The sequence below is a fragment of the Oryza sativa genome, chromosome 7, assembly GCF_034140825.1.
Source record: "Oryza sativa Japonica Group chromosome 7, ASM3414082v1".
NCBI lineage: Eukaryota > Viridiplantae > Streptophyta > Magnoliopsida > Poales > Poaceae > Oryza > Oryza sativa.
The window spans coordinates 4,738,801-4,882,343 of record NC_089041.1 but is presented as its reverse complement, the minus strand read 5'-3'; the positions used below and the strand labels follow the sequence as shown (position 1 = coordinate 4,882,343).

General features: G+C 40.9%; 13 protein-coding genes and 1 long non-coding RNA gene across 15 annotated transcripts in view; 5 read left to right on the top strand and 9 right to left on the bottom strand.

The window, feature by feature from the left end:
* The window catches only part of LOC4342614 (probable 1-deoxy-D-xylulose-5-phosphate synthase 2, chloroplastic), a 3,460-nt gene extending 3,342 nt beyond the window's left edge, over window positions 1–118 (bottom strand). The window contains exon 1 of the mRNA NM_001422014.1: window positions 1–118. This exon is cut by the window's left edge and continues 147 nt beyond it. The gene's annotated coding sequence lies outside the window, so the exon portion shown is untranslated.
* A 44,816-nt stretch (window positions 119–44,934) lies between these two features.
* Window positions 44,935–46,840, top strand: LOC4342613 (uncharacterized protein At4g14100). The gene is made up of 2 exons (XM_015792379.3): window positions 44,935–45,484; window positions 46,085–46,840. Exons 1-2 carry the CDS (start codon window positions 45,007–45,009, stop codon window positions 46,285–46,287), a joined length of 681 nt encoding a protein of 226 aa, XP_015647865.1. The 5' UTR covers window positions 44,935–45,006; the 3' UTR covers window positions 46,288–46,840.
* Window positions 46,841–47,163: 323 nt separating this feature from the next.
* LOC4342612 (uncharacterized protein At4g14100) lies at window positions 47,164–48,495 on the bottom strand. Its single transcript, XM_015792380.3, has 2 exons — window positions 47,986–48,495; window positions 47,164–47,525 (listed from the first exon to the last, which is right to left on the bottom strand). Exons 1-2 carry the CDS (start codon window positions 48,434–48,436, stop codon window positions 47,299–47,301), a joined length of 678 nt encoding a protein of 225 aa, XP_015647866.1. The 5' UTR covers window positions 48,437–48,495; the 3' UTR covers window positions 47,164–47,298.
* A 7,858-nt stretch (window positions 48,496–56,353) lies between these two features.
* On the top strand, window positions 56,354–58,512 carry LOC136357517 (uncharacterized). Its single transcript, XM_066312796.1, has 3 exons — window positions 56,354–56,736; window positions 57,635–57,757; window positions 58,070–58,512. The coding sequence occupies exons 1-3, from the start codon at window positions 56,491–56,493 to the stop codon at window positions 58,160–58,162; spliced, it is 462 nt and encodes a 153-aa protein (XP_066168893.1). The 5' UTR covers window positions 56,354–56,490; the 3' UTR covers window positions 58,163–58,512.
* A 2,714-nt stretch (window positions 58,513–61,226) lies between these two features.
* Window positions 61,227–63,382, top strand: LOC4342611 (putative F-box/kelch-repeat protein At3g17280). 2 transcript variants are annotated; one of them, XM_015790944.3, is made up of 2 exons: window positions 61,227–61,991; window positions 62,402–62,976. In XM_015790944.3, the coding sequence occupies exon 1, from the start codon at window positions 61,275–61,277 to the stop codon at window positions 61,692–61,694; it is 420 nt and encodes a 139-aa protein (XP_015646430.3). In that variant the 5' UTR covers window positions 61,227–61,274; the 3' UTR covers window positions 61,695–61,991; window positions 62,402–62,976. The 2 variants fall into 2 exon arrangements, with proteins under 2 accessions (XP_015646430.3, XP_066168650.1); XM_066312553.1 differs by having other exon boundaries at window positions 61,236–61,991; window positions 62,402–63,382.
* Window positions 63,383–74,626: 11,244 nt separating this feature from the next.
* LOC136357343 (uncharacterized) lies at window positions 74,627–75,317 on the bottom strand. Its single transcript, XR_010742622.1, has 2 exons — window positions 75,045–75,317; window positions 74,627–74,973 (listed from the first exon to the last, which is right to left on the bottom strand). It is a non-coding gene; the product is annotated as an uncharacterized lncRNA (long non-coding RNA).
* A 407-nt stretch (window positions 75,318–75,724) lies between these two features.
* On the top strand, window positions 75,725–77,486 carry LOC136357289 (uncharacterized). Its single transcript, XM_066312352.1, has 3 exons — window positions 75,725–75,729; window positions 76,841–77,008; window positions 77,111–77,486. The coding sequence occupies exons 1-3, from the start codon at window positions 75,725–75,727 to the stop codon at window positions 77,484–77,486; spliced, it is 549 nt and encodes a 182-aa protein (XP_066168449.1).
* A 2,686-nt stretch (window positions 77,487–80,172) lies between these two features.
* LOC4342610 (methylmalonate-semialdehyde dehydrogenase [acylating], mitochondrial) lies at window positions 80,173–86,876 on the bottom strand. The gene is made up of 19 exons (XM_015791741.3): window positions 86,786–86,876; window positions 86,615–86,700; window positions 86,449–86,523; window positions 86,198–86,359; window positions 85,996–86,074; window positions 85,622–85,776; window positions 85,410–85,473; window positions 84,691–84,770; window positions 84,267–84,332; window positions 83,716–83,766; window positions 83,460–83,611; window positions 83,285–83,375; window positions 82,462–82,542; window positions 82,291–82,368; window positions 81,348–81,383; window positions 81,230–81,273; window positions 81,053–81,131; window positions 80,573–80,663; window positions 80,173–80,430 (listed from the first exon to the last, which is right to left on the bottom strand). Exons 1-19 carry the CDS (start codon window positions 86,811–86,813, stop codon window positions 80,324–80,326), a joined length of 1,605 nt encoding a protein of 534 aa, XP_015647227.1. The 5' UTR covers window positions 86,814–86,876; the 3' UTR covers window positions 80,173–80,323.
* Window positions 86,877–88,137: 1,261 nt separating this feature from the next.
* On the bottom strand, window positions 88,138–92,077 carry LOC4342609 (probable glycosyltransferase At5g03795). The gene is made up of 4 exons (XM_015791740.3): window positions 91,277–92,077; window positions 89,879–90,102; window positions 89,389–89,737; window positions 88,138–89,050 (listed from the first exon to the last, which is right to left on the bottom strand). The coding sequence occupies exons 1-4, from the start codon at window positions 91,838–91,840 to the stop codon at window positions 88,367–88,369; spliced, it is 1,821 nt and encodes a 606-aa protein (XP_015647226.1). The 5' UTR covers window positions 91,841–92,077; the 3' UTR covers window positions 88,138–88,366.
* Window positions 92,078–94,517: 2,440 nt separating this feature from the next.
* LOC9270490 (protein CHUP1, chloroplastic) lies at window positions 94,518–96,794 on the bottom strand. The gene is made up of 2 exons (XM_015789173.3): window positions 95,322–96,794; window positions 94,518–95,186 (listed from the first exon to the last, which is right to left on the bottom strand). The coding sequence occupies exons 1-2, from the start codon at window positions 96,135–96,137 to the stop codon at window positions 94,701–94,703; spliced, it is 1,302 nt and encodes a 433-aa protein (XP_015644659.1). The 5' UTR covers window positions 96,138–96,794; the 3' UTR covers window positions 94,518–94,700.
* Window positions 96,795–96,945: 151 nt separating this feature from the next.
* LOC9267938 (peptidyl-prolyl cis-trans isomerase FKBP16-4, chloroplastic) lies at window positions 96,946–99,816 on the bottom strand. Its single transcript, XM_015789174.2, has 9 exons — window positions 99,608–99,816; window positions 99,440–99,498; window positions 99,266–99,321; window positions 98,856–98,913; window positions 98,118–98,192; window positions 97,765–97,854; window positions 97,403–97,480; window positions 97,251–97,291; window positions 96,946–97,181 (listed from the first exon to the last, which is right to left on the bottom strand). Exons 1-9 carry the CDS (start codon window positions 99,777–99,779, stop codon window positions 97,154–97,156), a joined length of 657 nt encoding a protein of 218 aa, XP_015644660.1. The 5' UTR covers window positions 99,780–99,816; the 3' UTR covers window positions 96,946–97,153.
* Window positions 99,817–109,028: 9,212 nt separating this feature from the next.
* On the top strand, window positions 109,029–118,683 carry LOC4342603 (protein argonaute 14-like). The gene is made up of 22 exons (NM_001422011.1): window positions 109,029–109,792; window positions 111,941–112,137; window positions 112,457–112,597; window positions 112,688–112,818; window positions 113,328–113,455; window positions 113,542–113,645; window positions 113,745–113,877; window positions 113,949–114,065; window positions 114,763–114,870; window positions 114,952–115,023; window positions 115,329–115,448; window positions 115,529–115,667; window positions 115,750–115,874; window positions 115,984–116,112; window positions 116,252–116,433; window positions 116,532–116,597; window positions 116,733–116,796; window positions 116,881–117,016; window positions 117,211–117,284; window positions 117,401–117,495; window positions 117,584–117,615; window positions 118,213–118,683. The coding sequence occupies exons 1-22, from the start codon at window positions 109,115–109,117 to the stop codon at window positions 118,398–118,400; spliced, it is 3,159 nt and encodes a 1,052-aa protein (NP_001408940.1). The 5' UTR covers window positions 109,029–109,114; the 3' UTR covers window positions 118,401–118,683.
* Window positions 118,684–122,007: 3,324 nt separating this feature from the next.
* LOC4342602 (protein NUCLEAR FUSION DEFECTIVE 4) lies at window positions 122,008–124,312 on the bottom strand. Its single transcript, XM_015789225.3, has one exon. It carries the CDS (start codon window positions 124,270–124,272, stop codon window positions 122,398–122,400), a length of 1,875 nt encoding a protein of 624 aa, XP_015644711.1. The 5' UTR covers window positions 124,273–124,312; the 3' UTR covers window positions 122,008–122,397.
* Window positions 124,313–133,911: 9,599 nt separating this feature from the next.
* Window positions 133,912–138,932, bottom strand: LOC4342601 (SEC12-like protein 1). The gene is made up of 10 exons (XM_015792080.2): window positions 138,682–138,932; window positions 138,449–138,549; window positions 137,594–137,726; window positions 137,136–137,227; window positions 136,742–136,841; window positions 136,582–136,654; window positions 136,380–136,500; window positions 135,801–135,920; window positions 134,567–134,637; window positions 133,912–134,481 (listed from the first exon to the last, which is right to left on the bottom strand). Exons 1-10 carry the CDS (start codon window positions 138,853–138,855, stop codon window positions 134,303–134,305), a joined length of 1,164 nt encoding a protein of 387 aa, XP_015647566.1. The 5' UTR covers window positions 138,856–138,932; the 3' UTR covers window positions 133,912–134,302.
* Window positions 138,933–143,543: the final 4,611 nt, after the last annotated feature.

Sequence of the window (143,543 nt, the reverse complement as noted above, 5' to 3'; positions counted from 1 at the left end):
ATGTCGCGAGCTTAGTGGTGGGTTCACTGCTTTTCCGAGGAGCTCGGAGCTCGAGTGGCAATGGCGATCGATGCTGCGCCGGGATCGCAGGAGGAGGAGGAGGAGGAGGAAGAGGAGTGGGAGGAGAAGCAGAGATGGAGGCGGATTTTATAGGCGCGCGAGAGGGGAATAATGACGTCATAAATAAATAAAACAAACAGACAAGCAAGTTTTAGCGGGAGAAGAATTAAATTTAAATAAAAACGATTTAAACGTGGCGCGAGAAAATGACTGTGCTTTCGGGGGGAAGCTGCTGCAGTGCTGCTATATAACTTCTCGTGAGATGATGTGTCATTGTCTCGCGGGGTATACAGTTAACGCCGTTAACTTTAACTAGAGGTTGACCATTTGTTTTATTTAGAAAAATTTACGTAATTATTATTTATTTTATTGTGAGTTGTTTTATCGCTAAAAATATTTTAAGCATGATTTATATCTTATGTGTTTGTATAAATTTTTAATAAGTCGAATGGTTAAATATGTGTCCGAAATTTAACTGTGTCAAAAAAAATATAATTTTTTCTTTTAGGATAAAATTACTGTAAATTAGAAGCCAAGTAGTCGAGAGTGAGATGAGCTGACATGTACAAAAGGTTAGCCTCAATAATTGTACCGTATATCACTAGCTTTGTTACTGACAAGGGCTCAATAATATGTAGTTTTTTATTTTTATCTTTGGTCCTTGATGAGGACCTACATGTTATTTATTACAAGGAAATGGTCCCTTGTTTAAATTGGTAATATGATGAATAGGGTGATAAGGCCCATATGGCCATTGTTCATTTTTCAAAAAAAAAAATCACAACATATCCACCTTGTATAAAGTCCAAAAAGACATGTATCTGTGGTCCTTAATCATACAGTAACATACTATCTCTTTTTAAATAGATGACGTTGTTTACTTTTAGATATCCATTTGATTATTCGGCTTATTTTAATTTTTTATGTAATTATTATTTATTTTACTGTTAGTTGTTTTATAGCATTTTAAGCATGATTTATATCTTATGTATTTACACAATTTTTAAATCAGACAAAATGGTTAAACGTATATTAAAAAGTCAATGTCATCATTTATTAAAAAAAGAAGAAAGGATATCACTAGCGGTAGCTCTGTTTGTGAAAAGGGCTCAATTGTAATTTTTATTTTCCTTGTGGAGCCTTCCAATTGAGGACCAACATGTAATTGTTGGAACTTTTTAATTGACAATAAGATGGTGAGGCCCCTACTGTCTTTTGTCCCTTTTTTTTTAAAGAAAATAGTTGCCAAATAACCTCCTTCTGCAAGCTGCAAAGTCCAAAAAAGGCATATGCCTATATGCATGTAGCAGGCAAATATATATTCTAACTAACAATTAATACGTACAACCCTTGTTTAACTAAAAAAATAACAACCTATGTGGACAACACATTGGCAATGATCAAAATTACTTCAATTACATATACTCTCGTTTTATTTTTAAGAATAAAACTAACTGATCTTAAATAAAGTTGATTTCATTCTGGCTCAACTCATTACCTTGTTTTTTAAATTAATATTTTAAGATACAGTAAGATGATAATAAATAAATGCAAGTCAATTTTGAACCAAGCCGATGAAAAAGAAGTGGCGATAACTAATTAATAAAAGCAAGCCAATTTTGAACTAATGGGCTTATAATTAGCTTTATGTTCACCATCACCGTTAAACCGTGCTCAGAATATATTTTGAGGCCAAAGTTGATGAGAAAGAAGTCCAATTTATTTGGCAGCCTCAACCAAAATAAACTTTCCTACGATAAGAGCATGCGTAATACTATAATTAAGCTAGCTATAAACATGTACATATATAGAGAAGAGAGAGAATTAGTTCTAACTCTCCTATATGCAAGATCCAACTTTACACATATATACTCCAAGATAAATGTATTAAATATATAACTGAGAAAGAGTTTAATAAAATTAATAGAGACAGCCTTATGCTAAGCTAACTGTATATATCGACTCTAATATTATTTAATTTTTAGATAAACTTATAGCTAGTAGTTAGCTTTACTATGAGTACAATAATTTAAAAAATTGGTTTTTAAAGTTTCAGCATTAAAAATAGAAAATAAATTCTAGTCTACCGTGAGCCAATAAAGGAGCAAACTAGAATTAACTTGCTCGAAATAGAGCATATCCACTCCATCTTCCTACAAGATATATAAACATCTCCACCGGGTGCAATAGGATTTTCTATTATTTTTTAACCTCTTGAATTTTTAATTTTAAAAATAGACTCTCTCAAAATTTATTTTTAATTCTAAACCTTTTGGACATGTCAGTCCTAGTGACGTGGAAAAATACTCCCTCCGGTTCCATATTAATTGACGTTTTGGATAAGGTTGAGGTCAAACTTTTATAGCTTTAACCATCAACAACTTTAAACATATATAGTTTAAAGAAACTAGAACAACATATATAGATTTGTCTTTTAAAGCACTATAATAAAAGTAAACATGCATTTATTTATTATATATATTATAATAGAAAAATAATGTTAAAGATATATCTTGTAGACCGTGTCATTGTTCAAAACGTCAATTAAAATAAAACCGGAGGGAATAATGCTTCCACGCCACCCACGGTTGACGTGCCAATGTTATTTTACTACACCAACCTTTTGTGGCGTGGAAACATTTTGTTTCGCTACATTACCAACACTGGTGTGGTCGAAAGGTTGAGAATTAGAAATAAAATTTAGAAGAGTTTAATTTTTAAAAAAAATTAAAAACAAAAAGTTCAAAAAATAAAAAAAAAGGGACATGCATGAAACCATTAGCTAGGGCATTTTAGCTAACTATCGCACGATTTTTTTTTTCCTCTCTAGGTGAAACAAAAGAAAGTACTCAATGAACCCAGCAGATCGATGTTGTACTAGAGCTGGATCGATGATGTTCAGGTAGATGCTTCTGTATTATTCTCAAAAAAAAAAAAGGAAAAAAAGGTAGATGCTTGTGTCACGGCCTAACGTGATTCTTCCACGGACGAGTCCAACCAATGCGGTTGCGTCCTGACATGGGCTCGTTTTGGAGAGTTTCTGCACCATGTCTCGGTCGGTTTTTCTCCCGTATATTCCGTTGCACGAGTACGATGATTTTTGCTGGCCCTTTTCCAGCCAAGCTTTGCAGCCTGCCGGTCGATCGGACGACCACTCCCGGCCACAGAATCGATCAAATTAACTCCTACAATTTTCACATGACAAATTATAAATATATGGATGATAAATGTGTGTGAAATTAAGAGCATTGGAAATTGTAAGGACTTGTACTTGGATCGTCCATCAGAAAATACAATAGAAGAAAGGGACATTGCCTTTTGATAGTATATGTGAACTATATAATAACTTTATGGGTGGGGGTATATGACTTACGATATGTGAAGTTGCAGAGTTTGCAAATGTACGTAGTACGATTATTTGATGAGCTCAGTGTGATTTTCTACAAGGAAAATCTAAATTGGTGCAATTAATAAAAAAATAACATGAAAACCGAACAATTTAGTACATTAATCATCAATCCATACGTTTTTTAAAAAATACTTTTCATGTTGTAATAATTTCTAAATTTTTAATAAGTAATAAGGGTCGAGTCGTACCTGGTTTAATTTGGAGCCATATTTGTTTTTTTTCTTGTACGTTTTGAGACGTCTGCAGTTTGGAAGAATCAACAAAAAAAATCATGCGTAATAGACATGTTTCTAACCAAAGAAAACGATATTTTACATCCCAAACTATCTCGCTGGAGCATTTAACCCTATAAAGTAATTTTTGACTCATTTTACAACATAATCGAACTATTAAAAATGGATCACCCTTTATCCCCTGTTGACATTTCTCTCTCTTTTTTTTCTCAATATGTAAGTTGTATTTTGCATTAATGTTTGGTAGGATTGATCGATGCATTATAATTCTTTTCAGAATTTCTGTCAATGTTTTACATAGGTTAGAAACACTAAGAGTAATTTAAATATCGAGGTTTTAAACTTTAGGCAAATAGTTATGATAATTTTTAAAAATATTTTGAATCTTTCATAATGGTATAATCTTTTGTTATAAAAAAATAGATTAAAATACGACTCAGGTAAAGAGAAACAAAGAAATGAAATGTGCTATTTTTAAGCAATAAAATGAACTATTTCTAATAGTTTAGAGATAGCATGTGCCCAAAAATAATTTTGAGTGTTAACTGCTTTGATAAAATGGTACAGGGGAGTAAAATAGACTTTTTTTCTAATTAATTTTTATCTGCCTGTGGAACCAGCCTAATTGAGGAACTTTTTCAAACCGATCTTCATGCTTTCAGCACAGTTATTTCATTTTTAGAAGTTAAATATCATATGCAAAAGTAACTAATTAAGTTTAAGTAATGTATAGCTTCTAGGTTGATATTTGGAAAACAATTTGTGTACATATGTGCTAACGTGTAATTTTTGTCAAGGTCGTGTGCATAACGCTGGTCACTGTAGAGCCTCTTAGAAGAAAGGCAAGAAAAGGACAACATGGGTTGTTTATTTTCCATGCATGGAGTGACCACTGACCATCCGCTGCTTAATAATTAGTGAAATCGGTTAATTGACCAGCGTGCATACTTACAGCCTGTGTAAAAGAACTTCAACTTTTAAATTGAACTTTAACAATTAAATCTAGAGTAGTACTATATATATATTAGTAGTCTGAACCACGCTCCACCTATCTACTTTATTATGTGAGAGAGTTTAAATCGTTTGGTTGGACTTCAGCTCCAATAAAAATTCAGTCAAACAGACTCTCACCTATCTACTATAGGGTTAGGTGCCATATATCTAACTACTGATACAGGGATATATCATAGCATTGGGACATATATGATATAACTTGGTCCATGCCTGTCTAATTTCAGAAGCTTATTTATTAGCAGAAATATCAAGTAATTAGATGGATATACTATAATGGTTGTATACACGGGTGGAGAAACCATCTTTAATCGGTCGGCCGAAATCCACAATAGTCCCGATTCTACTAAAAACCGGGACTAAAGATAGCGATCTTTATTCCTGATTGGTAGTCCCGATTTTCAAACCGGGACTAAAAGGGGTTACGAACCAGGACTTAAGACTTCTTTCTCCACTTGTGATATTTTAACATCGTAGGTCACGTTAAAAATAAAAGAAGATCAAATTTACCCCCAAACTAATTTAAAATCAGTTAATACTATGAAATATTTTTTCTTAATTACTTTATCTCCTAAACTAATAAAATAGTTTACTTTATTGCTTAATAAAGTCAATTCAATACTCTGCCCAACTATTTACATAAGTCACTTAAATAACTAGCACGTGTAAGAAGTCACACAGAGTAGAAGACAAACTACTGACATTTTACTTAAGTATTTAAGTGGCTTAATGTTCTTGGCACACCTTCTATACGGCCCAGAAGTCAGAATACATGTTTCTGACTTATCCTAAACATGTCTCACATATATACTTACATGCGAAGCTATCATTGGCTTTGTCATCTTCTTTTCTTTGTGCAAAATTGATTTTTCCATTCTCACTTGTGAGGAGAGATAGAAAATTAATATTCTAACAAGCAAGTTGTTTGCTACACACCACGTAACGTAACAAAAAAAATCAATAAATGTCCATCCAAAAATAAATATGTTAAAAAAATTAAATGCATCAGCAATTAATAAAGATTAATACGATGTCTGAATAATTAATGTTGTGTGTCGGTTTCGAATTGCGACCCGTCATAGATGCTCTCTCTCCTACCGCAGCCACATTTCGAACAGGGTTTGTCTTTGACCTGTTCGGGTCAAAGAAAAGTGTCGTGTGATTAAATCTGTGCTATTGTCAATCTATCTTCTAACCGCCATGTGGCACTCTAAAAACGCTCCCAAATCACCATGTGGCGCTTTAATAAATTAAAAGAATTCTGAGAAAAAGCAAAACATCTAATCGTCGATTTTCATTTAATCTGTTGGACCCATTATTTTCAGCCATCAGATCAAATCTCATCCCCTACCTCCGGTTAACATGCGTACATCCCTCTCCCCTCCACATACGTGTCGTGTACAAGATTGAGTACGTATAACTTCAGTTCAGTGGGCCCACTACTCTTCCATCGGATGTAGAAGCATATATATGCTATCTAAAAGATTCCTTTTTAATTTAAATCTGTGTTGAATTGTTCAGGTCTTCAGGATGTCCTACTTAAGCTTGATGAGTTACCCTACTTAAAGCACGTCATTGTCCATGACCTATATATATGCTACGCATGTCGTAAAGCAAATTTAAACAACTATAACATTTAAATCATAGCGCTAATTTTTTGAAACCGATAATTTTTTAAAATCATCTGTTAATTTGTTGTTAGTTTGCTTATGATTAAATTACGGGTAAAGACCTATATCCACTACATTCTTACTTTCAAAAAAATAATATGTTACCGTTGGGTTATATTTTCTGACTTTTGAGTGGCACTAAAACACTTATTAAAATATTAAAAAACTTATAAAAATTAAAATAAAAATAAAATAATGATGTAGATTCTATCATCATACATAACTTCACAATAATTAAATCAGATCAAGAATGATAAAATTAAAATAAATCTTACTATGTGTGATGATCTAAGAAATGACTCCCCCATTCTTAAATTATTATAAGTCAAAATAACATTATTAGATTTATCATGAAAACCATTTTATGTATTCATATTTTTCATATATACTATTAATATATTACAGGAAAAGACAAGTAAAGAAAATATAGATCTTTATTAATCAACAAAGTTCTTAGTCTCTATTTTTCAGTTAGTAAAAAAACAATAATTAAAACACATTATGTTTGTAAGCTAACCCTTTTTTTTATCAAAGTTCATCGGATCAGCTATATATATGTGTCGCATGTTTTTTTGGCTGAAAGTAGATAGATATCTAGCCCTTGATGGCTTAATCTACGGCGGGATACATGCTTGATTCCGTTACTGGTGGGGTTGCAGCTTTCCTTTTATTCGCTAATCCTTTGCCATTTTTTGATTAGCTTCATTTTTTTTCTTATGATTGTTGTTCATTACATACTAATTACAGTATATCAGTACTTAATATACATGTTAGTTACACCATAATTACATCCTACTTACACTATAATTACATACTAATTACATATGTAATTTTGGAAACTTATAAAAATATAAATACATGCTGACTATTTTTTCATAAAAAAATATGGCGACATATATAGATAGTCCCTATTAATACATTATTTTATACCATTAGTTCTTACCAACTCAAATTATCTCCCCTTCAACTCTCATCTCCCCTCCTCTTCACTCTCATTCAATGCCTTCCCACATATTTTCAACTAGCAACTTGCACTGCACATCTCTCCCGATTCGCAACCCCCTTTAGTCCCGGGTAGCGATCCAGGAGAGAGAATCCGGGACTAAAGATGGCTGAGCCACGTGGCCACGGGACTAAAGATCACTTAGACCCTTTGGAGTAATAAACCGGGACTAAAAAACCTCTTTAGTCCCGGTTCCTTTTGGAACCGTGGTTTTCAGCCGACCCAGCAAAGATCACTTCTCCAGTAGTGTTGATATAAAAATGATCAACAATTAGAAAGCTAAATGATTTGTTATAACCGAATTTTAGGGCATTTTGTTTCATTTATTATTAAATAAATAACTTAAGATCCATATTACTCATATTTTACTATATAAAAAATTAAACTACACCATTTGAACATAGACTATGCTTTGCATGGCAATGAAATAATAGTACTAATAATCATACTAACTATATCTATACTAAGTATTATGCATGTTATATTACTAGATTCATATTTTTGAACTACTTTCATGTGATATTAATTTCATATTTGTTGGGACTATAGAATGGAATAAAATACTGGTTAAAGTATGTTATTGAAGACCGTGTAGAAAAAATATAGGCCTTATAATTTGGAACAGAGGGAGTAACTATAAAACATATTAAAAAAATTATAATATGTACTATATCTTAAGTCACCACGTGTCACATCTTAAAAATATAATAAAATCTTACAAATTCGGAGGAGGAAAAAAAAACTCTGACCATAAGTTTCGATTTAAATCGGCGAACATATGCCATTAGATTTAAGTTTAGAAAAATCTTAAGCTGGCATGTGTCAATTACATCTTTAAAATTACAAAACAAATCTTACAAATTTTTAGAAAAATAAGCAAAAAAAGCAATTATCATCAGTTTTCACTTGAATTGTTTTTTTACTTCAATCGGAACAACCATGATATTTTTCATCGCCATAACCATTCCTCCGTGCTTGACATTAATGGCTTTTATCTATTCTTTCTCCATGTTTTATTGCATATAAGAGCCACACAAAGTAGCAATATATAATTGGTTTAAAAGTTATATTTATTAATATTAAATTTAAATTTTAGGCCTAATGTTGACTAAGTCTTTTTTTTTATAAAAATATAATATATATCATGCCACCATAGGGAAGTGAGGTACTCCCTTCTTCCTAGAATACAAGAAATTTTAGAGTTAGACACGGTTATTAAGAAAGTAGGTAGAAGTGAGTGGTGGAGGGTTGTGATTGGTTAGAAAGAAAATGTTGGTGGAGAAGTTAGTTATATTTTGGGACAAATCCTAACGGCTAAAAGTTGTTATATTTTGAGACAGAGGGATTATATAATATGTATATTTTTGTCTTTATTTATATGTATATTTCTGTCTAGAAAAAAATGCTCGTACATTGCATCGGGTGAAGTCTATTTTAATCTTATTTTTGTTATATGGTTTAGTTAAGATGAAATTCACTGTGGGAGTTCGCTTGGATATATATATTTTTAGAAAATCATGAGCTGTAGTTAGGAGTCCGATCGTCTCAAGTGAACGATTACTATATGATTTCTTCTATATTTCCAAAAGTGAACGATTTTAAAAACCGACTCAAATACGGTTATGAATTTCCAAAAGCAAATAAACTTAAAAACCGACTCATACACGGATGACGTACCAAAATACCGGCAAAAACATATTCAATTTTTATAATAGTAGAGAAGTATGTAAACAAATTGTGTCAATGCCAATCAATTAGTAGGAGGGCTAGCTTTAGAACTCATTTATTAGCAATAGTTTTTCAAGATTTACGTTAAAAAAGAGAGCATTTAAACATTCAATTAAAAAGAGAAAACACCTTACATTTTAATTTACAATTAATTTGTTAGACATGTTTTATGCACAAATTAAGGTTCCGTTAGATAGTGTGGATTGGATGAGCTTATGAGTTGCATGAAATACAAAGCTATTTTTTATAGGAATAAATTAAATATTATATAGTACCTCCATCTCAAAATTTAGCTAACAAATAGTTTGGAAAAAATCTAGATATGTTGGGAAGAAAACTTTTAGAACAAATAGTGCTTTAGAAGCGTAATAGGTGCCATCCGGATGATATTATTTGCCGTAGTACGTTTTTCAAGCACAACCTACGATACATGCCCGAGCGAATGCGCGGGCTAACTTCCTAGTTATTATATACTAAAAGTCCATTAAACTTCCTACAAACGCTCTCAAGCCACCACGTGTCATCCTATAAACGCTCCTAAGATGCCACGTGACACTCTAATAAATTGTAGAAATTCTAAGAAAAAAAATATCTGACCGTCGATTTTCATTTAAAACTGTGGACCCAATATTTTTAACCATTAGATCAAAATAAAATCCCTCCAAATCCTTCCCTACTGGCTCCACATGTACATACGTACATATGCATGCCCATATATCCTCCCCTTATTTTCTCTTTCTTTATTCTAATTAAGGTAGTTATCAGATATGCACTAAAATTTATTATTCTAATTGGTTTGATCTTTTCTTGCATGGAGGATTGAGTTGGCTGTGTAACGTGCAAGCACTATTATTTTTTATGAACGATCTACACATTGATTTTATGATATACTATATTTTTTAATTACATTAATCAATGAACTAAGTCCTATATTATCTATGCTTTCAATATAAAAATAGACATCCAGGATGCTTCATCTCCAATGGTCTCATATCTAATTGGTACTTAATTTGAGATATAACTTAGTGATTTGGGTTCCTCTGTTACGACCGTAGTTTGGACTCAAACACTTAAGCCGTTACATGGCATCCTGTAAGCGTTTTCTAAATTGTAGCGTAACACTCTAATAAACAAGTGGATCCATTATTTTAACTATTATATTTATCTTTTTCTTTTTTAAAAAATACCCCATATTCCTCTCCCCTATGGCGCACCCAATCCCCAACTTTACGCACGTATGTACGTGCCTCCTCTCTCTCCTCCTGCATGTCTCTCCCTTCTTCCTTTTTTCAGTTGTAAAATTAAAAAAATAATGAATTTTAAATAACCATAATTTTCCAAAAAAAAAAGTAGTGATAACTTTTAATTGCACATAAGTATTTTTATCCTTGGTGGTTCATTAACAATTCAAAACGCAACATAAGTTGCTTTTATCTTATAAGAAATACTATTTTTTATGATATACTAACATTTGCATGCCATTAAAATGGTTATATAAAATTGAAAATTAATAATGTAGGTTATACGATCATATATCTTGGATCTACGATATGCCAAAAAAAACTTGAATTGCAAGTGACATGAAAAGAAATTCCTATCATGACCTTTTGCTATACCATCCCAACAATAAAAATGATTACAAAGGAAAGAGATATTGTAAATCATATCTTTATATATCACTTCAAAAACATAATTATATTACAACTATTATCACAAAATAAAATACTCTAATTGTAATAAGCACTCCCAAAAAATAATATGTTCGTTCTAAATATCGGAATATCAAAATAATGTTATCTTTGTGAAACAAAATAATGTTAATTAAATACGTCATAAAAGATATTTTGACATCATTATATGTTTAATATACAAACAAATCTACTGTATCGCAGAACAAAATATTCTAATTGTGATTAGTATTCCAAAAAACAATTACCATCATTCTAAAATATCGATATGTCCAAATAATATTAATTAGATCTGTCATGACGAATATTTTGGCATGATTATATCTTTAATGTTTAAAGTGAATACATTATAAGAAATATAGTTATCAAATGTTTTCTTAAAACTGTATAGATATTTCTTAATTAAGAAGAATATGGGGCATATATGTCAGTATTTTCATATTTCATCTTTGGAGTTTAAAACTAATTAATCTAAACTTAGTATAAAGTATGTAATATCTAGCATACTTGACTCTTATATGGCTTACCTTATGTATCAATTCTGTATAACACTCAAACCAATTAATTAATTATAATTATAAACCGCTATTCACCAATCGTTGAGTCAAGAATATTGCCGAGGTTATTGTGTATCAAATTGACTATCCGAGATCCAGTGAACATATATGCTATCAAGGAGTAAAGAAGAAGGACTGGCAATACATATTATATGAGATATCTTCATATATGAGTCCATAAACACAAACAACTAAATTAGCTCTACAATCTCATGGAATAAAATAAAAACTACACCTTCATGACCTTCTTTAAATCGAACAATAAATACATGTATACAAAATATGAAAAAAACAAAAAAAAAACCTCAATAGTATACACCCTACATATAATTAAAATTTAACTGCAGCTAATCTACGTGGCATGTAACCTACGTATTTATGGTTCATTAAAGGACATATTCAAATAGAGAAATTCTTGGAAATTTTCTTTATGAAGGCGAAACATCCTACATATCATTTATCACTAATTCAGCGGTCATGGTATTCTTAGCCATCGGATTATTTGTATGTCTCTATTACATTGATCCACATTATACCTAAGCAAATTGGGAAAAAAACATTAAGATATTTCATGATTAGTAACGAACCATCTATGATGTAAGACTAAATATATACTATGATAACCACTATTAAATAAATGGTACGTACAGAGTGGAAGGTGGTTAGTGTAAGATTGGGTAAAACAAAAAAATGAGAGGTGTTGGATGGGCTAAGTAGTACTCTAGAATATCTTATATTTTGTGACAAAATTTTACTACTCGGATTTTTTTTAGGAAAAGACTACCGGAGTTTACCCAGTAGATTGGATTATATTAATATACAAAAAAAAAGAGGCCTGATTTACAAAGCTTGTAACCAACTAGAAACTAAAGAAAGAAGATGTTCATTCATCCTACAAATATCCATGAGAATTTCTTCCTAAACTTAACAAACCAAATATTTGGATGTGGAGCAACATTATGAAAGATGAGAGCATTGCGTTGTTTCCAGATATGCCAACATGCAATGGAGAAAATCTTCATAAAACCTTTTCTTCTAAAACAACCTTTTCTTCTAAAACGGATTCTCCCTAAAACAAACATCTGAAAAGTTCCAGATTAGAACTCCAAAAGAGTCATATCTTCCTCCAACAAGCAGCACTAAAAGAACAGGAGAAGAAAAGATGTTCTGTGGTTTCTCTTACTCCCAAAGAGCAGATTTGTGTGATGGAGTATAAGTATATCTTCAATTAGATTACGTAGTCCTATTTGCGATATGTTTAATAAAAAATATCTTAATAATACGTTAATTAATCCTACAATCCACAAAGATATCCATAGTATAGAAACTATTATTACTTATAGTTTAGAAATACATATAGTAACCAACTTCATAGTTGCGACACAATATTCTCTCATAAATTCAGAACTGCATGGTTTCACATAATTTTAGTTTACAATTTATTCGCAGTAAGGTAACTAGAAAAAAATATTACCAGTGTTCAAAGCAACACCAAATAAATTAGAATAGAGTAAAAAAGATATTTCAATAAAATTTCACCCCATACAAACATTTGTAATAAAATTTTAAACAAATTAAACAACATGCCCGCGCATGTGCGCGGGCTACTTTCCTAGTTTACCAAACAAGTATGAAAAATCGATTAAGAAGAAGATGTATAAATACACCATACGTTTACATAATTATTTGGTCGATCATCTACTTGACATTACCACATATATATATATGTACAACGTACAACCTATTCCTTCAAACCAATGCTACAAAATCTAAATGATATAATATGTATAATCTAGATCAATATCTACCACATATATCTTCTCCTTCCCGCTGTTAGGAGTTGAGTTTAGCTGCCGTAGTTCTTCTTAAGCTTTAGTTTAAGTTTTTTTTCCCCTTCCTTTGACATAAGCTAGTCTAGCTGATTGTGTCATGTAATAAAAACTCATTTTCTTCTAATATATTGACGCGCAATTGAAAAATATCTACCAAAGAAATTAAACATCTATTTGGTCGATCATCGATTCATCAACGCTACATATATATGTCTCGGTCATCACGCATACGTTCATCGGCGATCGATCAGATTGTCATGGATACGATGTGTATCAGCGCATTATTTTACATACAGACACTTCACCTAGCTTTTTGCTAATTTGCTATATCTAAATAAGCTAGTTGCAAATTCTTTCATATACAATTTGCTATATCTAAAAGCTAGTTGCAAATTCTATCACATACAGAATTACAGACACTACACATGCCACCGATCATTAAGCGATTTTTTTTCCACAAACACGCAAAAGCTTTGCACATCGATATTTTAGAAGAAAAGTAGCTTACAACTGTGACATGCCGGGTGATCACGAGAGGGGGACAGTCAGGGGAGGGCAAAGCCCGTTACATAAGAAGTTAGTCTAAACCAAACGAGAGGAAGAAGCTATATTGTACTAAGCTATATATGTTATGTGCCTAACAGCTCCTCTATCGGATATATTTGCAGTTGTGGCCACCCATTGTCACCCTTTTTCCACAATCTGTTCCACCACCATTGGCACTTGAGACAGAATACCATCAAAGATATATAAGAGCATTCCTATCCTTCCACAAGTACCAGGTTACAAGGATGACGAGGAAGTTGAAGCATTTCTTGCTCTTATTCTGGAGGTGACACCATGAACATGAGAGATTTGCTCCAGTCCAATAAAAAGTACCTCGAGGTACCGGTACCTCACGCGTACGATACTAAATCGTTTCCGATCGTTGGATCTAGCTGGCCAGGATAGGCATTGTTAGATCCAACGATCAGAAACGATTTGGTACCGTGAGGTACCGGTACCTCGAGGTACTTTTGGTTGGACCGGAGCAAATATCTGAACATGAAGTTTGCCACCAATCTTAGAGCACCGAGTGGTGGTCCGGTGAGAGAGTAGCTATACTCCGAGAGAAGTCAGCAGCTTTGCAGCAAATTTACGTAGCAAATTGAGATGCAATTGACAAAGGATGTGGTTTGTCATCTCCTCCTGCGCATGGCACATCGTGTGGCTCTGCAGTTCATCCCCGACTGATCATCCTATCGGCGGCTATCCGGCCAACAACGTCGTTGAATCGTCAACCAAAGAAAAATGTTTAATTGTTTGCTTCTCAGACACACACAACCAGTGATGATCGTTTGATCGTACTTATATACCTAACAAAGAAATTAATGGAGGTCTCAAAATCACAATACTGTTTGCTACTTGATTTGATTTGTACGTATAGCTAGAAAATACTGGAGCTAGTACACACATCAGGAGCATCCCGATGGCTATGCACATGACAAATGTACATGTACATCGTGCATACTTGCATATAAGTCGACAAATGTGATTGACGATAATTTCCTCGATCCTCGTTTTCCACGCAGCTGTACATGTGAGGCCACCATCTATATACGGACAATATTAACCAACAGAGACAAGAATATTGCTATGTGATTATGTCGTTGTCTCATTTAACAGTCTATCTATATATCTATTAATGTAGTATTATTGAGCTAGATAACCTGCAAATAAAGCACCATGCATGTGTACCCTCCGAACTCGGGAGGCCAGTTTAATTAGAAATAAACTACCACTTTAATTAATGGAAGGAAAACAACAATTTTGACCGGTACATCTGGATTATAATGGTTCCTATGAAAATATGACCAAAAGGGTATATAGAAAATCAATTTTTTTTCAAAGCTTATTGCATACAAATTGTAATGGTACGAATGGAAATTGAAGCTAAGAGTTATATACAAATGCAATTTTATTTTTAAAATATATTATATTATGTGCATGCATGTAATGAACATAAGCAAGAGTTATATATCGGATCTAATAATATTTTAAAAATTTTATTCGGATCTAATTCTATCTTTAAAGTCTATAAAGTCGCGGGAAAAAAATCCACTGCCTACAAACAAGGTATATATACTACTAAATTGCTTGAAAAGCCTTCTATCCTCCTCTTCTATCCATCTAGAAAAAAGTCATTTTCTATAATGGCATTGTGGCAATATCCATCCAACTTCTATATTAGGGTATTTTGTTCCTTAAAGGCAACCACAAATGTATATGTTGAAAGTTGGTATTAGCATGTGACTCATAATCAGGTGGAAGTAACAACTCCACAATATATATTGCCAGGATAGGAAATATAAGGTCAGGTCCACCATAAAAAATCATCCTTCCTCAACCTTCTTTTAGGTATTCTACCAGTGCACGAGTGAGATGCTTTCCATGTGCACCAAAACTATAATTTATTTGCTTATTGCTTGCTTGTTGTTTGTAGTAGTGTAAAAACCGGGAAACCACTACTAGCTTCTCCCACAATGTTTACTACAGATAGTAAAGGTATATTAATTACCTACTACCTGGTTTCTACCATATTGTGATTACTCCCTGTTCTTTTCTAATTAAGATTTAGATTTTACCTCAATTTTTATTAGCACGCTTTACAGACTACTAAACAGTGCATTCTATATGAAAACTATCTATATAGAAGTTGGTTTAAAATATCAAATATATCCATTTATCAAGTTTATAAAAATTAAAACTAAATTAATCATGTACTAATGGTTTTCTTGTTTTATGTACGTTAACTTTATCTTCATGTTTATCGGTTAACTCAACATGGTAGAGCATAAATAAAAGCTGTGGAAACATGAACAATGAAAAAAAATTTATGAATAAATCTTTTTTATATATCATATTCTAAGTGTCATAATCAACTCAAAAGTTATGTCTCAAAAATTCAAATTTTAACCGCGACAGTCTGACAGAGACAAGCCAACAAATAAACGAAAGACAATTCTTAGTACTATATTTAATATTTGGGATAAAACACAAATATGGTAGGCTGGTAGCTCGAATTGGCATTATAAGTGGAATGGTAATTAGGCCCTGTTTCTTTCAGCTTGGGATTTTTATAATCTAGATTATTGAATCAGATTACTATAAACTATATTGTTATAATCTATAGTATAATAAGCGGTTAGTTGTTTCTTTCCTAGATTATTAAAGTCTAGATTATTGGGTTTGCAAGTCTAAAGAGGGAGTGGGATGGCATGGTGGGTAATTTTTCACCCAATAATCTGGAAAAAACTCACCTAAATGAGCTTATCAGATTATAATAAGCTGGGCTCCAGATTATAATAAGCTACTTTAATAAGTTGTCTGTTTCTTTCAGCTTACTACTAATAATCTGAATTATAATAACCAAACTAATGAACTTAATGGGTGCGACGCAAATATATTTTTTTTGCCACGATGATCACATACCCTCCGAATTGCACATGTATCGTCACATCACGATGTGAAAAGACCATGGCAGAGAGCATATAAATGACTTTACATATATATATATATATATATATATATATATATATATATATATATATATATATATATATATATATATATTGACCTTACAGACACGTATCTCTATACATTAGCCGAGATGAACAGTAGAAACCAAATACGGCATTGTTCGAGGACATCGATGGATTCAGCTTTGCACATATATCCATGAGTTAATAGTAATATACACGTGATAATCGATGCCTCGTTAACTAATTGTGGTCACAAAAAATAATGGACAAAAAATAATGCACAAATGATATCGTTATCGAGTGGACGTGCGCGCGAGAGCGGCCGGGAACGTTAGTATCGGACGCATGCCAATCACGTGAATATCAACAAAAATCCAAGGCAGATTCAATCAGATTCAGGTTTGGAGAACAGAGCTGGTGTGCTTGTGACACATTTGGCATTTCACTGTTGGGTGTTTACATTGCATATAGATGACCAAACAAGCAATTGGTCAAGCTTGACCATTTGTCAAATCGGGCCGGGCCCAACTCGGGCCAGATTGGAGGAGAAGCCCAACTCATTCGCATATAAGGTTATCAACTTTGCGCTCCAAACCTAGTGGCAAGGCTCCTATTCACTATTCCTCGGTGGACAGGTGCCTTGTGCGGTTCCTTGGTGAAAAGCCCTAAGAGTTGCTTTGTTCTTAGTAGAGTAGCGATCCTGTTCCTATTTGTGTTGTGCTTGATCGATTAAGTACTTAGTGTAGTGTGTAGTGCTTTGCATCGTAGTGTGCCATGTGCTAATCTATTTAGCATACACGTTTGATATATATATTAGGATTTTTACATAAATTAGTTTGATTTCATAAAATTTCTATAAAATATTCTACATTTGCATGTGCGCCTTATTTTTTTTAATAGGATTTTAGTTCTGTGTTTGTAAAGATAGATAGATAAATTGATCAATCGATAAATAGATATCCTTGAATATGTTTATTATTTTAATTTAAAATGAAGAAATTGTGAAGAATTTATTATGAATTTAATTTTGTTATCCATATTCATGTTTTGTGGAATTTATTTATATGCAACTTGTGAATTATATATATGTGTCGTGATTAATTTTGGAAGAGAAGATTTATTTTTGATGGAAGTATCACCGAATTCACATTAATATTTATTCCCTATTTGGTATGTAAACAAATAAATGAGTAGTTCTAGACAAATAAGTGGTAAACATATACTGATCCTCTATGGCTCCTATCGGTTGCTATTTTGCCTAAAATAGCTTATTTGGCTTATTAGAAAATTAAAATTAATTTATAAGTAAAACTTTTGTAGATTTGTTCGTAGAGACTTAAAAGCCAATATTAACAAAAATTACATTAAAAGCATTTTAAAATCAACTTCAAAATCAAGTTTAAAAATTTAAATTTTGGCTTATTCTTTGGCTGTTTAGGCCAAACGATGGGGCTGTATGTCCCTGAATATGAAATAATGAAAACAGTGATGCATTTGCCTAGAACTCTCTGGATTGTACCTTTGCATTCTATTTTTTTCCATCTTGTTCCATGCTCACATCCTAAGTGAGGGGAAAATGGACACGTGTTAACATACTATGGATGATCACCTCGGCCAATAAGCTCGCACTGAAGCTACCAGCTTTAGATTGATAAATAATATATGATCTATCGATAAGTATTATATAGAATTTTAAAAATTAATCTATCTATCGATCGATCACGCCAGCAAAGACGTGTGTCAGTTAATTGCATATCGAGGACAAATGCAGGACACTATGGAATCTGCTTGAAATCAACGGGAAAAAGAAAAGAATATTAATCTGCTTGAGAGTAGTTGCTCTCCATCATCCGTACGTAAATAAGTACAAGCTAAAAGGCTACGTAGTACAGAGACTTAACCTAGGTGACATATATTCATGAACAAAAGGTCATCTTAATTAATTAATTTGGATTAATTTCTTTTTATTCATACGCCACAACGACAACGACAACGACATAGGAATTGAAAGCTGAATTTTGCCTTTCCTTTCTCATGGAATATTAATTCTGGTTTCGACCAGGACATTACAGTACACATATATATACTAATTAATTGTAGGTATGGCCAAAAGTATTAACAACAGATTGTGTTCTTATCGATTAATTTTCACAGCATTGATGCATTATTTTCGATGGGTAACTGTCTCGGAGGTACATGTATGATGTATATATATTGAAGCGTTTTGTGGGTTGAAGTTGAATGAAAACGTCTAGCTTTTCCTTTGAGAGATTATATTATTGAACGTTTTAGAAGAGTTTATGCTTGTTAATGTTGTAGTAGTAATTTGTAATGCAAAATAAAAACGTTTTGTTCAAAGGTATTCAGTATGGAAATAATCGGGTATAAACACCCTAATTAATCACTTCTTTGATCATGTCCAAAACAATGGGAAAGAAGTGGTGGGAGTGTTTGTTCTTTCTTCTATCTTTCGGGTTTCTTAATTTGAACACAAATTTTAGAATATCTCCATTCCATAAAAAAAAAGGCCTTCATCAGTTTGCTTTTTGTGTTTAAGAATCAAGTGTAATAATAGAAGTAACAGTACATATTGGACAACATTTAATTTATCTAAGATGTATATATGATTGTATTATGTACACCCCCACAAGTATGGGTCATATTAGGCCTACTTCACTCTATAGGTCTAACACTCTAACACGAGCTGCAACTTTACATTCTGGACATGCACAGCTAAAAAAACCGGTATGATATGATGTTGTCCTTCACTTTTTAAGATGTGTTATCTCATTATCAATTACCAATGTGAGACTAAACCCAACAATTTCTCATGTCATATCAACCCATGTGTGATCCCGAAGACTTGTTACTAGAGCTATACCACCATGCTACCTATGAAAATTGTGAAAAATTGAAATTATCCATTATTTCTAATGTTTTTTAATTATATACATGGTTTTAGAAGAATTGTGAAAATATACTGTACCAGGGGGAAATGTGGGACCAAATTAAACAATTGGCGCAACGCGAAAACATGGGGACCGACGGCGACGTAGCCACGCACCTCGGACACGTGGCACCGCGTCGATGCCGCAGGCCGGTTGCTCAGCACCGTGCGGTCACGCGGGCTCGCTATGCGTGACCGATCGGCATGCACGCACACATGCATAGGATGAGGTAGTACATACGGGCATGCATGTGTGGTGATCAGGTAAGCATGCGTCCATGTACGGCTTTATTGCGCGCTCTGGCACGCGGTGCTGCGCGGCCGGCCCGCGGGACCGACACGGTTCCGCTCGCCCATACTGCGGGAACGATCCGGCCGGCAGTTTCACGTCTCCGCAATACGATTTCTTGGCATACCCGCGTTTCTATTTTACGGGACGAGTATATTTGTGCTAATCCTTCTCATACAGGTATATATATACAAATTATTAAAAAAAGTATATTCACATTTTTTTTCTAAAAATTGCTCCGATTTTTTTAGGGACAAATTGCTCTAAATTTTCAAACCAACGCTCTCTCCCTCCACATCAACCCGTGAGACTATGAAGACTTGTTATTAGGGCTCATGTATCACTTGGGTTATAATACCACTTGTTAGAGTGCACAGCCGGATCACCCCGGTTACATTGGTCCTCCTTCACTATAGGTCCAATCGGAGATACAACTTTATATTATCGGACCACACAACTCAAAAAACTGTCTCATGGATAAAGATTGTCACCTTTTAAGGTGTGCTTTGTGATCATCAATTATCAATACGAAACTAAACCCAATAAATTCCGTTATGTGAAAACCATCCTGAGTGTCTAAATACACCAGCATGACGTTTTCGTGTGTTTTTAAGCCATTCCTTTTTTTTGTTTTACATGGGAGCCTTCCGGTCTCAGCTGGTAGTGACATACTCATTTTGGAGTATCTAAGTGGCCCATGCATTTTGGTGTGATTTTTCACCTAGTAAAAACTCATCGCGTGAACTCAACAAAAAGCATATGGCATAAACTATATTACTATCTGTTTTCCAGTCAGTTAGTTCGAGAAAACATGAAATATATCTGTATTCATATATGGACGATGTCGATGTACGTGAATAAATTAACCAATATATGTTCCACATGGTCCTTTCAATAAAAACCACATGTTGCACGATATGATGTACAAGTTTTTTTTGTCGCACCAATAATTTGGTTGTAATGTGGAGAAGCACTGCATCAGCAAAATACGTGCAAATGTGCAATGCTTGGAGCTGAGTCTCTGCTATATACTACCCCTTTGTCCCTTAATATAAGGAATTTTGAAATTTTGTTTGCACTGTTTAACCACTCATCTTATTCATTTTTTTTGTAAATATAAAAAACGAAAAGTTGTGCTTAAAGTACTTTAGATAATAAAGCAAGTCAAAAAAATAAATACTAATTATAATTTTTTTTAATAAGACGAATGGTCAAACAATGCAAATAAAATACCAAAATCTCTTATATTAACGGACGGAGGGAGTAGTATTCATGTTTGGAGCTGTACCAATGCAATGCAATGCTTGGAGCTGTAGTAGCAACTCCTGTTGCTACAGAAATATATAGCTAGGTAAGGCACCATGAATTAATTAAGTAATAAATCCATTTAATCCCATCAACTGATACATGTTATATATTAAATATAGGTAGGGACTATGTGTTAGTGACTGACTAACCACCTCCTTCAATAACGTCGCGTTGTCTTCTTTCACATCTCTTCTCTCTCTATTCTCTTCCCCTCTTTCTATCTCTACCTATCTTCTCTCATCTCTTCTCCTAAGATACTTTGAAATACAAATATGCTAAAATTACTTTTTACACCAAATATACTAGAAAATTTAACTAATTGTTTGTAAAAGACTGTAAAGATTTTGACTTTTTAAAGTTAAAGTACAACCATAGATCAACCGAGAGATTATTTATCATTATAAGCAAAATTATGATAATCTTGTTTTGACATAATTGATTTTATATTCCTGTCCACTACTACTACTACAAGATTCTGTTGAATAATCTTACATTGATTGTGGAAGGACAAATAACCTAATATATAAGTGGGGGAGCCCCTCAACTCATTGACTAGCTTTTGGGGGTAAAGACTCTTTACGATCCTACAATTGGAATCAGACTCTGGCTAGTTCAACATCTCTAGCCCGAAGGACAAAGTGTGTGAAAGCCTGGTGGATCGTAGGTGCCTGCAAGAGCTGTATACCTGAGGGACCATGGAGATACGGTGAACGGTTGAAGGGGGAGATTGTTGAATAGTCATACATTGGTTGTGTGGATCGTAGGTGCCTGCAAGGCTTGTATACCTGAGGGATCATGAAGATACGGTGAACGGTTGAGGGACCCCAATATGTGAAGGGAGAGATTGTTGAATAGTCCCACATTGGTTGTGGAAGGATAAATGACTTAATATATAAGTGGGAGAGCCACTCACCTCATTAGCTAGCTTTTGAGGATTATTTCTTGGTTTCGTCTAGTCAGTAATAATTTGACTATTTTTAGATAATAGTAGATAGAAATAACGCTCATAAGTAGTCCTATTAAAACCAAGAAATATACGCCTGCTTGCCATTCACACCAGAATAGATAGAGTTTTCCGAGGTTCATTGCTCCGGTCCAGAATACGATTAATCATGCATGAGCAGTGGGAAAGACCATTTACGATCTAATACATTCCACTTCTACTTTAATCTATGTATACACATGAAAATGTTGTTGTTTTTCTTGAAGAGGTTTTTAAGTAATTGAATACGTACATGCCATGAGGTAAAAGTGCATTTTTATTAAAGTAAGATAAAATAATATTTCCAGTGTGACAACTTCATAAAGCAGCCCTATCACAATAAAAGCAAAAGAAATATGAGAGAAATAATATATAATAGTATGTACTGTACTACTTATATATAGTTCCATGCATATAGTAAACTTTGTCTAACACGATAATTTGACGCCGTCTCAAATGATATTTAATAACTTTACACAGCAGCTAGCACAAGCTACCCATGCCAGCGCAAATTGACAAACCTTAAACTGATCCTTAAACTATAATATTGGCCAATCTATCGATGGATACCACATGCAATGACTATATCATGCATGGGGTGATGGCCGAATGAGTATTGTAATGAATTATTCGTAGTCAGCTTAATTAATTGCTCAAGTTAATGGAGTGACGTACGCTTGCGTGCGTGTTCTTGATTAATTTTCCGAGCACAAGGTTTTGACGGCGGGCAGCTCAATATCACGTTTTCGTATGCATGCTTTGACCTCTCTTGATTTACATGGTTTTTATATAATATAAGATTTATTAAATTCAGCTAACTGCATCAAGGTAATACAACCATCTCAGAACAGTATTCTCACTACTACCGAATTATTTTTCCTGGACGCTACCCCTTTTGGTTCTATGCGGTTGGTAAGTGGAACCGCATGGAAAAATAGGAGGACTGGCGCTAGGTTGTGAACTGCACGGGAAAATCGATTTTTCCGTACGGTCCTCTTAAATGAACCGCACGGGAAAATAAGTCGATTTTTCCATGCGAACGTATTAAGAGAGTCGCACGCGAAAATAGTATTTCCCTCCTACTCACTTTAAAATTTCCTCTTTTTCCGCGCGCCTCGGTCCCCACCCTCTCTTCTTATCCGGTCAACTTTTGGGATAGCCATAACTCTCTTCAACTCCCAAAATTTTTCCTCTCACCTCTCCTCACTCATGCCCCTCGGCGGCAGCTGTGCCCCATGGTGACGGCGGCGCGGCGCGGCGCGGCGAGGCAGTGGCGGCGCGACGTCAGCGATGACGGCGCGACGGTGGAGGCGCGGGATCCGGCGGCCGTCGGCCGTCCCCGCGCAGATCCGGCGGCCGGCCGCCCTCCCCCTGCCACGGATCCGGCGCGGGAACCGGCTGCCCTCCCCTCCCCACCCCGGCGGTGACAGGAGCGCGTGGGCGGCGGATCCGGCAGGCGGACGGGCGGGCGACGACGGGCAGCCTGTGGCCGTCCCCGCCTGGATCCGGCGGCCAGCCGCTCTCCCCCGCCACGGATCCGGCGCGGGAGGCCGGCAGGAGGCGGCGCGCCGCCGCCGCCGACGATGACGAGGCGGGAGCGGCAGCGACGACCCGATCTATGGTTTTCTGTTTTTTTTTGAAATTTTATTTTTTTTCGGTTTTTGTTTTTCCGTGCGCGCGTGCGGGTGCGCCACCGCACGCGAAAATCGCGGTTTGTTCCAGACGGGCCAAATCTCCGCACGCAAAAAAGCGATTGATCGCCTGGGAAAATGCTCGGTGTAATAGTGTCTCGATCTCTGTATAACTAATTAAGATATATACAACCAAAATGCACACTCAAATAAATCCCATCTCTTTTGTTATGAAAACGATTCTTTTAAATAAAAAAAAAGGAAAAACTGTGTTTTTCGCTTGTCTTTTTCATGTAGATAGTTACGAGACTAATTAAGATGAAGATAAAGTTAAAGATAAATATTAAGTGTTTCACACAAAATGAGATATTAATAGCGTGTGATTAATTGAGTTTTAATTATTACAAACTTGAAAAATTGATTAATCAGTTATTTTAGAACAACTTGAGAATTTTCGTACGAAACGCACCGTTTAACAGTTTGAAAAGCGAGCCACTTTTATCCAAAAGTTTATCTAATTTTTATTGGAGAAAATAACCAGGCCTAAGTCGTGTGACTACAATTTACTACAGCAGCAAGCCAAAGTGGTGTTTGTGGTTCTAAACACTCTGCGAAGACCAATATTAAATTTTTCCAAAAACCAAATGCAAAATATCATACTTGGATGGGGAGAGTACTAAAAACATATATAGGGGGTGTTTAAGATCCCACCCAAAATTTTACACCCTGTCACATTAAATGTTTGGACACATGCATATAATATAAATGAAAAAAAAAACTAATTACATAGATTACGTGTAAATTACGAGACGAATCTTTTAAGCATAATTGCGCCATAATTTGACAATATGGTGCTACAGTACACATTTGCTAATGACGGATTAATTAGACTTAATAAGTTCGTCTCGCGGTTACAGGCGGATTCTGTAATTTGTTTTGTTATTAGACTATATTTAATATTTCAAATGTGTGTCCATATATCCTATGTGACATGCCAAAATTTTACACCCCTGGATCTAAACACAGCCAAACACAGCCATAACCTGATTGAGGATGTGAATTAAATTTCACAGGATTTTTATATGAATCAATTTACAATTCCTCTATAAACCACAATGTTCGTGCAGGACTTTTCATGGAATTCCTATATAAAGGAGTTCATGCATGCCAGTGTTTCCCGCCAGTAAGTTAGAACGTGTCGATATATTAAACTAGCTACTCCACTTTCTTTGAAAGGAAATAAGCTACTCCCTCCATTTCTATGATACTGGACGTTTTAGATAAATTTAAAGTTAATTTTTTGAACTTTACAATCAATAGCATTAAAAGTATTTAGTTTAAAGACAAAAAAACAACATATATTCATATAGATTTATCTTATAAAATACTTAATAAAAATATATTCCCTGTTATGATAGCAAAACATAGTCAATAAATATTTTAAAGAGCATATCATTTTTAAAAATGTTAAAAATCACTCCCTCCATTTCAGGTTTTAATTTTAGTCAAAGTCAAATTGTTTCAAGTTTAACTAAGTTTATATATAAATATAGTAATATTTATAATACTAATTTAGTTTCAGCAAATTAATAATTGAATAATTTTTATAATAAATTTATCTTTGGTTGAAAATGTTTCTATCTTTTTTCTATAAGTTTAGTTAAAATTAAAGCAGTAATTAATACCAGTAATTTAGCTACTGGGATAATTAGTACCAGCATCTGACCATGACAAGGCTTACGTCCAGATCTATACGTACCTACGAGAAAAGTCCACGACATATGTTGTTGATTCGCCGGCGGCGAGAGTCCACGCAAGTTAGTAATTAGAGCTAGCCACGTATATATATGCACGTTCTTCGCTGGCGTGGCGATCGACAGTCAACGCATGTTATTTTGGTACCGGCGTACGTAAGACCTAGCTACTCCATCCGTTCCGTTTTAGGTCATACTTTTAACTTTCGTCGAAGTTAAAGTTTGACCAAATTCATATAAAGAAAGTAGTAATATTTTTAACCCAAGATAAATTTATTATGAAAATGTATTAATTATTGATTTGATGAAATTAATTTAGTATTATAAATATTATTATATTTATCCATAAACTTAGTCAAATTTGAAACAGTTTGACTTTGACTAAAATCAAAACGTCTTATAACCTGAAATAGAAGGAGTAGGTTATATATACATATATTTTTTTCAAATGTAAGATTAATTTGATCAAATTAACTTTAATTATCAATGTTTTCTCAAATGTTTAGTTAAAAAGGGTATGCGTAGGTTCATTTTACTTTTAAAAGTATACTATCATACTTATCATATATACACCTTTGATGTGTATAATAAACAACTCCAATGTGTTTCTCATTGCCCTCCAAAATTAGTAAATATCGATCACATGCTGCACGACATGATATATATATATATATGTTTCGCGCTGGATCCAAATCGTTAACTTCCTCTAGTTACCGTTTTAATTGCAGAATTTGAAGTTGTCAATATGCAATCTGGTCTTAATTACCCCTCTCTCTCTCTCTCTCTCTCTCTCTATATATATATATATATATATATATATATATATATATATATATATATATATATATATATATATATATATATATATATATATATATATATATATATATATATATATATATATATATATATATATATATATATATATATATATATATATATAGGACACTCATATGGGGCACCATGGTGCCCGGGCACCATGGTTTCAAATGCACAAAATCACTCAAATTTTTCAAAATTTTCAAATTGTGAGTATATACCTAGTTATAAGAATTCGATTCATACCTATACCTATCAACAAAACAACTCAAATTTAACTTTATTTCACAATCCATGATTACATACCTAACTAATTATATGTATGGATGCTATATACCTAGAATCAAAATCTAACAAAAACAAGTTCAAATTCAGTTCAAACTTGCTTTTAACTAGTTAGTAAAGTAGTTAATATTAATACATAAATAATTAAAAAAGTTTCATGCTCATTTGAATTGGGTATATACTCAATTTCAACAATGGTGCCCGGGCACCATGGAGCACCAAACAAATTTAATATATATATATATATATATATATATATATATATATATATATATATATATATATATATATATATATATATATATATAGACACGGTAGGTGGCGTAAGGGCATGTACAAAAGTAGAGTATATGAGCTCGATCTACATTATCTATAGACTAGCATCTTACAACAGTTAGAGACAATATGGTCTCTAATCATTAATGTATTCAAATACTTTTTCTTCCTCTTCTTTCCTTCCTTTTCACCACAATGCAACAAAATTTGCTCTAATAAATACTAAAAGTCGATTCTGAGCCGTTGTCATGCATAACAACCATACTCTTTTCTCTTTCTTCCAAGTCATCAAATTTACTTGCATGACAATAGAGAGAGACCACTAATAAAGGCCGTTGTACATGCCCTAATAGTGTTGATGTATGTTCGTCAATCTCCTTTGTGTTTTTGGAAAAGCCTAGATTTGATTTTGACGTTGGACTTGACATTAGTTATTGTGTTCTGCACCCAAATGATTGGTTTTAATTTAGCGTCGTAACTTGGCAAACCTTTACATTTTTTTCAACTATTTGTTCATATATACTACAACTATATATTTCTCGGAAATAAAAATCTTTAATTTGGAAACGTTTTTTTTTCCTGGCATGAACTAAGTCGTATACATAATTTGGATTTTCTTCCGTACTTGATGCATGCATCAAGACCATTTGGTCAGTCGCATGAATACTGTTCAATCACACGATTTGAATAGGAATTGATTTTTAAAAAATGCGATGAGATCATGTGGAACAGTAATGCAAGCTAGATAGATCTGGTTTCACGTCTGCCCGTAGCTTGAAATGCTTGAATTTTACGTACATGTAAAATAGACTAGTTTTGACTCGCAACAGCTGACTTGAATGGCCAATTAATACAGAACACACAGGAATTTCTTTAACTGTATTTCAGAGGAAAGGTATTAACGGTCTTTACTAGCTCCTTAATTAGACGTACTCTCAAGCTAGGTTTTCATCACCCAAATTAACAATGAATTTGCATTGGTTGGAATATATTTGTGACTTTTTCTTTAGACAGACACTTTCAATAGATTAATTATATAATCAAGACAGCAGTTGACCGTCATAACGTTGTTCCAACATGCATCATTGACCATGAAACCAATGGTAGGTCTTCAGTTCGATCGGATAGTCGGATAGACAAATGATTGTTGATTAATGGAGGCAGCTGCCACAAGCGTCGCCTTTAATTTCCTTAACTTAATTTTTGGTGATACTCAATAGAATTGGCATTCACCTGGAATTTTCTCCAAGAATAGAGATCGATATATATTTAGTTACTAGGACATTCTTGAAAACATATTTTGTGGATGGTTATATATCTACATACTTATATATATGTACGCCTTGAAATTACGTACCAAGATATATAGTATAATGGTGTCACTGGTGGAGAAACCATCTTTCGTCGGTCGGCCGATTTCCACAATAGTCCCGGATGCAATAAAAACCGGGGCTAAAGATGATCTTTAGTCCCGGTTCAAAAGGGAAACAAGCATATTTGATCTTTAGTCCCGGTTTGTATTACCAACCGGGACTAAAGATCATCTTTAGTCCCGGTTCGAATGCTGTCAGGACCTGTCAGGCCCCCCCGGGATCTTTAGTCCCGGTTGGTAACACCAACCGGGACTAAAGATCTTAACTTTAGTCCCGGTTGATATTACCAACCGGGACTAAAGATCCCGGTGATCTTTAGCCCCGGTTGGTGACTAAAGATCTTAACTTTAGTCCCGGTTGGTAATACCAACCGGGACTAATGATCCCGGTGATTGCACCAACCGGGACTAAAGTCCCACCCCTATATATATGTCTTCTTCCTCCTCCAGCTGCCCGAGCAAGCTTCAAAATTACTTCAAAAAAGAGGGGAGGTCATGCCAAAATTTCTATTGAATTTATTTTGGTGATTACATACAAATCGGAGGTGCCTAAAAGGTTTGCAACTTCATCCTCCAATATTTTTTTTTGTCATACTACATTTGCACCTATGTTTTGCACACTTTTTTTTTGTCTCCAAAATTTAGTTGTAAGTTGATGAGAGAGAAAATGTGTGTGGGGAAGAAAGAATATATAGAAATTTAGTTCATTTGCTAAACAAGGTTTTATAAAATAGTTGAGAAGGAAAACTCTAGTGAAAGTTAATCTTAAATAATAGAAAACAAACTAAAATGAAAATTAAAAGAAGTAAAACACATTAAAATTAGTTTAAAACTTTACAAATAGTTTTTAAGAATTATTTGGTGTAATATTTTATGATTTTTGTATGAATAAAGATATCTTATAATTATTGTATGACTGTCATTATTGTAAGAATAATTATTTGTGTGAGGTTTTTTTGACTCATGTAGATGGATCGGCAATGGATGTACGCTGACCGGCGGTCCAAAGAGTTTATTGACGGCGTGCACTATTTTTTGAGAGTGGCCGAAGCTAACAGGCAAAGGGGTTTTATTTGTTGTCCATGCAATAAGTGTAAGAATCAGAAGGAGTATTCTGCATCCAGGACTATTCATTTCCACTTGTTTGAGTCGGGGTTCATGCCAAGCTATAATTGTTGGACATCCCACGGAGAGCAAGGTGTTGAAATGGAAGAAGATGAAGTGGAAGACGACAATATTCCGGACTTTGCTCACTATGTTGGATTTGAAGGAAATCAAACGGGCGAGGAGGAAATAGCTGCTGATGGTAACGACGTTGCGGATGATCTTGGTCAGATGTTGCAGGACGCCAGGGAGGACTGCGAAAGTGAAAAGGAGGCCCATAAATTGGACAAGATGTTGGAGGACCACAGAACTTCGTTGTACCCAGGTTGCGAGCAGGGGCACAAAAAGTTGGATACCACTCTGGAGTTGTTGCAATGGAAGGCAAAAAATGGGGTTAGTGACAAGGCATTTGGCGATTTATTGAAACTCGTCAAGAACATTCTTCCGGGGGGAAACAAATTGCCCGAGACAACGTACGAGGCTAAGAAGATAGTCTGCCCGTTAGGACTGGAAGTTCATAAGATTCACGCATGTCCGAACGATTGTATCCTATATCGTGGTGAGGAGTATGAGAACCTAGAAGCATGCCCTGTTTGCAAAGCACTACGATACAAGATTAGACGGGACGATCCAGGAGAAGTTGACGGGCAGCTAACAAAGAAGAGAATTCCTGCTAAGGTGATGTGGTATTTCCCTATAATACCACGGCTAAGGCGTTTGTTCAGGAACAAGGGGAATGCTAGAATGTTGCAATGGCACGCTGAAGAGCGTCAACAGGACGGGATGCTGAGACACCCCGCCGATGGTTCGCAGTGGCGAAACATCGACAGAAAATTTAAAGAATTTGGAAAGGACGCACGAAACATACGGTTTGGTTTGAGTACGGATGGCATGAATCCTTTTGGAGAGATGAGCAGCGGCCATAGCACTTGGCCCGTTACGATGTGTATCTACAACCTCCCCCCTGGCTATGCATGAAGAGGAAGTACATAATGATGCCGATTATTATTCAAGGCCCCAAGCAATCTGGTAACGACATCGACGTGTACCTAAGACCACTGGTCGAAGATCTTAAACAGTTGTGGAAGAAGGAAGGTGTCCCCGTGTGGGACGAGGACAAACAGGAGGAGTTTAACCTACGAGCGCTGCTGTTCGTAACCATCAACGATTGGCCTGCACTTAGCAACCTATCCGGACAGTTCAACAAGGGGTACAAGGCTTGCACTCACTGTATGGATGAAACAGAAAGTACGTATCTTAAGCACTGTAGGAAGGTTGTATACATGGGTCATCGTCGATTCCTTGCAGCAAACCACCCGGTACGGAAGAAAGGCAAACACTTCGAACATAAGGCCGACCACCGTACGAAGCCTAAACATCGCAGCGGGAAAACAGTGTTTGCTATGGTTAAAGATCTTAAAGTAGTGTTCGGAAAGGAGCCTGGAAGCCAGCATATAGAGAGCGAAGATGGTCACGCGGCGATGTGGAAAAAGAACTCTATATTTTGGGAGTTACCATATTGGGAATTCTTGGACGTACGCCACGCAATCGACGTGATGCACCTCACTAAGAACCTTTGCGTAAACCTTCTTGGCTTCCTAGGTGTATACGGAAAGTCGAAAGATACACTGGAAGCACGTAATGATCTGAAGCATATGGAACAACGCGGCGACCTTCACCCGGAACCAAAGGAGAAAGGAAGCCATTACTTGAGTCCAGCCAGCTACACTCTTAGCAAGGCAGAGAAGGAAAGTATGTTTGAATGCTTGGAGAGCATAAAGGTACCGTCTGGATACTCCACGAATATCAAGCGAATAATAAGCACGAAGGAGAAGAAGTTCACAAACCTAAAGTCTCATGACTGTCACGTGTTGATGACACAACTGCTACCAGTTGTAATAAGGGGTATCCTTCCAGACAATGTCCGGGCAACAATAACAAAGATATGTGCATTCATGAACGCAATTTCGCAGAAGGTCATCGATCCGGATAGATTAGAAGCCCTTCAGAATGAAGTGGTGCAATGTCTCGTCAGTTTTGAGTTGATATTTCCACCTTCATTTTTCAATATAATGACGCATCTGCTTTGTCACCTTGTGAAAGAGATCCGTATTCTCGGGCCTATGTACCTACACAACATGTTTCCTTTCGAGAGGTACATGGGCGTTCTGAAGAAGTATGTTCGTAACCGTGCTTGTCCAGAGGCAAGCATCGCCAAGGGTTATGGAACAGAGGAGGTCGTCGAATTTTGCGTAGAATTTATCGAAGACCTTCGCCCAATCGGGGTACCTGAATCACGCCATGAAGGGAGACTACGGGGAAAGGAAACTCTCGGAAGGAAAGCAATAACGACGGTAGACAACAATTTATTCCGTAAAGCCCATTTCACTGTTCTGCAACACTCTTCATTGGTAGCTCCTTACATCGAGGAGCACTTGGCTCTAGTTCGCGCCAGGAACATCGGTAAGTCCGATGCATGGATTACACGGCATCACATTGATACTTTCCCCGCGTGGCTACGACAACATCTCATGGGTAACGAGTCGATCAACCAACAACTTGCCTTCCTGGCGAGGGGACCGTCTGGGTCGATCGCGACATTCCAGGGATATGAGATCAATGGGTACACATTCTACACGAGAGCCCAAGACATGAAGAGCACGAACCAAAACAGCGTTGTTCGTGTCGATGCCATGGGACACGATGGAACAACTGCCACGTATTACGGTGCCATCGAGGACATATGGGAACTTGACTATGGTCCTCTCAAGGTTCCTCTGTTCCGGTGCCAATGGGTTAGGTTGACTGGTGGAGGCGTAATGATTGATGACAGTGGGATGATAACTGTTGACCTTAACAAGGTTGGATACTCGGACGAACCTTTTGTCCTTGCCAATGATGTAACGCAAGTCTTTTTCGTGAAGGACATGTCTAGCAAAGGAAAGAAGGGCAGAGGGCCTGATGAGCCTAAGCGTCAAGTGGTTCTCCCAGGCAAAAGAAAAATCGTCGGAGTTGAGGACAAGACTGACAAGGATTACGATCAGTTGGATGGGCAACCCCCTTTCACGGTGACGATTGACCCTAGCATCCTCCTATCAAATGAAGACACCCCTTACTCACGCAGCGATCACAAGGAGGGAACAATAGTGAGGAGAAAGTACGTGCCGTAATTATTGTGTACACGATGTAAACTATTTTGGATGTATTGATTATCCATATAAATCAATTGATGTATGGCATATGTTAATTACGCACGATTATTAGAGGTTTCAACAAGTTTAAATCATGTATATGCTAGTTATATGTGATACTTACAATTTTTAAAAGTTTTAAATCACACAGGTGGCAATTTCATATGTATGTTAATTAGAGTTTTTAACATTTAATTTACTAGCATTCATATGCTAATTATAATTAACTAGAGGATTTTTAAAAGTTTTAAATCACGCAAGTGGCAATTTCATATGTTAATTAGAGTTTTTAACATTTAATTTACTATCATTCATATGCTAATTATAATTGACTGGAGAATTTTTAAAAGTATTAAATTTAATATATTTTTAAAACTATCATTCATATATTAGAGTTTTTCACAATTTAATTTACTATCTTTCATATGCTACTTATATATGACTATTCGAATTTTTAAAAGGTTAAAATCATGCATGTGGCATTTACATATGTTAATTAGAGTTTTTAGCATTTAATTTAATATAATTCCTACGCTAAGTACATATGATGATTACAATTTTTATTAATTTTAAATCATGAAGTATGTACATACATATCTTAATTAGAGTTTTTACCAATATAATAATATCATTCATATATATGCTAAGTATATATGATTATTGGAATTTTTATTAATTATATTTGCTTATTACGATTTATCCACTTAATTTATTACAGCCAAAAATAATTTTTCGAAGTAATTGTCATTAATCTTTGTACTTTAAATAATGTTAATGCATTAACTTCTATTTTATAAACACATATGTAAGCGAAAATCATATGCAGTGCTATAATCTTTAGTCCCGGTTCTTAACCCTAACCGGGTTTAAAAAGAATTTCGAAATAGCGGGAAAAGATATTTACTCCCGGTTGTTGAGAACAACCGGAAGTAAATATCTTTTCTTTACTCCCGGTTGTTCTCAACAACCGGGACTAAAGATATCAAGATATCTTTAGTCCCGGTTGTTGAGAACAACCGGGAGTAAAGATCCAGGGGTATATATATTCCCGGTGCGCCCTCGTCTTCTTCACCAACACTTAAACGTTTTCGGCCGATCGATCTCTCTCGGCCTCTCTCCTTCGCCGCCACTGCCTAGGGCAAATCCCCGCGCCGACGCCGCCGTATCTCGCCGTCGTCTCGAGCTCGCCGCCGCCTCCGCCTCCTCCGCTGCCGCCGCATCTCTAGGGTGAGAGCCGCCGCCGCCAGATCTCCCTTCATGCATCTCGATCTCTCCGATCTCGATCTCTCTCCGTCGCGCTGCCCGCCACGAGACGCCGCGCCACGACGACGACGCGCCACGCCGCCGCCTTCGACGCCGCGCAACGCCGCCGCCGCATGCCAACGCCACGCCGCCGCCGCCGTCGCCACGCCGCCGCCGCCTTCGCCGCCGCGCGCGCAATGCCGCCGCCGCCACGCCACGCCGCCGCCGCCACGCCACGCCACGCCACCGCCGCCACGCCACGCCGCCGCCGCCGTTGCCACGCCGTCGCGCCAACCGCCGCCCCGATGCCGCCACACCGCCGTTAACGAACGAGAACGAGAACGATCGAACGAACGAGAGCGAGAACGAACACGTCAACGTACGTTGCCGCGACAACGTGAACGAGAACGAGAACGATCGAACGAACGAGAGCGAGAACGAGAACGATCGAACGAAGACAAGCGAGAACGAGGGAACGAACATGAATGAGAACAAGCGAACGAACGTGAATGAGAACAAGCGAACGAACGTGAACGAGCTAGGGAACGTGAACGAGCGAATGAACGAGGACGAACGTTAACGTGAAATGCAATATATATATATATATATATATATATATACATATATATGTATATATATATATATATATATATGTATATGTATATATGTATATATATATATATGTATATATGTATATGTATATGTATATATGTATATATATATACATGTATATATGTATATATGTATATATATATGTATATATATACATATATATGTATATATGTATATATATACATATATATATATGTATGTATATATGTATATATATATATGTATATATATATATATGTATATATATATATATATTTATATATATATATATATATATATATGTTACTTCGCATTTATCCTAATACATTTTTTTCTATCTTGTAGAAAAGACGTGTTGTCGGAGTTGTCCGTCAAGCCTGAGTGGAAGAGCTAGCCCTAGAAGGAATTGGAGCAGGCAAGTGACGTAATAATATAAATGATTGTTATATTTGTAATGCAATTAATTAAGATTATTAGACCTAGCATATACGCACGAAACACTTAGCATACATTACTATTTTAGTCTTAGCATGTAATATTATTTGAGTTTTAATATAATATTACTTTATTTGTAATTAGACTTGGTATGTAATTATTGACTACGGAATTGGTGCGACAAGTAGCAATTGACTATTGTAGTCTTAATTAGACTTAGCATATACGCACGAAACACTTAGCATATACATGACTATTTTAGTCTTAGCATGTAATATTATTTGAGTTTTAATATAAGATTATTTTATTTGTAATTAGATTTAGTATATAATTATTTACTAGCTAGGGTTGTATAATATACGTCACCTAGACTTAGCTTATATCACGATTTGTAATTAGACTTAGCACGTAAGGTTGTGTAGGGTTCTAATGTACGACATTTACACTTAGCATACATGACTTAGATTGTTAAAACATAAATGTCTCGTGACTTAGCAGATGTTTCTTGTATCAACAGATGGCTGACCGCGATGAGGAACAGATATTGTACGATACAATCGCGGAGGGAAGCAGCCAGTACTGGAATGAAGAAGAGGGGAACGAGGATCCAAACCAGTACTTGAACGAGGAAGGGAACGTGGAGAGGGATGCGGAGGGGAACCAGCAGGGGCACGTGGAAAGGGATGTGGAGGGGAACCAGGAGGAGGAGGCTAGTGGTAGTCAACCCTCCGTTGGACAGAAGAGGGCACGCGGGCAACGAGGTGCAGCGAAGAAGCTTGAGGGTCGGCACATCATAACGGAAGTGGAAGAAGATGGACGTCCTAGTGCCCCGGCCGAAGCCGCCAAGAACTATGTACGTCACAGCGGTTGGGTTGTGCGGGATAACGTGCCTGTCAGTACGGTGTACTGGCGAAGAACAAGGGCACGCGGAGATCATGAGAGCTTTGTCCCAGATTCGAAGAAAGAGATGCTGTGGACCACAATGCTCGAGACATTCACCCTTCCTGCGGGTACAGAGGACAAAGTGAAAAGGTGGACTCTGAAGAAAATGGCAGAACAGTTTCAGAGCTTCAAGGGAGATCTGTACCAGAAGTATATACTGAAGGGGCAGACACCGAACTTCGACACATTCCCAAAGCTAAGGGATCACTGGGACGAGTTCGTTGCATATAAGACAGGTGAACAAGGGCAGGCAATGATGGAAAGAAACAAAGAAAATGCCGCCAAGAAGAAGTACCATCACCACTTGGGGTCAGGAGGCTATAGCGTCGCGATGCCGAAGTGGGAGCAGATGGAGGCTAGCTTGATTGAGAGGGGTATCGAACCGGCAACAGCCAATTGGCCGGAACGATCGAAGTTCTGGTACTATGCTCACGGTGGAACGCTCAACCCAGCTGATGGCTCACTGGTCTTCGGCTATCAGATACAAGAGGCTGCGTGACGACTAACAGATGCAGTGGAAGCCTCCTCTCAGGGCACGTTCCGACCAGACAGAGATAGGGACGAGCTGACACTCGCCCTGCAGACTCCAGAGCATCCAGGACGAACTCGAGGGAAAGGGGTGATTCCTTGGAAGATTGGTTTCAAGGAGGACATCCACACGTACAGGAGTCGGATGAGGAGCAAGAGAGATACCGAGGCGAAGATTGCAGACCTAGAGTTCCGGGTATCGAGCTACGAACTCAACATGCAAGAGGAGGTGGCAAGGAAGGTTGATGAACGCATGGCCGCACATCGGTCCCATGATCCCCAGCCGACCATTCCTCCTGCAATGGTGAGCCCGTCAGGAAACCGTAGCAGCTGCGCCTCAACAGGGCAGGTAGGATCACAGAGCATGGACGCCATGCAAACACAGGACGAATCGACCTGTCCCGTTGATGACATCACTCAGCGGACACCATGTGAGCTGCATATTCCTTTCAAGAACTTATCAATAAAGGTAAGATTTAGCCATTCCGCTAGTTGCTGCTTATATATGTTGATTACTAATAAATAATCTCTCACAACATGAAGGTGGCGTCGGGCATGGCCATCCCAACGGACCCTTCAGGTACTTACCACTGCAGGCCGATTCCAGCAGGATACTCCAAGGTCGAAGTTGAGTTGGTCGAAGGCGCGTACGAGGACCTCGAGCTGGATTACCCTGGAGGAGACGGTGAGACGCATCTACGAGACACATGCCATGCCATTATTCTATGGCGCAGGCGGTACATCATCCTCCCTGGGCGACAAGCGGCGTCTCGTGCACCATCTCCTCCGGCTCCGCCATCTCCTCCTCAGGATCCTGCACCGTCTCCTCCTCATGCTCCGCCAGCACCGTCTCCACCTCAGGCTCCAGCATCGACTCCTCCTCAGGATCCTGCACCGACTCCTCCTCGTGCTCCTACACCTACTCCCCCGCAAGCTCCTCTTCCGGCACCTTCAAAGTCAAGGGCCCCCCCAGCTCCACCGCTTGCCCATACAAGGGCAACAAAGAAGGCGAAAGTTGACGCCGCCAAGAACAAGGACCCGGGGTACGATTGCACGCAAGAGGAGCTTGACGCTTACGTTGCATCAGAAGTCAAGAGACAATTCAAGCCTCGAAGTCCAGAAAAGAAGATTCCTATAGACCCCAGTGTCAGGAACTTCTTCAGGGGTATGTCTGCATCTGTCAAGGAGGCCATCAAGCTATCGGACTATGAGCGAACGCTGAAGAAAGCATCTTCTGGAAAGTCCAAACCAGTCCCTCAGCTTGGAGAGCAACCAAACCAGGAGATCGAGCCGTTGGTGACCGGTAAAGAAATGATGATAGAACAATTTATTACTGACACCGGTCTAACTACGGATCAATTGCTAGGAGTCGCACCAATCGAAAAGGCGGAAGTGAAATACATGTACGAACTCGGTAAACCGCTTGTCAAGCCTGAGCTGCTGCAGTCCCTACCCACACAAATGTACAAGTTTCATCAGCTGTACATGGAGATGAGCGCCACCGGTAGAGAGATGATCGGAGCGAGGATCAGGGACACGGACTTCTTGCAAGGAGATGACATTCTCTGGATCAATTTCAGGGGAATCTACGAACTATACCAGCTGGACGCCCTCGACGTCTCTATTATGAGTTGCTGGATTTTGTAAGTATATCGTTCAGTTAGATTTCTTACTATACGTCTCCTTTAATTAATTAGGTCCTTGTATATAAGTAGACCATAGAAAATAATATACTCCCTTTTATCGTTGTAGAATGGAGATTCAAAGGGCCCGACGGCGGAGGGTTTTCGATACTGGATTCATCGACCCTCGGAAAGTAAACGTCGCAATGCTCGACCAATATCCACAAGAAACAGAGGACAATCTCGTCCATCTCCTGAAGGCGCAGCATTACAAGACGTTCATACTGTTGCCATACAACACAGAGTTAGTTTAATTTTACTGTCTTCCTACATACCAAATTTCATTCCCGTACGAACTTGCTAAGTGTTTCATATGTAATGCATCCCACGCACATTGCAGATTCCACTGGGTGCTTTTACTCATCGACCTGGAGGCCTGCACCATCAACGTATATGACTCAATGGATAAAAAAGAGTCTACGTTTGACAAGGTTTTCGAACTTATAGACAGGTACCGTCATAAGTTCCTTTGTTAATTAAGAAAATCTTGTTATGTTAATTGCTACTACGAATCATAGCTTTAAACTCCATGTAGGGCTTGGTATCGGTTCCGTCATTTGGTCCGCGGCAAATGGAGAGAAAGACTTAGGCGAAAGTTCAAATTTCCTGTGAGTACACATGCTCTACATTTATATTTCTCCGATTCAAATACATACAAGTGTATATTAATTAGATCTCTCGTTGTTTGTCATTTATTTGTAGTGCGCAAAGCAAAAGCAGGGAACTAACTTGTGCGGCTATTACGTGTGCGAGTATTGCCACTGCCTTGCAGACCAAATCATCACCACAAGAGAGCTCGATGTACGTACAAATAAATTCAAAATTTCATTACGTAGCGATTTCTTGTTTAATTACTAATCAATTTCATACATTCATATAGTTTATTCGCATGAGGGATAACCTGACCACACACAAGGAATTTATCGCGGCGGTTCAAGAACAACTCATGGGATTCATCAACGAAGAAATCCTTGATCCCAAGGGTGAATTCTACTACGACGGAAACACAATTCACCGGTCCTTAGCTTCTGAGCTAGCAGCGAGTAGTACTACGTCGAAATCGTAGCTAGCTAGGACATATAATGGATTGTAATTAATACATGACTACATATGTTTCTATATGCATGTGTACACATTTTCTATAATGTAAATATATTTTGTTCATATATATATCTATATACATATGCATTTGCATAACATATATATGTATAAATACATATATATTATGCATGTATATACATATAATATAATATAATATATATATATATACATATATATATATGTATGCATATATATGTATTGAAACATATATATATATATGCATGGTTTATATATATATATATATATAAACCATGCAGCAACAGGGGCATGCGAAAAAAAAAAAAGGTCAGCTCGATCTTTAGTCCCGGTTGGTGTTACCAACCGGGACTAAAGATCGATCTTTACTCCCGGTTATTTCACCCGGGACTAAAGATAGCGATCTTTAGTCCCGGATTGGTACTCCCGGTTTGAAAACCGGGACTAAAGGGGGGTTACGAACCGGGACTACAAAGGGTTTCTCCACCAGTGTGTAAGTAGAGATGTACGGAAAAACTCATGCATGGCTCGCTACTTCAGCTCGGCTCAGCTCTCGTTTAGATTTATCAACAAGCTGAGCTAAGGTTTTAATTAGATTGTTGTATGTAACTCCAGCTCGAGCTTGCTCGTGAGCCAAACGAGCTCAACACAATGCAGCCATAATTTTTACCTTGTTAGGATAACAAGCCGGGCCAAATTTGCTTGATATCTACCCCATGTAAAAAGTATGTGAATGCATTTTAAGTTTATATAAGTGGCATTAATTAATTAATTTTCCCCATGTATTTACTCAAATATATAAATTTATCTGTTATTTCCGTCCAAAATTTGAAAGCAAATAAACTACTCCACAAATCTTCGAGCAATATGGTTAAGTTATGCAACTGAATAATATTAAAAGAATTAACGCACGTAGAAAATTAATTAATTGTATAAAATTATATAGACCTGCGTATATATATAGCATTCGCAACGAAATGGAGTACAACAATAATCTTTTTATTTTTCAAACTGCACGGGTGCAGCAAGGATGTTGAAAATTGGCGCGAACTCCACCACATGAATTAATGGCACGTTTTCCCCTGCCAGATAGATCGAATTCCTAAGGTCCCAATGTGCACCACGTTGTTTGAATGTTTTGACTCTATTGCAATGTGATATAGACTTTCTCTCCGATCCTCTCAGGACGGCTTAAGTAGTCAAGCAAACGCAGGAAATGAAAAGAAAAAATAATAACAGTTTTTTCCCATTATTTTGGTGTACACAGCACATGCATAGATCCATTAGAAACTCTGTCACGAAAGCTCTCTGTGTAGAATAAGAGCCCCGATGCATCATGCATGCATGTCCAATATTTGCAGCAAGAGTGGCTTAACAACAACAACTTCGCCTCTGTTTAATTTTTAAATATATCATGTTGTTCATTTTTAAATATGATGTATGATTATTCCTCTTATTCAAAACTTTAATTAGTGCAAATATAAAAGGTGTAGTACATTTAATTACAAAGTAAGTCACAATAAAAATAACTAATATTTACACAATATTTTTAATATTACAAAAGGTCAACGTGTCTAAAACTCAACTTCAGTTCTTCATATAAAAAAAGATGGAGAGATATTTGATAGTCTTAAATATGATTAAATTTAGCGAATATAGCATATATATATATATACTGTCAGGGTTATGGATACCACATACCTAGTAGTAGTTGACTAAATCTCAGCAGGACCCACCACATACCATGTCTTATACGAAAACATGCGGATATAGAAGGAGTTCCGGATAAGGAAAGACAACCAGAGTTCTACATGGAAACGACAAGGACTACTCGGATTGTATCCATATTGGTTTCTCTAGTTCTACTTGGACAAGGGGACACTTATGGGTATAAATACAAGACCCCATGAGGAGAGGGGAGACACCGACCATAGAAGGCACGAACAATAGATCAAGATAGAAGATCAACATACAAACAAACATACACCAAGACAAGACGCCGGATATCGACTTCAGGGATAAGCACGGCTAGTCCCCTGCGGTGTCTCCGGATACTATCAGGAGAGACGAAAGCGTTATCTCTGATCTCACCGGGCACCGATTCGAGGAGGAAGACTATCCTGTTGTTGACTATGAGTCAGACCTTCAGACTGCCATATCGACAACTGTTAGATAGGCTACCCCAAATATTGCACTGGTATGATTATGGTGAATAAGAGAAATACCGGCTTCGGCCAATAGGATGTAGGGTTATTACCTGACAATTCAGGGGCCCGAACCTGTATAAAAATCCCTGTCTCCATCTTTTACCTCAGTCTCGCGTATATCCTAGTACCAACGATCCCCATACTATACAAATACCGGAATCGCGACATCAAACGTTGACATATACCTCAACGGGTTAGGATCTGAATAGGCGTGAGTGCATCTGTGCACGTGCGTGTCCGATTTATACTTCTATAACGGTAAATCTAATTGGAGAGGCATCTCCAATTAGTCTTAACCAGAGACACCCACGTGCTAGTCTTTAGGAGTTTTGGTTGTTATTAATCTATTGAGCAAGTAGGAGAAATATTCCTATCATCTATACTTCAAATAAAATTTTCTCTTAAATTACTTATCCGATTTAAAATCCGATTACACCGTTGTGTTCGTAATAATTAAATCTTTACAACAAGATCTTACATGATTATATTTTGATGAAAAATCACAAATTACTTTTATGATATGTCTAAATTACTTTTAGATTTCACTAAGTTACTTCTTAGACATATAAAAGTAAATTCAGTAAAACCTAAAAGTAATTTACATATATTATAAAAGTAACTTATAACAAAAAGAAAAAGAAAGTAACTTTAATTAATGCCTTTTTTCACTGAACAAATTATCTCATATATATATATATATATATATATATATATATATATATATATATATATATATATATATATATATATATATATATATATATATATATATATATATATATATATATATATATATATATATATATATATATATATATATATATATATATATATATATATATATATATATATATATATATATATATATATATATATATATATATATATATATATATATATATATATATATATATATATATATATATATAGTTATTTTTAGATTTGATTAAAATACTTCCTATACATTCAATAATGCTCTAAGGTGATTACTTTTATTATTTTTTAGTAATTTCGTAATTTGTGCTGATTAATTTAATTTCTAGATAGAGTCATGTTTTTATCTCTACAACGGATTTACTTCAAATGGCATGCCAAAGTTACCTTCGTTTTGTTCTAAGTTACTTTTATAATATATGTAAATTACTTTTAGGTTTTACTGAATTTACTTTATATATCTAAGAATTAACTTAGTGAAAACTAAAAGTAATTTAGACATATCATAAAAGTAATTTGTGATTTTTCATCAAAATATAATCATGTGAGATCTTATTGTAAAGATTTAATTGTTACGAACACAACGGTGTAATCGGATCGTAGATCGGATGAGTAGTTTAAGAGAAAATTGTATTTGAAGTATAGGTGGATGTTGCCTCTTATAGACGGAGTGGTAACTGTTTTAGACAAACCAGCTACCACTAGCTGCATAGTGACGTCCCTTCTATAAATATTGCATTTAATTTAGCTTCAATAGTTAGCTTCAAGAGTTACATAAAAAATACAGTACATAATACTTCCTCCGTCCGTCCGTGCAGTTTTTAGCCTAAAGATTTATCGCAAACAAATGTAGTTTTACAAGACCTTTTAACGTTCGGTTTTTCATACTATTGGATACCGAAATTTCAGCATATCTTAATAAGCCCATCTCTGCCAGAACTTTCGGCCCAGACCAAAATGGCCTACTAAAGGCCCAAGATGAATTGCTCCCCACTCGTGCATATCCAGCCCAACATAAAATAGCCTATCTGCAGCCCAGCAAGATGGCCCAACAACTTATGGCTATCACAGGAATAAGTCCACTTTGGCTCCCTCAATAAAGGTGTAATCTGATTTGTATCCTTCAACCGCAATTCCAGATATGTTAAACCCCCCTCCCTCCCCCACCCCCAACTATCAAAACCGATGCAAAATTACTCCCTCGGTGGTTTTGAGGATGGTTTTCACTGACATGGACCGTTGACCTAGTCGTGTGGGGCTCACATATCAGCCTCCTATCTCTAGTACTTTACCTCTCTCTCCTGGTGGCGGAGGACCTTGAGGGAGCCGAGGAGCTGCACGGCCTCCATGCCTCTTAGTGACGGCAGGTCGGTGGGAGTTTGAGGAGAGGGTGGAGAGAAGCGGCAGCCCTCACCAACATCCCCAACCTCCACGGACACATCCACGAGACTTCTTGGTTGCGCGTCCATGGCTACCGCGACTAACCCAAGAACTAATCTCAACTTCAATACTACCAGCGAGGAATTCACGAGCATTGACAATCGCGCGCGCTGCCACACGCAATCTTGACATCGTTGGGCCGATGGCCGAACACATTCGCAGCGAGGCAAGCAGCGATGCCAGTGTGACTACCAGAAGAGCTGCTGGCGCTTCGGTTTGCTCGACGATGATGACATTGGGGGAGGGGTAGAGAGGGGGAGAGAGTTATTCGCCACCCCACCGGTGGAGGACGACATTGCGAAGGTAGACGCGGCCCGCGGTGGTGTCCTCCCATAACATCTCCTTCCTTCCCTGCCTTTTTGGCCTTCTTGGAAAGCTACAATTTTAACAAGCGACCGATAGAGGAACGAGCTAACCATGGGCACCACCCCATGGATGCGGAGCTCGATGCGACGACGCCGGCTACCATCCTTGCCCCCAAGTGGCACGTGGAGGAGCGGCGCTTCCGCTCTTCATCGGTGGCTGGCTATCCTCGAGCGCTACCTGAACGTAAGGAAGGAGAGAGGGTCTGGGATAGAGAAGGAAGGAAAGAGAGAGTAGAGGGGAGTATGACATCAGTGGCGGATCCAGAAAATCAATTCGTTGGTGTCATAACGTATCTATCGGTGTCATAGTATGCTAATTATACTTAGAACATAATGTTATAATATATGGATAAGCAGTTTTACTATAAGTTTTACCGAAAGTCGTCGGTGTCGCTTGACACCGACACTTATACTGTAGATCCACCCCTGATGACATGTGGGACTCACTTTTTTTTAATTTTACTAGAAAAAATACCCGTGTGTTGTAACAGGTAAATGCTATTTTAATTTTATTATTGTTATATACGTTTTAGTTAAGGTGAAATCTATTACGAGAACTCGTTTGGATATATATATTTTAGAAAATCATGAGTTTCAATTAGAAGTCCGATCATCTCAAGTTAGCATGCGAATTATTTTTAAAGAGATTTCTTATATGATTTTTTATGTATTTACAAAAGCAAACGAATTTAAAACCGACTCGAATACGCATCTATATTCCCCAAAACAAACTTAAAAACAGACTCATACTCAGATGACGTACCAAAGTATCGGCAAAAATATCTCCAATTTTTATAATAGTAGAGAGAAGAGATAGAGATTTGATGACTGGGATGCCACATGGACACCACGACAGACAATACCACTATCAATACTGTTCTAGGAATTAAATTGCACCGGTTTTAATAATTGAGGGGTACAAATTAGATTGGACCTATATATGAGGGAGCCAATGTAGACTTATTCTGGCTCTCACAAGAATCGGCCCAGCAAGCCCACGAAACAGCAAGATATCAGAGTCTCCGTCCGTATGAGCCATTCATTCGGTTGGTCGGCTCGCGATCGCACAGCCGGAGACCGAATCGGATAAGCTCGCCGGAGTAATCGCCGCCGATGCCACCGCCGCCGCCGCCGCTCCTCTTGGCCGCGGCCGTTCTCGCTTCGGCGGCGGCGGCACTCGCTGACCCTCCTCCCCCTCCGTCCCCGACGCCGTGGCCGGAGCGGTTCCACGCGGTGCTTTTCACGAACCTGACCCAGACGAGCGGCGGCGGGAAGCTGCAGATGACCGACCTCTACTACGACTGGCCTGGGGGGCGCAACCTCAACCTCGTCGCCGGCCAGCTCTCCGGCGACCCGGTCTACGACGTCGAGTGGACCAACGGCACCTCCTACTACTTCGACTCCGCCTCCTGCCGCACCTTGCTGTTCCCCGTCGGCATCCTGCCCCCCGACTGGCTCGCCGCCGGCGCCGCCTACCTCGGCCGCGAGGCCGTTGACGGCTTCGACTGCCACGTCTGGACCAAGGTCGACTTCATCTGGTACTACGAGGACGTCGTCACCCACCGCCCCGTCCGCTGGAACTTCTACACCGGTAGATCCATTTGATCCCTCTTAAGAAATTTCTTTTCTGTTCTTGATTGATTGATTGATTCCAACACTATTGTAAACATTGTAGTAGTGTAGTGCTCACTTTGTATTCCTGTAATTTCTTGGTCTGGCAATGTGATCTGTTTCATATGGTCTAGCTTGCTCTGCAGTTTATAAATTTATTCAATTGGTTTCTTGAGTCTCTTATAAGCATTATGATGATTCTAAGCAATATTTATTTGATAATAGAGTAATGCAGTGTTTTGATACTTATGTGCAACATTGCAAATGCCAAGCACTCACTATTAGTCTCTGTCTCTAGTTTTGTGAACCAGTTAATCTGATGATTGATATGGTCTTGCACTGTAATTTGTAGTGACGCAACCAGTAAATTCAGTCCATTTCTTGAATCATTGATGCTGTATTGTTATGTTCCTATGATATTCTTGTGCAAGGATACACTATTATTTCTGTGATCAATTTAGTTTGGATATGACACTGCCCTTTGCTTTGCGGAAATGCAGCCTAAATGTCTTCATTGGTTCAGTTCGTTCTTGATTCAGAAATGCAATGACTTTTGTTTTTTTTTTTTTTTTTTTCCCAGGGATGCAGCAGCATGTGATGAGCTTTGAGGTGGGTGGAGCCCTAGAGGATTCCAAGTGGCAGGCACCGGCATACTGCTTCAACGATCAAGAAGCCGCCACAAATTCCGACACCGCCAACGACAATGAAGACGGTGAGGTCGATGCGATGAGCAGCCTCCTCAAGTTCTTCAGGGCTCAGCAAACAGCCGTGGCAGCAGTATGACTATGAGCAAGACTTATCACTTATGAGAATCTTACTTCCTCCGTTTCATATTATAAGACTTTCTAGCATTATCTACATTCGTATATATGTTAATATTAACATCTACATGAATATGGGTAATGCTAGAAAGTTAGGGGCTGTTTGGATGACTTCCCTAGTTTACCACAAAATATTTGGCAAAGTGTGGCATGCCATACATTGTATAGCTAAGAATTTGTTGGCCACAATCGTGGCAAGTTATGGCAAAAAAAAATTACTCAATGACAAGTGGGCTAGCTTGCTAAAAAATTGTGGCATAACTCACTTGTGGCATGAAACAACCACTAGGCTTAATTGGTCAAACTTGATTGCCACAACTTTGGCAAAGGTTGGCACTCAACCAAACAACCCCTTATAACCTGAAACGGAGGTAGTAGCAATTATCCATTGGCGGTCTGGTCCAGTCTGTTCTTGGATCATGTTGTAATAATGCATAAAAAGCGTTTATGTATATACTCCCCTTTTATGTAACCAAGCTCATATATTAGAGGATGGAGGTGCAATAAGTTCGCAAGTGATGAATCTCAAAATAAAAACAGTAAGGACAATGCAGAGTAACATACTGATGGTATGTATGTAATCACGACCAGAAAATTTTTGAAGTACGGTGTGCATCTACTGAGATTGAGCTACTGAATTCAGTTCGGAATCGACAACGCGTTTGTGCCTTCTTCGGTTTGAAAGGGAAGCATGGCGAATTACTGACTTGTGAAAGTTAGTTAATTTCAGCAGGCACATCTGCTTCAATAGATCAAATGTCACATTCTTTGTAGATCAAAAGTTTCTGGATTTGCTTTGCAATCAGAACTTGAACCAAACTTGACATTCTCTGTCATATTAGCACACAACATTTTCATATTGCTGAAGTTCAGAAACGTTTGTTTACACATGACAACAGGATTCAGGAAGAAACAGAGTGGATTGAGCAGGTCATCAATGGTGACATTCTCATCAGTGAAAAGTAAGCCTTGCTCATACTGAAGCTGCTGCTGCTGCTGCTGGAGCTCCTACAAACCTGAAGAAGGCGTTCATCACATCGAGCTTGCCATCCTCACCTTCTACCCTGTCGTCGGTGACGGTGGCTGCACCGGGATCGGCGATGACGGTGTGTTGATCGCTGAAGCAGCGAGCCGGCGCCTGCCATTTGGAGTCCTCAAGAACTCCACCCACCTCGAAGCTCATCACATGCTGCTGCATACCTGCGGAAACAGATCGGAGCACACACAAATCATGTCACTGTTGCATCAAGTTACTGAACCACTGAACAGAATGAAACTGCATTTCTTTAGAAACAAATCACTGCAGAAATTTTGAGTGCTGCCATGGGCACAATGCTGCATCAAGACTCAAGGAATTAACTGAAATTATGCATTGCATCTCTGCCAGCTTCTAAGCAAGACGATATCAACCATCGAATTAGCTGCTTGGCACATCAAGAAACTGGATTAGACTAGCTGGGAAGTTTTGACATTTGCAATATAGAAACTAGAAATGTCAGAGTGATGCATCAGAAATTGACAGCAAGGCAATAACTACAATCACAATGCCACACCAAGAAACTAGAGAGAGAGAAATGAAGCACTAGAATAACTGCAACTCTGAAAATCAAGAAACTAATATGGAGATTTGTGCAGGTAGGTAGGTAGTAGGTAGTATTACCATTGAAGAAGTTCCAGCGAACGGGGCGGTGGGTGACGACGTCCTCGTAGTACCAGACGATGTCGACCTTGGTCCAGAGGTGGCAGTCGAAGCCGGCGACGGTCTCGCGGCCGAGGTAGACGGCGCCGGCGGCGAGCCAGTCGGGGGGCAGGAGGCCGACGGGGAACAGCTTGGTGCGGCAGGAGGTGGCGTTGAAGAAGTAGGAGGTGCCATTGGTCCACTCGACGTCGTAGGTCGGGTCGCCGGAGAGCTGGCCGCGGATGAGGTTGAGGTTGCGCCCCCGCGGCCAGTCGTAATAGAGGTCGATCAGCTGCAGCCGGCCGCCGCTCCCCGTGAGGTTGGTGAATACCACCGCGTGGAACTGCTCCGGCCACGGCGTCGGGGTCGGGGGGTCGAGTGCTGCGGCGGCGGCGGCGAGGAGGAGGAGCGGGAGAAGGCGGAGCGGCGGCATTATCCGTTTGGTGAGCGAGGGACGGAGCAGAGCAGCCACTCTCAGCCCACTGGAGAGATGTTGCTCTGCAGAGTGGGGCCAGCATATAAATTTTGAGGGGTAACCAACAACTTTTCGCAAAAACATCCTATCGAATCTAATCTTTGTACAAATGTATGAAGCATTAAATATAAATAAAAAAACTAATTGCACAGTTAGGGGGGAAATCGCGAGATGAATCTTTTGAGTCTAATTAGTCAATGATTAGCCATAAGTGCTACAGTAACCCACATGTGCTAATGACGGCTTAATTAGGCTCAAAAGATTCGTCTCGCGGTTTACAGGCGAGTTATGAAATTAGTTTTTTCATTCGTATAAAAAAACCCTTCCGAAATCCGGTCAAACGTCCGATGTGACACCCAAAATTGTTCATTTCATCAACTAAACAGGCCCTAACTATATGGCATACTACCAATAAAGATTGAGATACTAGAGGGTGTTTAGATCCCGGGGTGTAAAGTTTTGGCGTGTCACATCGAATACTATATATGGTGTCGTATAGGGTGTTCGGACACTAATAAAATAATAATCCATCATTAGCAAATGTTTACTGTAACACCACATTGTCAAATCATGGAGCAATTAGGCTCAAAAGATTTGTCTTGCAAATTAGTTGCAATTTATGCAATTAGTTATTTTTAAGTCTATATTTAATACTTCATGTAGGTATTTAAACGTTCGATATGATATGGTGTAAAATTTTTGTGTGTGAACTAAACAGGGTCATAGTCATACTCTATCCTTCCAACGAAAAAGGAATGAGATAATCTATTCTATACCATTGAGTTTGTTCGAGTTCAACAATTTATCATTACCATTTTCTCTTTTTATAATATACCGTCGACTTTATCAATTGTTCTATAATACGTCATTGGTTTAGACATTTTTTTCAAAAAATACTTAAAAAAAACCGTTAAAGACATACAATAATAACAATTGATTTATCTCATTAGAAGTATCAAAAATATGAAAATTTTTATATGGCCTCGTTACACAACATGGAAGTTTGTATACATGTTTCAAGTTTTTTTTTTTGCATATTTAGCTTTTAGAAAAAAAAATATTTTTATGTGGTATATGAGAGAAAATTTGCTTATACGAGAGATAACAGCACAAAAATATATTATATGGTGTATGAAAGATGTTTGATATTAAAACATCAATAAAAAGTATTTTATATAGCATATAACATATAATTTATATTTTTTTAAATATAAATGTAAAAAACTTGAACAAACTTCCATGTTTTGCAAGGAGGCCACATAAAAGTTTTCATATTTTTTAAAACTTCTAATTAGGTATAAATCAATTGTTAATCTTTTATGTCCATAAAGGTATTTTGAGTATTTTTGAAAAGAATGTGCAACCTAATAGCATATTGTAGAATAATTGATAAAGTAACCGATATATTATAGAAGGAGACAACGTCGATGTCAAATCATCGAACTCGAACATTGGCATCAACATTGTCTCCTATAATATATCGTACAATCTAGAAACGCTTAGAATTGGTAGCTAAGGAACTTTATTCCAGTTTGGATGGCGTAGTATCTATATAATTTTGGAATAGAATCTACGTGATTTTGGAAACATTATTTTAGTAGATCATATTATTGGTAGAAGTTGGGGGTTTGTCTCATCACGTATTTTTTTAACCTCTTTTCTGTTCACTTCTGGGTTTTTTTGGTTATGTGTCCACGAGCAAAGACTAGAGATGTAATACATTTTCATTATTAAAAAAACTAAAAAAATTATTTTCGTAGATGAGACCCTTCTATTTTTTCAGACGGGTATCGCTTTCGGAACCAAATGTCCACATACGAAAACGGTAACGGTAACACTTGTGTAATTCCACCCGTGTTAAGTCGTGCACTTTCACCGAAGCGTACATAATCTTGGACACTCACGCGCGTCCCTAGCCGTGTCGGATGCAGATCACACAACGCTGGCCCTCCCGGCCTCGTATACGATCGAGAGTGCCTAGCCGTGTCGGATGCTCTCTATAATTAATTTAATTAATATATAGCTCGATCAGCCAAGCCCTATGATCAATTGCAGATTATTATATATTTTCCTAGAAACTTTTCCTGCCCTAAATAATCTTGTTTCGTCGATTGATTGATTGATCGATCTAATTCGCCAAGCTACTAAGCTAGCGATCGATCGATAGGATGGGCAAAACTGAAGCTGCAGGTACGTATTGCGTGTAATGTTTTTTTTGGAGAAATATATTGCGTATAATGTTTAAGCAAATATGAAAATCTTAATTAGTATTGTTATTAAGCCAATATCCATAATGCAGATCGAAGGTTCTTAAATATATAATTAGTCGGTGATCATTTATGCATGGTCAAGTTAAATTAATCTCGACTTGTTGACTTGCCTGATTATTAGCCCGTTAATTTCGATCTAAGAAGCCAATAGCTTTTTGCTGATGTGCATCCGTGCATGTCTGGTGATGATTTCGCATATCTTATTAGCCGGTCGGTTGACTTGTCTTGCGCGGTTCTTTCCTGATTAAGATTTTGATTTTATCTCCATTTTTGTTAGCTCATTTTTGAAACTACTAAACGGTGTGTTTTAAAAATATGTGAAAACTTTTTATATAGAAGTTGTTTTAAAATATCAAAATATATATATTTATCAAGTTTATAATAATTAAAACTTAATTTCATTTGTCTGTGTAATTGTGTGAAGCAGGTAGTGCGAGTTTGTACCCAGGGAGCAAAAGCGATCCCTGCGGCGAACCTTACAAGTATACATTACAGGTAAACAAAACGACAATAAATTCAGTCTCAGTTATCTTACTTAATTTGTTTTATTTGTGTTAATTTCATTGCTTAAGAGCGTAGGTGGGTAAACCGTGAACCCCTTAGTAAGCAAAATAAGCAGATTCATGGTTTATTTTGGTATAACTATGTTTTGTCGGTTAGCCACCAACATCTTGCTTATATCATGGGTCGATATCTTCATGATTAAAAACAAATTAGTGTTCAAGTGATCGACGATTGATCAGAAAATATATATATCATGATATTACTTGTGTTTATATATTGACAGTGCCTGAGCAGCAACGACTGGAAGATTGGCAATTGCCGGTCGTTGATGGACACGCTGGCCAAATGCCGTGCCAATAATGAAAAGATATATTTGCTAGACGACATTTGCCCGATATTACACTAGCGCTTCAACAATGTGAGTATCGACGATTTTTCGATATATTTATATATATATATATATATATATATATATATAGTTCTAGCATTTGCTAACTAATTTGAGTTATTTAATTCAGAAAAACCGATTATTTATGTTATTTTTGTTTATATTGTATGCACAACTAATATTTGTGTTGTATTATATATAATACTACCTCCATATTTTAATGTATGACGCCGTTGACTTTTTGTCAAACGTTTGACCATTCGTCTTATTAAAAAATTTATGTAATTATCATTTATTTTATTATGACTTGATTCGTCATCAAATGTTCTTTAAGCATGACATAAATATTTTCATATTTGTACAAAAATTTTGAATAAAACGAATAGTCAAACGTTGATCGAAAAGTCAACGGCGTCATACATTAATACGGAGGGAGTATGTATTTTCCCCACAGCGCCTCTTTATCAACTCGGACAATATTGCGGGACAGCAGTTCGAAATGTACGAGCTCCAGAGCAAATGCTCCTCCAAAATACACTCCTACTATATCTCAAGCAAAAGGGATGAAAAACAAATGCTTTTTTATTAAGGTACCCTCGGATAGATATGGGCCGTCCATTCAATATGATCCAATGTACAAGAATCAACACTACTACACCCGTATCTGTTTATTCTCTGTATCCTATTGTTTTATATGATCCAATGTACCCTATTGTTTTGGACTTATCCTTTGATTATTTTCTTAAACACTTGTTTGGAAAAGGAGATTCTGCTATCTGATCCAAATAAACACAGTACATGGTGTTTTGCCTGCATGCATGCAGCAGGTATCTATGAAAGGATGCTAGTTCTTCCTCTGTTTTTCTTCCTTCTACGGTTGAAAATATGACTTGCATGTGCAAATTAAAATCTAAATCATTCGATAATCTTACAACAACCATACAAGTTCGTTTCCTCATGGATATGTTTTGGAGCAGTTAGTTGATCGTAGCAGCAGCTAGAGAAAATAACGGCGAGCCGGCCGGTGCCGATGATCAAATCTCCGTATGCCGTGTAGTGAGATGGCTAGAGAGGTTGTCGCTTTAAGAGAATCATATCTTACCGTAAAGTTCTCATCCACTAACTCCTTAAATTTAACATATAAAGATGCCACATCATCATTCACTAACAAGATACCACATCATCATTTACTAATTAACAAGATGCCACATCATCATCCACTAACAATTATCACATTTAAACATCATGCAAACATGCTATATATTTATATTTTTTATAATTTAAGAGCTTTTCAAATACAAACATGTGAAATTATCATCCAAGCTTAACATATAAAGATGCCACATCATCATCCACTAACAAGACACCACATCATCATCCACTAATTAACAAGATGCCACATCATCATCCACTAACAACCATCACATTTAAACATCATGCAAGCATGCTATATCTTTATAGTTTTTATAATTTAAGAGCTTTTCAAATATAAACATGTGAAATTATCATCCAACATAATTCACATAATGTTTCAATGTATATCTTTATTATGTTTTATGATATCCTATATACTTATATAGTTCATCCTCACTTAGTTAGTGCTTAAATGATTAATCTATGGTCTAAATTATCTTTCTCCTTTTTTCCTCTATTTAGTCATATCACATCAATTATTTTTAGCCTTTACATGATTAATCTACGGTCCAAACTATCTCCCTACTTTTTTTCTTCCATAAAGTCATACCACCTTACTTTTTTCGTTTGAATCACCATTCTACATACTATTTAAATTAAAATTATCATAAACCACATTAATTTACTTAATCTGATATTATCTAGCTATTACACGTTATTTTTTTTATTGTTATCGTACTAAATTCCCGCAGAAATGCGCGGGGTTTCACCTAGTTCTTGGAAATGTAGCATAGCTCTGCTCCCTCTCGTTGTTAGGAATTGCGTTTAGCCGCCATAGTCATTCCTAAGCTTCAGTTTCTGTTTTGCTTTTTTCCCTTTCTCTTGGCATAAGCCGGTCTGGCTGATTGCATTGTGTAACAAAATTTTTTGGGAGCACCTATACATTGTCGATAAATTTTCTCCTAAAAATTTAACAGATGTAATTATAGTATAATTGTAGGGTAATTACATTGTAACTTGTATGTAATTACACTGTAACTTACATATAATTACAGTGTAACTTGTATGCAAGTTTCACGTAATTTTAAATCGTTAGATCTATTACAAGATTTGTTATGGTGAGGAAAAAAAATCACAGCACACATATGCGAGAGGATTTGTTCCCACGACCTCCATTTTACATAACATGTTATGGAGAGATTTTTGAAAGTTACATACAAGTTATATTTTAGTTACAGTGTAATTACATGTAACTTTTTTGAAAGTTACATACAAGTTATATTATAGTTACAGTGTAATTACATGCAAGTTACAGTGTAATTATACTAAGATTGTACCGTAATTACATACGTTAAATTTTTGGGAGAAAATTTGTTGACAAATATATAGCAAAATTGAATATTTTTCTTCTAATATATTGATGTGCAATCATTTTGTGCGTTCGTTAAAAAAGAGATGGCTAGAGATGCCGGCCTTTTGATTGGATTCCAAACAAAACATCCAAATACTTCCTCTTAATGTTCTGTTCAAAGGGGAATTTGCAAAGTCCAATTCAGTTAAGCATGTGCGCATTGGTTTTTTAACATAACTAAGTAGGGGTGGTCAATTGTAACAAAATGACTTATAGGGTGAAAATGTCAAACTTCAAGCGTCTTCTGTAGTGGTTTTTGTAATTTTTCCTTGTCAAAAATATCAAAATAATTTTATAAGTACCAAAATATCCTTACAAATTCGGTTTGATTTAAATATACTACTCTACAACCATACTCTACAACCACACCAGTAGTGCAAGGTAATGTAAAAACCCCATTTTTTTTCTATATGACATAATTGACTTTTTTATAATATTTTGACCTTTTGTTTTGTTTAAAAATTTAATACAAACATATAAAAGTATAAATTATGATTATAGTGGTATAAATTATGATTATAGTTTTTTAATATGTTTCAACAAAATAAATAATGTTATATTATTTTTAAATAAGACGACCTGCAACCTAGTCTTGTAACAAGTTATAGGATTACTCTCCGATATACAAATTTTACCAATTAAAAAAAAAGAGGGAGGAATGGGGAAGTATACCTTGCTCTTCGATTTCTAAAAAATCCAGCGTAAAATGCCTTCAAATTGAGTGGATTTGAGAGGAGATATGAGGAGGGAGAAAGAGATGGAGAAGAGCCGGCTTGGGCTCGGGCTGGAAAAGGGGGCAAATGAGTGGGGAGGAGGATGGGGTGGGGCTTGCTGGTTATGTGGGTGCGAGCCCGAGGGAGAGCGCCGGGATGACTGGCACCGTGCTATGAGATGGGGCGCCAGTGTGACTAGCGCCACCCCCTCCTGCCATGTCAGCCTGCACGCCTGCGTGGTGCCACGGTGGCACGGGCACGGCGAGCGCCGTCCTGTTGTAGGACGGCGCTAGACTCTCTGGCGTAAAAAAGGACCATTTTTAGAATAAGTTTTTTTAAGGGTCCATTGTAAAATAAGTTTTTCAAAGGCACCAAAAATATAAAAAATTCAGTAGCCTACATGATGTACACTATTTGACCACCACAGACCAGGCCCAAAACTACACTACTATAAAGTGCTAGTGCTTGTGTGTTCAACAAACCATAATGATATTACTCGGAGAGCTTACAACCTTAACCACTACCAGCATATATTAGTTGTTGCTATGAGCCTATGACCTAATTAACCTAGTCACATCATGGATATAATGCATAGTTGAATGACTACTACATATCTAATATATATGATTCATGCTTTTAACTCTATGGTACCGGATGAGTATTCGTTAACGATATTATACATATCCGGCTTAGTACGTGTACGTATCCGTTCTATAATTATGATTGATATATTATACGTCTCGATACTATAGAGTAAATTTTACGAAACTACGATCAAATTATCACAAAACTATATATTTAAAACTATAGAGTAAATTTTACGAAACTACATATATTTTGATCAGATTATCACAAAACTATAGATTTAAAATGATATATCACAAAGCTACAAATTTAGCACTAAATTTATCACAAAACTACAGATTTAAGGTGGAGTATCGCAAAACTATAAATTTAATAACAAAATTATCACAAAACTACAGATTTTAGAGTTTAAATCCTTAGCACTAGTGTTATGTTTGAGTTATAAACGTGTAAGTTTTATGATTAAATTATCACTAAACCTATAGTTTTGTGATAATTTTATTAGTAAATCTATAGTTTTACGATATTCTACCTTAAATCTATAATTTTGTGAGAAATTTAGTGTTAAATATGTAGTTTTGTGATAATTTGGTCAAAGTTAAATTTACTCTACTATGTATATTCATATCCGATGCAATATCGATTATAGAGTATAATGAGTTAGAATATATATAGGAAATACGATATTCATCCGAACCCAACCTGATTTCACCCCCTACGTGCAAGAGATCTATTAGGACGAACCCTACAACTGTCGTACGTCCGTAGGATGCCGATCGGACGGCCCAAACTGTCGTACGTCCGTCCGTCCGACACAACCACTGTGTCCATCGATCGACCGTCGACGAGCCGGATTCTGATCAGCTTCTCATCAATTGGAGTACTATATTTTGATCAGCGTCGATGGATCGATCGATCGTCTTCCCTGTCCAATTAGTCCAATTATAAACTCTCCCAAACTCTGATACAATCCACCACTAATCGAGATCAAATTAATCGAGATCGAGATGAGCCGCCGATGGTGGAGGAGGAGGTCGTACGCCGCCGCCGCCGCCGACGACGACACCGCTGGGGAGGAGCTCCGGTCCTACGTCGTCGCCGTGGAGGTCGCCGCCGACAACCGCGCCGAGTCGCCGCCGGTTCCGGCTCGCGTCACAGCTGAATTGATCAAAGCCGACGCCGCCGGGATCCCAAATTACTCCAAGGGAGACAAGGATGATCCCTGCTGCGACACATACAGTCTAGTCATGAAGGTAATTCATTTGATTAACCTTATTATGTACTTATGCCCCTAGTCCTATGTTGTATAAAAATATATACTCCCTCTCGTTTTACTCTTTTCTTAGTTTAACTTTTTATGTTTGACAAAGATTATAGAAAAATACAGTAGTATTTTCAATACAAAACAAATGTTTTATAAGAATATATTCAATGTTAGATTTAATGAAATTAAACTGATATTTTAGATGTTGCTAATTTATTTTCTATAATTTGATCAAAATTAATCAACTTTGATTAGAAAAAAATCAAAACGATTTATAATATGAAATGGATGAAGTATTTTCTAAAATTTCTTGTAATATTGTTTTACTTAATTAGATACCTTGTTAGATAGTTATTTTATCAAAATGTTATTTAATTTATACCTATAATTATGAAGATAAACCGCTATGTAATTCACTCCATAATCTGTTTCTTCAAACGAACCTCGTTGGTCCCACAAAATCTTGCTAGTTAATCTTTTTTTAAATAAGTCTGCTTTTCGTCCTCAACAATACAACCAGACGTGCTGACATGGTATTTTTGTCTAAGTCAGCTACAAAGTAGCCTTATAAAGTTCCAGATCTGCAAGATGCTTTTCTTTAGTATCCTGAACATTATGCCCTCAACATTGATATATATAGCCATATCACAAAGATAGGTATTGAGGTGTTTTGTGTCGGTTTGTATAGATGGAGGTCGTTCTGTAGTTGGAAGATGAAAAGTAGATTGAGGCAGATAATTAAGGAACATAAGCTGGTAAACTTATTGTTATTCTAAAATATTACAAAAGCTTTGGACACCTGGTTGCTTGTTAATTGTTTATACCTTTCTAATCCTTAATTATACGCTTATATATGCTCTTGGTTTTTTGGGGCCTTTAATTTGCAGTGCCTTGAGAACACAAAAAATGATTTCAAGAAATGCAAGACTTTGATAGACAAGTACGAAGAGTGCAGCAATCCTCCCAAGGAACCAAGACTATGCCCTGCCCATGAGCTAGCATTTGAGAAGGTATAAGTTTGTAACTCGATACGATTTATCTTTGAACTTTGATCACTTATCTATTTTTTAAAAGAATATATATAAATACTTAAAAGTATATTAACGAAGTTTGTTGCGTTCTAAACATAACTATGAGACCTTAATTGTATACATTATTATGATATAAAAGTTCAAAATTTATTAATGGACAAAGTTAAAATTGTAGTGATCAACAGTGGCAGATATTTGCTTTCCTATCATCAAGGGTTGGGTGCGGGACACATCTTGTCGTGTGTTTTTCTTTCTCATAATGCTGATTTTACTGTGTTTAATTAATTGCAGTGCCTTCAGAAAAATGTGGGAGAGATCAAAGTTTGCCAGTTCTGGATGGACATGATGAGCAAATGCCTCCGTCGCAACAAACAATGGGTTTAAAATGTGTAGCTTCTGTTCATGGATAGTGTAGTACTGGTCTTTTTTGAGTTTTGAAGCTTCATTATATTGTGTTAATTTGTGTTAATTTTGGTCAGCCAAATACAGTAGGTGGATCAAATTCGTCGAAGTGGATTTTTTTAAATTCACTTGTGTTGCCGAATAGGTTAACGGGAATTAAGTGGCCAATTACATTGGTGGGCCAAATTCGATGGCGAGAGTAAAGCAGTGCAAGTTTTTTTTTCTCGAGTAAGAGTCTACTTGTTGTCCCTCAACTATGAATCGAGATTTGTCAGTGTCTCAACCGTAAAACTTGGGTGCTGTTCAAATTGATATCTCTTTCAACCATATCTTTTTTAGCATAGTTACCAAAAATATGTCTACATTTAATTTATTGCTAAACTTTGGTAAATACATAGGAAATCCTACCAAAATTTTAGCAATATTGTCAACTTCAAAATTTTGGCAGTGCTAAAATTTGATAAGGTTTATTTTGGCTACAATCTGATGTGTAGAGCATACCTTAACCTATAAAACCAAAACCAGTGCAAATCGAGTCGCTATGTAGTATTGAGAGCGGGTTCGGCTGACGTGACTTCTACATGGCTTGTCGACTTAACTAGTGTTCGTCCCAGGTGGCATATACGCGGCCGCTAGAAGCAAAGATATATAAAAATAAAACACGTGAGACAGAGAAATCAACTGATATAATCTAAATAAGGCATAGTAAATAGCTAGCAAAGCTAGATCGTAATTTTCACATCATCATCTACTTCTACAGAATCCCTAATACAAGTCGGAACAGCTAAAAGCTGACACCTTTAAGTGATTATAAGTGCTAGTTCTAGAGTAAAACCGACACCTATACTATAGGTGTCTTTTTTTTCTTTAAAAAAAGGAACCTATAATATACTATTATAGATGCCGGTTTTAAAACCGAGCCGGGAGCCGAGCACAAGTGGATAAGTCTCGCCCCGTCCCTCTTGCCCATTTCTCTCTCTCCGTCCCTCTTGCAAATCTGACGTCGGTGGGGGCTCCAGCAGCACATCCGACGGCGGCAGCCAAGAGTACTAAATCCGAAAGTAATATTTTCACACACACACATATATATATCTTCATGTAATCCAGAAAGACAATACACATAACATGTTATAATACTTCACCAATAAATATTGTGATAATTGTTTACCAATAAATCATTTAAAATTGATGTGACTCGATTTAACATTAAATAAATTATCATAATCTTCATCACCGCCATATTCTCAAGGGAACACCATAATATTTTTAACAGCTCGGTTGCTAGCTTTGATCCACTAAGCCATCAAGCTTACAATGTATATTTATTAGCTATAACAGAGCGATTAGTTGCAAAATTAGGTGAACACAACCTTTGGATGATAAGAGGTTTTTCTGGATTCAACACTCTTGATCAGTTGCAATATTAGTTGCTCTTTCGCATGATAAGAGGTTTTGTCGATCAATTGTTGACATATAACCAATTGTTTTCCGGGTACCGTGGCAATTTCGACTTGTGAAACAACTTGGATGTAGATTGAAGCGGCGACGATGTAACGAAGTCGAATTCATTAATGTGACTGTGATTGCAGCATGCCCAATAGATACCCAAAAATCTATCTCTAAAACTATGTATTTTGGAATTCCTAATTTGATTTTAAGATGTAAACGAACTTTTATCTCCAGTGGATATCTTAAATTAACTCTGGACCCACTCTTATCTACCAAAAGATATAGAAAAAAATAACTTCGCTCATCCCCTCCCACGTACGCAATCTCTCTACGTATAGCGTCTTCTTTTTCCGTGTAAAAATTGGGAGCGAGAATGTTTCCCGACTTGTGGAGAGCGAGAAAGGTCATTGTTGTTACTGTGATTGCTAACTTGCTAAGTAGTATGAAACACGTACGGCCGGATCTATCTACCTCTCTATTGAATATCTACCCTTGATTTTTAAAAGGGTATATAGTTTATAGGAATAGCAAATAACATAATTAAGCACGGTAAATTAATTTGATAATCACTCTTAATAACGAACAACTTCTCGATCTCCTCGCCGTTTTTGATGCTCATCACGCATTTGATTCCGATCAACTGCTATTCCCTAATTTTCATCACCGATAGTGCATGAGTACCATAGGGATGAAAACAGAGCGGATAGTTTCCGTCCGCTCCGGATAAAAACGGATACGGATATCTTTCGGATCGGATAATTCTCGGATAGTTCGGATACGAATATGGATATTTTCTCCCGGATACGAATACGGATATGGTATCGGGGTTTCCGTCGGATACGGATTATAATTCGGATATTCGGTGAATAGTGCTATTCGGATATCCGTAGAAGCCACGAGACATACCCAATTCTTTCTAACTCTATAACCTTCAATATATCTTTATAGATTCTAATAGTAGTTTATCTCTTAACACTAGTCCATACTATTAATATTATTTAAAATTTTAAAAAATATTTATAAATTATACTTTATTTTATATAAAATGAGCTAATTATATATGTTGATATTTATTTCTAATAGGAGTTGAGTTGGTTTTCGTGTTCCGAAAAAAAATTGGTTTCCATATTCGTGTCCGATCATATTCGATTCTTATTCGTTTTCGAGATAATCCGTATTCGTTTTCGTATCTGGTAAAAAAAATGAAAATGAAAATGGTATGAGCATTATCCGTCCGTATCCATTCCGTTTTCACCAAATCGATCCGGAAGTAATATTTTCACACACACATACATACATTTTCATGTAACACATATACATACTTATATTTTATATTTTGGGACGGAGGGACACCGCGAGGGAGTATGCAACATGATCGATACAGTTTTCACCGTGCTGTGTTAATGGGCTAATTTGTAGCGAGCGCCTCGAGGAGCGGAGCAAGGTCGTTCTTCGTTTGATGAGACGAACGGTGGATATGTGAGGTCCGGATACCATCCAATTTCCAGCTCTCTCTATAAACTCCCTTCTTTTTTTTTTTTTTGAAGGATCTACCTGTCCTATAAATTTCCTTGCCGAGAAAGAAACTAAAATCTCCCAATTTCGCCCTAGCGGATCGGAGGATCTCCGGCAAGCTAGCGAGGCCATGGCGCTGCCCGACGACGTGCTCGCGGCCGTTCTCCGGCGCCTCCCGCCGCGGGGCATCGCCGCGCCCCGCTGCGTCTGCAAGGAGTGGCGCAGCCTCGTCGACGGCCGCCGCCTGCTGCGCGCGGACCTCCTCCCGCTCTCGCTGGCCGGCATCCTCCTCAACTACGACAGCACCTGGTTCACGCAGTTCCTCTCCCGCCCCACCGCCGCCGCCGCCGTCTCCTGCCGCCTCGACTACACCGTGCCTCCGCCGCCTGCCTACATCTACGTCAAGGACCACTGCAACGGCCTCCTCCTCCTGCTCCGCGAGGAGTGCCGCCTGGTGGTGGTTAACCCCGCCACGCGGCAGTGGGAGCTCTTGCCCCCGCCCCATCACCATCATCATCCCCTACCTCCAGCCATGGGCTGTGGACTGTAACGAGAACGAGTACCTGGTGTTCGACCCCACCCGATCTCCCAATTATGAGTTGTTCATGGTGCCCAAGGTTCCTTACAAGCTGCGCGAGGAAGAAGAATGCGAATGGCCGCCGTCGACATTGATCCTGCCTGTGTTTTCATCCAAGACTGGTTCTTGGGAGGAGAGGGCATTTGATCGGGAAGGGGATGCTGCAGGGACGTTACCAGCCATGGTTGGGTCAACTCCATTTTGTGATCATCAGTGTGGCTACTGGCGAGGAGCACTTTACGTATGCTTCTCCGATTGCTTTGTCATGAGGTACCAACTCGAATCCACCCCTTAAGCATGCATGCATTGTATTAATTGTTATCCTGGTTTTGGTCTTGTGAGCTTTAATTTGTGATATATACACACACACACATTCAATAGTATTACACCTAAGGATAAAATCTTAACCTCAAATTCATTATATTTTAGCCGTAACAAAAAAAAATCTAACAGTTTTAAGATTGTAATTCTGTCAGAATTTGTCTTTTTTTATTACTCTCTATATAGAATGAATTTGAAGATATGACTTTGCACGTAAATGTAATACTATTGAAAGTATATGTATGAATTTTTCTAGAATTTTTGTGATAATTTTTAGTTGGTGTACACGGTGTGTATATATGAGGGCATGTGTGTATAGTATACGCTCCCATACATATAAGATCATGTTATTGTTGCAGAATATCACCATCGGACAATAAGTATCGAGTAATTAGAATGCCCACGGAAGATCCAGGAGATACACAATTTTATCTAGGAAAATCAAACAACGGGATATATTGTGCATCATTACCATCATTTCTGAGGCCCCAAATTTTGGTTTGGTTTCTTAACGAACGGTACTGTGGTCAAACCGAGTGGGTGTTGAAGCATGATATGGACATTTCCCACATCCTGCCGAATCTGAACTATGATGAGCAGCAGCGTGATGGACCTTGGGTCTTACAACATTATAATTATAGACCTTTTAATTTTAATTATGATGATGATGATGACGAAGACGATGTGGAGCTCGAGCCAATAGTGGAAGAGAAATTCGAGAAATTTGAGTGGGACTCTGACAATGATAATGTTCTTGAGCCTGGAAGTATGCGCGAGAATTGCTATATCTATTTCCTTGGATTTCATCCTTACAAAGATATCGTCTTCTTAGGTGATGAATTTGACAGAGTGCTAGCCTATAATTGGAGTAGCTCAAAGCTTCAGGATTTGGGCAAAGTTTTCACAGAATTTTATATTCGTCTTACTACATACAGATTGCATTGTTCCCTGAAAAATAAAATTCATATATCTCCACTTTAAATTTCCTTATTTTCCCTTCTGTTGCATGTTCGATTGATCTTGAGTTGCTGCATCGACCATGCATGGATGAAAGAGCTGGTTGCTTTTCTATCTCAGCTGCACTGATTTCAGACACTCTTGAACCTGGAGGGCTTGTGAGGAATTCATATTCTTTCTGTGAGAGTTGAGCTAGACAGCACAGGTTTGGCCTTGGTAGCTAAAGTCTATGTTTCAAGCTCATTGGCTTGTGATTATGTACTAAGCTAGAAATAATGGTCAGTATACATGTGAAGAGTGCATCGTTCTCCTGGTTTGACATGTATGTGGATTCGTTGATAGGAAATTATTGTGGGATGGCTCTTTGAATAGGGGATGTGGCTTGTTTTCGTTCCTGCGTAACACACTTACAAACACACACGTCACACGAGTTGTTTGGAGCGTAATTTTTGTGGTTTCACACGTACGTGTTTGGGTCAATATCTAGACCTTTTTTTTTTCCTAATGAAACGGACTATGTTTGGAATAAGCTTATATTCCTCTCAGAGAATAATACTGTCGTGCATGTATAATTTGTGAAATTTTGTATTCTTCTTTTTTTAGTATACGACATTGTTTAGTTTATTTGAACTAACCAACGTCATATATTAAGGAAAAACAGCAAGGGGTAGTGTTTATGTGAAAGCAATTTCTGAAGATATAGCATTCAGATTACTCACGAGTTATCAGTAAATGGATTGCAAGCAAAAAGAGTTTGATTTAGGCTGCTGCTGCTTACCCTTATAAGTTTCCCTTTTTCAGTGTTTACTTAAGTTGATTGGTTCCCTTGTGCTTTGATGCAATGATGCCAACGGAACGGAATACAAGCAAGAGAAAAGGTGTGGTGCAATCAAATGAATTTAGATCATTGTCAGATTAGAGGTACCGCCAAAAATCTTCAAGGTTTTGTGAAGCTCTCTTGTCACAGGTTGTATCAGTCTATCAGAGATCAGAAAGAATTGTGGCAGTAGAGACTGCAGAGCTTTTTCCAAGTTATCCTGGTTATATCAGCATGGATGGAATTCTTTTTGAAAATATATGTTATTTTTATTTTTCGAATTTGCATGGATATATCACTTGTTGTTGCAAGAACTCAACAAGTGTGGATTAATTCTCTCTGTATTGCCTATGCCCTTGCGGGTGAATTATACACATTTATATACAGGGATGCATAAGGGGAAAAGACTTTGGTGTCCCTACCCCTATGGCTTGCTTTGTGCGACTGGCCGATGGGCCAGCCATGTTCCTAATGGTAACCTAATAGAGGACAGCGGGGCTGCCCCCAGCATGGGGCATCGTCATTCTCGAGGGACCTCGCTATTATCCGGGTTATAGCATCTCCCGGGTAATAGCATGTTCCGTCCGACTGGCAGTAACAGTGTCAGAGGTAGTTGGGGCGCGTAGTGTGCATCTATTCACTTCCACTAGCGCCCGGTCATCGGCTTAGCTCGTTGGAGTGCTCTGAGGCGTGTTTTCCTCCGGCTGGCTCTTCGGACTCTCGCTGCCCATCAATGCTCCGAAGTCTCGCGGTGGCCTCCGGAGCTTTCCTCCCGAGCTCCAAGAACTCCTCCGGGCTCCGGAGCTCGGGTAACCTTCTCGGGCTGCTGGTACCTTGGGTCGTACGGTCTCCTGGAGCCCTTCTGGAGCTTATCGGCCTCTGGCCGAAGCTCGCGTGGGCCTTGCCCTTCTTGCCTCCGGCGGAATCCCTTCTCCTAGACCCCCGGAGGCCAGCGGAGCGGTTGGCCACCTGCAGAGCAAAGCGTCCTTGGTTGTCGGTCATCTTCCGGGAAGGATGTTCTCCGGAGCGATGTAGCCCTTCGTAGGCTCACCTTCTGCGATCTGAAGATACTCCCCCAACAGTAGCCCCTCGAGGGTCTTTGTCTACCCCGTGGACAGAGGGTCTCGCACTTACTAAGGAATGATGACCGTCGTGTCCCCATGCTTCCGGTGACCGTTCGACTCGAACGGTTGAATGCCTCATTGACTGCCGCGCCCCTGCCGATGTGACACATACTGGGGCCCGCCACTACCCTTATCAGGGGAGGCGGCGGATACGTGCCGCGCCGAGATCCGACGGGGCACAATCGTGCGGTTGAGGATGGAGTGGCGATGTGGCGCACATTTCGCCATCACGCGTGGGTGGGAGATGGTCGGTGTGGATGCATCTCGCCCCTTGATGAACGGCCCTGATGCAGCGAGCAGGCCTATAAGAGCTCGACCCGAGGTCAGCCGTCACACACTTGCCGCATCCACTCCAACTGTTCGTCTTCAACCCATCGTCTTCTCTGCTCTAGCACCAGATGGTGCACGGCGACAGCCGCCATTCTCACCGCCGCGGTGGTGCAAGCGGCGGCGACCCCTGGATAGCCAGCGACGTTGTGGTGCCGCCAGGCACTGTGTCTTCTGGCGGCGACTTCGACCATGCGGCGGGCGAGACGGGCCACCGCGGGCGACCGGCGCTTGCTGACGATGCGGGGGCGTCCGCCTCTAGGGCTGCTGCCGGTGCCAGTGACGGCAGCGGCCTTGCCGGGGACAACGCCGACGAGGTCATGGAGGGCGCCGCCGTCACTGCCACCGGTGACGACGATGAGGCCGATGGTGGCTCCGGGGCGCTGTTCTTCGGGGCCAGCCGCAAGTACCCGGAGCAATCGTGCTTCATCGACGCCTCGACGGTGACGGCGAAGGACATCAACGAGTTGGTTGCCACCGGAAAGATTCCGGCGGCCGATCGGGCAAGGCGACCTCCGGCTGACGAGGCGACCCGCACCCAGAGCCCAACGAGTCCATTATTTACGGTGCTTTCTTCACCGCCGGCCTTGGTCTTCCGGTCATCCCGCTCGTCGCGGGGGTGTTGGAGTACTACGGCCTCGAGCTTCCCCAACTCACGGCCAATGCCGTCGTCCGCTTGGCCATCTATGAGTACGCCATGCGGGTTGACGGGCTCCGGGCCAGCGCGAAGCACTTCGCGAGCCTTCACTTCACCAGCTGCCAACCGAAGCTGGTTGCGGAGGGCGGGGAGACAAAGTCTCTCACCTTCGCCTCCGTGAACTTCCAGGTGCGCCCGGGCCTGGTAGAGTATTTTCCCTCCCGGGCCGCGAATGACCACTGGGTGACCGGGTGGTCGAATTGTTGGTTCTACCTTGACGTCGGTGCAGACTCCGGGCTAGCTTCCACCAACAAGGATATCTAATTCCTCCACCTTCCGGAAGTCGATGTTGATGACTCAGACCTTGACAACCAACACCAATCGCTTCGGAGGGTGGCGGCGCGGCTTAGCATGCGCGGCATAATGGAGGAGTTTCTGATGCTCCGCGTCATCCTGCTCCGGGAAGGCTGGGTTCATTCCCTTACCTCTGGCGACGACAACACTGCCGGGGCTTACGAAGGCCCGATTTCTTCCACAAGTAAGTTATTCCCCGGAGCGCAGGTCCGTTTGAGCAAATAAATCTCTCCTCACTTCTCCGCCCCTGCAGCCATGCTGACGCCGGTCTCCACGGCCATCTCGGACGCCGAGAAGCTCCTTGGCAAGCCCGTTCTGAAGGAGAAACAAGAGCAGATGGAGCAGATCGGAGCTTGGGAGAGGGCCATTCGAGTGGCGGCCCGGTTCAACCTTCGGCTTCTGGCTCTACCCTCCCTGCATGAGGCCGAGGAAGTGGAGGTTGCCAAAGCCAGAGGTAAGCGACGGGCTGCGCGAGGTTGTGGCGGCGGAGGCCGGCGCATGAAGCGGTCTAGGGGGAATGAACCTCCGATCCCTGTCGTCCCGCTCCGGGCGATGGCGCCCGAACAGCTACACTCCACAGCCAATGTGGGCACCGGCGCGGCAGCCGATGGGATCTCCTCAACCTCCGCTGGCCAGGACCGTGGTTCGGTCGTGTTCGTCACGACTTAAGAGGGCTCCGGGGAATCTGCCTGGACTATCGCGCTCCCAGGTTCGTGAGCAAATAAATCTCTCTCTCTCTCTCTCTCTCTTTCTTTTTATTAAGGAATCCTTATCTTGGTGCAGGGGGGCTCGCTCGCGGGCCCGGAAGCGGAAGAGACTTCGACGCACACCACGGTTATTGCGCCATCCGCTTCTGGGGCCGAGCCGGAGCTGCACCTCGGGGCCGCGGCTGCTCCAGAGAAACCGGAGGCTGCCATTCACCCCGCCGCTGCTCCGGAGACCTCGAGCGGTCGAGCGGGTCTAGTGGCCGACCCTTCCTCTACGCGAGACACACACGCCGGAGCAGACGCGGTGAGCCTGCCTGGGGCTCCGCCGCCACTATAGAGGGCTTCCACTCCAGGCAACTTCCTAGGCCTCGGGATCGAGGGTGCTCCCTTGGATTGGATGCCCCTGGTGGGGGACAGGGCAAGTGTGCTGGCCGGCGCACTGAACTCAGCAGAGCTGTCTGACTTGCTCCGCGTTCTTGGCTGGCAGGTGAGCTAAGTTGACTAGTGCACTTTTTCTTTTTTCTTTTAATCCTGCCATCTTGGCAGGTCATGGTGGCCGGAGCTGCGGCCGTTGAGCACGGGGGCCGGGACACTACGGATCTTCACACGGAGTGGCTCCGGGTCTGGGACCTACAAGAGCAGGCTGCTGCTACTCTCGCCGAGGCGGAGGCAGCCAGGGACTCGTCTCGGTTGGCAGTGGCCCGCGCCGATTCTGCGCGGCGACAGGCGGAGCTCGACCTCACGCTGGTTCATGCAGAGCTGGCCCGGGAGCGCGACCGCGCGGCGAGATTGTCCGACGAGCTAGCCGCCACGAAGGCGGCCCTGGCCTCTCGCGAGGAGGAGGTCCAGGCTTCCCAGGGTCGCTTTGAGCAGGCTCGGCTCATCCTGGAGGAGCTTAACGTTCGTGCCATTTATGCCGCCCAGGCCCTCGTGCGTGCCTTCGGCAGCATTGGGGTTCAAGGTCCGTCCCCGCCTCCGGAGGACAGCTCCGTCGCAGAGAAGCTCCAGTGGGTTGAGAAGGCGGGCAAGTTTGTGGCGAAGGCGTCAGCCGGCCACGGAATATGGTGCTCTTGGGCCACCACCCGTATGCTTCCCCTGCTCCTGCGGGGCAAGGGCTGCGCGCACATTGGTCCCTCCGCGCGAGCGGCTCCGAGTGAAGTCACCGCCTTGCTTGCCTCGGCCTCCGGAGTGAACTCGTCCAGGAGGGACGCGGACGACTTCACTCAAACGGTTTGGCCTGCTCTCGGCCATGATGCGGCGGTGCCAGCTATGGATTCGGTGACGTAGGGGAAGAAGGATGCCTCCAAGGTCTAGGACCATCTCCCTTCGCGTCTTAGTTTTCTTTTTTCTTTTTCTTTTTCTTTTTCTTTTTTTAATCAATTCTCTTGGAAGGCCGATGTAGCCGGAGCATAGCTCGGTCATAGTTTGTACTTAGGTTTACTTCTAATGAAAAGCTCACCTTTTGCCACTCGTGTTCCTGACTACCCCGGTTCGTGCTGGATGCAAGCTCCAGCTCCGCAATCCGCTTCGGTTCCGGCTCCGAGTATCGATCGGAGGGAAATGCTACCAACGGTCGCTGCTCTAATGGCCGTGACGAAGGATGCGGGGGGCCCTTCGTCATCCGTGCCCGGAACTACGCCGCCCATCCCCCGGGACGGAGCAAGCTCCTCCAGTTCTTTCCACTGGGATACCTCCGACGGGCAATCGAAGTTCAATGCGGAGGGATGGTCCCCTCCGCCTAGCGAAGAGGGTTTGGATTTTAGTGCTTTTGACGCGCTGCAACTGGGCTCCAGTGCTTGGGCCGCCACGGAGGCACTAGGGCCTAGTTTCTATCCTTCGCACGGAATCCGTCCCCGCTGCCGCTCTAACAAGCGCCCTGCGGGGCGCGCCCGGGGCAAACCTCCGTGAGCGCCTTCTCTGGGAAACTGTCGCGGTTCCGGAGGGGGAAGCGCGAGTGCTCCCAACGAGATGGTCTACTACCGAGGGATGCCCTTTTGGTTGGGACTTCGCAAGCGGCCTCGCTAGGATGCTCTCCCCCTTTTTTTTGTAATCAGAGAGTGATTTGTAAATATGACTTGTAGACACTATCCCACTTATTAATGAAATATAAACCTCCTTCTAGTTGCGACGTAAACCCTTAAAACGACCGCCCTTTCTTTTTTTGCGTTGTATCGATACTATCCTTGCTGCTACACGTATAACCACACGACGATGCTAATGAGGACTGAATGCCCGCTCCGCGCCCATACGATAGACAGGGTACAACTCGCAGATCTACCAAGATTTACTTCGCTCGGCTGTGCCGGAGCGGTCTCGACACTAGCTCGGCCAGAGAGATTTACTTCACTCGGCTGTGCCAGAGCGGTCTCGACGTGACTTTTTTTTTTAGTAGAGCTGCGTAGATTTACTTCGCTCGGCTTTGTCGGAGCGGTCTCGATGCTAGCTCAGCCACGGAGATTTACTTCGCTCGGCTGTGCCGGAGCAGTCTCGACGTGACTTATTTATTTATTTTTTTAGTAGAGCTGCGGAGATTTACTTCGCTCGGCTGTGCCGGAGCAGTCTCGACGTGACTTATTTATTTATTTTTTTAGTAGAGCTGCGGAGATTTACTTCGCTCGGTCTCGACGCTGGTCATGGCCTCCCGGTTCCGGAGCATGTCGCCCAGCAGGTAGGAGGTTGGCACCGTGATGTCGTGGGCTAGGAAGTAATGCCGGAGCTTCCGGGAGGCCATGACTAGCAAGTACGCCATCTTTTCCAGCTTCGTGTACCGTGTCTTAGGCCCTGCCAGTGCCTCCGACACGTAGTACACAAGGCGCTGTTGCAGCCTTGACCCGGAGCTGTCCTTCAACACCAGGACCGCCGACACCGCAGCGGGCGAAGCGGCCAGGTACAGCAACAGCCCCTGGCCCGGGTGGGGGGGGACGCCAGGGACGTCAGCTTGGACAGGTGAGTCTTGAGACTGTCGAGAGCTTGCTGGCACTCCGGCGTCCACCGGAAAGGCGACGCGCCCCGGAGCACCGCAAAGAAGGGGAGGCAATTCTCCGCAGACCTGGCCAGGAAGCGCGAGAGGGAAGCTAAGCGCCCCGTAAGACGATGTACCTCCTTGGGAGTACGGGGGGAGCCCATGTCGGTAATTGCCTTGATTTTCTCCGGATTGGCCTCTATCCCCCTCTTGGAGACAAGATAACCCAGGAGCTTTCCTCTCGTTGCGCCGAAGGTGCACTTCTCGAGGTTTAATTTGATGCATGCTCTCCTCAGGTTGTCGAACATCTCCCGAAGGTCCGCTGCGTGGTCTAAAGCCAGCTTGCTCTTGATGACAACATCATCAATGTAGGCTTCAACGTTGCGGCCCAACTGGGCCTCCAGCGCGGAGTGGATGAGCCTGGCGAAGGTCGCTCCGGCATTCCGGAGGCCAAAGGGCATCCGGACGTAACAGTACACCCCGTCTGGGGTGACGAAACTGGTCTTAGCCTCATCCTCCGGGTGCAACCAGACTTGGTGGTAACCGGAGTAAGCGTCCAAGAAGCTCAGGAGTTCACAGCCTGCCGTAGAGTTGACCAGCTGGTCGATGTGGGGCAGCGGGAAAGGATCCCGAGGGCACGCCTTGTTCAGGGCGGTGAAGTCGATGCACATCCGCCACTTGCCGTTAGCCTTCTTGATGAGGACCGGGTTCGAGAGCCACTCGGAGAATTGGACCTCCCGAATGACCCCTGCTTCGAGCAATTTCTTCACCTCCTTACGGGCTGCTTGGGCCCGCTCGACTGACATCTTTTGGAGCCCCTAGCGCACCGGCCGGGACCCTGTACGGACACGCAATTGATGCTCTGCGATGCTGCGGTCGACGCCCTTGAGGTCCGACGCGGACCAAGCAAAGACGTCCAAGTTCTCTCGAAGGACCGCCACGATGGCTGCTATGACGTCGCTTGCCAGACCGTCTCCGAGCCGGAAGGCCCGCTCCGGGTGGGCTAGGTCGTGGTGTACTCCGTTCGTCCCTTCGTCCGCCTCCGGCTTGACGAAGTGGGAAGCGCGCTCTGAGTTGGCGCCGTCTACCTCATGAACGTGCTTCGCTTCGGCTTGCGGTCCGTGCCGTACGCGATTTTCCTGGCCGCGAGCTGATCATCCCTTATTGAGATCACGCCTGCCGGGCCAGGCATCTTCATGCACAGGTAGTTCTGATGCACGGGCGCTCCGAACATGTTCAAAGAGCCCCTCCCCATTATTGCGTTGTAGGCGTATGAGAGGTCAACGACATCGAAGGTGACTTGCTCCGTCCGGGCGCCCCAGCCTCTGCCGAATGAGACCGGGAGGGATATCTGCCCGAGCCCCTCCACCATGTCCCCGCTGAAACCCTTCAAGGGCCAACGAGCCTTGCTTAATCGGCTTCAAGGGGTCCTCATTTGGTCGAAGGCAGCTATGAACAAGATGTCCGCCGAGCTGCCTCCGTCAACAAGGATCCGGTGAACGTCGGCCTCTGCGACGCGGGCCGTAACGACCATGGCATCATTGTGGAGGTATAGGCGGCCATGGCCGTCTTCCAGGTGTTCGATGATATTTTGTACACCTTTTTTTTATTTTATAAGAAATGGGGTGCGTCAAAATATTAATTCCAGGAATGACAGTACAATAGTAAAATTAGTGATTAATTATCACTAATGATACAATACATGAGAATGTTATATGATATGTGCAGTGCTGCCCAATTAATATACGGGCGTGTATATACTCACGTGTATATATATATTTTTTTAATGATGTATTTCAGTCAGGATAGAATATATAAATATATGCATGGAATAGATGGTAGAATAAATGGCAGCACACAGCTATAAACGATATCACTGACGAAAAGAAGAAACGACGGTGGATTGATTTTGGAAGCATGCCACTGTAGTATCATCATTAGAGGGCAATAATCACGTCATTTGCCGGCAGCTGATTTCCTATCGATGCTTCCATGGAAACCATGGACACGCACATATGCTTAGAAACCAGAAATTGCTCTGACAGGAGAATTCCACACCACGTACAGATTGCACGTATATACGAATATGAGGAAAATGATCCCTCTGTATCATTCCAAATTGGAAAGGTGATCGGCCAGTGTAACTCAGACGGAATCATGCTGAATAAGGATCTCTGTTAATTGGAAGAATCACATAGCATATGGAAGGAAATGCTAATCGCTAAATTAGGCAATTGGCTGATCACGCATGCACTGATCGAGCCATGCATGCACGTACTGGCTGGAACCGCCTTTCTTCACTATAAAAGGCCATGCCATTTCACACACACTACAGTCACAGAGAGAGAGACACGCACCATTTTGGCCGGAGAATCTCGGCGTCCGGCGGGAACACGTGCGCTCGGCGGCCGGTGACGTTGGCCACAGTGCCTCGGCGTCCGGCGAGGAGGCGCGCGGAGAAGGAGACGATCGCCGGAGCATGTACTCAGCCATTGCCATGGGTATAGCTTATTAGCTTTCTTTTGTTTTTCCTGCTTTTCTGTTCAGATCGTCATGCATGCACAACACGGCGACGAGGCGACTTTCTGGTGATGCCCGGCATGCTGGAGATAGCGTCCTCTCCGTCTGTCGGAGGCACTGCCGGCCGGAGATCGCGTCGCTCCCTCTCATCAGAGACGTCGGTCGCCGGCGACACATCTACCTCTGAGTCCTTGCCTCGCCGGCCACAACCTCTATCCCACGACGTCTTTACCTGGCGATGTGATGTCGCCGAGACGTTGGACGTCGTCGCCTTGCCGGTCGCAGCCTCCTCTACACTACATCACTGACGTCCGCTCGCTCTCGTCGACGTTACCATCTTCTTCGAACTCATCGGCTGGTTGCTCGAGGAGAATGCCGGCCGGAGCGTCACTACTCGGTGCCCGCAAGGCGTCACCAGCTCCAGCTACGTCGCAAGCCATCTTGTCAGAGTTGCCGGGGACGTCGTCGAGCCGTCTGAGTCCGTAGACGACGCAACGCTGCCAAGCGATGCTCGCCATCATCCGCTGCTTGCCGGAGAAGGTTTTTTGTCATTTTGCCTCACCGGAGCACGCCAAAGGGAGTCGAGGCACCCGCCAGGGCGCTACGCCGCAGAGCCGTCCTATGTCGCGGATGCTGACTGTCTTGTGCATGCTATTGTATACGGTGGCAAGCCAACAAAACAAGACATGCATGCATGCTACTGTACACAGTGACAAGCAAAATGAGTTTGCAGATTCATACTCATTTGGGGCTGCTCCGTATTAAACTTCCGAGCCACGACCAATTCGGCTATTATTCGCGTTGATCATTTTACTTTTATAATCTAATTCCGATGCAATTCCTACATCGTCGGGTCATTCAAGCTACACAATTCCATTCATGTCTTCAACAATAATATAAACTAACACGTCATCCAAGGCCGATGAGGCTAAACGGCGGGGCGGGCGGAGTTGACATCAAGACGTCGTCACCAACACTGGCGTGCGGACCGACGAGGCCGTGAATACCGCCGGCGCCCACTTACACACATCTACACCACCATCACCATTATGCATGGGAGAACGTGAAGCGAAGACAGACGACGACGACCAGCGTAGCTTAATCGGAGGTATCTCACGGGTTTAACCCGCGAGAGTAATTAACCGGGTGTCTTCCGAGACCCCGGGAACCAGGAGATCACAATCGCCAAGTCAGATCCACCTTGCTTATGAGCCGTGGAGCGCATTTGACCAAGGATTCTGTATTTTTGTAATTCTTCGAGAATTATAATAAAATGCATTTTCCTTCGTCCACTTTATTTTTTTTTTGTACTTAGTACACTGGCACACCCGCACATTTTTTTTATTTTATTTCCCTGGGCAGAGGGATAAGAAAATTTAATTTTTTCTCTCTAAACACAAGGGAGAAGAAGATCAGCGGCCAATTCGTTGGAGCTAAGTTCAGCACGCCGCGTGCATAATCACGGTGTTGGCGCTTCGACTCATGCACGGCGGAGCTTCCTCCGGAGATCGGCAGGACAACATGTAATTACAAGTGCAATAGACATGTTTTCTTCTTTTCTTGCCTCTAGAAATAGGAATATTGATTCAAAAGAACAGTATGCTAATAACTCACTAATTGTACTCTCCCAAGTGACTCCATGAATGTGGACTTTGAAGATCATCTGATTTCCAAAGAACATCCTTTAAGGTGTTAGAGATGTTCTCGTAAAACTATAGACATTAAAAATTGCATGATTCAGTACAAGAAATTCAATCAAATGCTGAAAAATTAAATGATAATAATTATAGATCAGTGAAACCAAATGTAAGATGAAGCTTCATTCTGAAATATAAAAAGGGGTTGCCTTATGGTAAGCAAAAGGTATATAACTGTAATCTGACCAACCGGTAGATCCTCTTGCTAAATATAAACCAAATGAACCTTATCCTATCCTTGTAGCTGCATTGTGTTGCATATATAGGAAATTATGTCTGCATGGTCTGTAGTCTGTAATCGTCAAATTTCAGGATAGAAGAGGATATGATCTCAATTTCAACAAGACTGTCATTATTCCATCCCTGTAACAGTAATGTATGCCTCCAAAAGCTTCTGAAACTTTTAACCCAGTATAGTGATTTTCAGTTTTTAATAAATGAGCAATGATCTCTATGAAATAGGAACGAATACTTACACCAGATGAGCTGAATTTCATGGTTGTGTCCTCATGATACCCACTACTAGAATTCACAAGTATCCCTAGAGCCAAAAACTCTAGGGAACAGCCAAAAAACTCTAGGGATCGGGTTTCCCTAGAGTGAACCCTAGGGAATGGCCCCTAGGGAAGCATTCTACGGGAACAATCTGGTTCCCTTGGGTTTTCTTGGTAGAATCTAGGGAAATCTGCAGCTACATACGTGGGATTCTCTATTTGTTTAATATAATAAGCACATGATTTCTAGCTTTGATTACTAACCGTAGTAATATGATTCATTTATCAAGTTTTGCAAGCGTAGCTCAAGTTCTTGACTTCTCGGCCTTACCGATCTGCATCAAGCACCGAATCCATCAAAAATCAAAACTTCAAAATATGCACAGGAAAATATCTGCTCGAGTACCTTTGCTAAATGCTAACTAGAGAGCAGCTCGGCAACATCACGCTGCACAGGTCGCCGTGGCCTTGATTCACCCCTGTCCCGGCGTCGCCTCTCAGCCGCAAACAGATGCAATCAGCCCACGCCCACCACGGCCTTCAGGAGTGCTGCTGCAACCACCCTCAAAGGTCGAAGCTCCTGTCGATCTCTACTACTTGAGGGTAGATTTGGTGGTGGAGACTGGAGAGGGAATTGATTTGGGGAGGAAGAGATGAAAGAACATGTTGAAGAAAGAACAAAGGGGAAAGTTTAGCAGCTTGGGGTACTTTATTACTTTCCAATGGAAAGAGAATATGGTGCACAGTCCAAATTTTGAATTCACATGGCGGGAGAAACTATTACAACCTTTCCACGTGGTTGATTTCTGAAAAAGTCAGTGGACCCTGCCACCGTGGTTCTCCTATCAGTGCCAACTGTACTAGTTTCCCTAGGAGCAAGCAAAAACTCTAGGGATCATCTTAATTTCCTTGAGTTTTAGTTTCGGCTCTAGGGAACTTATTATCCCCTTGGGTTCTAATTAGGGCTCTAGGCAACATTTGAAAACCCTAGGGACCCCGTGGAATTCCAGTAGTGACCACATCCTCTAAAATTAATGACACATGAAAAAACACTATTGGGTGAAATAGTTATGCAAGGTAATTGACATGGAGTACACGATATTATAAGAAAAAAAATAAGGAAGTTGCAGAAAGAAGTCAAATTCGGTTGAGGAGCTTAATTAATTTGTTTCCTCCCTCCCAACAAAGCAACTCATAGCATTTAAATCTAATTCCTTTTCCAAATAGAATTATATTCTCTATGCATTCATAGCATCATTCTAGCTACATTACTGTTATGTAATCACACTATGATTTAATGGTAATTTACATGCCTTCACTGAACGATATGTCATTTTTTTTCTTCCCATTAATTAGATCATAGTAAGGCTATTTCATTCATCCATGGTACGTATAGTCACATATGTAGATTAAATTTGGTACTCCGTAGTGGATTAATATATGAGGGTGTGATATAAAAACGAATTAATTAATTATTAGAGAGTTGAAAAGTTGTTTTAAAAAAGCTCTTCGTAAGAAATAATAATAATAATAATAATAATAATAATAATAATAATAATAATAATAATAATAATGATGATGATGATGATGATGATGATGATGATGATAAATAATAATAAGAAGAAGTAGTAGTATGTCATTGGAAAATTAAAATCATACTACAACCATGCGATCTAACGGTGTAACTAAATATTTATATTTTTTGGTATTAGTTGATTAACGTGGTGATTTCTAGAAGTCCAAATTAAGTGAACATATACAATGCCTCGTTTTTCAAGTTATCTTTATAATATATAAAACAAATAGATTATATATTTTTTGGTACAAAATACATATTATTAATTTATGTAGGTAGAGTATTTAATTAATGTTTCCTCTCGATCTAATTATTATAGGACCCAGCGGGTGGAGCTGTCTGAGGAAAAAAATGTGAAGCGGGACTTGGATTTGGACGACCACGAAAACGTGAAAGTACTACTTCATCACCGTCACTAGCTAGTCCTAATAAAGTAGTATGTCTCTCTCTCCAATCTTAATTAATTTCGATATATAGAGAGAGAATTAATTTCGATATATATGTATATATATATATATATGTATATATGTATATATGTGTGTATATATATAATGTATAGATTGTTAGGTAGGTAGAGTAGTAGTAATAATTAAATTAACTTTTCGTGTTGGATCTAATTATTTCAGGACCCAATGGGTGGAGAAAGAGGACGATCAGGAAATTGTGAAGCTGGAGCTGGACGTGAGTCGGTCGGTGAGTGGGTACAGGTCATTCATGTACGAGCTGCAACGGCAGTTGGCCAAGCTGACGGTGAGGACCGCAATAGAGAAGCGACCTGTGCTGCCCCCATACAAGTAAAAACCAAAATGTCTCATCCACGTGAAGGTGATCAACAAGGGCCACGGAGAGTCCACGCTTGCCATCAGGCCCGATAATGTTTACCTTATCGGATTCAGGACACAAGCAGCATCGTGGTTCGCATTCAAGAACAGCTATAACCAGATCTCTAGGGCAACTGCTCTCGGGTTTGATGATAGCTACACCTCTCTCACTGGCAAAGGGGGCTACACAAATCTGAAAGATATTGTGGTCGGTAAGAAGTCCGCCCAAGAAGCAGTGGCGACCCTAGCCAAGTACAAGAAGGATGGTTCCGTCCCGGAGGAGGAGATCAAGAAAGCATTGACCACATTCATCCTCATTATCTGTGAGGCTGTACGCTTGGTCCCTGTTCGTACGGACGTCATTACAGTATGGGATGAAGCGGAGGGAGGCAAAGTTGGCAAGGTTGCCTGTGATCTCACCGTCAAATGGAAAGTCATCTCTTGCGCGTAAATGGGATCCCATCCCGGAAGCCCAAAATGTACGTGACTTTGGGTCTCCAAAGATTACAACCGCAGAGACCGCTGCTGATAACATCTATCTAATCCTTAACACCAAGGATTGCAAAATCCCTAAATGAATTCTAGCTAGAGGAGCTGAGTACTATATAATAGCTTGCTTAGCTAGGGCCGTCATCGATGTGGGTGCTAGCTAGCTGAGCTGTCTACTTAATTAAAGTAAAAGATCATCGATCCCTTATTACTACTATATATATATGTGTGTAATCTGCGCGTCCTTAAGACGTAGTAATATTCCAGTTCACTTGTAACAGCTTATACATACCTATATATAAATGCTATCACTCGCTCATTTTAGTGCTCATTAATTACATTGTTTTAACAGCTATTCCAAGGTTTCAAATTTCTCGCCAACATATGATCAATGTCAATTTTCTGTACGAATTTCAACACAAATACAGAAAAAAATACACATGACTAGTATATGTTCTGTCACGATCATTTGCTATTTCAGAAGCAGGAAGATCATTGAGAAGTATTTGTTCACAACACACAATCAGCTGTCAGTTGAGTACCTTTAGGCATGCAATAAAAATGTTCTTCCAGATAGAGGATATGACACAAACTATTATACAGGCTCCTAAGCCCAATCCTTCCCCCTCCCAGAGCCCAGCCCAGCCCAACCAACCCACACAATCATACCACCCCGCCCACAAACGCCCCTTCTCTCCCGATCGGCGTCTTTTTTTTCTCTCCATTTTTTTCCGTTTTCTTTTTCTCCTTTTCTTTCCTCCCAATCATCTCCCTCTTCTTCTTATGTCCTCTCTTTTCTTTTTTTTCCTTTTTTTTTGTTCTTTTCCCAATTTCTCTCCTTATAAATATTTTTTCTTTTTAAATTATCGTTGCTTAAGGTATGTATGTGGTGGCTTGTTACTTTTCAAATCCTTTTCCTCTACAGTAAACAAAACTTTCACCAATCGAATAATCAAAATTCCAATCTTTGATTGATGAGAATATCTCTTTAGAAATATCTAGCAAAATACCATGCGCTAACTTATGAAAAAACCACTCAATCAGTTTGTGAGAGTATGGAAAGGTGTATACAAGGAATTCGTCACGTGTCATCAGACTAATTGATCTCAACCGAGTTAAATGATATATGATTTTGTTTTATCACTGTTTTGTGCCTTGTTTCGGTTTTTTGTTTAAATTGACAGAGGTTTTTATCAATAGTAAAAAATATCTTTGCAACACACATGTATTTTTGCTAGTATTATATATTCTCTGGAAAAGATAAGGAGAAAGACAACTGTCTGAAACTAGATAGAGTCCAATAGTTTACGCGAAGTGTGTAGTGTTGAGTATCGTGCAATGTCGCTGTGCTAAGTCTTGAGCATCCAGGGGATGGCTGATCGGTGATCAGCCGCACGGGGCCGCACCCGCGCAGTCAGTTCCGTGTAGGGGTGGGCAAAAAGCTCGGGCTCGTGAGCTCGCGAAGCTCAGCTCGGCTCGAGGACTAAACGAGCCGAGCCCGAGCTCCCTCCATAGCTCGTTTCCAAACCGAGCCGAGCCCGAGCTAGCTCGCAAGCTGCTCGCTAGGCTTGTCGAGCCTGTGGAAAACCTGAGTCCCTGAGCCCATTAACAATTGTCTAGCCCAATGGCCCATGAAACAGAGAACCCTAGGCCCATGAGCGGCTGAGCCAAGCGCCTGAGCGCCTGATCCGATCCCTCCCCTTCCCAGCGGGCTCCGACCCTCCCCATTCCCCATCCCACGCAGGCGCAAGCACGCCACCGCACGCGTGCACGACTGATGTCTGGCGGCAATTGGCGAGAGGAGTTGCCGGCCGCCGCCTCCGGCTCCATCCCCTGCGCCGCCGGCCCACCGCCTCCCTCCCCCGTCCCCAGTCGCCCCTTTGTGCCGCCGGCTAGCTGCCTCCCTCCCCTGCGCAGCCGGCCCGCTGCACCCTCCCTCCCCTGCGCCGCCTCCCTCCCCTGTGGCTGCGCCGGCTCCGGCCTCCCTCCCCAACGGCGCTCGACGGCTCGACGCTCCTCGTGCCGCCACGGCGCCACCTCCCTCCCCCGTCCCCAGTCACCCCTCTATGCCACCGGCTCGCCACCTCCCTCCCCTGCGCCGCTGGCTCGCCACATCCCTCCCTCCCCCTGCGCCGCCGCCCTCCCCTGTGCGGCTGCACCGGCTCCGGCCTCCCTCCCCAACGGCGCTCGACGGTCGACGGCTCGACGCTCCCCGTGCCGCCGCGGCGCCGCCTCCCTTCCCTATGCTGCCTCCAGCCTCCCTCCCTAGTGCCGCTCGGCCTCCCTCACAAGCTGGCTCGAGCCGGCTCGAGCTTTTAAACGAGCCAAGCCGAGCTACACTTTTTGCTCGTTCCATTTATCAAGCCGAGCCGAGCCGAGCCTATTCTTGACCAAGCTTTCACGAGCTGGCTCGTTTCCACCCCTAGTTCCGTGCCCTCTTGTCCTCTCTCCTCTATCATATCCCCTTCTATTTCTCCCAACTTACTCTACATATACGTTTGGTTGAGTGTCTTTCCAACCAGTACTCGACGATATATCCCCCCCCCCCTCCCCTCAACCAAAATACTAGATAATGCAATTTCGCAAATGCTTGAAATGAGCCATACAAATCTAGATAACCTCATTTCGCAAATGCTTGAAATGAGGCATATGCAAATACGAGACCAGCTACCTTTATTGGCATGGCATGGCATCCCGCGCCTATCGATTATTCTTCTGTTCATTTCGCATTGGTGCATGTGTCTATTTCCATGGATGGGCAAATGAAGAACGTACAAGATGCCTTTCTTTTTTTTCACCTCACTTCTGCGAGGTGGGCATGGAGAGGGAGACGCGCTGAGCCGGCGACTCCTTCCACTGCTGCGTGACCGTCTTGATCTGGGTGAAGAACTGCACGCCCGCCTTGCCTGCACGCCACGCGGCAATGTTTCATTGAGCGAGTTTCTTTTCAGATGATCGATACGGCCGTAGTTGGATATAGCTTTGAGCCCATTGCAATTGTTGGGAAAGGATCAAAGTGAGATTAGATCGAGAGTGTTGATCTCTTACCGTAGAAATTCAAGTCTCCTGCAAAGGAGGCTTTGCTGCCGGTGAAGGAGAAGAACGGCAGGGGTACTGGAATCGGCACGTTGATGCCCACCTGCGAAGTGCAAAGGGGAGAAGCCACAAACTGTGAACAATCCAAGTTCTTGTGAAGGTTAATTCATATCGACAAATTTATCAATTGCATCAGTGCCCAGTGGAGATTTGCTTTCTGCTAACTTAGAATTCATGCAAATTCAAAGTTCAGGCTCCAAGTTATAGCTGGGCTTGGGGCCCTTCTCACTTTATATATGTGTTTGAATTTGATTTAGCAAATGGCAAAAATCTGGGTTTATTTCAGTTACTTTAGTTATCATATTTTCTCCAAACCTGTTTTTCAGGCCCTGTCTAGCTAGGCCTAGTTAGCATGCATGAAATGTCCGCGCGTTTTTATTTCTCGAACGTGGGAGAGATGTAGTGTATTGTAAGAAAGAGACTACAAAATACCTGGCCAGCTTCAATGTCTGTTTGAAATTTCCTTGCAGACACACCAGATGTTGTAAATATGGATGCTCCATTGCCATATCTGACACACAAAGAAATGTAGGAAGATTTTCAAAATTTCAACATGTGCTCAATCAGGACTATCTAGTACATGGAAGGAATAAATCAATAAAGCATTACTTGTTTCTGTTCACAATTTGGATAGCATCATCTAGGCTCTCAGCCTGTAACAGAGAAAATGGTCAGCAGTGTAACAGATCTTTTATTGTGCATAGCAAGGGAAACAATTTTCACATACCTTCATCAAGAGAAGAACTGGACCAAAAATCTCCTCCTGTTTCAATTTAGCAAAGTTCAGTTAAAATATAATGCATATGCGGCTTCTAAGTATGCAACGGCTGTCACTGCAACATATGACAATGTTCATGAATCATAAACTGGTACAGCTATACTAGGTATCTGTGACAATTGTCTCAGCTCGTGATCATAGGGGGCATTAGGAGGAAGAAACAACAATAGGACAACAAATAAAAGTCGGCCACTGCAACAAGGATGTCTACTTGAGGAGAACAGTGTCTTGCAAGTTATAAATGGGAAAGTGAGCAATACTGAGATTTGATACCATGCAATAGGCGAGTTATCTGCTTTGCCATTTCCTTGTTTTGGATTGTTAATTACATTGGTCTCCAGACAAAATCATATAATTCTTTTAAAAAAGCATAGGTCAAATACACTCCTGAAAAGAAAGATACATCATAGTCCCAAATAAATTAATACTCTCTCTGTCCCAAAATATAAGCATTTTTAGCATAGTAACAAGTCAAACATTTTTAACTTTGACTATTAATAGCAAAAAAAAAACAATCAATCATGTAAAATTGATATTACTAGATTTATCATTAAACAATCTATCATAATATGTAACTCCTTTTATTTAAAACATCTTACTTTCACAGATATTGTTGGTCAAAGTAGCATATCAAAGATCGTATCAGAGTCTAAAAATGCTTATATTTTGGGACGGAGGGAGTATCAAATAGGTCCACAGTTAGCACTTCAATTAGAAAATAATATATCCTTAAATGCATTCCATGTTTTAATTTTTAGAACACAGACAGCACTAATCCAACAAATAGCTTTGCAGGAGGCTAATAATGCAACCTTCCTTCCTTTCATGGCTCTTCAAACAAGAAACATCAGTCCTAATGCAGAGTTTAAAATGACAAATTTCAGAATAATACCTTGTAACATTCCATTTCACTTTTAACATCAGCAAGGAGTGTTGGACCAACAAAATTACCATTCTCGAAGTTAGGAACCTGCAAAATTTAGCACAGTTTAGCACTATTATGCATTGCTGCATAAGAACCAGGGGAGAACTGCAGGCAAGGAAACAACTGAACTAAAATTACCACAATATCTCTTCCATCAAGCAGCACACGAGCACCATTATCAGCACCACTTTGTATTAATTTGCAGATACGTTCCTTAGCCTGTTGATAGTAAACTGTTAAGACAGGATATATTGAGAAAAAGGAAAACAGAAATGACAAGGTAGAAAATGTTATAAATTTATATTTACAAGAAAATAGCATAAAAACTGTGAGCGTAACCAATGTAGTAGCCACAATCATTATGAATCTGAAGCTAATAATACTCGCAGCCAAGCCCCAAAAGGTAATATATATTTCCAGAAAATATATACCACATACCAACAGTCTCATCAGAACCAAAAAAAAACAGAAGTAGCCTTTTTTGAATTTCAAATGCAATTTCATGCACTATCACTATCGCTAAACTGTAATCAATCTCAACACAACAGGTTCATTCATGAACAGACGAGATCAAAAAATACAGAAACTTTACAAGTCATTACTTGGCTATGTAATGTTAACACTCTTGAAATCTGGGGATGTTAAGTTCACGTGTTGAGTCAACATAGAAATCATGGCATAAAAGGATAAATGTTCATAACCTATCCTACATAAGTACCAAGAGAAGTCCACATTAGGATAAGTTTAGGTACCAAAATAATATCTGAACTAGATGATTTCAATGTGTATACACGATTAGAGGACCATTCAAGTTTTTTTTTTTTTGGGGGGGGGGGGGGGAGCACAAATCCAGTTCAGTGTTCCAAGTAACAGGGAAGTACAAGTAGGATTCCACTTCATATTTAGGTTACTTAAAATCAGGTCAACAACCTTTTCGTTGGTAAAAAAGCAGATGGTTTACCTGTTTGCTGATCACTGGACCAAGGTCTGCATCACTAGCCATTCCTGAATTAACCACAAGGCTGCTTGCACGTTTGACTAGCTCATCCTCCCTACAAGACAAATGGTTATTTTTATACTTCATTACCTAATGCCAGGTCTTATCCTGAAGAAACAAACAGGACAGAAGTATATACCATGGCTCTGAACCTCCAACAAAAACAGCAGTGCTCAATGCCATACACCTTTGCCCAGCAGCACCAAAACCAGCAGCAATAAGGGCATTCAGTGTGGCATCTCGGTCAGCATCAGGAAGGATAATTGCATGATTCTTTGCACCCATATTAGACTGAAAATAAACAAAAAGGCATTCTGTAACATGCTGCTTACAGCACACCAGGCAGAAGTTTTCGAAGGAAAGGTTCTGCATGTCAGGAACAGGTGCAAACTAACCTGAACACGCTTCCCCTTTGCCGATGCTCTAGAATATATATGCATACCAGCCTGAGAGTGAGAGAGAGATCATAATTATATCATCTGCTGAAACAAATGACTAGCTTTGGGCAAAAATAAAATAAAGAATGATTCAGGTATCATGAGTGTAATGTGACATGTGCTATACGGATCTAACATAATTGTTTACAAGTAAATTTTACAACCGAATGTCCTAACATCATGAAAACATCCTCATGCTGTGTATACATGTTTATTATCAGTTTATCACCATCATGGTAACTGGTAAATTTATAATTTTTATAAGTTAGATCATAATCAGAATTTGAACCATTATGACAACATAAGAATACAAGATTGAAAAGATCTCAAACATGTAGAAGTGTGTGATAATGCAATGGCCTAGATGCCAAGTTAATGACCTAAAGACTGAAACAGAATAGGATGAATACCAGATTTGCAAAGTATTATGCAGAGCAAAATAGACAGATGATTGATGCAAAAATGGTACCACAAATCGAGAAATAGACAGATCATTTGGATCCGCTTACTATATTGGAACCAACAAAGGAAACTGCCTTGATGTCCTCGTCATCACAAATGTTGTTCACAACATCCTGAAATAGTAAGGTAGAATCAGAAAGCAGCTTAGCAAGTGTGGCGGCTAAAGATGAACAGATTCATGAATGTTTAGCAGTAAAAATAGCATCATATAACCATGAAGACCAAACAATCCCTACAGAGCTAAGCATGGTAAGGTGAAGTTTCAAGGCAACTTTTTTTTTTTGCCAGTGTTCCAAGAAAGAGTAAAATTATTGTCATGTTAGCCAGAAAATATCAATCATCGAATATCTATTTGTGCTGTAGCAACACTTGGCACCAACAGGCACAACAAATAAATTATTTAATCTAGTATCGAGCTCAAAAAATGGAAAAAAAAAAAGGAAGGACGAAGAGTAACCAAGGTTACCGTACATGGGTACCATGAACAATGTTCAACACACCCTTTGGTAAACCAGCCTCCATTGCTAGCTCCGCAAGCATCATAGCAGCCCCTGAAGTAGTAACCAATAATTACAAAGTATGCCATCACATTACTAACAGGAACATGTCATGTGCCTTCTTTTGTTCTACTAGACTAAGATTACAGCCTCTTCAAGGACATGAACAACAATTGCTACTTTATAATATATCTTTTTCATGCCTTAGAAATACTACTAGTGCCAGTTCACAAAAACATGTCATATTTTCACTCCATCTTAAGTCCTTGCCATGTACACAAAGATTGTAAAGCAACATGTAATCTGTTTTTATTAATATCTCAATGGAATTGTAAAAGGTTGTCTTGCTACTACCTCCAAAGAGTTAAAACTTACTGCTGGTTTTTTTATAGCAGTAGGTAGTGGAAATGTCCAATTTGGGTAGATAACTGTGCACCAAATGTTTAACTTCACCATATGTTATAGTAAAAACACACCCCCAAAGTTATAGTACCAAATGGATATGTATATAGTGAATACATAGAATCAATGATCTTATATGTTGTGGAGAAAAGTACAGCTTGGTTAACCCGCTCTGTAATATCAGATAAGCATTTAACCATATATTTTTATCTGGCTTTAAATTGTCGTCAATGCAACAACAGCGGGTGTAGTGAATAAACTGGGTAAAAAAATGATGATAAAGCAAAGCACCTGGATCTTTTTCTGATGGCTTTAGAACAAAAGTATTGCCACAAGTGACCGCTATTGGGAACATCTGCAGCCAAACGGAAAGAAGAAACAAATGAAACGATCAAATCATGGCGTGTTGACTAAAGTAAGATGTATTGCATGGTATATTGATAATTGGGCTAAGAGTCGTAATAATAACAAATTTTGATATTAAGAAGTGAAGTTGTGCGTACCCATAGGGGGATCATAGCTGGAAAATTGAATGGACATATTCCAGCACATACACCAAGTGGCTCCCTAATGCTAAAGGTGTCAATCCCGTTAGAAACATTTGATACATATTCACCCATCTGCAGTGTCCCCATTCCACAAGCATGTTCCACCACCTCTACAAAACCAGGAGTTAATCAGATCTTGCAACCAGCGTGTCAAACATCCAGTATAAGAAATATTCCTTGCAAACAAATATCATCTCATTTGAATCAAGCCATAGATTAAGATTAGTAGATTGAAAGAACATAACGACTACTCATAGATTTGAAATGCTGAGATTATCACTATCTAATGAAGCAGTGAAACCAGGTACTATAAGGGTCTGAAAACCAACCTAGCCCACGGAATACATCGCCCCAAGCATCCTTCAGTGTCTTCCCCTGTTCGGTTGTAATGTTCTCTGCCAGTTTATCCTGACATCACAAAAAAAGAACAGAATCACTATAACATGATCCAACCACATCATCGAGTGAAGCTTCTAGCTCTCCAATCCCCCAACGATGGAAGGAAGGTCAATCCATCTATCAACTAATTACCATGTTGGCCCGGATGAGCTCCTGGTACTTGAGCATGATGCGCTGCCGCGTGGTCACCGGCGTGTTCCGCCACCCGGGGAAGGCGGTCCTGGCGGCGTCCACGGCGGCCCTGAACTCGTCGGCGGTGGTGAGCGGGATCCGCGACACCACCTCCTGCGTCGCCTGCGCACACCCAGAGAATCACTGTCACATGCCCCCACACCACACCTCCCAAATCGATCGATCGTGGGGAGGCTCACGGCGGGCTTTACCGGATTGGTGACGTCGACGTGCTCGTCGGCCCGCGACTCGACGAACTCCCCGCCGATGAGGAGGCGCACCCTAGGCTGCGCCGGGAGAGTGAGAGAGAGAGAGAGGTCAATCACACTTCACACGGATGGGAAATTGGGAATGGATGAGCCGCGCGCGGGTGCTTACCGGAGACGAGGCGCTGTCGGAGAGCCACGAGGCGGCGGCGGCGGTGGAGAGCGGCGCGGCCATGGGAGGCCGGCGGAGGCCGGAGCCTGCGTGGGGAGGCGGGGCCGAGAAGGGTCAGAGGAGTCGCCGCGGAGAAGGGAGGAGGAGGAGGAGGAGGCGGCGGCGACCTACCTGAGCGGAGGAGGGCGGCGCGGAGCATCGGTCGCCGGCGGCGAGTGGAGTGCAGCCTCTCTTCTCCGGTTGTTCGGGGGGTGGTTGGATTGGGGAGTGGAGTGGTGGAGTAGAATGGGGGGGAAGGGGAGGCGTGGCTGACCTGTGCCGTGACGTGTCCTATTTGTATCCCCCGTGCGCCGGCGCCGGCGGGACCCACCGGTAGAGTAGGAGGAGGCGGCGGCGAGCTCGTGCCTATCGGAAAGCACCAAACCCAACCACCCGGAGCTGGACCTGACGTGGCAGGTGGGGCCCACGCCAACACAGCATGTCAGGACTTGTCAAGTGTCAACCCGCTTCTCATATCTCATAGGTGTGTTTAGTTCACGTCAACATTGGAAGTTTGATTGAAATTGAAACGATGTGATGAAAAAGTTAGAAGTTTGAAGAAAAAATTTAGAACTAAACTCGCCTCAATCGTCCATCAAAGTTTGCAGGTTTCCGCAAAATTCGTATAAGTATCTCCGGAAGAGGATCCTCTAACATATCGTGACGTACTGTTCACCGTGATTTGACATGTGAGCCCACACAACTCTCAGGTCCACATGTCAGCCACCAAATCAGTGGGAAATTACATCAGTGGATCTTAATCCTACTGATCTATCTTAATCCAGTATTTCCTAGGTTTATGTCAGTCAAACGATTATTTTTTAATGAAAAACTAACCAATGTATTTCTTTCGTCTTATTAAACAACCAAACCTAGTAGAATAAGCTCATGTCTATATTTGTTGAAGTAAAAGTGTCTCGTATCCTTCTGGATTGATTTTTTTTTTCATGAGACAGACGACGTATATGAATAGTTTCGACGGTTCACCATTTCGTACTCTTTCTTCCTGATTAAGATATAGATTATTTTTCGTTTGTATGTTTTTCAAACGGTTAAAAGGTGCGATTTGGACGGAAACTTTCAATATATAAGTTGCTCTAAAATATTAAATAAATTATTTTCAAGTTTATAATAATTAAAACTTAATTAGTCATCCACTAATGATTTATCACGTTTTGAGATCTCAAACATAGCCTCGACGTGAGTGAACGAGTGATTTTTAAAGTACTCATTAAAACTAGGTCCAATCTGACAGTTTCATCGGTCAAAAATCAAATTTAAGACAAAAATCAAAGGTTAAAAAACCGTGCGATGTTTTAAAAGCAAATTCACGTGATTTGTTCAAGAACTGTTACTTTTTTAAGCAGACGTATATATAGCAAATTCGCATATTACATACAGTTGAAAAGCTCATTGTTTCTACTTTCCATAGAATCCAACGGAACCCCATTTGGTGCTTTGTGCAGAGAGTTACTCCCAGTGGGTTACTGCCCGAATTCACCAGCATAGATAATTCCTGGCACAGTGGCACTTTCTTTAAAACATTTGTACACGGTGCACAAACTGCACAACGTCGCTCCATGAACATCCTCTTTACAAAAATGCAATTTCAGAGTTTAACCAAAATATACACACATCAAACATTCGAACGAGCTCTCACACAAGTTGAGAGAAACTAGAAGCAAGCAACCGACCGATCACAGAATATTTGGTTCAGTCCTCCCGTGCAATGACCCTGACGTTGAGCCTCCTGAGCCAGATGGAGTGGAGGATCATGTGGAACACGTCGAACCGCCGCGGCGCGCCGTCGCTCACCATGAAGTGGCGGCGCACGGCGCGTACCCGCCGCTGCATCCGTATGTACTGCCGCGGCGACACGGCGGCGAGGATCTCCTTCAGCCGCGGGATGTCGCCCACCGCCACGCGCACCGAGAACGCCGCCCAGTTGAGCACGTCAGCGAACGGTAGCGTGTAGTCGTCGCCGATCACCACGGGGACACACTCCAGGTAGATGGCCTCCACCACCCGGGGGCTTGCCACCTCGTACCCGCTTGGGCACAGGCAGAACCTGCTCCGCCGCATCATGTCGGTGTACGACATGCCGTGGCGGCGAGGCAGGTACTCACTAACCTGTATGTCGGCGTCCTGCCCTTTCCCCCAGTGTTGTAATAGCAGGGGGCGGACGGGGCCATGGTCACCACCAGCAAAGAAGGCCAGGATGGGACGGTGCGATGCCGATGGCCCGCCCACCTGGCGGTCCACGACATCGCTCCGCAGGTTGATCTCCGGCAGGGACACGTCTCTTGACGGGTCGAACCCCTCCGATGTGTTGGCATTGCAGAGCACCCTGATGGAGTTGGAAAAGAGATGACCGTTCGCCGAGGAGACATACGGCCCCTGCCACAAAACCATCCATGCTGACGTGTCAACCAAATAAGGAAAACCATGAAGTTGGACATAATGTAGTACCACTGCTACCCAATATGTGTATGATAATCCTTGAAATGGTAACTCAACTGATTGATCCCAATTACTTTTGAAGTATCACAGAAGTTGATTGATACTACCTCCATTTCAAAATATAGTAATATAGTAACAAATGATGAATAACACATATCCTAGTACCACGAATCTAGACATGGTTCATCTGTACCGACCATTAATTTGGACAGGCCCCCTGTCCAGATGGTATCTGTCCAGATTCGTACTAACAATTTAGTTCTGTAGTTGCTTACCCAATCATGGCATGAGAGCATGAAGTGGTCAGCCCCAAGGCTCCGGTTCCAGTGTGGATACTTGGTCGACACCACGTTGATGTAGTCCGAGATGGTCCGCCGCAACGGATCCATGTCGTGCGAGTTCGGCTCGTAGATCATCTTCACCATCTTGACGACGCTGAATGGAAGGAAGAAGACATGGGCCTGGTCCGGGTCTCTCGTGCGCATCCGGTTCTCCATCTCCATGGCATATATGAACCTGCCTTCCGTCGAGTATATGCTGCGACACGGCCCATCGTGGAACACCGGTGGCTCGCCTTCTTCGTAGACGAAGACCTTGAAAACCTTCTCCATTTCCAAGTAGCTCCTGCCAGCATAGCCAAAAAAAAAAAAGGATCACAACAGGTGACATTTCACAAATCCAAGTGTTTAACATGTTCTCTCCCTGAAGAACTACATGTACTTCACACAAGTCAAAGCAATTTGATACTTAAGAGTTGTTTGGTACCTGTGAAATGCATAGGCATTTCTGTACACTGGCCCAACTGGCACATAATCTTTGTCTGTCAATGGGGGCTTGTTATCCTTGTTTTGGATGGCTTCCCTTATCGTCGCCCGAGCTTTAGCAAGACCGAGTTCTAATAGCTCCAATTTCACATCCCTTCGCCTTTGCGCTTGCGGCATTACTTGAATAATATCATCTCCACTAGCAGCATCACCAACACCCCATTCCTACCACACACAAAAATTCAGTTCAAGAAAGGCACCCAAACATAAAGGCCCAATAGAAAGCTGAAAAACTCTGTTGGTAGGTTAATCACATTCTGCGGACAAAACACGACACAATCGTTAATAAGAACACAAATGCTGAACCCAAATGTTCTTCAGATAAAAATACCTCGGGTATTTTTGTAAATGTAAACATGCTCATTTGGTCCATAAATTCGCAAAGCCTGCGATAATTTTGTAAATGTAACTTTTCTTCAGATAAAACTCTTTGGTAATCATGTTTCCAATTCTAAGTGCAGAGTGCAAACATGTACAGGTCTATTCCTTCTGCGGTCCCCTCTCACTCTGAGACTGAAAGTATAGGGAAGATCCAAAAACTTTGTGCACACATGTCAAGCCCATGAGAATGAGAGTGCAGAATATGGCTTCCTTGCAACTTAATCTTTTCTCTGTGCCAAGATAAGAACATGCATCTCTGGTTGTCTTTTCCTCTCTTAATAAAAAAAGAATATCCCATTTTATTAATTTAGTATATTTGGTCCACAGACTACATTTGTTATATGATCCATATTAACTACTATATATTTGCAGAATTGAACTGTGCTACCGTACAAAATGGTATAGCTATATTTAGTGCACGTCAGTGATAGTATGATTCTAACTGACTTAATTACCCATATTGGATATCCGAATTTCGTAACAAAAATTTTGTATATGAGATTACTTTGCATGAAAAATCCAAACATGTGTGCTCATATTAAATGATTATCACAGAAACAAAGCCTGAAAATCATAGAACAGAAGGAATAACGTACATTCGCGTTTTCACTAACACGTCGAATTACACGATTTCACAGCAACAATATACCCCAAAAAAAACGAATATGAAACAAATAGAGCATGGATACATACTGATATCAGCATAACATATATCGGCTTGATTATTAGAATCTGTGTGATTCTTTTAGCATGTCAGCTGTTTTCATTTCTTACAAGGGTAGCCGAGGATTTGTCCCACCACTTTTTTGTTTTATTTCAGTAATTAGTTTTTTTAAAATAATGGAATAGAATCTCGGTCTTTGCTTACAGAGCTACAGCCAATTATTTTAGTAATTAGTTGTGTGTGCTTAATACATTTCTATTATCTTTTAAAGAAAAAAGATACGGACGCGCATACCGGAGCAGGAGCCGGAGCCAGTGCCGGTGTAGGTTCAGCTGCCGCCGCCGTGACGGCCACGCGAGACGGCGACACGCCATCGCCGGAGCTAGAACCGATGATCAACGCCGGCGTTGGCGCCGCCGCCGTCGACGTCATCTCATCACCGCCGCCGCCGCCTCCTCCCTGAAACAGCACCTCCTTGCTCGTGCTGTTCCGGCTCCAGCTTCCACGAGCGCCACCACCACTACCAAAGCTACTAGAGGTGACCAGGAGGTGCTCGCCGCCGCCGCCGCCGCCATTGCCGCCGCCCCAAGAACTCGGCTTACGCAAGGAGGCAGCGTGAGAGCTAGCTGCAGGACGAACCAAGGTAGACGAAGACGAAGACGAAGACGAAGAAGAAGAAGAAAGGAAGAACCAAGAAGAAGCTTGTGCCCTCGGATCCATTGAAACCACCAAGATCACCAAGGCCACAAGCGCAAGGCACGCCGCCGCCGCCGCGGCGCACGTCGAGGCGGTGGCCCTGCCGCCGCCATGGCCATGCGAGCAAGGCAGCATCAAGGAGGAGAAGGAGCTGGCTCTCATGGCGACGATCGAGCAAGAAGAAGAAGAATTAATGATCGATCAATCCATGGCAAGGTAAAGGTTAGCTAGCTAAGCTAAGCTGCAGGGATGAGCTAGCTCGATCTGCCTTGTTTGTGCAAGGTTGGTTAGCACATATCCATGAGAGGATTTGTGCTGGAATTAATGCTGGGTTGAGGAGGTTGCCATGGATGAGAAGAAAAGGATGCGTGCGAGGTGAGCAGCGATCGAGCTGGATTTGGTGACGAATACGACGAAGAATGGTAGAAGTACTAGCTAGAAGCTTGGGTGGGCCCCACCTGATACGGTGTGAGTGAGCTCAATAGTTTAAGGGTCAGCCCGGTCAATATGGAAGCTTTCGCAGTTAGGCCCATATCGTTCTCCCTTATTTTCATAATCCCTTCGTTCCATTAAACAACATATTTAATATGAAATGCGACATACTACGAATTTGGAAAATATAGAATGTATCACATTTTATTTAGTATTAAAATGTGTCATATTTTATACTAAGTTTACTTTTAAGGACAGAAGAAGTACTAACCTCTTAATTTTTTCAACAACTATTTTAAAAATCTCCTTAGAAAAACCGCTCTTTCCCCTTCTTAAGAAAAACCTTCCCTCATGAAAAACCGGTATGATTAAAACTAAATTGTAAATTTATATCCCAATAAACAATACAGGATGTAATCATGTACTCACTCCCTCTGTCCTAAATAAGTGCAGTTTTGCACTATTCATTTCTAACGTTTGATTGTTCATCTTATTTAAAAAATTTTATTATTAGTATTTTTATTGATAATAGATGATAAATCATGAATATACTATTTTTTTTAATTTTTTTACAAATTTTTTAAATAAGAGGGACGATCAAAACTAGTGTTTTTTTTTTTTAAAAAAAAGGTTCAAAGTCTTCAAGAAGAAGAGTGGCCCTCCATTGTGAGATGCGGTGGTATGCAGCGCCGACGGCAGACTGCTTGGCTGGTGGTTGTGATCGATCTGAGTCGGACGCCGGTGGGGTGACACGCGGCGGCGTGCGGTGGCGCCGCCGTGCCGGTGGGGACGACGCGTGGGCGATCGACTTGTGGTGATTCAATGCGCGCTCAACGCCTCCATATCGACTATCGTCTCGGAGTTACGCGGATGGGTAGTTCAATGCTTGCTGCTGCTCCATACTTGCAGGACATTCACGAGGATTTTTTTTATCCTAAAAGTAGAAAATAATATATATTACTTTTTCTTTGGCTTTTAAAATACTACTCGCTCATTCCCATTTTAGCTCATTCCTATTTTAAGTGTTACCATAAGTTACTCGCTCATTCTCATTTTAAGTGTAACCATAAGTTACTCGCTCATTCCTATTTTAAGTGTAGCCATAAGTTTCCGTACCTAATTTTAATTGTCTGTTTTATTTGAAATTTTTTTATAATTAGTATTTTTGTTGTTATGATATGATAAAATATGAATAATACTTTATGCGTGGTTTATGTTTTTTAATTGTTTAAAAAAATTTTAAATAAGACAAACGATCAAAGTTTAGCACGAAAATATATGGCTACATTTAAAATGGGATGGAGGGAGTACCTGACATCGTTAACTTTTTAGCACAACGTTTAACTATTCATTTTATTTGACTGTTTAGTATAAATATCTAAAAGTATAAGTTAAGATTATAATTTTTATAATAAATTATAACAAAATAAATAATATTTATATATTTTTTAATAAGCCGAATGATCAAACATCATAGAATACATATATTTTGGAATAAGTATTTTTACCTATACCGGTAGTTCTATACGAGCATATACAATATGTGTGTCGACCTGGTTTTGAGTTTCCACCCATGCTGCTAAGTACTACTATAATAAGGGCTTGAAACTCCGGAGTGAAATTTTGGTCATTTCGGAACCCCGATACGATATTATTTCAACTGAATTTTTTATTTTTAAATTTTTATAAATTTGGTAATATGTTTTTAAAATCTAACCAACATTTGTTTGAAATTTCCGCAATTTCGGAAATTTCGATGTATTGGTAGCCTCCAATAGAATTAGCCAAACCGAAAAATTAAACCATAATAATAACCATAGCCATCAAGTTCTAGACCCAACTTTTAATTATGATGAAATATTTTTTTTCTGTTGGCAGGTGATATATATTTGACATCTCGACGGCTAATGCTGAAGTGAGCTTACTAATTATATACTTTCATTAGTTATTCTCTCCGCGGTCTTGACTACCTAGCATTTACAAAGCCACTGTCAATGAGTCACTAGTTTATTCTCAACAGGCATAATCTTTCGCTCAATACTAAAATCTACAATTGAAGTGATCAATTTCTAGATTTCGGTGCAAACCAAATTTGTTACAAACTAAACTAAACATGACGGTGCGCTCGTTGCAAGATTTAACCTAACATATTGAAAGCGAGTCTTCGTAGTACTGTTGTCACTACTTATAGACCATTTAGTTTATTTAACTATAAATGAAATATTTGTAAGGGGTTTAAATTTTTTACAGATAGTTTTTTTTAAGACTAAGTAAATCGATATTACAAGTTAGGGCAGGAGAGTCTTAACGCCTTCATTTTTTCCCATACATAAACAAAACTGTCATCCAAGGTAGTTTAGTACTAGTGTACATACACGAGATTCACTGCTCACAAGCAAGACAAATCTTGACCATGAATGTTAACTTCCTTCTCAACACAACACAATTTACTCAAGTACGTACAACGTGTTCATCCGAGAACAGTCCGAAGACTGCTGATTTTTTCAATTGAAACACATACAAATTTGAACTTTTTTTTCACCTCATCACAAGTAACAAATTAAATAAATTCGAATTAAATTTGAACGGATTACATCGGACTAGTTGGGAATTCGATCTTGCACTGCCTCCTGCTGCTCCCGCCCTTCCCACCGGCCCACCCCCTCAGCCTGCGGAGCAATCTGGGCCGTCCGATGCTCGTGCACCCGCCGGCGACGAACCCCATCATGCACGACGGCTCCGCCGCGCCGCGCATCTCCGACGACGAGCTCGATGACGCCGACGCCGCCTTGCAGAGCTCCACCTCGTTGCTCGGCGCCACCGCGACCACCACCTTCTCCCCCTTGTGCCGCGGCTGCGCCGGTGTCTCGTCGCCGATGATCGCCGCCGGCGTGCCGACCTCGCCGCCGTCGAGGACGAGGAGGTCGTGCTGCAGCCACGCCGTGATCCAGCCGAGGTAGATCATCTCCTCCATGTCGGCCGCCCACCGGTCCCGGAGCGCCTCCAGCCCGTCAAGAACGTCCCTGCCGCTCGACCCCAGCTTTCTCATGCTTCTCTCCACAATCACCTCCACATTCTGCACCAGCAAAATTAATCAATTGATTTTGATTTGATTTCACAGTGCTCATTTCTGTTCAAATTCAACTGCAATTGCAAAATGAAATGAGACAAATGAGGTTGTGTAATCAGATGATTTGATAGATTTGTTTACCTCATTGTTTGTTCCTTTCTCCTTCTGCAGCTGCAAAGTGAGCTGCTTCATCTCCTCCATGAACTGCTCAAAGCCCTGGCACCTTGTTGCCATTTCTGCCTCCCTGGCATCAAGAGCCAGGACTCTTTCATCAATGGCGTCCAGGTCTTGCTTGTTCTTCTTCCAGATCTTCTTGGACTTGCTCTGCATCGCATCGAACCTAGCTCGCATCGTCGCGAACTCTTCAGCAGATGCGCGGATCTCCGCAGCAGCTGCTTCCAGCCTCTGGTTCTGAGACTCCAGCTGCTCCAGCTTCATCCCCAGGCACATGATCTGCATCTTCTGGTATGTTGATTCCTGCTCCTTCATGTCGCAGTAGTCATGGAACTGCGATTCGATGCTCGCAGCCTGCTCTTCGAGGGCGGACACCATGCGCTTCAAGCTGTTGACGTCTTCCATCATCATTCTCTGATCATCTTGAACTCTATTGACTGAAACTTCTGATGAACTATCGGAGGCCTGCGCCACCATGATTTCTTCGGTATGTGAAAATTCACTGCTCACAATCCTACCTGTGCTGCAGGGATTCTCTGTTTGCACTAGTTTTCGCGGCGCACGATGAATTGAATCCATTTCTTCTTCCTCTTCCTCGCGAATTGAACTTGATCCGTATGATGGATCCAATTCGGTTGGGCTATCAGACAGGTCTATATCACTGTCTCTGTTTGCCCTATCTGTTATGAGGTCAAAGATAAAAGAACCAGCAAGGGGAAAGGTTAAAGGAAATAATATTTTCAGAAGGAGATTCTTGATGCCCTCTGCTCTCTTACTTTCCATTTAGAAGATCTCATCATTCCTTTAGTCTCCATGAAACAAGCCATTTAGTATATCCACTGCCCCACAGGGCGTTCCTACCTTGCTTTGCCTTCAGGTCTAAACTATGCTAAATCTCTCCAGTTCTCTAACAGTTTTCTTGCCAACATCTTTGATCAAGGCCACACAAAGTCTGGGTTCTTCATTATCATTGTTTGATTTTGTTTCACACAAGACCTCTCGTTGTTAAAGTATAGCCTGAGGTTTTGTAACTTGTAAGTTGTGATTCATCTGTCTTGCAAGGCAAGATTAGTATTATCCTATTTCTTGATTATGAGAATAAAGCATAATCTTTGCATGCACAGGATGCAAAGGGCTTCTCTCATATAAATGTTATCCAGGGTCATACTGCTGGCAACTTGATACCTTTTCTAGTAGTTAAAAGGTGCTTCCTATAAAATATAGGAAAATTATAACTGATCCACATTCTGTAACTTAAGACAGGAAATTATATGGTAGATAGTAGATACCTTTCCAGAGATGTGGTTATTGGCTGAGAATTGTAGGCAAGCAACAGTAATAAAATAGACGAAAAAGCATCTAGGTACCAAAAGGCAGATCAAAGTACCAGGTAACCAGGGTTTCCTAGAGGGATAATCCTAGATGAACACTTCCTCACTTCTGGTTTACACTTTATGTTGCATTATTATTTCTTCTTTTGACAAATGCATGTATAAACTCTCTCAAACACCAGAATTAAAAATCATATATTGGAACCTAGCAAGTGAACTTAACTGACCAGCAAAGAATCTTCATGAAATTGAAAAGAATGTAATCCAAAAAAAAATCCTATATATTCAAGAGAGAATCTGGCAAGTCTATATTTCAACTCAGTTCAAATCCTTACATGATCATGCACTTATCTATGCAGCGCCACCAATGAATTTAGATACATCTAGCCCTTTATTTCTCCAGCTGTTGAAACGGCATGTCCAAATCACGTATGTTATATACTACTTACTGCAGAAGTCTATGCACATCTATCCTTCAATGATCTTCACAGGAGTCCTGTGAAACACATTATTCGTTAGCATAATGCAGGAGGTAAAAAGATGAATTAAAAATAGTTATGCCTACCCATATGAATTCTGTTTAACTGATAGTAGTTCAACGTCCAGCTGTTGACAACAGAGGAAGGAACATGTAACAATGACATGGAAAAAAGAAAAACAAAAACAACAAAGTTGAGCATATCAGTGTAAATGACAAGGAAGCAAATGACAATCGACCTCAATAGTTGCATTTGGAGGAATTTCCTGAACGCCCTTCTTCCCATAAGCCAGCTCAGGAGGAACTATGATCAACCTCTGAAAATTTTGATATCAAATCAGACTGAAGAACAAGAAAATGTCCACAGCATATCAATTCAGATTGAAATGACCCAAGGAACTTAACATATGTGATATATCATTATCATCAATTAAGATCTAACACAATCATCAATACTATTCTTTGCTATTATAATGTATGATAGAAAACTTAGACATCCTCAGTTTTGTTGGGTACAGGTCTTATTTTTCTTTTAATCAAAGCTATCTTGAGAGAAAATATCACCGGACAAAACCAAAAGAAAATCATAGCATTAGCTGACCTGGCCTCCAACCTTCATTCCCTCAACCCCAAGATCCAATCCCTTTAGAACATTGCCTCTTTCAGAATTGCCAATATCAAACCCATATGGCTGCAAATCATGTAAAATATGTAAAAGACAAGAAGTCTAGGGTGAACATATTTGAAACTATAACCGCTCTATTAATACGACATTGGGAAACTATCGAGAGATTTCAACATGTGAAAATTCAAACAACACACATTCTAACCACAAAATGATGTGCAGAGGTATTGTTTTGAAATAAGAAGGAAGTGGGAAGAAGGAACTTATCTAATACACAGCTGTTAGCATACTACTATACACAAAAAGAGGCAGTAATGTCAAAGTAATACCGTTCCGCCACCAACACCGAGACCCTGCCTGCTTGTCATGAATGTTATGCCCTTCCACTTGGCCACATAATGTACCTGCAGTAAGATGATAATAGATCACTATACTTGAAAAATTGGAAGTGAGCTTTTGGACATTCATCTGCTAGCATATAAATTGATGGTTCATTGTTTTTACATATCATGGAACTGAAGACTAATCTCAAATTAAAGGCTTCCTCTTAGGCTAGTCTTGCAGATTTACATTTTTCAGCAGGAAGTTACCTGTTCCATGCTTACGTAACTGACTGTGGTTCTTAATACTCAGCCTGATAGTGTAGTTACAATATATATAAAATACTATATGCATACATGCCTAAATATAAGACATTATTTTGCGTGACTTCCAAAATGAATTAATACAACAGAAGGAAAAAGCAAAAGGGAGGTATCTGGATGCTTGTTGAAAAAACATATACACAACTGAAAAACATCAGATTTTCTGAAGAAAAAATGTCACCTTCTGATATAGCATTACAGGTTCGAATTAAGATTTTTTTTTTACACAAATCAAAATTGTCTCGTTTCATGAGGTATCAAGCTCGTTGGATTATTCACTCTCATGATGGCATTGCTCGCGATTACTTGATTTGCAGTGCAAATCAGCATATGCAAATGTCAGTTAACTATTCTATTGTGACATGGCTCGAGCTCTACAAATATATAAGTTGACTGAACAGCTAGCATAATAAAGGTACATACTGCGACACGGGATCCCTTAACAGCCTTGAGCCCAGATCCCACCGTGATGTCGTAATACCTGCTCAAAGCTTCGGAAGTTACACGGCATTCAGAAAATGGAAAATAGCAAAGAATGGTCTGCCTTCCAGTCACACGATAACAGAACCTGTCTGAAGAAAACAATTTTGTAACATGTTAAAACCAACCTTTTGTTATACCATTTTTTTCCTAAGCACATTGACGGATTGACCTTGTTAATTAGTGGAATGAACTACCTGTTATACCATAATATCCACATAGAAGCTACATGTTGACACCATGACATCATCCCAATTTAGGGCCAGAAATTCGTGCAGTACACAATCAATTCCAGTTTTAATTTGACGAACTAAGCGATGAAAATTCAACAGGGAGCAGCTGCAGAAGCATACTTAAGGCCATTGGGCAGGGTGGTGAACTCGCTCTCCGGAATCTTGGCGCTCCTGAGCTACACAACCAATCCAATCCAACCAATCAAACAACAAGAACAGGAAAACATTTCAACCCCACATCGCAGGATCATCTTCTCAAACAAATAGAGCGCAAACAATTCGTCAGGTCCTTACCGCTCTCCGGCTGGTAGACACCGCATCGGCGTCTCCCCCAGCCACGCCAATCCCCACAGCTACGCCGCCGAGACACAAACCACACAGATAATACCATCAGAGCGCGTAAATTTCAGCAAGCAGATTTCTGAAACAATCTAGAAGGGGGAACCATCAAGAACTAATAACCTGCAGCGGTGGCGGCGAGGAGGGAGGCGAGCCATCGCCGCCGGGTGGTCCCGTCGTGGGAGGCGCCGCCGGAGCAGCAGCGGCAGGCGAAGGCGGCCGGCCGCCGCGGCCGCGCCGTCCCCGCCGCCGGCGAGAGCGGGAGGGCGAGGCGCGCGGAGAGGGAGAGCTCCATTGTTTTGGTTTGGTTTGGTTTGATTTTTTGTTTCTTTTTTTTTTTTTCGTTTCGCGGTTGGGTCGAGTGGATTTTGCGTGCGTGGCCTCTGAATTTTCCTCAATCCTTTTAGAAAATCGGAATCTTCAGTTTCAGCCACACTACAAAAAAAGGGAGAAAGGGGGGGGGGGGGGTGGGAATCCATTTAATTGAATTTTGTAACCATATTTTCGCTTTCATGCCCGGATGGAGCTAGCATCTCATCGAGTCAAGATTGACAATCGACTGTATAATGTAGGAAATGAAATGGAATTTGGAGGGGGGTATGACTTGTGAGAGGATTTGTTTTCAGAATATTTTTTTTGCGAATGTAAGTTAATATCGGTCACTGGTGGAGAAACCATTTTTGATCGGTCGGCCAAAATTCACAATAGTCCCGGTTCCACTAAAAACCGGTTCAAAAGATCGGCATGCGCCGCGCGAGATCGAGAGGACCGAGACGCACGGGAGGATTAGTTAATAAGTTCTAACCTTTATCTCCTCCTCTCCTCACTCATCCCATGTAACACCCTAAAAAAAGAAAGAAAGCTAGCAGCAGCAGGCCATGGGCCTTGGCCCATGCATGCATGCGGCCCAGCAGCAAAGCGAGCAGAGCAGCAACAGCGCTACAGTAGTGCGCGGTACTGTAGCTAGCTGTAGTACCACCTCGCTAGTTCTGGCTGAGAGGCAGCTACTTATAAGGACGGTTGTCCGTCACTTTTAACTCCGGTTTGAACTTTTTGCGTGAAGCGAGAATGAGTCCCCTCCCCACTTCTCGGCGGGCCACGCATAGGGCGGAAGCGCGGCCGGCCAGTTCTTCTCTCTTTTTTTATAATGTGATTGACAGATGTATAATTTCTTTTTTTTTAGAATTTATGATTTATTGCATGGATCTGAGATGTATAATTGATCTGTGATGCATTTGATTTGTGTGTAATTTTTTTAAGATTTGTGATGTATTTGATTTGTGTGTAAGTAACTTAGGATTTGTATTTGTGATGTGAATGATTTGTGATGTTACTTTGATTTGGGGTTTGATTTAGGTGATCGATCTTTACTCCCGGTTATTTCACCCGGGGATTTTTAGTCCCGGATTCGTAGTCCATAAACCGGGAGTAAAGATGGTTTCTCCACCAGTGTGTTTTGGTGGGATATTTCAGAAGTTCCAAGAAAAATGGGGTATGTTCAAATTGGGGAAAATGAATCCCTATGAAGATTAATCATGTGCCATTTTTAGTTTGACACTATAGGATTTATTATCACTCTTTGGGATCTATAATTGATTTTTTTTTCACATTTATATAGTAGGTGTAAGATTTGTCACTTCAAAAATTCTAAAGAGGTTTTATAGGATTCAGTTCAATTCCTACACGAATCAAGAAAAAAATGGTATGCCAGTGTGAACTCATTTTTCTCTTGCGAAGGATATGGATCGGAGCATCTTTATTTACTTTGTTTATAGGTCTTATGTTTCTTCTTTTTGTTGAACAATAAGGTTGTAATAGTTTAATTTGTTAGCCCATGGCCTCTTGATTTTTATAGTTTGATGAATGAGAGGTATGATTTGCTAAGCAAACCAATAGACCGTTTTTAACAGGGCAACAAGTTCATGGAAATTTATTGTGCTAGAAACAGAAAGAAAGAGCCTACAGGAAACAAAACAAAAATGGCCAATATATACAGACACACTAGCTAACAAATCAAGCTCGATCTAACTGTATATAGAACGCATAAGCTAAGGCCCAATCGAATTACAAAACTTCTATGCGGGAGAGCATCACTATGCTTTTTTTGCCTTGAAATCTACTTACTATACATTTTATAAATTTATTTTGATACAGAATTGGTTCTCAGAATTTTAAAAGTTTTAGATGTCAATTATCTTTTGCCCTTCGATGTATAGTATATGTGATATCCTCTTGTAGATAGCATCACAGAATATTGGAATGAAATGATTAGTCTATCCATTTTATTCCCAACACAATAATGGAGCAATTAGTGTTCCTGATTAAATAGACACATAACGTTTTATAAGCCACGTAAGCATGTATGGTGGGGAAAATTTACTCCAATAATTACATTCATCTATGAGCTCCCTGTCATTACACTACAGTTATTTTTGCATTACACCACAATTGGGTAACTGTAATAGAAAAAAAAAATCTACTTACTATTAGCTTGCTGATACAAGTTTTTCTACATTGCTAAAAGAAAAAGGTTGTGAAGAGAGAGAATTGGTCGACTAAATTATTGATGGTTCTGCACGGGCGCGTGCCTGCCAGAGATGTTTATGATTGGTGAAAAGATTAGATGAGAGAAATTTGAGGTGGGCACACATGAAAAAAGTATCTGTGATTGGTAAATAGAATAGGAGAGAGAACAAATGCTTGACCCACATAGAAACAAAAATTAATGACTCAGTTAATTTTTATATTATCTTTAATGATATGGAAATAACATGTATAGGCATCTAATAGGTGGCTGCTTACTCTATTGTATTTCCCTTGTAGTTGCAATGACAGATTGACAGAGCCACAGCTGCCCGGGCTCATGTGCAAAAACTCCATTAAATTTTAATATTCATAAGTAAATTAATGATGAAATTTCTTTAACAAGTACTACTCGGTCCAAAAAAATAAACCCTAACTACGAATCTGGACACGCATGTAGATTCATAGATAGGATAGGATTTTTTTTTTACGGAGGGATACTCGTTATATTAAAATTTATCCGGTTCAGCTCCGCCATTGCTTAATTGCAGTTGCAAACACTACTAGTACTACACTTCAAATTAGCAAATGTCCATCTGCACGGGAGGAGGCGGGAGCCCCGCCGGCGCGGCGGCCGGCTTCCCGGAGCGGCGACACGAGACGACGATGGAGGACACGAGGTACGCGTAGACGACGCAGCACAGCAGCACGGCCACCCAGTTGGCAAGCTTCCACGCGAGCTCCACGTGCGGCGGGACGCCGCCGGCGCCGGGCCCGAGCACCACGCCGCGGAACGACCTCCCCGTGGCGCAGAGCAGGTAGAAGGCGAGGAACGCGGTGTAGAGCGCCAGCGACACCGCGGAGCAGATGAGCCTCACCCGCCGCCGCGGCGCCATGGCTAGCAGGGATCGAGAAGCTTAGCTTCAAACCTCTCGATCGACGAGGTACGACTTCTTCTGCTTAATTCGATCTCTTGTTCTTTCGTGGTGGATTCTCCGATCAATTTGATTATCGGCTGATGGATCGATCCACCGACTTGGCTTCGGCTTCGCGGTCCGCATCGGCGTCGGAGTACGGCGGGCTCGCGCGCGCGCGCGGCGGCGAGTCGCCGCCGACTTCACCGAAGCTGATATGGAAACGAGACGGATTTCGCGACACACAGGTAGGGCCAACGGGCGTTCGACGCTTTGGGAGGAGGCGTGCATTGGAGGAGCTGGTACATTGTGTCCCACGCACAAGTTGAGGGATGTCACTGAGGTGTGTGTTGTGGACATTTCACATGTGAAATGTCATTGAGGACACATCACTGGTAGAGAAACCATCTTTAGTCGGTCGACCCATATCCACAATAGTCCCGGTTCCATTAAAAACCGGGACTAAAAATGATTTTTAGTCCCGATTAATAAGAGGAAGATCTTTAGTCCCGGTTGTTGTTACCAACCGGGACTAAAAATCATCTTTAGTCCCGGTTGGTAACTCCAACCGGGACTAAAGATGATTTTTAGTCCCGGTTGATTCCATGTCAGGCTGTGTCAGGGCCCTATGATCTTTAGTCCCGGTTAGTAACACCAACCGGGACTATTTTTAGTCCCGGTTGGTGTTACTAACCGGGAATAAAAATCAAAACACACTATATAATCCATAGTACCGATCCTCTTTTCCCGTCCACACAACAAACTCCTCCCTCTATCTCTTTTTTTCCTCTCTAACTTCTTATCTCTTTCCTTATCTCTAACTCCCCTCCTCTCCTTCCTTTTTTCCTTCACCACAGTGCAGGCGGCCGGCGCGGAGGCGGCGACGCAGGGGACGGCGCGGAGGCGGCCTGCATGGCGGCCGGCGCGGCAGCGCGGGGGGCCGCGCGGCGGCGGCGGTGGGCGGCCGGCGTGGCGGCGCGGGAGGCCGCGCGGAGGCGGCGGCTGCGGTGGGCGGCCGCTCGGCGGCAACCGGCGCGGCGCTGGCCGGCCGGCGCGGAGGGGAGGAGGGGAGGCGGCAGTGGCCGCCGGCCGGATTTTTTTTCTTTTTTTTTTTGAGATGTGAATCTGTGATGTATTTTTGTGTGAGATGTGAATCTGTGATGAATTTTTTTAGAACCCTGTGATGTAATTTTTTTAAGAGTTTGTAATGTATTTGGAGATGATTTGTTTGAGGATTTGGAGATGTTCTGTAATATGTGATGATTTGGATATGGGAGGGGATGGTGTGAAATCAATATTCAATATTAAAAGCAGAAAAAAAAAGAAAAAATATCTTTAGTCCCGGTTGGTGTTATCAACCGGGACTAAAGATGCTCCACCAACCGGGACTAAAGATTGATTTTTTGTCCCGGTTATTTGAACCGGGACTAAAGATAGCGATCTTTAGTCCCGGATTCGTAGTCCCGGTTGAAAAACCAGGACTACAGGGGGGTTACGAACCGGGACTAAAAAGCATTTCTCCACCAGTGCATGCTGACTTGTTGTGTGTCACACATATTAAAAAGAAGCTATATATATATGTTGTTTGGAAGTGATATCGTTGAAGACTCCCACGAGTAGAAATTAAAGAGGGCCACATTGTTTGGTGATTCCCGTATTATAGTCACGAGTAAATTGCGTTGGCGATATATAAACTTACGAAATACTCCTTATGATAGATGGAATTTGTAACTAGTCCGAAACAATGTATTGTGATTAATCATGCTGAGTAAGTCTGATTATATATAGAATGTCACACGTGCACACATGATTACATATGAGGGCATGAGATATGTTGTATGTGTGAATAATTAACCTTTGTACATATTGTAGTTATCTTGTTCTTTTATTATTTTGTATCCATTGCATACTCCTTCTGTATACATTTTTAATATGTGTAATTAACATGACTTATTATATGTTTGATTGAACATATGCATATTTAAGTAACATCATCTTGGCATGCAAGCCTACATAGCATCTTCATCATTGTCTAACTTAGTGAAATTAGTTAGTTACGATATGTTTGTTTGGCTTTACTTTGCACACACTAGACAAGTTTATGCACCGATATGAGCGATTTACAAGTTCATGTATTAAATCGCACCCACCTCGCAAGCTCGTGTACCACCAGTGCAATTTACTTTATAGTTACAATTCAGATAGACACTATCCCTAGTCTATTCATCGCTAACAAAGCCATTTAATTTATATTATTGATAGTTGATGTTTTCATACACGCAAAGCTTGCTATGTCGAAAAAAAAAGAAGTGTTAGGTATCCCACACGTAATGAAAGGCTATGCCGTGGATGGAAAATTGATAATATGGTCAACCGCAAATAGAGAAGATATAAGCCATCAAGTTTCATCTTACTTTTTGATTCACTGATTTTGTATCAATTAATTTTCATCTCGAAAGACAGGTGGTGATATGCTCGTGGCATCTCTTGTGCCCACTTATCTAAATAGGCATATATATCTATGCGTAGACTCTAGACAACCGGTGTCCTAGCTCAGTCAAGCGGACACCTTGAGGTCAAAGGAGTCGTTTGGAGGAAAACACCGTGACGCGTGGGAGGTGCACCAACACACAGTCGTTGGGCCCATAAGCACCTAACGCGAGGGTGGAGACGTCATGATAGATATGTGTTGCACATCCTGTTCGTATAAAGATTAATATTTAGAAAGTAGAGAATATTGTTGTACATATTAACTTAAAAAACAATGTCACATGGTCAATCTCAATAGTGAAGTGTTAATCTCCCTAGTTTCATGTTCTATCTATGTCTACGATTGCCTTGGCTTTTGTTGACTTCCTTTCGTAAGACAATAAGAGCCAATTAGAGAAGGAATAATCCATCAAGTTTCATGTTACTTTTTGATTCACTAATTTTGCACTCATTAATCTTCATCTTGAAAAATAGGTGGTGATATGCTCGTGACGTTTCTTGTGCCAACTTATCTCAATAGGCATATATATCTATGTCTGGGCTCCAGACAACTGGCCACCTACCTCAGTCAAGCAGACATCCTGAGGTCAAGAGAGCCATTTGAGAGAAAACATTGTGACACGGGTCAAACAGACATCTTGAGGTCAAAAGAGCCGTTTGAGAGAAAACATTGTGACACGTGAGAGGTGCACCAGGCACACGGTCATTGGCCCCACAAGCACTTAACGCGTGGGAGGAGACGTCATTTAGATGCGTGTTGCACATTCCGTTCGTAGAAAGAGGCTATACCATAGATGGTCCACGAATCAAAATGTTATGAATTGCATGTCGTATAATCATAATGTACTGTAACATATCGAGATATATTCTGTCTTTTTAGCCGTTTGCTCACTACTAAAAACTAGCAAAAGATTAATACTTAGAAGTAGAGAAGATTGGTAGTATTACATATTAACATGAAAAACAATATCATATCACATGGTCAATCTCAATAGAGAAGCTTTAATCTCCCTACTTTCATGTTCTACATATGTGTGTGATTTCCCTATTTTCTTTCATTGATTTCTTTTCGCAAGTCGGTTAGAGCCACAAGCTATGGTTTGGCATGTTAGAGAGGGAATAATCCATCGAGTTTCATGTTACTTTTTGATTCACTGATTTTGCACTCATTAATTTTCATCTTGAAAGACAGGTGGTGATATGCCCGTGATGTCACTTGTGCCCACTTATCTCAATAGGCATATATGTGAACGCCTAGGCTCTAGACAACTGGCGTCCTGGCTCGATCAAGCGGACATCCCGAGGTCAAAAGAGCCGTTTGAGAGGAAAGATTGTGACGCGTGAGAGGTGCACTAGGCACACAGTCATTGGGCCCACAAGCACTTAACATGTGGGAGGGGACATCATGATAGCTAGATGCGTTTTGCACATCCCGTTCGTAGAAAGAGGCTATACCATATATGGTATACCATGAAAAAAATGTTACAAATTGCACGTCGTATAATCGTAATGTACTATAACATATCGAGATATATTCTATCTTAGTAGCTGTTAGCTCCCTATGAAATACTAGCGAAAGATTAATATTTAGAAAGTAGAGAATATTGTTGTACATATTAACTTGAAAAACAATATCACATGGTCAATCTCAATAGTGAAGCGTTAATCTCCCTAGTTTCATGTTCTATCTATATCTACGATTACCTTGTTTTCTTTTGTTGATTTCCTTCTGTAAGACAGTAAGAGCCAATTAGAGAAGGAATATATAGTTCATCAAGTTTCATGTTACTTTTTGATTCACTGGTTTTGCACTCATTAATCTTCATCTTGAAAGACAGGTGGTGATGTGCTCGTGACGTCTCTTGTGCCCACTTATGTCAATAGGCATATATATATACATCTGGGCTCCAGACAATTAGCCACCTGGCTCGGTCAAGCGGACATCCCGAGGTCAAGATAGTCGTTTGAGAGAAAACAGTGTGACGCAGGTCAGACGGACATCCCGAGGTCAAAAGAGCCGTTTGAGAGGAAACGTTGTGACGCGCGAGAGGTGCACCAGGCACACGGTCGTTGAGCCCACAAGGACTTAATGCGTGGGAGGAGACGCCATGATAGATGCATTTTGCGGCCCGTTCGTAGAAAGAGGCTATACCATATATGGTATACCATGAAAAAAAATGTTATAAATTACACGTCGTATAATCATAATATACTATAACATATCTAGATTTATTCTATCTTTGTAGTTGTTTGCTCCCTATGAAATACTAGCAAAATATTAATATTTAGAAAGTAGAGAATATTGTTATACATATTAACTTGAAAAACAATATCACATGGTCAATCTCAATAGTGAAGCGTTAATCTCCCTAGTTTCATGTTCTATCTATGTCTATGATTACCTTGTTTTCTTTTGTTGATTTCCTTTCATAAGACAGTAAGAGCCAATTAGAGAAGGAATAATCCATCAAGTTTCATGTTACTTTTTAATTCACTGATTTTGCACTCATTAATCTTCATCTGAAAGACAGGTGGTGATAATCTCGTGACGTCTCTTGTGCCCACTTATCTCAATAGGCATATATATGCCTGTGCTCCAGACAAATGGCCACCTGGCTCAGTCAAGCGGACATCCCGAGGCCAAAAGAGTTGTTTGAGAGAAAACATTATGACACGGGTCTGACGAGCATCCCGAGGTCAAAAAAAAGCCATTTGAGAGAAAACATTGTGAGCGTGAGAGGTGCACCAGGCACACGGTCGTTGGGTCCACAAGCACTTAACGCGTAGGAGGAGACGTCATGGTAGATGAGTGTTGCATATCCCGTTTGTAAAAAGAGACTATACCATAGATGGTATACCACAAATCAAAATGTTACGAGAATTGCACATCTTATAATCACAATGTACTATAATATATCGAGATATATTCTTTCTTTTAGCCGTTTGCTCCATATAAATACAAGCAAAAAAAACTAAATAATATTTAGAAGTAGAGGAGATTGTTACTATATTTTAACTTGAACAACAATACTCCCTCCATTTCGAAATGTTTGACACCGTTAACTTTTTAGCACGTATTTGACCGTTCGTCTTATTCAAAAACTTTTGTGAAATATGTAAAATTATATACCTACATAAAAATATATTTAACAATGAATCAAATGATAGGAAAAGAATTAATAATTACTTAATTTTTTTAATAAAACGAACGGTCAAACATGTTTAAAAAAGTCAACGGCGTCAAACATTTCGAAACGGAGGGAGTATATCACAAGATCAATAAGCCTTAATCTCCCTAGTTCGATGTTCTATATAGACAGTTCTATGATTCCCTTCTTTTCTTTGGTTGATTTCTTTCTGTATTTCCGTTAGACGGTAGTAAGAGCCACAATGCTATGGCTGCAACCGCTCAATTCGCCGCTCATCCGCAATCAGCGCGCCCGCGCCGCCCACTCACTCACAGCCGGATGGGCCCGATCATCCGGCGCGAGAGTGGGTCCCACCTGTCAGTGAGTGCCACCAAAAGCGGGCCGATCCTTTCCAAAAATCCCTCGTGGGACCCTCGGCTTGACCCGCCCCGGCTATAAATAGCCCCGCCTCTCTCCTCTCCTTGTCTCATCAACCCTCTCTCTCTCTCTCTCTCTGCCTCGGCGACCTCGCCTCCGCTTACTCTCCCACCCAGACAAAACCCTCTTTGCCTCTCATGGCGTCACGCGGCGGCGACGGCCTCGTCGGAGGAGGGCGCGGGCCCCTCGGTGGGCGGGACGGTAGAGGGCGCGGCCCGGCCGGTGGGCGAGGCGGCGGAAGGGGAGGCGGCCACCCGCAGCAGCAGCAGCAGCAGCAGCCGGGCTACGGCCGCGGCGACGGGGGCGGCCGTGGTCCTGCCCCTGCTGCTGGTGGTGTCGTTGGTCGAGGAACTGGAGGCGGCGGCGGCGGCGGGCGCGGGGACGGCGGACGCGGCCGTGGCCGTGGCGGCGGCGGCGGAGATGGCGTTCGCCCTGCTATGGCCGCGGCTCCGGCGGCGTCGACTCCTGGTCCGGTTGCTGTTGCTGCTCGGAGTACTCCTCCTCCTACTCCCGCGGTCCAGATCCCCGCGGTGGCGTCGTCGTCGTCAGCGCAGCCAGCGGCGGCGGCGCAGCCTCCTCCGGCAGCCGCGGCGGTTTCTGCCCTCGCGAGGGACGTTGGGAGGCAGCTGGCTGTCGTGGCGGGCGGCGGCCGCCCCGCTCCCCCCGCGGCGCCGCCGGCGCCCATCCCGGTGTCGAGCAAGGGCGTCGCGCCACCGTCGCGGCCGGGGTTCGGGACGGTGGGGGAGAGGATCGTGGTGCGCGCGAACCATTTCCTCGTCCGCGTCTCCGACAACGACATGATCTACCTCTACGACGTAAGCCTCCCCTAGCTACATTAACCCTACTCGTTCTTCCAGTTCCCCTTTCATTTCGCTTTCGTTGCGATTATATCTCTAGTAAATCGCTTTCATCCCTCGTAGACTAGTAGAATAAATTCGTTGCGATGCGATTCACGAATCGATCAAGCGATTCGTATACTTCTAGCAGTATTAGATTACAGTGTACTGGAGTACTACATCTGGTGGAGTATTATTTTTTATCTTCATCATCTTCTCATTCTTTTTTTTTTTACCTTTATCTTGTATACACGCGGTAGTTTTCGGGTTGCCGTTTTGGGCGAAAGCTCCGCAGAGGGGCCATGTGCCGTGCTTGCTTCATTTTCGGTATCCATCATCAACTCAGCTCTCGCGGCTAAATCGTGGCTTTAGACCTTTAGTACTTCGGTCTCTCGCTGTTGCTCGGTTTTGTTGTTATCACCACATCTCTGTCTGAATCCTTAGGTAGTAGCCTCGTGCATCTGTGCAGAGTTGATCTGGTTGCTGATTGAGGAAAAGGGTCTTGGTCCACTGTGTGGTTGCCTGGTTGATGAGATCTTAGTAGAGTTCCTGTGTCTTTCATCTTTGCTATTTGTGCCCTGAAGTAGGGGTTTGGGTGGTGTGCATGTGGTGGAAGAAGGGGGATCTTCGGGTTTAGAGGGATGACCGAGGCGGCGCAGCCTCAGCCGCATGGGAGAAGGAGAACGGTGATTTGATGTTGGTGGCGAGGAATCTCATCGGACTAGCTAGGAGAGGTGAGGGAAATGGTAGAGGAGAGGCATGTAGGGGTATCGGTGGCAAACTTGAGGAAGACGATAATAGTGGCGGCGGAATCTGACGGAGAACTCGTGGGGTTTGAGGAAGGTAGGGTAGGGGTGGCGGCGCGCGGGGATGAGGGGAGGGAGTGAGAGGGGGGATATTAGGGTTAGAAATGCACGAATCTTCGGGCAATCTTAGCCATCCAAAAAAGTGATTGACATTTAGCATATACCCCCTTTGTCCTAAAATAAATCAATATCCCTCGCATCCTGAGGAGAACAAAAGACCTAAATACCCCTCATTATTGGGTGGGAACATTTAATGTGAAAAAAAGACAAAATACCCCTCGTTAATAGAAAAATTGTATTGGTGAGTGGGAATATTTAGTGAGAATAAAAGATCAAAATACCCCCTCGTTAATAAGAAAGTTGGATTAGTGGGGGTGGAGGTGGCGGCGTGAGGGGTACGAGGGAGGGAGGGTGGGGGTGACGGCGCGCGGGGTATAAGGGGATTGAGTGAGATGGAGGATTAGGGTTAGATTATTATAGAGCCCACACGAATCTTTGAGCAATCTTAACCATGGGAAAAAGTGATTGACATTTAGCATATACCCCTTTTGTCCTAAAATAAACCAATATCCCTCACATCTTGAGGAACACTTAGTGAGAACAACAGATCAAAATACCTCTCGTGAATAGCAAACTTGTATTGGTGGGTAGGAACATTTAATGAGAACAAAAGACCAAAATGTCCCTCATTTGTAGAAAAGTTGTATTGGTGAGTGGGAACATTTAGTGACAATAAAAGACCAAAATGTCCCTCATTAAAAAGAAAATTGGATTAGTGAGTAGAAAGTGAAAGATTGAAAGGATGAAACTTGTCAATTTATGGACTGAGAACAGGTAAGAGCAAGTACAAATACTACGCTAGCTACTAGCTATTAGAAATACCATGCTAGCCTTGATGCCGAGCTGGAGGTGAACAATGTGATGAGAGAGAGTAAGTGGGTCAAAAAGGTTGTAGCTTGTACTATTGTTGTAGCATGCAACGAGCATGAGTTAAATGCGTTTCTTAGAGTGATGGCCCCACTCTGCTCTGGGACCTAGCCGGTCGCACAACCCGCCTAGGCCCAGAGCCAGCCCTGACATGTATAATAGGTTAGCTATGGTTAGCTCAAATTTTTCCCTACTCCCTTTTTCTCTCACTATGAATTTAACACATATCTTGAAACATGTGTAGATCTAGCTTTTGTATGAGAACAAACACTTGTTACTTTTGTTTGTCTCTCTTTTAGGTAAGTTTTATAGTTGGTTTATAACTCATTGTTAGCGATCCTAGTCGTTCCTATCCTTTTTGACGATTAGACTGCATGCATCTTTTTTTTTTCAGGTGAGTTTGAGTCCCCCACCAAAGACCAGGCGCATCAACAGGGTAGTGATGTCTGAGCTGGCCAGGTTGCACCGTGAGTCGCATCTCGGTGGCATAAGCTTCGCGTACGACGGAAGCAAGGCCCTGTACACTGCAGGAAAACTGCCGTTCGACTCCATGGACTTCAAGATCAAGCTGGGCAAAGAGCTCAGGGAAATGTGAGCATTGTCACTCCTAATTAATGTTTACTAACACTTGTGTACTCTAGCTAGGTTTCTTGTTTTTCTGATATGTGTTTAGTACATTTTGTACATCTAGCTAGGTTACTTATTTCTGGAAAATGTCTTCTACATTTTATGCACTCTAACTAGGCCACTTATTTTTGGAAAATGTCTAGTACACATGCTAGACTACTTATTTGTGGATAATGTTTAACTACACATTTTGAGCACTCTAGCTTGGTACGATACTTATTTGTGGAATGCACCAACTAACTAATGAACCGTTTAATGTTTGCCTTTTCAATTGAAAATTAAGCGAGTACAAGGTGACAATTCGACGTGCTGGCCAAGCAGATCTGCACCACCTGCACGAGTTCATCGCCGGCCGGCAGAGGGACTCTCAGCAGCAAACGATCCAAGCACTGGACGTTGTACTGAGGGAGTCACCTTCTCTGAAGTATGATGCCTTTCGTCATAATCACTTTTTTAGGAGGCAAAAACGTTTTAGACCATAAGATTGATTTCTTGATATCTTTGCATTTTGCAGCTATGTCATCGTTTCTCGGTCGTTCTACTCCACTATGTTCGGCCGACAAGACATTGGTGATGGGCTGGAATGCTGGAAAGGATACTATCAGAGCCTGCGCCCAACTCAGATGGGACTCTCATTGAACATAGGTGCATAATCATCTCTAAAACCTCTTTATTTTGGGCGGATAATTGATGACACAAATAATCCAATTCAGTTTTATTTGGGCCTCTATATTGAAATTTTGGCAAAATATGCACCCTACACATTCATTTTTGCTAGGTGGTTTCCTTATTTTCTTTCTTGCCAAAGTAGACAACACTTCCCATTAATTTTGTTCAGTTGTGTTGAACTTATATTTACACAAAGCAAGCCTATTTAGTATTTGTTTTGTTTGCTAGGCCTTTATAGGCGCACACACGCACATTGGTTTTTATGGAAACCGGCATCCCCATTAGTATATTGAACACTTTTACAATGTTTCACACACAACCAAAAAGAATTCATAACTGTAAGACACAAAGTAATGTGAACATGCAAAAACATCTTACAGTTCAATTTTTATTTTCACAAGATTTACTTATGCAGCTCTTTTTATGCATGGTTTATTAGCATTGTTACTAACTCTTGAATCTTGATTGGGTCCTCGTGCTTTCAGACATATCCTCTACCCCATTCTTCAAACCTATCAGCGTGGTAGAATATGTCAAGAATTGTCTGGGCACACCTACTAATGCTAATGGCCCTGACCCTAGGCGGCCTCTTTCTGACATTGATCGCCTGAAGGTACAAATTTCTCAACCAAAATGTGTGACCCAATAACTTATCTATAGTTACTGACTTCTTTATTCTACTTAAAATTTGTTCTCCAGGTTAAGAAAGCACTACGGGGAGTTCGTGTTGAAACAACACACCAGGGGAAGAGCAGCAAGTACAAGATCACTACGATTACATCTGAGCCACTGAGTCAGCTGAAGTAATTGTTCCTCTCTTCTCCCCCTTGCTTATGTGCTCTATAAACTATAATCATACTTTCTAAACTCACAACTTGTATCTTGCCATTTTCTGTTTCTAGCTTTTCTATGGATGGAACTACCCAGACTGTTATTCAGTACTTCTCGCAGCGGTACAAATACAGGCTGCAGTACACGTCTTGGCCCTGTCTGCAATCCGGCAACCCTTCTAACCCTATATATTTGCCAATGGAGGTAAATTGTGCATTTCTTTTGTGCATGATTCCAGAAACATTATACTAACTGTGCATATAACACGTTTGTAGGTATGCACCATTGTAGAAGGGCAAAGATACTCCAAGAAGCTCAATGACAAACAAGTGACTGGCCTCCTGAGAGCAACATGCCAGCCTCCCCAGAAAAGGGAGCAGAAAATCATTGAGGTAAGTGTCCAGCTCACATATATTGACATTTGACATTACCTTCTTTTGTGAGGAATTTTACGGTCCTTAAAAAGGTACCTAAATTTTACACTAAAATTTTTGGTACCTTGAGGTACTTTGTATCTAGAGGTATTAAATTTTATCCTAGAAAAATATGGTACCTCTAAACTCTAGTACCTTCTCAAGGACGGTAAAATTACCCATCTTTTGTAGACCAGGAGAGTAATTACTTTTAGTGCTTATATAATGATTTTTCAAGAGTCCCATGCATCTCTTTCTTTATGTGAGATATTATCAATAATGGTAATTTTATCATCCTTGATAATGTACTAAAAGGTACACATTTTTTTACTGTAAAATTTGGTATCTCGAGATACTTTTAGCCATGAGGTACCTGTGTTACCATTCTAGATATTGTGTGTATGTTTAATCAAATGTGTTGCATTTACTCAAAAAAAAATTCAAAACATGTCATTTATTGTAGTACACATAAAGTGGTGCATCCCTAATTAATGGACAACCCACATTCTTCTTTTAGAATTTTGTTAAGCATGCATCCAACATTCTAATTTGGTCATGAGGAAAAAAAACATCACTCCTATTTATTTATCAAACAAAGATTGGGACATTTTGATGTTTTAACATACGTGTTATAACTACTAACGATCTAACACGATTATATTTATTTATTGTATAGATGGTTCAACACAACAACTACCCGGCTGATAAGGTGGTGAGTGATTTTAGAATTAATATTTCCAATCAGATGGCCACTATGCCAGCTCGCGTGCTGCCTGCGCCCACGGTAGCTATTCTACAACTCATTTTGGTGTTTTTTTTAATCTCCTGTATTTTTATACTTATGTGACCTTTTACGTTGTTTCAGCTGAGATACCATGACTCTGGAAAGGAGAAAACTTGTAATCCCAGAGTTGGGCAATGGAATATGATCAATAAGGTGATACAATGTTGAATGCTTCCCTGAACAATTTTTTTTACAATATAATTTCTGTGTTATTACTATTATTTGACATTACTTGAAATAATTCATCATACCGACCTTGTAGAGATTGGTTGTGCTCTGCTCATTGCATGTCTTTGAAACTTGTGATCGCAATATAGTGGATGTCACACTTTTCATTTTGGAAGAATTAGTGGATGACACATGAAAGCTTTTAATACGAAACTATTAACATATGCAATACTAGATTTGAATAGCCTTCTTTCTGTTGTTCACTTGCACATTTGTTTGTTTTCTCCCAGAAAATGGTTGGTGGAGCTGTGGTTCAAAAGTGGACTTGCGTGAATTTTTCACGCATGCATATTGATGCCGTGCACAGACTATGCGGCGAACTAGTTTATACATGCAATGCTATTGGCATGGTGAGCTTGTGTTATGCTTATGAATATATTTAAGTTTGAATTGTTAGTCAGCACATATAACACCGTGTTTGTCTTCGTAGGTTTTCAATGAAATGCCAGAGATAGAGGTGGGGTCAGCTGCTCCTAATAACATCGAAGCTGCCCTGAGCAACATTCACACAAGGGCTCCTCAACTCCAGCTGCTCATTGTGATTCTCCCAGATGTTAATGGGTATTATGGTATGTACACATTCTTAGTTAATTAATATGACTGCAAGCTCTTCCAGTATATATTTACACAGTAAACTGTGCAATTTTGCAGGAAGAATTAAGAGGGTGTGTGAGACTGAACTTGGGATAGTATCCCAGTGCCTCAAGCCAGGCCGCAAGCTCTTGAGCTTAGACAGGCAGTTCCTGGAAAATGTCTCACTCAAAATCAATGTCAAGGTAAGCTTTGTTTGTGGCCACTGCACTTAAAATCACTTAAAAATCTCCCTCTCCGTTTTATATACGAATTAGGTGTTCAATGGAGAGATGTTTACACTGTCTTGATCAGGCTGGAGGACGCAACTCAGTTCTTCAGAGACCTCTTGTACCCGGTGGGCTTGAAAACACAACAATAATTTTTGGTGCCGATGTCACCCATCCTGCTTCTGGAGAGGACTCATCGGCGTCGATCGCAGCTGTTAGTTTCTCTCATTTCCTGACATCAAATTGTTTACTTCATCGTTGAATGAATTGAACTAAACGAAATTTTAGTGGATAATTGAATGGAATTTATTTTGATGAAATATTTTTTTAAAAAAATTAACATTGTGACGCAGGTGGTGGCCTCCATGGACTGGCCTGAGATCACCAAGTACAAAGCCCTCGTCTCTGCCCAGCCACCTCGGCAGGAGATTATACAAGATCTCTTCACCATGACTGAAGTTGCGCAGAATGCTGATGCTCCAGCACAGAAGGCTGAAGGTTCGAAGAAGAATTTCATATGCGGCGGAATGTTCAGGTTAGTTTTTCTTTTTTGTCCTGAGATCAAATTGAGAAAGTGGCAATGACATTTTGGCTTGAAACTTAGATGCTCTTTTCACTTTTTTTTTTTTGCAGGGAGTTGCTTATGTCATTCTACAGTAAGAATGCTAAACGTAAGCCTCAAAGGATAATATTTTACAGGTATCCACTTCAAATCATGTCTCTATTGTGTCAAATTACTAGATACCTAGATAAACTTGGATTTTATAATTCCTTAGAATAATATGCATCCAAATCTGGACCTATTTGTAATTTGGTAATGTTTTGCACACGCAGGGATGGTGTAAGTGATGGACAATTCCTTCATGTTCTGCTCTATGAGATGGACGCAATCAAGAAGGTAATGATCTTTGATTATGTACGTAACTACACTTTTATCATGTAGGTTGCTTCATGACATTTTCATATATTTTTTTGTTCAAAGGCTATTGCATCTTTGGACCCAGCATACAGGCCCCTGGTGACATTTGTGGTTGTCCAGAAGAGGCACCACACAAGGCTCTTCCCTGAGGTGCATGGAAGGCAAGATCTGACGGACAGAAGTGGAAATGTTCGTCCAGGTATATAATTTGCCTATGAAATTATGAATCCTAGCTATCTGTTACCAGAAAACACATAATTAGTGTGATGCCTGTGATTGTGTATTACATAATATTTTGTAATTGTCTTTTTTTCTAAATTCTGTGTGTGTTTGTGTGTCTGTGTGTGTGTGTGTAAGATTGTGTGTCTGATACACTTTCTGGTATATATGCAGGAACCGTGGTTGACACTAACATTTGCCACCCTAGTGAGTTCGACTTCTACCTGTGCAGCCATGCCGGAATCCAGGTAGATATATATTTACACAACAATTTTATTTTGCTCATCGTGGATTTCTTTTTTTCCCATTTATCTTTGTAGACGACTGAAATATCAATGATGTGAAATTGCTCTTGTCTGTCCAGGGAACAAGCAGACCAACCCACTACCACGTTCTCCATGACGAGAACCGTTTTAGTGCCGATCAGCTGCAGATGCTCACTTACAATTTGTGTTACACGTAAGCCTCTGAATTGTTTCTCAACTTTTGCGTTGTTAATTTGTACCATCCATAAACCTGACCTGATCTTTGCCTTGAAATTTTCCAGCTACGCTCGATGCACCCGGTCTGTCTCTGTTGGTAAGCTTTCATCCTAATGCTCTAGCTGAAATAACACATTTTTCATACTTCTAGAGCTTGTTTTTTTCTATCTTTTTAAATTTTCCATACTTGCACAGCTTATTTTCCATAGAGCTAAATTTACCTTTGTTTCTTTTTCTATCTTTAAACTAAAGATAATGCATTTTTCATACTTACACTTCTTATTTTTCCTCGGGTATATTTAATAAAAGGGAATGATTATACGTACTTACTTTTTCTTACTAAATTCTTATTACTAACGCTGGTGTCATAAGTGCATCTAGATTTATTGTAACTTCTATCTATTTAAATCAAACGGTTGAGATGATTGTTAATAAAAAATTAGTAGGTTGTGTTTAGTTCACACCAAAATTGGAAATTTTGTTGAAATTGGAACAATGTGACGGAAAAGTTAGAAGTTTGTGTGTGTAAGAAAGTTTTGATGTGATGAAAAAATTGAAAGTTTAAAGAAAAATTTTGGAACTAAACACGGCCTACGTGTAGCAGTGCTCTAAATAAAATTGGCACACTCGAAGTGCTGGCTTATTAGAAAAATAAATATACTGAAGATAACACACATCCATCATGTTTGTGCAGTCCCTCCAGCCTACTACGCTCACCTGGCAGCATTCCGGGCGAGGTACTACGATGAGCCCCCCGCCATGGACGGAGCTTCGTCGGTCGGCAGCGGCGGCAACCAGGCGGCGGCCGGCGGCCAGCCACCGGCGGTGCGCCGCCTCCCGCAGATCAAGGAGAACGTCAAGGACGTGATGTTCTACTGCTGATCGAATCGGCGCCTAGCTTGGGTTTTAACTACAAACATTTTGTTGGTCGCTCGTCAGTATTCATTCAGGCTGTTAGTGTACTGTGCTATCTCTGAAATTGTGATGGTGTCATTTGGGACATGTTAACCTGTTGTTGAACTTGTGATCTGTGATGTTGATGCAGCTGCTACTCGATAGTTGTATGTTTCTCGAAGTGTATTTTTTTGGGGTTATGTGTGATGTTTGAAAGACAGGTCATGATCTAAATTATTTCTGCGGATTAGTTGACATGCCATGATCTAAATTTTTTGTAGTTGGCTTCGATAAGTTGATTTTCACCACACACACACACACATTCACTTTTTTTGAACGACACACACACATTCACATATGTGTGTGCGTGTATATGTATATGTCGTTTAGCGCTCACTTGAATGGTGGTTTTATAGGACAATATGCAAGTTTACTTGATCCCTTTTGAACCATTAAGGACTCGTTGGGCTTTTTTAGGAAAAACAAAGCAAACAAATTCCTAAGAATTAATCGCCATAGGTGTCATTCGGTTTGTAGGAATAAACTATATGAGAAACGAAAGAAAATTTTCCGCTTGCAAGTTATAAAGAGAATACACTGAAAAATTTACATCCATTCAAATCTCTTGAAAAATAATTAGTGTGTGCATTTATTTCTATTCCTATAGATTAAAATTCCTTTCAATAGAATAAGCTCTAAATGCATGGATAATCTAGCAGATGGACAGTTTAACGCCATGTGGCCTTGACTATCAAGGCTTCTTCTACTATCTCTATCTTAAAATAAGTTCATTTGCGGGTTTCTATGTTTAACATTTAACCATTCGTTTTATTTAAAAAAATTATTAAAAAAAATAAAAATAAGTTAAGTATAAAATACTATTCATGTTCTATATCATATAATAACAATAAAAATACTAATTATAAAAAATTTTAAATAGAACGGACAATCAAAGGTTGGATAAAAAACTCATAAATAAACTTATTTTGGAACGGGGAGTACCTAACTTTTCAGGCCTCAGCAGTCTCTCCAGTCTATTCCTTACAACAGAATTTCATTTTTCAATCTTTCATTGTCCTTTCTTCCCCAACCTTCCCAATCCCATCAGTGGCTCTTCAAATCCTTTTCCTTGCCGGCTGCATCTTGAAACAATATGGAGAGTTATATGGCATCAACAGCTCTTCAAATCTTTTCCCTTGCCGACAGAATTTTCTTTCTTCTTTTCATATTGTCCTTGCTTGTCCAACCTTCCCATTTCCACCATTGGCTCCTCAAATCTTGTTCCCTGCATACGTCGTTTTGGATGGTGAGGAGCTTCGCACAGTGGATGTGGATCACGTGAGAAGGTGCACGGTGCACAATCGGTAGGAGGAGTTGTAGTGTTGCTGCGGCCGTAGCCAGGCAAGACATAAACCACGGCTGCAACGAAAGGTCAGGCTAATCCTCTCTTTATAAACGGTGCTCGATTGGTTAAGAATTAATCATATTTATCGATTTGAATCGATCTTAAAAAACCTTTTTTGAAAAAATATTTTTTATATATGACTAGAAATAGTACCAGCGTTAAAATGGTATGAAAATTTATAACCGTATTGATATCTTTTTTCCTTAAATAATATCGTTTCCAACTATTTTTGTTTTACGCTACCTATAAAATTTAGTTTTTCTAATCGTATTGGAGCCGTTAGTTAAATCCATAAATATAAAAGACTTTCAACCATATCGCTATTGTTTTCATAAAAATAATAAGATAATAATGCTATTTTCTACCTGTATGAGAACGACACTCGATCGGTCTAGAATTTTTTGTGACTATTTTCATCCCCTCTCGCGACTCTGGTCCGTGTGTCCACCCATCGCAGATGGAGCCTTTTTGGTGTAGACGTGGTACGCGACTAGGCTTTGGACCCGTCACTGGTTGGCATCGACAGGACAAAGGAACCGGACATTGCTCCGTCCTTCACGGCCTCACCTGCTTCTCAACCGGAACACTGCCACGAAATTATGATGCCATAATAATCATCATTCAACTGCATTGCTGATTTGCTTCTCTCTTCATCTCTCCATCATCACATGGGGCAGAGCCGCCGAGGGTACGGCTTTGTTCTGCTAATCTTTTACTCCAGTACTGTACTAGATGAACATGCATGGATATCAAGTTTATCAACACCGTTTGAAACCAGTGCTAGTAGCCTAGTACTACCATTTCAAACAACTTTTTACTCGGGACCGACCAAAGATATACTAGAGCGGTCAAACGAATTGAAGTGTTTACTTCAAGTAAACTGTAACGTAAGCACTATAATCTATAGATAACTATCATTTTAGATTTTTTTTTTTACAAATAACATTATACATACATTGTGATGTTTTATATCGGTATGGTAGAAAAAATTACAAGATTACAATCATATAAAACTAAAATAAAAAAAAGGAGCAAAAAGCCACAACCACTTACAGACGATGCTTACATACACCAACGGGCTAGCACCGCACCAATTATACCTCCAACGAAGCCACCATTGAGCCACTGACCAACACATCCAAACAGCTGAAAACTAATCCTCTAAGCACTCCTAGCGAAAAGGGGTGCAGAGAAAGAGAGTGACAAAGAAGAAGATCCACTCACTCCTTGAGCATCCCGCTACTATCTCCAAAAGCGTCTGCCCAACTATTTGAAGATGGAGGAAGTAGAATTAATGGAACCTCCAAAGCGACGCCTCTAGGGAGGACGCGATGCCAAAACATCGCCGTTGCTCATCTAGAGATCTGAAAACACGGTTTTTACCTGGAGTATACAACTAGGGAGAGAGCAAGCCTCTTAAGCAACTCCCTCAAGAGGAATCATGTCACTCAAAGTATCGCTGTTGCCAGATCAGAAAGCCTCTATGCCAAGCTTTTGCTTGCCGTCTAGCCACTCCATGCAGCAACAATCCCCTAGCATGAGCCAACGAGGCTCCTTGCGGCAATGCCTCAGTCATCCTTGCCCTTACACCCCTAGGCATGCCTACACCGAATCTAGGGGTCACCACTGGAGACCCCTGTCGCTACCGCCGTCCTAACTCGCTGCACAGTTTTTTCAATAGCTTATTCTAGTGGAGGCGAGGCAAAGAAGGAGGTGGGTGTCTCGATGATGGCTAGGGTTTGCCCCACCTAGACCACTCAATGCAATGGACGACGCAGAGGTTTTCTAGCTAATAAAGTATCGATGGCCTTTAATATCGGTTTTATTTTAACTAGTAATATCTTTTAAATAATCAAATTATTTAGCATCTCTAGATTAACTTGTAATAGAAAGTACTTTACTAATATACTACATTCAAATCCATTCGCTTTGACATCGCTTAAAAATTATAATAATTACTGTTCATATACTACTTTTGATTAAAATCAATAAGTACTCCAAACGGCTTAGTAAGTCCAACTAGAAAAGCATGCCCTTTGCCCGTCTTTTGTACCTGCCTAAACGAAGAAATAAATGGGAAAGCTCTTTATACCTAACTAGCAGACATTTAATGATCCGAATTTATCAAATCAGCCAATTGGGATATGAATACGATGAACATGTACTGTAGTACAACTTACAAGCTTGATCTTAGTTTGAAAAAAATAAAGTTTTACTCATATCTCTCTCTCTCTTAAAACAGAGGAATTTCCAATTACAAACCTATGTCACTCTTTATAAGTTACGGATACAATACATGTACTCAGTACTCATATTTACATTCGATGCGATTTCGCCAAACCGAAAATTTCCAAAGCAAATAAGTAAGAAACTTATATTTGCATTTCCTTTGGTGAAACCAAATTTACAGCCGCTTTCGTGCTGTGCTTTTCCAGATCTTCTGTAAATGCTGTAATTTCCATTCCACGTCAGCAGCCAAAGCCAGAGTAGATAGAATCCATCACCAGTGACCGCTGATGACGTCATCATTGACCAAGTCAACCTACCAACTACTCCCACCTCCTCCTCCTCCTCACTGGCTCACTCCTTCCTTCCGTTGACCGCCGTTGACTCCTCCTCCTCCTCCGGCGGCGGCGGCCGCCGCCGCTGGTCCACCGGCAACCGGCCGTCACCTCCCTCTCCGGCGACGGCGCCGTCGCCGTCGCGGAACCTCGCGTAGATGTCCCCCTTGTAGAATCTCCACGTCCTCCAGACCAGCACGAGCGAGACGAGCGCGCCGAACACGGTGGCAGCCGTGATGATGAGGAAGGACTTCTTGAAGCAGTCGACGCCGAGGCACACCTTGTCGCGGCCGGCGCCGGCGGCGAGGCCGGCGCCGGGCTGCCTGCCCGCCTCCGCGTCGTAGAGCCTCCCGGCGACGAGGACGTTGAGGATGTAGGAGCCGACGGGGCTCGCCATGCCGCCGAAGTTGTAGAGCGTGGAGTAGTACTTGAGGCCGAACACCTCGGAGATGATGGCGAACACGAGCGGCCACTGCGCGCCAAAGCAGAAGCCGATGATGACGGAGGCGGCGTAGAGCGCGCGCGGGACGCCGAGCGCGATGAGGAGGTGGCCGGCGCAGGCGAGGAGGAGGATGCCGGTGAGCACCAGCGGCCGCGGGAGGCGCCACCGCTCGACGAACGCCTCCGAGGCGAAGCCGGCGGCGACGCGGCCGGCGTAGTTCCAGATGCTGATGAGGGAGACGAAGGTGTTGGTGCTCCTCGCCGGGTACCCCAGCGACTGCCCGATCTGCCCCATGTTGTCGATGGCCGTCAGCGTCCCGCCCACGCCGCAGATCGTCGCCACGAACAGCACCGCCATGTCCACGCTCACCAGCGCCTGCAGTATCGTGTAGTCCTCCCCCCTCGCCGGCGGCCGGAACATGCCCTTCACCCACGACGTCTCCGCCGGCGCCGGGGATGAAGGCCGCGGCGACCGCTCCGTCTCTTTCGACATTTCGAGGACGGTGATGGTGTGCGGCGGCGGGGCGGCGGCGGCGAGCTCGAGGCGCTCGCGGTGGATCTTGAACTCCTGCTTGATGACGACGCAGAGCGGGAGGAAGAGGACGATGAGGAGCGCGGCGGCGGCGCAGGAGTAGGCGGTGCGGGAGAAGGCGAACTGCCGCTGCACGACGATCATGACGAGGAGGTAGGCGGCGAGGCCGATGGAGATGTAGAGGAAGCAGAAGAAGGGGTCGACGCTGGTCTCCTGCCCGCCGCGGCGGCGCGGGTACGGCATGATCCGCACCGTGTGGACGAACACCACCGACACCGCCGCCGGCAGCCACGCGATGAGCAGGATCAGCGACTTGGCGTCGTCGCCGTAGAACGCCAGGTACAGCTGCGTGTACACGGCGCCGCTGAGCCCCACGAACCCCTTGAGTATCCCGAGCACGACGCCGCGGCTCTCCGGGAAGTTCTTGACGCAGGTGACGAGCGCGCCGGTGTTGGCGAACGACTGCGAGTTGGCGCCGACGAACACGTACAGGCACACCAGCCACACGGGCGGCGCCGCCGTGCGCCCGGCCACGGCGAGGTAGACCATGAGGTAGCCGGAGAGGTTCATGGCGGCGCCGATGGCGAGCACCACCCACGGCGGCGTGACCTCGTTGATGAGGCCGGAGAGCACGCCGAGGTTGGCGCCGAGGTCCTTGAAGAAGGAGACGGTGTTGAGCGTGTGCTGGTCGTAGCCGAGCGACGCCTTGAGCGCCGGCGAGTAGATGCCGAAGATGTACGTCGCGCCCGACGCCGTCAGGATCAGCAGGCTCGCGAACACCGTGAACCACCGCCCCACCGCCACCTGCCGCGCGAACGCCGCCGTCAGGATCACGCGGAGAGGGTTCTGCCACGGCGGCGGCGGGGAGGGCGCCGCCGGCGAGCCGCCGCCACTGCTGCCGGTGCCCGCGTCGAACACCATGGCTGCGCTTGGGGGGCTCGGGTTGGGTTGGTGTGTGTTTGGTTAGCGAGGTGGTACTATTATTTATTTATAGAGAAGTAAGGAGGGTGAAAAGAGTGTGGAGAGTCAGGGGGCTTTTTGAGGCTGCATCTCTATACACATTGCTTTCTTGGAATGGACTTAACATGTGTGATTTTCATACTAGGCTGCGTCGTTCTATCACCTCTCTTTTGGATCCATTTTTTTAGCGCACGTAAAATAAAAAATTATTATCATATAATTAATTAAGGATTAATAATTATAAACTTAAAAATGGATTTATTCAAAATTTTTAAATAACTTTTATATAGAATTTATTTTGGCAAAAAAAATCTTTTCTCTTTTTTTCTTTTTTAGAAAAACAATATAAACACAGGTGCTCACAACATACGCACACACGCACGTCCTATTCATGTAAGCATCTCCAGAAAATTGAGCCGGCATCATAAAATTGACGAAATCACCATTGGTGCCTTATTGTCGATAGATATGTCATCTGCCATAAAGAATAATTAGCCGTAAATGCGAGTATTGGTGTCAAGTCTAGGACTTAGAGTCAAGTGGGCTTGTTTTATCACAAGAAACCTAATCAGTTAAGTTACGCTCGCGTTCTACCAAAACTCTTTTTAACTGAATTGTAATGTATCTTTCGCAAAGATATTTTAAAAAAAGAAAGTTTACCGAGGAAATAGGCTACATATTAGGCTCATGTTTTTCCATCTTTATGTACCTCTATTTCTCCGGGAAAGAAATAAATAACACAATGGAGATCACACATAAAAGTGTTTTCATCCCTCAAACAGGCGTCGCTCATCTCTTATATGTCACCTAAATAGATATCAATATTTTTAAAGAAATTAACAAGATAGATGAATATGAGATATATCACTCCACAAATATGCATATTCAAATTCGACTTCTATAGGTTATAATATTAATTAGTTTCAGTTTAATTTAGTTTTTATAACTTGTAGAAGTCGAATTTAATAATGTACATTGTAAAGCGATATATCCCATATTAATGTGTTCTATAAATAAATTTAAAAAAATCTATTTAGGTGAATATACTCGCGAGAAATAAAAATCCATCTCCGAGATCACACAACATGGCAACATTGTCGTACGTCAATGGACCCCCCACCTCTTGTTGTTTCTTGTGTAATGGTCATCACACCCTTGTCCCCATGATTGATCAATGACGCACAAGCTTGACCATATAGTGGCGTAACACAAGATGATGGCGAGGGAGTGGTGCCGGTGCCATCACGGTTCTTTAATTTACTCGTCAAATTAAACCTATAGGAAGTTATATTATTAAATCCGTCTTCATTTACCTTATCACTACTGACTCTTACTGTTTTCACTTGGACCATTAATAACTTTTAAATGGTTAAAGTGAAGTGGATGTCAACTGAGTCTAGGGATGAAAAAGAATACGGATTACCTTTCGGAGTGGATAATTATCATATAATTAGGATATGGATACGAATACGGATATTTTCTCTTGGATACGAATACGGATATTTTCTCTTGGATACGAATATGAATATGGTATCAGGGTTTCTAACGGATATCCGCCTAAGTCATAAAACATACCCAATTTGTTTATAACTCTATGACCTTTAATGGTAGTAGTCTCTTAACACTAGTTCACACTATTAATATTATTTTAATTTTTAAATATTTTTATAAATTATACTATATTTTATATAAAACGAGCTAATTATATATGGAGATATTTGTTTCTATTAGAGGTTGAGGTGGTTTTCGTGTTCCAAGAAAAAAATATTTCCGTATTCGTGTCCGATCATAGTCAGTCCTTATTCATATTCAAGATAATTCGTATTTGTTTCCGTATCAGAGCTATTCGTATGTATTTGTTTTTGTATCTGGCAAAAAAAAATGAAAACGAATATGGTATGAGCATTATTCGTCCGTATCCACTCTATTTCATCCCTAACTGAGCCTACTTGGGTTCAAGTTCTTATCGGGTGCTTGTATTTATGGCTAATTATTATTTCAGTAGCAAGACGTATACAATAATGTCGTCAATATTAAGATATGTTGGACTAGTTTTTTGAAAAGTACTCATAGGAATAGCCTAATAGGATGCATGTACGTATGTGCGTTCATAAATGAGTGCGCCCGTTGTAAGCATCTGCGTTTGTACTATGCATTCTTAGGAAAAAATACTTTTTTTGGAAAGGTAGGAAATTTGTTTAAAATGGTTAAATAGCTAAATGGAAGTTCCGTGCTTATGTTTAAGATACAACACACTTCAAAAACACGACGCCCTTCTAAGCAGTTATAAATTTTTAATTAAATAAAAAAAACATGAGTGATACTTTGAAAATACGACGTCCTTTTAAGCGGATATTTGTAATCGAGGTAGTAAAACAGTACACTTTTCACATACTTAGCTGTACGTTTTCACCAATATATGTCTCACTGACACATGGATCCAAAACATCACATGCCACTCTCACAAGAGCGACATAAATTGTCAACATAAATTAGCTAGTTATTCTCTCCTATCTCTTTCAGTGTTTTCATTATTATTATTAGGGAAGAAAGCTACCTATGAAGCATGATGGGCCCTAATATATGGACGTGCAAAGATGAGCAGCTGCTTGGGCGTATGGACACAGTAGGGAGGCGTCGGCAGGAGGAAAGCGCACGCATTGTGTGTGAACCGGGATACCCGGTCGTCTTTGGTTATATCTGGAGACTGAAGAGTAGTTTTAATCAGTGAAAATCTTAAAAGAAAATTGTGTTTGTGAGTTTTTACTCTTCCTTTTATTAATTAGTAGATCTGTTCCAAAATGTTGTTATGTATAGAATGAGACATAACTTAGTATCTAGATTTGAGTATTCTCTGTTCAGATTCGTAATTAATACTAGGTGATGTCTCATCAACAATATTTTAGGACAGGTAGTATATATAACTATATACTTTTGTTAGAATAGAAACACCAGGTTACCTGTTTATATTTGGGGAACTTGTGATCCTGATAAATAGGCTAACCAATGAAAATCTTTAGAAAATTGTGTTATGTCAGTTTTTCCTCCGGTTTATTTTTTTATTTATTAGACAGCTACGTAGTTTCTTTAAAAATATAAACTGTTTAGAGAGTTGGAGTCTTGGAGATTTTAAAAGAAACTATAGCCGTAAGATATAAGCTTCTCAAACAGGATCCGGTTACTTGGATGAGCCGTCGAGAAACGTTGGGTCTCGCCCGGTTACTTGGATGAGCCACCAAGAAATGTTAAGGGATCTTCCAACTAGCTTCATAAGGTGATGGGCTGGATGATTTGGGTTTAAAGCCTCACCTCTTCTAATTAGTTGATATTAGGTCCTATCCTGATATTCACGTTTACTTGGATGAGCCGTCGGTCACTTGGCTTTGATGTGATTTTGTCATGTGGTAATTGCCAAGGTTAGCGAGTGATTTGAGGGCGTATGGGTCATAGTCAATTCCAGTCCAAACGAGGGCAGCATGATAGGGATGATTAGGTGTCCAGTAGGAAGGGTTAATTAATAAGCTACCTAACTATTCCGGACTAGCTACAGATCAAGACGGCAGTGTCTACACTCTACAGGTGGTTAATTGGTCCTTTTTATTCTGTAGATAGAGATTTCAGGACCATTATCTAATTAATCGACTGGCCATCTTGTGATTTATTACATTTCTTTTTCTTTTAGATCTTTATTGATGTGTTGCATTCAGGTGGGTTCATCCTGTTTGATTTCCAATTTAATTAGAGAATTTGTTTCCATGTACACTGATGTAGTTGATGTGTGCGTCATACATGCATAGACCTTATCAGGTTATGATGTAATGTTTACTTCATCTACTAAAAGTGAGATCATGGGTTTAAATCCCCACATAATTAACCGCAGTAGATACCTAGCAAACTAACGAATTCCTAGGTTTTACTTTTCTTCGCAGCAAGTTAAAAACGAGTCGTTTCTTATCATTTGCTTGTTAGTTTATTAGCCATAATTAAAATATAAATTTTAAAACTTAAATTATGAGTTGATTTTAAGTTTTTTTCATTGTAGTCTATTTTCTAACCTTAAATTTTTAAACCGCCAATAGTGCATATAAACAAGTTTAAGTTTTACTTATAAATTATCTTTGTTGCTTGGTTTATTTTTCACGGCTTATCAACCATAGTCCAAACAGCTTATCACTCAGCATTTCAACTGTAGATTTGGAGGATACATTATAACCATGTGATTAACCTACATGTGAAAACTTAGCAAAATTCATTCAGCACTATGTGACATCAGCTTGCACAATCTCATAATAGAACAAATTGTCAAAGATCTTTTTGGGATTTGCATTTCTTTACTAAGTACTACCTCCATCCCAAAATGTAGCTATTTCTAGCACAATATTTTATCCCAAAATGAAGCTATTTTTCTACCTATATTCTCCTCTCAACCAATCACAACCATTCTTTTTCACCTACTTTCTCTTTTCAACCAATCACACACCTTCTTCAATCATTCTCACCTAATTTCTTAATATCCGTGCCAACCTCTACGGAGGAAGTACTACCATTTTCCTGGATGATGCTGTGGTAGTTAGAGTATTGACTAATGACTACTCTGCATGACTTGAATCATAAGCGTCTTTGCAGTATTATTGCAGCATCTGGCTTTAAGACTATATGGTCTCCAGGTCTCTGTTATCCTAGTTATAAAATTATTGCTGATCTTTTTGTCTTATTCTTCTCTTAAACTGGTTGGACTGCCACCAAACAAAGCTTTTACTGGTACAGGAGTAGCCTTTGCTGACTTAAGAGTTCAGGAATTGTCATGCCTGTCTCTGCTGCATTTCCACATTGTATCCTTTTTATTAAATTAATTAATTTTCAGTAAAATTGGTGAGTGTGAGCCTGACATTGACGTAGTGCTATGCATCAGTAGTTCGTCATATTTGTGATTTATGATTGTGAATAAGGAGATACAGAGGATATTTGTGATTTTTTTTAAATAACAATTATGACAATTAATATGCCGAATTTTCACTTGGAAACTTTTGCAGAGGAACAGAATATATCATCTGAAAAATTGATATAGTCCAATCTAAGAATGACTAATTGGGTGAGGCCAAATGGAGCAACGTATGTTAGTACTCCCTCCGGTTCCATAATTTTGATGTTTTAAATAAGGTTTGGTTAAACAATTAGAGCTTTATTTAAAATATTCAGTTTAAAAATATTACAACCCGATGTATAGATTAGTCTTTTAAAATATATTTTGATAAAATCAAATAGTTACTTATTTTTTTGTATATATTATAACAGAAAATCGTAGTCAAATATATGTTTTAGAAAATCATTGTCATATCCAAAACGTCACTTTGTAGTTTGTACTACTCATCCATCTGTTGACTCTGCCATGCCATTTGGTTGAATTTCTACCTGACAGAGAATAAGGCATGCTTTAGAATATAGGATTTCCACATAAATTTGTAGAAATTTCATAGGAATCAAACTATAGGAATCGGTAAAAAAAATTCCCATGCTACAAAGGGGGCCTAAGTTGAAGGTTGCTAATATCCTTGAGAGCTATAAAGAGTTTTTCCATCTTCACCTCAACTGTCTAGCTAGTGTCTTAAATTCTTAGCTAAATACTAGTACTACACTGCACAGGTGGAGCAAACGGCATACTTTTACCATTTGAAGTGCTAGCAGAGCATCCAAATTCAATATTTGCTAAGTCACGGCAACCTCAAATATTGTTTGCCTGAAGAATACATATAGGCCCTGTTTAGTTCCAAAGTTTTTTTTTTCCCAAACTTCCAACTTTTCATCACATCAAACCTTTCATACACACATAACTTTTCAGTCACATCGTCTCCAATTTCAACCAAATTTCAAACTTTGGGCCGAACTAAACACAGCCATAATAAGACGCTTATGCTAAATACCGACGAGTCCTTGTCATCCTCGTCATCGTCTTCACCGTTTGTTTTTTACTCAAATACGTAATGATCTTCTTGATTTGTTCGTGTGATAGAGAGAACGCAACATGTCTAATTGACAATGCTGCAAGAGATCTTTTCAACTATGAATTATCTGAATTTTCCAAAAGAAAAATGTACATGTACACAATCATTTGCATGAAAAAAGAATATCCACTCATCCATAGCAAGTCCAAGCCGTATGTGTAAGTGTCAAAAACAAATTGTATCAATAGACCTTATCATCTTGTCTAATCTGAGTGGTTTCTTTAGGGTCTTTGAGTCGTGTATTCAGTCTCAAAATAAATTAAAGCTATTGTGCATGTTTGACACAAAGGGTATCTTAGATTCTCATAAAAACAAATTTGCCAAGAAGAAAAATTCTGATTTGTTCGATTTTCTCTGCAGCCTATGCTTAGTACAGCCATTTCTTAGTCAAGGAGGTTAACTTGACCAGAACCAGAAGGTCCCGTTTGTTGGCTCATGTAAATATATAATTATTTGTTTTAAAAAATAAGTATACTATTAAAGATAAAACTAAGGTTGGACAGTGCATATCCCAGGTTCCCAATAGTTCAGTATTAGCTGCTCTTATCCAACAAATCCTTAAGCTGGACACAACATAAAGGTTCTAGAATGCTTGCAAGATAAGATAACTGTACTTTCATTGACCACTAAAATGTTTGAACACTAGATATGACGGCCAAATCTGAAATTCCCCAGGTTACGTGTGTACTAGCTTGATTCAGACTAAGAAGGTGACTGCCACTAATCATAAAAACTTTTCATGTCTAAGTCTGATAGTATTCCCTTTTCTCTATTTTCATATTGTTCGTATCAGAGGATGATGCCTAGTATTCCTTCCGTCCTAAAATAAATTAATTTTTACATGTTCATATTTGTGTATAAAAATTGGTTTACTTTGGGATGGAAGAAGTGCATACTACAAGTATGCAACCCACCGATCTTACATGAAAAAAAGAAAGTATGCAGGTGCAATAACCACGATTTGTTATTTTACGACAATACAGTTAGATAAAAGTAGCTTCCAAGTTTAATAGAATATTCTGTTTCACTTCCATATACGGATTCCTATTTGATCTGTTTGCGCAAAATTAGCATAATAGAGTGCCTTTTGAAAATCCACCCAAATACAAACCAACCTTTGCAAGAACTCACCTGCAGATGCAAGTAAAGGGCATTTAGGGTTGTTCAGATTATAACCAAAATAAACCTTATCAGATTTTAGTACTTTAGTAATATTACCAAAATTTTGACATAATTTCTTATATATTTACCAAAGTTTGGTAAAAATAAATAAATAGATACATATATTTAACAACTAAAAAATGGTATGGTTTAAAATAATATCGATCTGAACATGCCCTTAAATATTACTGCAAGTCATGCGACAACCAGTTTCCAGTCAACCTCATCCATGAATTGTATTGGTATAAATCTGTAGGTGAGTTCTATGCTTGTAAGTGATGCTGCCTGACATGAGCATCTCTCCGGCCTATCCTGACCAGAAAAAAAAAATCTCCAATCAACCGACCAGAGAGAAAATTACACGTACAAGCAACAGTCCAACAAGAACAACACGAATCTCACGGCACTCAGGCATGGAAGAGATGCTGCAATCATCAGAACTTTTTGTACAGTAAAGCCACGCATGATCTTCTGTTCTAGCTTCTAGAGACAGCATCCATTTCATGGCATGCCATGGACATTACCTGGACAAGACAAACAAAAGATATAACGCACTTTGATCTTCAGTGGAAGATACAGACAAGTACAAAGATGACAGCCACTTGGCAACTTAACTACTACTATTCAAGAAGCAAGAATATGCTGCACCATCGGATCGTCTCGAGATTTGTACTAAAAGAAGAAAGAAGGAAGAGCTACTCTCCTCCTTGATTGAACATTTGAACCTTCCACCACAATACATGTCTTAGTTCTTCACTCAAACCTTCCAAAGAAGAGACAAAATGGAGTGGCAGTTCCATGATGGAAAGGAACAGTACAATGTGTCCTAACTCATCAAGAACTTCTCGAGTCTAAAATTGATTGATACTTAGTATTTCAGAATTGCACTGTACATATAAACATTTCCTTTGGTTCTTTCTGGAGAGGAGTGATCCAAGAATTGACAAGGGAAAAACTTAACTTAGAAGTGAAATATGTTGACCCCCTCTTGTGGCAGACAATCTTAAACATGATTATGCATGTGATATTTCACATCCTGGCACACAAATCCCCCCTTGCGTTATATGAGGGGTGAGAGAGGTTCGGTTGTCTGTTGTGTGGAGATTCCTCATCATGGGTCCAACCAAACGACCACGCGTTCAGATTTGCAGTTGAGGCATGTCATAACCTTTATTTTGTCCTCGATACGGAATTATTATTCTGTCCTCCATGAGGAAAAAGAGGGGAAAGAGAGATAGATAAGTGGGGCCCACATGTCAGTAGTAATGATCAAGCCACATCAGCATCCATGTTGATGTTGGTGTGCCACATCAGATTTTAGACCTCTAGTGGTTAATAAGTTCAAGTGTTCTAAAAATGTATTGTCAATGTTTATATAGACCTCTAGGGATGGCAACGGGACGGGGCGGGGGCGGGTTAGGCTGGAACGGCCCCGACCCCGACCCCCGAACTCTCCACCCGGCCCCGGCCCCGAGTGGACATGCGGGTGTAAACCAGCCCCCGGCCCCAGCCCCTGCGGGGCCCCGCAATCCGATCGGGGCCCGCAGTGAGTAGCAACTCCATCAAATGAGCACAAAATGTATAAGACAATCGTCAATTTAGCAAATGAAAAATATGGTACATAATAGACACACCATCAAAAATAACATGAATACTTGAATAGCATCATAAAAAGTTCAGCAAAAACACATATTGAACTATTCACATGGCTATGCTATGCTGTTGCTGCCAGCCAAGCAAACACACGACACACACACATGAGTTCAAGCAATCAAGCCTTCAAGGTTCAACACATCACATCCAAGCAAGCAAAAGTCTCCTGTCCGGTTGTGAGGTTGTCCCCTCGCCGGCCCCACACTTGTCCCCTCGCGCAGTCGCGCTCGCGACTCGCCACAGGCAGCCGGACGCCGCGCTTGTGCGCCGCACCCTCACCGGCCGCCGCCGCCCTTGCCGCTCGACCGCGCAGCCAGAAAGGAGAGCCAGAGGGACAGCCGGAGAGATGGAGGGGAGAGGAGGGGAGAGGGGCAGAGGGCGATCGGCGACGGCAAGATCCAGAAGTTCACTGTGCGGCGTGCGCCCTGGCGCCGCCTCTGCCGATGCAGACTGGAGCGGTGGAGCGGCTGGAGGGGAGATGCCGAGATGAGATGGGGAGCTAGAGGCTAAGGTTTGTTTTTATCCCTCAGTATTTTGTTGGGTCACCCGCGGGTGAACTTTTCCCCCCGGCCTCTAACCGCAAAAATACGGGGCCCCGGCCCCGCCTCACCCGTGGGTCAGAAACTGTACCCGCCCCCGTAGTACGGGGCGGGTCCCCGCACGGGGGAAATTGCCATCCCTAACCTCTAATAGTGTGTTCTCTCTCTAGAGGTACCCGTGCATAAATTCAAGCCGGACCGCTATACATTTTACTCGAAACAAAATCAGAACTAAAAAAACATCCTGCAATTAACAACTGCCAGCGGCTTAATTAAAGCTGAGTTCACATGTACTTGTACTCACATCCCAACCCACATATACAGAAGTAGAACACACTGATAAATTCAGTTATTGACTACCAAAGAGAAGGGGGTAAATAAGCACGTGGATAAATCCCACTGCAAGGTACAATAGACTTAAAAATGCCACTGAAAGTCTCATTGGAAGTCGATGGCATTTTCATAACTACCATCAGACCACCAATTACAGTGGCATTTTACTGATTTACCTAGATAAATACTGACGTGGTCAGATCGGCGAACAAGTAAAATGGTACAACATGAATTAGGCTTGGAAAAAACCCTTTCATTATGAAATAAAACAACACCCAAATGCTTGATTGCTTGAAAGATAATTCACCAGGGGTTCTGGTCCTCAGGAACTGGAGGAGACTCCTTCATGACACTCCATGGCTTGGCTGGCTGATGCTGCCCCATTGGAAAGTTCCAGAAGGAATCGGAGCGCTCGTAGAACATATAGAACAGGATGGCTGACACTAGGAAAAGAGATAAGAGTATGAGCCAGACTTGCCATTCTGCAGAAGAATAACACAAAAAGATTTCGTTAGTATGGTAAATTATACCACAGGAGAGCCAAGAAGCATTTTATGAGACATGTACCTTTCCAGTCAGCAGGGACATTCAGCTTTGTCAGCTCTGCTCCCCATTGATGCGATGTGGAGATTACGGCCCTGCGGTATCAGCAGGCATCATGTTATAACATAAACAAAGAGATGCTCCGGAAATTGGAGAAGGACAGGTCATTTAGTTTTAAGAGAAACATTTCTTGCATGAATAAATGAAATGCATAAGGGCCATCCCTACCAAACCCAGCAGGAGGAAGATGTTATCTTGCAATCTTTTCCAGGCTAAACTAAAGCAAATTTAGTAAAAGATGAACATTCAGACTCACATCCCACTTAAGACATTATGCAGTGCAGCCTGCAGGCATACACAGACAATTACAATCTATGAAGCATTGATTTATAACTTATAAGCATGGCATTTGATAGTCTGACCATGGTTGTTAAGGCGGTAAGGCGACCTGAGGCGACCCACCCACGCCTTACGCTATAGCGGTAATGCGCTAAGGCGTGGCGACGCCTTAATCTACGTGATTAGCAGCGATCAGAAGAGGGAGAGAGAAAATTAGCCTAGCAGGCCAGCCCACAAAAGCCCAATAACCTTCATACCAGCCCATGGTCAAGGAAACAACCCTAATACCCACACCAGGTGCGTCTCTCCTCTCACAGCGCCGCCTCCGATGTCGCTTCTTCCTCACGCCTGTGCATCGCTTCTTCCTCGCGCCAGTTCTTCTTCCTCGTGCTAGCTCTGCTCTTCTATATGTGCTCCTTTCTCCCCTGATCTTTTTCCTCGTGCTAGCTCTGCTCCTCTATATGTGCTCCTTTCTCCCCTCATTCAGAACGAATCCAGCTATGCTTCTCTTCCCTTGGATAGATCTGGCGCTGCTCCCTTAGTCAAAATGAATCTGGCACAGGAGAGAGAGGAAGAGAGTGGAAACCAGAGCTGAGGAGTAAGATGGCAATGACATGGAGCAGAGAACAGTGAAAAGGGGTAGTTGCTGCTGCCTTCACCTCTCTCTTTCTCTCTCTCTGGGTTATGGCGTTAAGCCCTTAAGGCGGAGGGACGCCTTAACCCCTCGGCACGCCCTAGTGCTATAGCGACGCCATAGCGACGCCTTAACAACCATGAGTCTGACATTATGGCGCCTACATGCCAGTGAACACTAAGCTACTACCTTACTAGAAATCAGTACAACAGCAGTGTACAACAAACTAGAAATCCATAAGATTCAAGATGTGATAAACATGCCATCTTTACAGAGTTCCAGTACCTTTCAGTAGGACAAAATTCAATTGAGGAAACCGGAGAACCAAGATGGACCTTCTTGCTCCAGTGAGAAACATCCATCTTCTTTACATCCACAGCACAGAAATCACCATCATGGCTCCCCCTGAAAGAAGAAATACAGAATTCATTCACATGTCGGTGCACTAAATACATCAAAAGCAATTCAGTTTAGAATATGTTAGCTAGTATTGGGGCACTGCATATTTATTAGGAAAAAAACATTACTCCAGCTGATACTGTCACTATTACAATTTATAATGTTAATGTTTTTCGTCCATTTTTTTCAGAGCTACGCAACATCCTTGTCAACTAGAGTAATTCTTTGTTATTATTTATGTGACAGTTGTTTCAAGTTGTTGATATATTACATGTCAATGTGAGAATGTAACAAAAAAATGCAAGCAAGTTTTTGAGCTCTTCAAAAAGGACAAAATAGTGAAGTTACTAGGAGAAAGTAGCTTATGTTAGTCTTGAAATTTGGCATTGTAAATGTTCCTAGAAATGCAATGGAGTTATATACTTGTTCAGTATGATAAGATCAACAGTATTTATATGTACTTACAAAGCCAGATACTTCCCATCCATGCTAACTGAAAGTGTGGAGATAGGTTTTCCCAGAAGTCTCTTGTATCCAATTCGACTCCAGTCACTTATGTTCCAGACAACAGTTACAACTTTGTTACCTGTTCCAATGACAAAGCACATATATAGAAAAATCATCTGATATGCATAAATCTATTTCTGGACCACAATAGAAAGTATACCTTTTGCAACGGTGCAAAACAGGAATGGTTTCATGCCATCCCTAGAAAAGCGGCAACATTCAATCTTCTCATCCTGCATAGAAAACCAGAACACCAAATGGTTAAGGCTTTCAGTATCTCAACAAGAGAACATGACTTGCACAAATTTATCGCATCATACCGCAGATCGAGTCAAATTGACCAATGGTACCCCCTCATCTATCTTCCATATTCTTGCAGAACCATCAGTGGATGTGGAAACTAAAAATTCTGAATCTAAGCTACAAGAGGAAAAGCAGCAGTATTGCAAAAGTCAATTCACAATAAAGCACAGGGACGAAAACCAAAGGTTCAAAGAATCGCTTCGGTCTAAAAAAGAGTCTTCCAAGACCAAAATGCTTCATTAAGGTTTGGACCAACACTACTGCTACGTTATCAAAGTTCTTGGTTACTCTCTCAAGATAACGGCTACATGATTGCGCCATTTACAACAACACTTGTTCAACAGATGAGAATATCCTGGGATTCTTTTGCAAATAATAAAGGAAAATAATTATGCTTGCACTTGCCCTAACCTGATATCCATGTCCCGGAAGGACTTATGAGCCTTGGGTTCATCTAAGAGCACATTCATGCTCGGCCAATGAAATATTCTGAGATGCCCATCCTATAGTGGTAAAAATAAAATAAAGCATTGTAAGAACCATAGAAAGATACTTTGTACAAGTTCAGCTAGAGAGCAGCATTATTATCAAACTAAATACACTGGGCAATAACACCAGACCATAAAAAACTGAACCATCTGGAATTCTGGATGGAATAATCTGACAGAATGGTACAACAGTGGATATTGTGCCTAAAATCACATGGCTTCTATAATACACATATAGTACTTCTTAACGATGTATAAATGCAGCATATGGAAACACATAATCACCAAATAGAAGCAAACTAGAAAATAGAGAGAGAGAGAGAGAGAGAGAGAGAGAACTGATCAGTAAAACTCCAATATCAACATATAGCAATCCGATACCTCACCACCAATGGCAAATTTAGATCCATCAGTGCTAAAAGCAAGACACTTCTGCGGTCCAACGGATTCAAGTGGTGGAGCGTCTCTTGAAATAAGTCGAACAGTGAACTCTTCAAAAATCAGCTTGAATAGCCTTCAGTTCAAACATGTGGTTTAATTATAAAGTTCTAGTCTTAGTGAAAGAGAACAGAAAAAAGAGAAAGCAGGTTGTAACAGTGCAAACAGAAGGCTTTGATAAAATGATAACACAATCAGAACTAAAAAGTACAAAATGGCATGGAATTATATATATATACTGTGCATTTATAATTTGATTAACAAGTCAACATGTGTGCTATTCTAATGATCATTTCATTGAGGTAGTTAACCCTACTAAAGATCAACTTCGGTGGCCCTTTTTATTTTAGGTTGCAACATCCAAGCCAACCCTTCTATAGAAAACCTGAAGTGTAAAGCCTAATTGAACGTTACTGGAACAGCAAATGATCAAATGAACACAGAAAGTCAATTCCGCACTACAATCTAAACATAATTAGCCACATTGATAACACAGACCTCTACAATCTGAAGTCTAAACAGACGGATTCACACTGCTTTCTAAATCACCTAATCCAGCCAGGCAGCCAGCAGCAACCAAACCAGCTCCCGCATCACAATTAACCAAATTACCACCCTCAAATCAGCTGAATCGAACTAATAATCCGAAATCTCCGACACTACACAGGCATTAGCTCAATAATCTACCGGTAGAACACCGAACTCCTAACTAATCATATCACCCCTCCCCTCCCCGCCTGAGAAATTCCCGCAAATGATAGAACAGTCAACGAGAAGAGAAGCAGTGGAGGCACGCACCTGCACCCCTTGGCCGTGGCGCAGACGAGCTCGTCGCCGCTGGGGTGCACCGTGATGCCACGCGGCGCGTCGCCCGGCTCCTCCCCGAGCTCCGCCCTCGCCTGCAGCACAAACAAACAAACCACACAACCACGACCCCGGAAGTCAAGCCGGCGAACCAAACCTCGAATTCCTTGGGAGCTCGGAGGAGGAGGAGGAGGAGGAGGAGGAGAGGGGGGAGCTCCCGTACGTACCAGGGGTTCGGAGAGGGAGCACTCCTTGGAGTCGAACCCGAGCACCTCCACGGCCGGCGGCGACCCCGCCCGCCCGTACGCCGCGAAGACGCGCGTCGCCTTCTCCTTCTCCTCCCGGCGCCGGATCCACGCCGCGCACGCCACCTTCCCCTCGCCACCTCCGCCGCCTGCCATGGTTGGGTTTCGTTCACCTCGCCGGCGGCTTGGTCGCGTTTGAATTTTGGGAGGGTTTTAAAGGGGAAGAAAGCGGCGGAGGGAGGCGGCGACCGGCGGAAGCGAGAGAAATTATTGCGGGGGATGGATGGGTTGATTGATGACGCGTTGTGGTGGGCCCGGATGGACGGGTTGGATGGATGGGATATTCGCTGGGTTATCCTTTGACTGTTGGGTTGTCAACGCTGGATGAGGGTTTTCTCTGCTTATTTTTGTTTGCCCGGTTGGAAGATTGGCTTGGTTCGTTGATGAATTTAGAGAATAATAAGGATATAATAATCCAACTATTTTTAGAGTCTAATTGTTGTTGTTAATTATTTGTGTGTTTTGATACGTGATATTTGCGACATTGATTTGTTATAATAAAAATGGTAAAGTGTCTTTCCTTTTGGAGTAGTGCATCATCGAAATTTATCTATTTTTTTAAAAAAAAAGAACTGTCTGTTTATTTCATTATTGTTTTTCTAAACTGGAATATGTAGCTACCAAGATTTACAAAACCACACGGTTACCACTTGCAGTAACCTTTTTAGTTTTTAAACCACGGTATGTCTCGCGGTTTTCGCGGTAACCGCGTGGTTACCACGGTAACCGTCTTACTGTGGGGGTGCGGTAACCACGCTAAAAACGGTAAGGAGAACTCTGGTAGCTACTACTATTGATGTAGGAATGAGTTTTATTGCTATGGTGATGATTCGTGGTAAGAGTTCTTTAACTCATAGACATGGGTATAAAATAATGGTCGATGGTTACCGTTCAGTTTTGTTTAGTTTTGTAAAATTAGCTATGTAATTAATTTATCTAAGAGATGAAAACTATAGCACATATCATCTTAAGAAAAAAAATTATAAAACTATGCATTCGTATAAAAACTCGGCAAGTATAGGAGGATACCATTTTAGCTATCTCAATACACTTGTTGTACAATCCCAAAGCATCCACTATACTCATGATATATACCTAAACGTTATAAATTCGCAAATAAAATCTTTCTATCACATGCTTTTTATCAATAATTAAGAACCGAACTAGTATATGTGAAATACGTGTGTGGCTCAAATCGAGATTTTGTTCTTGGAGAGTTAGAGTTACAATTCGTTTGTGTTTTGTTTCTTGTGCGTTCTTTTCACAGTGTAGTCTCTTCATGTCTAGTATAGTTGACAATCAGCCGAGATTCAATCATATATTCATTATATATCTGTTGACTTTAGCATAGTCAAAGCCAATTGAAGTTTCTTTTATTAGTGGTATTTAATTACTACTTTTCCCTTTCAAGGCTGGTCAGGTTTGTCCAGTTGGATGGATCAGCTACATACTTGCTGTCAGGGTTATGGATGCCACATACCCAATAGTAATCAACTAAACTCGGCGGAGCCCACTATTGTTAACAGTGAAATTTGATAAGCCCGGAGTAGTCATCGGCTTAGAGTCAGCATCGGCTTCGAAGTCCTGAGATTAGCCGATGAGAGTTATCAAGTCGTCAGTTGTCGGATTCTTGCTATACTCGGTTAAGGAAATTGATCTACTAAAGGAAACTTATCCAGAAGAGCCCGAGTTCAAAGAGAATGCGGCATGGCAAGTTATCTATGAATAGTTTGTTAGTTTCTTTTTATCTTTAGTAAAGTGTGTTTAGTGTCCTATAAGGACTTTATCTTTTCCTTTTATATTTAGGAAAGTTTCTTTCTTGTCCGACAAGGACTTGTATCAACCCATGGGTATAAATGTGTACACCCGGGGGGTTATAAATGTGTACACCCGGGGTCTATGTAATATATCTTCACGATCAATACAATTCGGCGCATCGCCACCTTTTACCTTTTCTACTTTATTTTATCGTCCAGCGGGACTTGGCACCTGACGTGGGGCTGCATCGGTGTTCGATCTCTGGCTAAGGGGCAAGTCCAATGTTCCACCGGCCCAGGCAATTGTATCGTTTACGTCGGCGTCGTTCAAGGCTGCATCAGTACATTCGACCTCTTGGATTGCTCTGGTTTGGATGATATATTTGCCTACCTATTTATCATATGTCTATGTTAATCTAGTCTTAGCATATCGATTTAGCTCTATCGGCTGCTTCTTGTTTTAGGGTTTCTGCCGGTATCGGCTAAATTGCATTGCTAGATTAGATTAGCTTAGACATCTACCACCCTGAAAACTCAGTCAACGGCTTGATTGTCTAGATATTATGTTTCTTTTCATACTTAGTGCTGCATCAGTTAAGTTTGATCTACTAAGTCGTGCTTAGAACCATAATCTCTAGCCTGCTTCTTGATTGCCAATAAGGGTTTCATCGGGGTTTCAGCCGGTGAGTTATCTGGACGTTGCATCGGCTCATAAGGGTTGCATATACATATAAGTTGGATTTAGCCGATGACAACAAAGGTTTCACTGTTTAATCTAATCTTGTGGATTTCATGGCATCGGACCTCCAGCCGATGTGTGCTTTAACCTTCGGATCGATGCTTATTTATCATATCATTGCTAGCCGGTTGGTTTATATTGGATTATATTGTTATTTTATTATATCATCATCAGTCGATTGCCTCTATATCATTATCTACATTGGACATATAGCCGATTGCTTAAACCCTATCGCTATCGGCTGGTATCGGCATCGGCTATTATCGGCTATCGGCTGGAACTACTCCATCGGCTTGTCAGCTGATCGGCTGTTTTGATCTACTATTTGCATATCTTGTCAGTTGCAGGATCAAACTAACTGGCACGCCCGCATCTCATCAACCTTTGGACCTGCACTGGAGCTAAGCAGATCTCCCAGGCCGGTGTATTCGATTTTTTCGTCAACAACTATATACCAAGTCTTATACGGAATCATACCTCGTATATAGAATGAGTTTCGGATAAGGAAGGACAAGTAGAGTTCTATATGGAAACAACAAGGACTACTTGGATTATATCCATATTGGTCTCCCTAATTCTACTTAGACAAGGGGACTTCTATAGGTATAAATACAAGACCCCCTAAGGGAAAGAGATGACACAACAATAGATAGACACACAATACACAAGCCAACACATGCCGCCAGACATCAACATTAAGGATAAGCCTAGACAGACCCCGTATGGTGCCTGTGGAGGCCGACAAGAGGGATCTAGTGTCATCTTTGATCTCGATGAACTCATACTCGAGGAGGAAGACTACCATGTCATCGACTACGTGTTGGTTATCCATGCCGCTAAGTCGAGATAGCTAGATAGGTTATCTCAAATATTGTACTTGTGTGATTCAGATAATTAAGAGTACCACCGGCTTCGGCCAACAGGAGTAGGGTTATTACCTATCAGATAAGGGGCTCGAACCTGTATAAAATCATTGTCTCCATCTCTTTTACCTCAATCTTGCATATACCCTGATATCGACGATCCTCATACCATGCAAATACCGTAGTCAAACCTAAAACGTCCACACTTGCCTCCAACACTCCTTGTTGTATTGGTAAAGAAAATATCAATGATTATATTTAGGCTCCTTGTTAATCGTGCTACTGTTGATGGCTGTTAACTACCAAATTAACACCATCAATACATGCATAAAACCATAAATATAAAACATCCAATGTAGTGGTAGGGTTTATTTCTAACCACTTTCACGAGCATTGGTGTATATTTGGATGCAGGTGGCAAACAACCAAAGTTGAGACAAAATATACATAGAGGAGGAGGTGAATTAAACTTCCATATTGAAGCCTATGGAGTTTTGGATCCACAAACCTAATGAAACACATTCAAATGGGCCAATTGCAAGTACATTTGGGCTGAGGGGTTCTCCACCAGAGCCCACGAGAAAATTCGGAGCAAAACATGCCAGCAAGGGTTTGGCCGAACCCGTAGCTTCGCCGTTCGGCCCCAAATTTTACATGCCGGCAATTACCGACTTGTTATGACGGTTTCTACCGATTTTACCTAAACAACTGTCATCAGCTGGACACATGGCAAGAGTAGAGTGAAGATGCTATTTAGATGCTTAGCATCTTCACAATCCCAAGGCATCTCTCCACCTATAAATACCCCACTCTCGCTCATTCACAACACACACCTACATATAGAGCTGAATTATAAGAGGCTCTAAGTATATTTTAGGTTCTTTATATGTTTTATAGTATACTTAGAATAGGGAGAGAGTGAAGTAGAAGAAGTCGGAGAAATTCCGGAGGTCATGTTGATTTAAAGGAGTGCTCATTCTTGCAATTTAAAATGCATGATCTTGTCATTCGCAATTCTAGCACCTAAAGATAGCCATAATGAAGTGAATGTAGCTCAATTGATTATGTTTCTTAAGGTGAAACTAGTTTATCCGGATTTAAGTTTTAGACTTGATAAATGTACTCGTATTTATAGCTAACTATTATTTCAGTGGTAGGCAACATATCCATCGTCAGCGAGAGCCTGTGATGACTTTGTCAATCTCAACATATATTATTCCAATTTTTTGAACGTACTCATAGCTTAAGCTTTTGTCTCGAACCGACCATCGAATTAACACTAGAAATTGGACTAGTTGGGCGCTTGGGCTGGGCCCAACTCATTTCAGGCCAAGAAAGTAAGAAGTGCCCCTACCAAAATGACACAATGCCATGGCCCATGGGTCAAGGCTTGGGATATACCCAACAATTTTACAAGGTGATTGT

Coding starts and splice junctions, on each gene's coding strand:
- LOC4342602 (XM_015789225.3), bottom strand. CDS start 124,272: ATGGTGTTCGACGCGGGCACCGGCAGCAGTGGCGGCGGCTCGCCGGCG.
- LOC4342601 (XM_015792080.2), bottom strand. CDS start 138,855: ATGGCAGGCGGCGGAGGTGGCGAGGGGAAGGTGGCGTGCGCGGCGTGG. Junction 138,550..138,681: donor GCTCCCTCTCCGAACCCCTG/GTACGTACGGGA, acceptor TTTGTGCTGCAG/GCGAGGGCGGAGCTCGGGGA. Junction 134,638..135,800: donor GAATTTTGTCCTACTGAAAG/GTACTGGAACTC, acceptor CTGATACCGCAG/GGCCGTAATCTCCACATCGC.
- LOC4342611 (XM_066312553.1), top strand. CDS start 61,750: ATGGTGCCCAAGGTTCCTTACAAGCTGCGCGAGGAAGAAGAATGCGAA. Junction 61,992..62,401: donor TCCGATTGCTTTGTCATGAG/GTACCAACTCGA, acceptor TTATTGTTGCAG/AATATCACCATCGGACAATA.
- LOC4342612 (XM_015792380.3), bottom strand. CDS start 48,436: ATGCCGCCGCTCCGCCTTCTCCCGCTCCTCCTCCTCGCCGCCGCCGCC. Junction 47,526..47,985: donor TCGCTGGAACTTCTTCAATG/GTAATACTACCT, acceptor CTGTTTCCGCAG/GTATGCAGCAGCATGTGATG.
- LOC136357517 (XM_066312796.1), top strand. CDS start 56,491: ATGAGCCGCCGATGGTGGAGGAGGAGGTCGTACGCCGCCGCCGCCGCC. Junction 56,737..57,634: donor CATACAGTCTAGTCATGAAG/GTAATTCATTTG, acceptor TTTAATTTGCAG/TGCCTTGAGAACACAAAAAA. Junction 57,758..58,069: donor ATGAGCTAGCATTTGAGAAG/GTATAAGTTTGT, acceptor AATTAATTGCAG/TGCCTTCAGAAAAATGTGGG.
- LOC4342603 (NM_001422011.1), top strand. CDS start 109,115: ATGGCGTCACGCGGCGGCGACGGCCTCGTCGGAGGAGGGCGCGGGCCC. Junction 116,598..116,732: donor CAAAGGATAATATTTTACAG/GTATCCACTTCA, acceptor TTGCACACGCAG/GGATGGTGTAAGTGATGGAC. Junction 117,496..117,583: donor ACTTACAATTTGTGTTACAC/GTAAGCCTCTGA, acceptor GAAATTTTCCAG/CTACGCTCGATGCACCCGGT.
- LOC4342610 (XM_015791741.3), bottom strand. CDS start 86,813: ATGCTCCGCGCCGCCCTCCTCCGCTCAG. Junction 86,360..86,448: donor ACGTCGACGTCACCAATCCG/GTAAAGCCCGCC, acceptor GGGTGTGCGCAG/GCGACGCAGGAGGTGGTGTC. Junction 83,767..84,266: donor CCTTTGTTGGTTCCAATATA/GTAAGCGGATCC, acceptor TCTCACTCTCAG/GCTGGTATGCATATATATTC.
- LOC4342609 (XM_015791740.3), bottom strand. CDS start 91,840: ATGAGAGCCAGCTCCTTCTCCTCCTTGATGCTGCCTTGCTCGCATGGC. Junction 90,103..91,276: donor TGGCTCCGGCTCCTGCTCCG/GTATGCGCGTCC, acceptor TGTGTGTGGTAG/GAATGGGGTGTTGGTGATGC. Junction 89,738..89,878: donor AATGCCTATGCATTTCACAG/GTACCAAACAAC, acceptor CTATGCTGGCAG/GAGCTACTTGGAAATGGAGA.
- LOC136357289 (XM_066312352.1), top strand. Junction 77,009..77,110: donor CCTGTGCTGCCCCCATACAA/GTAAAAACCAAA, acceptor TATCGGATTCAG/GACACAAGCAGCATCGTGGT.
- LOC4342613 (XM_015792379.3), top strand. CDS start 45,007: ATGCCACCGCCGCCGCCGCCGCTCCTCTTGGCCGCGGCCGTTCTCGCT. Junction 45,485..46,084: donor CCGCTGGAACTTCTACACCG/GTAGATCCATTT, acceptor TTTTTTTCCCAG/GGATGCAGCAGCATGTGATG.
- LOC9270490 (XM_015789173.3), bottom strand. CDS start 96,137: ATGGAAAGTAAGAGAGCAGAGGGCATCAAGAATCTCCTTCTGAAAATA. Junction 95,187..95,321: donor AGAAAGGAACAAACAATGAG/GTAAACAAATCT, acceptor TTGCTGGTGCAG/AATGTGGAGGTGATTGTGGA.
- LOC9267938 (XM_015789174.2), bottom strand. CDS start 99,779: ATGGAGCTCTCCCTCTCCGCGCGCCTCGCCCTCCCGCTCTCGCCGGCG. Junction 98,914..99,265: donor ACCCTGCCCAATGGCCTTAA/GTATGCTTCTGC, acceptor AGCTTTGAGCAG/GTATTACGACATCACGGTGG. Junction 98,193..98,855: donor TTAAGGGATCCCGTGTCGCA/GTATGTACCTTT, acceptor ATCTTACTGCAG/GTACATTATGTGGCCAAGTG.